At 35.7% G+C, this 135,977-nt stretch overlaps 2 protein-coding genes and 1 pseudogene across 6 annotated transcripts; all 3 read left to right on the forward strand.

Moving 5' to 3' along the window:
- Positions 1-3,498: 3,498 nt before the first annotated feature.
- SULT1B1 (sulfotransferase family 1B member 1) lies at positions 3,499-25,130 on the forward strand. Its single transcript, XM_025921642.2, has 7 exons — positions 3,499-3,823; positions 4,350-4,478; positions 7,676-7,773; positions 9,694-9,820; positions 10,438-10,532; positions 19,164-19,344; positions 23,403-25,130. Exons 1-7 carry the CDS (start codon positions 3,676-3,678, stop codon positions 23,513-23,515), a joined length of 891 nt encoding a protein of 296 aa, XP_025777427.1. The 5' UTR covers positions 3,499-3,675; the 3' UTR covers positions 23,516-25,130.
- A 3,770-nt stretch (positions 25,131-28,900) lies between these two features.
- Positions 28,901-29,296, forward strand: LOC112858720 (eukaryotic translation initiation factor 4H pseudogene; annotated as a pseudogene).
- A 34,127-nt stretch (positions 29,297-63,423) lies between these two features.
- On the forward strand, positions 63,424-116,671 carry LOC112859076 (UDP-glucuronosyltransferase 2A1). Of its 5 annotated transcripts, XM_086704901.1 has the most exons (7): positions 63,424-64,139; positions 76,208-76,839; positions 104,535-104,683; positions 107,127-107,258; positions 109,368-109,455; positions 110,699-110,918; positions 115,005-116,671. In XM_086704901.1, the coding sequence occupies exons 1-7, from the start codon at positions 63,424-63,426 to the stop codon at positions 115,282-115,284; spliced, it is 2,217 nt and encodes a 738-aa protein (XP_086561027.1). In that variant the 3' UTR covers positions 115,285-116,671. The 5 variants fall into 5 exon arrangements, with proteins under 5 accessions (XP_086561027.1, XP_025778218.1, XP_025778214.1 ...); XM_025922433.2 differs by lacking the exon at positions 76,208-76,839 and having other exon boundaries at positions 63,424-64,141; XM_025922429.2 differs by lacking the exon at positions 107,127-107,258.
- Positions 116,672-135,977: the final 19,306 nt, after the last annotated feature.

Here is a 135,977-nt window from a genome sequence, read left to right on the forward strand (position 1 = left end):
TTTTTACATTCTGTGGGGATGGGGGGTGAGAGGGTTGTAAAATGAGAAACAGTAGTAAAAGCAAAGCTAAAGTTTTATTTACAAAGTTCAGTGCAAAGGGGCATCTGGGTGGCTCAGTCAGTTAAGCGTCCAACTTTGGCACAGGTCATGATCTCACGGTTCCTGAGTTCTGGCCCTATATGGGGTTCTGCATTGACAGTGTGGAGCCTGCTTGGGATTCTTTCTGTCTCCCTCTCTTTACCCATAACTGCATGCACATACTTGCACTCTCTCAAAATAAATAAATATACTTAAAAAAAAAAAAAACCCTTCAACAAAGTTTAGTGAGTAGCTCTCTGCGATGATCAATTTTATGTGTCAACTTAATTGGGCCACAGGGAGCCCAGATATTTGGGCAACATTATACTAGGTCTGTGAGGGTATTTCTGGATGAGGCTAACATTTAAACTGGTAGACTGAATAAAGCAGATTGCCCTTTCTAATGTGAATGTGCCTTATCCAATTAGTTGAAAGCCTAAATAGAACAAAAAGGCTTCCTCTTCCAGGGAGTCAGGGGCAATTCATACAACCTGAATGCCTTGGAGCTGAGGCATCAGTTTTTTTTGTTTTTTTTTTTTTTCTGTCCTCACACTCAAACTGAAGCGTTGGTTGTTCTTGGGTCTCAAGCTTGCTGGCCTTCAGATTGGAACTAAACTATTGGTTATCCTGAGTCTCAGTTTGCCATCTACATGTCCTGGAACTTGTCAGTCTTTATAATTGCATGAGCCAATTCTTCATAATGAATTCTCTCTCTCTCCAAATATATATAAATATATTTTTATTATATATAAATAAATTTATATATATAACATATTAATTTTTATAATATATATAATTCATATTTTATATATAATTTAACATATATTAAGATATATGTTATATATATAAAATATTGGTTCTGTTTCTCTGGAGAAGAGAGAATAATAATATAATCTGCTCCTAGGATTCAAATTTTTTTGAAGACTTAACAGAGCAATGAGATTCTAATTTGGATTTAGTATTGTTAGTATGATTATGATTAGGATAGTTACATCAAACAGTTTACTAAGGAATTTTTTTATATGTACATTATGTACACACACACACACACATATATATAGAGAGATTTATTATACCTAATTGGTTTATGAGGTTTTACAGTCAGACAAGTTCCAAGATCTGCAGGATAAATTGGCAAATTGGAGATCCAGCATAGCTGATGATTTAATTCCAGTCTGAGACTGGAGAAGGCCTAAGAACCAGGAGAGCTGATAGTGTTTTAGCTTGAAAGCTGTCAGTTACCAGACTCAGGAAAAGTAAATGTTTTAGTTCCAGTGTGAGGACGGGAAAAAGGCTGATGTCACAGTTCAAAGATTGTCGGGTTGGGGCGCCTGGGTGGCGCAGTCGGTTAAGCGTCCGACTTCAGCCAGGTCACTATCTCGCGGTCCGGGAGTTCGAGCCCCGCGTCGGGCTCTGGGCTGGTGGCTCGGAGCCTGGAGCCTGTTTCCGATTCTGTGTCTCCCTCTCTCTCTGCCCCTCCCCCGTTCATGCTCTGTCTCTCTCTGTCCCAAAAATAAATAAAAACGTTGAAAAAAAAAAAAAAAAAAGATTGTCGGGCAAGAAGCATTCTCTCTTAGTTGGGGGAGGGCCAGTCTTTTTGTTTTATTCAGGCTTTCAACTTTACGAGGGCAATCTGTTTTATTCAATATACCAATTTAAATATTAATGTCATCCAAAAACACCCTCACAGAAATACTCAGAATGATATTTAAGCAAATGTCTGGTCATCTCATGCTACACTCAAGTTGATCAATAAAGTTAACCATCATAGCTCCTAAGCAAGATGGAGTAACAGGAAAAAAATTGAACCCTGTGATTTCCAAATGACTGCCTTGAAGGAATCCCCAGGCCACAAGGAGATAAGAGCAGACATCCAAAAACAAAACAAAACGAAACAAAACAAAACAAAACAAAAACAAGGCATGCGAAGAAGCAGACAAAAGAAACCATAATAAAAAATATATTCAATTGAAAACTACCTAGAACTAACATGATGTTAGAATTAGCAAATGATGGCCTTAAAACAATCATTTTAACTGTATTCAATATGCTCAAGAAATTGAGATCACAAAAGTATAATCATTTCCAAAATGATATTCTGGAGATGAAAACTATGTCTGAGATAAAAAAGCAGTAAGTGGCATTAACATCGTCTCCACATTGCAGAAGAAAAGGTCAATGACCATGAAGGTGTAGCAATAGATGTTTTTTTTTTTTTTTTCCAACGTTTTTTATTTATTTTTGGGACAGAGAGAGACAGAGCATGAACGGGGGAGGGGCAGAGAGAGAGTGAGACACAGAATCGGAAGCAGGCTCCAGGCTCCGAGCCATCAGCCCAGAGCCTGACGCGGGGCTCGAACTCACAGACCGCGAGATTGTGACCTGGCTGAAGTCGGACGCTTAACCGACTGTGCCACCCAGGCGCCCCAACAATAGATGTTATTTAAAATGAAACACAGGGGTGCTTGGGTGGCTCGGTCAGTTAAACATCGGACTGTTGATTTCAGCTCAAGTCATGATCTCATGGTTTGTGAGATAGAGGCTTGCATGGGACTCTGTGGTGAAGGCATGGAGCTTTCTTAGGAGTCTTTCTCTCCCTCTCTCTCTGCCCCTCCCCTGCTCATGCTTTCTGTTTCTCAAAATAAATAAATAAAATGAAACACGAGGAGAGAAAAGAATTTTTTTAAATGAATAAAGCATCAGTGAGCTATGAATAACTTTACGTGGCCTGAGGTTTCAGAAGGAAGAACAAGAGAAATAATGACTGTAAACCCGTAATTCCAAGAAGATCAATAAATCTAAAACATGCACGCGCGCGCACACACACACACGCACACACGCACACATATTCCCTGTGAAAATAACCATACCAAGGCATATCATCATTCAATCGCTCAAAACCAGTGATAGAAAAAAAGAAAATCATAGTCACAAGGAGATAAGGCCCAGCATAGAGAATATAGTCCATGATATTTTAATAGCATTCTACAGTGATAGCTGGTAGCTACATTTGTGGGGAGCATAGATAAGTACAGAGAAGTTGAATCATTATGTTGTATACCTGCAAATAATGTCACATTGTGTGTCAACTATACTCAAAAAAAAAAAATTAAAAAAGAAAATCTTAGAAGCAGACCAAAAAAGCAGAGGTGTTATGTACAGAAGAACAAAGGTAAGAAAGATGATGGATTTCCTACAAGGAAAAATGAGGTACAACTGAAGTGTAATGATGAGTGTTAGATTTATCTTACCCTAAGTCCATATAATTCTTAGCATATTTCTGTAAAATCTGATTTCCAGTTCTAAGATGTGCTGTTTCATTTCTTTCCAAGGCTTACAGTAAAGACCTTTGTCCTGCTTGTCACTGAGCCAGTTGCTGCTCTTGCAATCTACAGCTTTACACCCACAAAAATGCCCTTTGTATTTAGATCTCTGAACACTGAGTGTGTTAAAGGCCAATTGCACTCTGTATCAACTAACAGTGTCTTAAGAATAACATTAGTCACTCAACTTCTAATTTTTATCTTCTTTATTTTCCCAAGACTGGATTGTCAGAAAATAGCAGTATCTTAAGAATTTGTACAACCTGGTATAAAAATGACTTCCCCTAACGACATCATGAGAAAAAACCTGAAGATGATTCATGGCTATCCCATGGTCTATGCATTTACAAACAACTGGGAAAAGATTGAACAGTTCCACAGCAGACCCGATGACATCGTGATAGCCACTTACCCCAAATCAGGTGAGTTTTATAGCCTGACAAATACATATCTGACTTTAGCCTTTGTTTCCTGAAAATCGGCTTCTCTACAAAATCATTATCATTCTAAAGGTGCCTGGGTGGTTCAGTCGGTTAAGCATCAACTCTTGGTTTTGACTCAGGTCATGATCTTGTGGTTTGTGGGTTTGAACCCTGCATCAGGCTCCATGCTGACAGTGCAGAGACTGCTTGGGATTCTCTCTCCCTCTCTCTCTGCCCCTCCCCTGCTTGTACTCTCTCTCTCTCTCTCTCTCTCTCTCTCTCTCTCTCTCTCAAAGTAAATAAACTTTAAAAAATAAATGAATAAAATCATTATCATCCTAAATAAAATTATTATTCCTGTCAGTCAGTCTGGCCATCGGCTTTGAGTATATTTTGGATGAGCATTTGGGGCACAGAAAGGAGAATTAAGTTTCTAATAGAATGCATTAAGATGGCAAACTCCCTGTAGGTACTTTTTCCCTCCAGATTCAATAACAGTTATACAAAATGTTGCCTTTCAACGCAGGTACCACTTGGGTTAGTGAAATTGTGGACATGGTTGTAAATAATGGAGATGTTGAAAAATGTAAGCGGGATTTTATAACAGTTAAAGTTCCAATGTTGGAAATGGCCGTCCCTGGACTAAGAACTTCAGGTAATTTTAAACCAGCTGGGAATTATATTTTGGTAGTATTATTTATACAACACATTAAATATTATATTTGCAATTTCCATTCAAAGAAAATGGAGTCAATTTGGTGCCATAAAATGGAATTTTGCAAGCAGTACAATCACCAATACATATAGAGAAACTGTAGTTTAATACATTGCATATCCAGGTATGATAGCCTAAGATGAAAGAATTTTGTTGTAGAAAACAACTAAAAATTTGGTTGATAACATAAAAAATGTTCCTTATCTTTTTTTTTACTTTTGTTGTATAGAATCTTATAGATTGGATTAATAAGCTCATAATTTAGGATATTGCTGTAGTTAAATAAGTAAAGTACCAATGCCTCTCAAACACAAAATTTATTATTAATACAATTCATTTTCATTCCACAAATATTTTTTGAGTGCTTCTAAAGAATTATGCACTGTGCTATGGGCTATAAAATGATTAGTAAATTCAATACCCTATTCCCAAGGAGTTTATAGTAATACTGTTATTAAAAAAGTAAATAATAATATGTGAATACTATTAGGCTCATGTATCCAAAGAATAGGGCTCTATAAAAGAGAGTTTATTTTAGCTCAGATATTTAGGGAACTCTACTTTGAAATTAGACATAAAGTCATGCACATAGTTGGAGAAAACACCTTTCAGGTGATGAAATAGTAGGTATGAAGTCCTAGATGCAGAAAAGACCTTGCTACAGTCCAGGGATTAAACAACAACAATGAAAGGGGGAAAGCAGGGCTTGCAGTTTTCAAGAAATGCTCAGTGATCTAAGAGAGGATCAGGAGTATGATGTCTTGTGGGCAAGTGAGAAGGGCTTAAGAAGTGAGACCTAGCTCTCCAATGCTGCTGGAAACCTGGGGTAGAAAGACAGAAGTATGGTGGTGAATGTTTATATCAGTTTAAAGAGCAGAATCCAAATTCTCTATCCTACCAGAGTTAGTTACTTCCACAAGCAGAGAAGAACCAATAGGGAAGGTGTCATTCCTTCTGTGTGGTTGCCTGAAGTCAGAGCAAATGCTGAATCTTGGTGCTAAAAGAGTTATTCTGGGATAAGCAAACAAAGTGAGATCAGACTCAAAAGTGAGTGAGTGAGATCAGACTCCAAAGCCATAAAGAAGTATGAAATGTAAAAGCAATAGAATCAGAATAATCAGGGTGGGAGACTCAGGTATGACTAATGGCAGATGGGGGTTAAGAGTAGGGAGTGAGGCTTTGTAGCATCACCAGAGAGTGAGTAGGTGAGGTTCAGCAGGTAATAGAAGGTAAAATGACACTCAGATGGACTCTGGAGCCTGAATATGAATGTGTGTAATGTCATTACGTATTCCCCACATTCACATTTGTGCAATAAAGGGTTCATTTGAAGGACCTTACGTGGTAAAACAATTACAACCTAGAGGTTGAGAAATCTTTTAAGGAAGTTAGGGAGGGAAGAGGAACAACAGCTATGGGAAAAACTTCATAAGAGAAACAAACGTAAGAGTTCATGTCATGGGCATTGAGGAATAATGAGTTATGGAAGATTATGATGTCTCATTTCTATATGCTTTGTAAGGTGACTGTCACTGTCAGGTCAGTATTAGCATAATGAAATACTTAGTGAATTTTGTAGGTGTATAACTAATGTTTCCAGATAAAATTCAAGATACCAAATTTAATCTGAAATTCAGATAAATAGCTCTTTTATTTAGCATAAGTATATCCCAAATATTAGATGGAGGATACTTACACTAAAAGATGTCTGTTGTTTACATGAAATTCAAATTTAACTAAGATTCTTGATCTTTGTTTCCTAAGTTGGCCAACCCTATCCATATTAAAATTAAGAGATTCTTCCTAATACAATTATGTGCTATACATTTTTCTCTACAGAACATTCATTGGTAAACAAAGCAAGCTAGATCTCTGCTCTTGTGGGATCTCCATTAGAGTGTGTGTGTTTGGGGTGGGAATGAGGACGAGGCATGGGAACTGACAATAAATAAATAGACAAGTAATAAACTATGAAACAAAAATAAACCTTACACAGAACATTTTAAAAGGATGTTTTAATAGAGATGCAGTGGCTTTTCAGCATATGTAATAACTTTTTGTAAACAACTGAAGCATAAGATTGTTTTGAATGAGTAAGTCAGCTGCAATTTTGAGCAGGTGTGCCTTGTATGCAAAAGGTGGGAAGATAATGTAGGATTAACAGGTAATCTAGAGGTTAGACTGGGTATAAGTAATATTGTGAAAAAATGCAAAGGACTTTTTTATTGGACATGAAACCTGAAGGAGGAGACAACAATAATTGAGATTTTAAGTGTTGGTGACTGAACAGGAAATAGCATCATTAACAGATATATCTAGGATATGGTAAAGCCACTGAGTGCATTAAAAGAATAGTAAGTTAAAAGTATAGGCCCAGCCTTTCCTAGTCTATGTCAGGAATTCTCTGAGTGTGCCTTTACCCCAGAAGTGACTTCAGACTAACCAAAGTCGCTTAAGTAGTGAGATACAGGATGCTGAGATCTTCCTAGCTCTGAATATACAAAATAAATGGATATTTTCCATCTCAGGGAAATTCACATACCCCTTATACAAAGACTTGAAGCCAGGTTTCCCACATATTAGTTGTATGACTTTAGTGAGTCCAGCTAACACCTAAAAATTACACAACATTTTCATTTTGCATATATATACATATGACACATAAAGGAAATAATAAAAACGTAGGTGCAACAGCAGATGCTCTACAGAAATAACATTGTCTAAACCATAATAGCTGATGTGAGAATTACTAGTTATTGATATCTCTTTGAGATACAGAAAATATTTTTGTAATTATTTATAATAATGCAAGGTATGATAAAACTCCAAATTGCTAAATCCAATACTATTACCCCTCATTTTGGAGGTGGAGAAAAGGAAACATAGAGACTAACATACTTTCAAATATCTCATGATGAGTTCAGTGACAGACTTAGGATTCCAACACCTCAGAACTATGCCTTTAACCATGATGCAATATTGCCTCTTAGAATCCAGATAAATAAAATCTGTGATTGGTTTAAAATCTAGCAGCATTATATACTGCTCAAAAATATTTTAACAGGTTGTAGAAAATCAGGAAATGCAGGCTCCTTGAAGACTTTAATGTATCTCTATACCAAACTAAATTTTCCCAGGAGTAGAACAATTAGAGAAGAATCCCTCACCCCGGATTGTGAAGACACATCTACCAATTGATCTCCTTCCTAAGTCTTTCTGGGAGAACAACTGCAAGGTATATTCTACATTGCAAGCCAATATTTTTTAATTAATTAATTAATTAATTAATTAATGTATTTATTTATTCTTGAGAGAGACAGAGATGGTGTGAGTGGGGGAGGGAAAGAGAGAGAGGGAGAGAGAGAATCCCTTGTAGGCTCCATGCTGTCAGCACAGAGCCTGATGTGGGGCTCACACTCCCGAAACTGTGAGATCATGACTTGAGTCAAAACCAAGAGTCGGTCCCAGGTTCCCCTGCAAGTCAATTTTTTAATGTGACCTTATTGTTTTAATCACACAAATAGTGATTGCTCAAATGTTTTGTTTGTCACTATGAGAACTGAGCTACATAAGAAAGTGGTTAAAGAAAAAATACATATATTTCAATCTAAACCTATGTATTCAAGTTTGCCAAAGGCAGGTAGCAACAGGATCCCCATCTCAGGACAGTATTGCTACTGTTATTCCCCAGTGGTCTCTAGATGTTCTGGCCTATTCCCAAAACTCAACATAAAGATGTCAGTTCTTATTTGATTATTTGGTAAAAATTCTCCAGTAAAACATTTGTGCCTGAATATTTGATTCTGGGGAAGTTTTAAATTTGAAATTCAATTTCTTCAATAATTGTGGGAGCTATTCTGATTATCTATTTCAACCTCACTGATTTTTACTGGTTTGTGATGTGTGAGGAATTCTAAGTTGTTGAGTTTTGTAATGAAAAGTGTTTTATAATTCTCTTCTTATTCTTTCTTTGAACAGACTGTGTTTTTATAGCTACTTTATTTTTAGAGCAATTGTAGGTTCACAGCAAAATTGAGTGGAAGGGAAAGAGACTTCCCATATATCCCTTGCCCCTACACATGCATAGCTACCTAGTTTCAACAGCTCCCACCAGAGTGAGACATTTGTTACAACTGATGAACCTACATTGACGCATCATTATCACCTAAAGTTCATAGTTTACATTAGGGTTCACTCTTGGTGTTGTACATTCTATGGATTGGGACAAAGGTATATGACATACATATATATACCATTATAGTATCATATGGGGTAGTTTCACTGCCCTAAAAACCTTCCATACACCACCTGTTCATCCCCTTCTCCTCCCAACCTGGCAACAACTGATCTTTTATTGCCTCCATGGTTTTACCTTTTCTAAAATGTCATATAGTCAGAATCATACAGTTTGTAGCTTTTCCACATTGTATTCTTTCACTTAGTAATATGCATTTAAGGTTCTTCCATATCTTTTTATGGCTTGATAGCTCATTTCATTTTAGTGCCAAATAATATTCCATCGTCTGGATATACTCCAGTTCGCTCATTCACCTACTAAAAGACATCTTGGTTCCTTCCACATTTTGGTAATTATGAATACAGCTGCTCTGTGTATCCACTTGCAGGTTTTTGTGTGGGCCTTATTTTTCAACTTTGGGTAGATACCATGTAGTGCAATTGCTGGCTTGCAGGTAAGAGTATTGTTTAGCTTTATAAGAAACTGCCGAAGTGTCTTCCAAAGTAGCGGTACCATTTTTCAATCCCACCAGCAATGAATGAGAGTTCCTGTCACTGACTCCACATCCTCATCGGGATTTGGTGTCAGCTTTCTGGATATTGGTCATTCTAATAAGTATGGAGTGATATCTCATTGTCACTTTAATTTTCATTTCCCTGATGACATATGATGTGTAACATCTTTTCATACTCTTATAATTTTAATGGCTGTAAGATTTGTTGTGATACGGCCTGTTTTTTTCCTTAATATTAGTTGTGTCTTCTCTTTTTTATTAGCCTTGCTAGATGTTCATTAATTTTGTGATTTTTAAAAAGAACCAGACTTTTGTTTCATTAATTTGCCCTAGTGTTTTCTTGTTATTAATTTCCATGGATTTCAAATCCATGTGGTTTCCTTCCTTTTTTTTTTTTCCTGCAGATGATTTATATGGGTCGAAATGCCAAGGACGTTGCAGTTTCGTATTACCATTTTGACTTAATGAATAATTTGCAACCTGTTCCTGGCACCTGGCAAGAATACCTGGAGAAGTTCATGACTGGAAATGGTAGGTATGCTTGGGCTTGAAATTAATACATAATTTTTTTTATTTTTAATAATACTAATAACCATTACTGGTATGGCTTTTCTTATCAAAACACTTTTCAAAGTCAGTAACAAGTATATTTAAATAGCATTTAAAAAACTTAGATCAACTATAATACCACACTATGACATCAATAAATAGATTTGGTGTTTTACATTGGCTTGATGAAAATTTTCTCCAATGTCTTTTCAGTTGTTAGAAATCCATTCTCATTTCTTGCTTATGACAGAAATTGCTTAACATGCCCATATCTTTAGTTAGATCTGTTATACATAAATAGTACTTAGACAAATAATTAATATGAGTACTTAGTAGGATAGTTTTCTTCCACCCGAGGCTAAGTAAAACCCACTGGAGCTCAAAGCACTTTCATTTGAAATTTACATTTACTTTGTACTTTCTATTTTTAAAATCTAATTGTACATTCATAATTATTTATTTTTTTAATTGGCCTTATATGTTCAGTTCCCTTGATTACTAAATTCCACAAAACATTTGTACAATTTGGCTTATTGTTTAGAAACAAATCTTTAATTTGATGAATGCTTGTGGTAATAGACTGTTTTTTCTGGTATTAGTGGCCTATGGTTCCTGGTTTAATCATGTTAAGAGCTGGTGGAAGAAAAAGGAAGAACACCCAATACTTTTCTTGCACTATGAAGATATGAAAGAGGTAAATAGAAATTCATTCTGGATAATTCTCCCACTACATCCAAAGGGTTGGGGCCAAGGGGTAATACATATTTTCAACTTAATCTATGGACTAAAAAAATGTTACGATTATTTTGCCTCTTCTCCATGCCTGCTTACTCAAATCTTTCTAAGATCATTAGTGACTTCTAGTGGTGAATCCATGACATTTTTATCTTCTCATACTTTTTCACCATTGTGTTTATTTTGAGCACCTTTTCTTTTTGAAATTCTTTCCGGGGCGCCTGGGTGGCGCAGTCGGTTAAGCGTCCGACTTCAGCCAGGTCACGATCTCGCGCTCCGTGAGTTTGAGCCCCGCGTCGGGCTCTGGGTTGATGGCTCAGAGCCTGGAGCCTGTTTCCGATTCTGTGTCTCCCTCTCTCTCTGCCCCTCCCCCGTTCATGCTGTGTCTCTCTCTGTCCCAAAAATAAATAAACGTTGAAAAAAAAAAAAATTTAAAAAAAAAAAAAAAAAGAAATTCTTTCCTACATTTAACAAGTTATCATACTCTTCTGGTTTTCCTGTGGATCTCTATCACTTAATTTTGTTTTGTTTTGTTTTGTTTTCTAAGCTGCTTGCTACATTTTCGTGATCATACCCATGCCCACTGTTGCCAAAACTATTTATGTGCTAATGATCCCCCAAAACCCCATTTTAACTTCCACCCTAATTCAGATGCATGCTTTAATTAAAATGACCCTCAAATTTAACACATTCAAAACTAAACTCATTTTGCTTCTCTCTCTCTCTCCAACGCGTAAACCTTTTCTCCTTTTATTCTCTCTTTGGTTAACGATGTCATTTGTCCATTAATTTTCAAGTTTGAAAATATATTGTCTTCATTGGCTTCCATATAGTGGATATGGTTCCACTCTATTGTGAGCATCTCATTGGTTCATATGACCTATCTATTATAACTCTGAAATGTACCCCTCTCCTTTACTCTCTTACTATATCCCTCTTAGTTTGGAGACTCATAAGCATTCATGTAGTCTCCTGTATGAACTACTATTACTTCAAATACTGCATAGTTCCAGCCCTATTCTGAGGCTATTTTACTTAAATTAGGCAAACACACACACACACAAACACACACACACACACACACCAGAGAAATATGTGGAAACCAAGTTTCTCTATTTGAAAAGTCTGGACATAAAAATGAGGATACATTTTAGCCTTTCAGATTCATAATGGAAGGTACAATAGCTATCATTTTCATGGCTGCATTCACAGTACATAATATAGCACCTTACATATACGGAGGGACTCATAGGATAACTTGTATGGATAATTGATTATTTGAATGAATAAATAAATGAATGAGCAGTAATAACAAGCTTTTTAGAGACACCAATTTTACTTGTTATAACAGAAATCCTGCCCCATGTAAAATTTCCCTTGATCCAAGTATTTCTGAAAATGCCTCAGGGTACTTCTTACATTTTAACCAAAAGAGTCCTTTGAGACAAATGCTTCATTAGGGCTTAGGGAAGATGGCGGCGTAGGAGGACGCTGGGCTCCCCGCGCGTCCTGCTGATCATTTAGATTCCACCTACACCTGCCTAAATAACCCAGAAAACCGCCAGAGGATTAGCAGAACGGAGTCGCCGGAGCCAAAGGCAGACGAGAGGCCCACGGAAGAGGGTAGGAAGGGCGGCGAGGCGGTGCGCGCTCCACGGACTGGCGGGAGGGAGCCGGGGCGGAGGGGCGGCTCGCCGGCCAAGCAGAGCCCCCGAGTCTGGCTTGCAAAAAGCGGAGGGGCCTGACGGACTGTGTTCCGACAGCAAGCGCCACTTAGCGTCTGGGAGGTCATAAGCTAACAGCTCTGCTCAGAAAGCGGGAAGGCTGGAGGACAAAGGGAAGGAGAGCTGCTGAGCCCCCGGACGACAGAGCTCAGTTTGGTGGGGAACAAAGGCGCTCGCCAGCGCCATCTCCCCCGCCCATCCCCCAGCCAAAATCCCAAAGAGAACCAGTTCCTGCCAGGGAACTTGCTCGCTCCGCACAAACACCCAACTCTGTGCTTCTGCGGAGCCAAACCTCCGGCAGCGGATCTGACTCCCTCCTGCTGCCACAGGGCCCCTCCTGAAGTGGATCACCTAAGGAGAAGCAAGCTAAGCCTGCCCCTCCTGCCCCTGTGCACCTTGCCTACCCACCCCAGCTAAGACGCCAGATCCCCAGCATCACAAGCCTGGCAGTGTGCAAGTAGCCCAGACAGGCCACCCCACCCCACAGTGAATCCCGCCCCTAGGAGAGGAGAAGAGAAGGCACGCACCAGTCTGACTGTGGCCCCAGCAGTGGGCTGGGGGCAGACATCAGGTCTGACTGCGGCTCCGCCCACCAACTCCAGTTATACATCACAGCACAGGGGAAGTGCCCTGCAGGTCCTCACCACGCCAGGGACTATCCAAAATGACCAAGCGGAAGAATTCCCCTCAGAAGAATCTCCAGGAAATAACAACAGCTAATGAGCTGATCAAAAAGGATTTAAATAATATAACAGAAAGTGAATTTAGAATAATAGTCATAAAATTAATCGCTGGACTTGAAAACAGTATAGCTGACAGCAGAGAATCTCTTGCTACAGAGATCAAGGGCCTAAGGAACAGTCACGAGGAGCTGAAAAACGCTTTAAACGAAATGCATAACAAAATGGAAACCACCACGGCTCGGATTGAAGAGGCAGAGGAGAGAATAGGTGAACTAGAAGATAAAGTTATGGAAAAAGAGGAAGCTGAGAAAAAGAGAGATAAAAAAAATCCAGGAATATGAGGGGAAAATTAGAGAACTAAGTGATACACTAAAAAGAAATAATCTACGCATAATTGGTATCCCAGAGGAGGAAGAGAGAGGGAAAGGTGCTGAAGGGGTACTTGAAGAAATAATAGCTGAGAACTTCCCTGAAGTGGGGAAGGAAAAAGGCATTGAAATCCAAGAGGCACAGAGAACTCCCTTCAGACGTAACTTGAATCGATCTTCTGCACGACATATCATAGTGAAACTGGCAAAATACAAGGATAAAGAGAAAATTCTGAAAGCAGCAAGGGGTAAACGTGCCCTCACATATAAAGGGAGACCTATAAGACTCGTGACTGATCTCTCTTTTGAAACTTGGCAGGCCAGAAAGAATTGGCACGAAATTTTCAGTGTGCTAGACAGAAAAAATATGCAGCTGAGAATCCTTTATCCAGCAAGTCTGTCATTTAGAATAGAAGGAGAGATAAAGGTCTTCCCAAACAAACAAAAACTGAAGGAATTTGTCACCACTAAACCAGCCCTCCAAGAGATCCTAAGGGGGACCCTGTGAGACAAAGTACCAGAGACATCACTACAAGCATAAAACATACAGACATCACAATGACTCTAAACCCATATCTTTCTATAATAACACTGAATGTAAATGGATTAAATGCGCCAACCAAAAGACATAGGGTATCAGAATGGATAAAAAAACAAGACCCATCTATTTGCTGTCTACAAGAGACTCATTTTAGACCTGAGGACACCTCTACCAGACGTTTAAAGCAGAGATAATACCTATCCTTCTCAAGCTATTCCAAGAAATAGAAAGGGAAGGAAAACTTCCAGACTCATTCTATGAAGCCAGTATTACTTTGATTCCTAAACCAGACAGAGACCCAGTAAAAAAAGAGAACTACAGGCCAATATCCCTGATGAATATGGATGCAAAAATTCTCAATAAGATACTAGCAAATCGAATTCAACGGCATATAAAAAGAATTATTCACCATGATCAAGTGGGATTCATTCCTGGGATGCAGGGCTGGTTCAACATTCGCAAATCAATCAACGTGATACATCACATTAACAAAAAAAAAGAGAAAAACCATATGATCCTGTCAATCGATGCAGAAAAGGCCTTTGATAAAATCCATCACCCTTTCTTAATAAAAACTCTTGAGAAAGTCGGGATAGAAGGAACATACTTAAAGATCATAAAAGCCATTTATGAAAAGCCCACAGCTAACATCATCCTGAGTGGGGAAAAACTGAGAGCTTTTTCCCTGAGATCAGGAACACGACAGGGATGCCCACTCTCACCGCTGTTGTTTAACATAGTGCTGGAAGTTCTAGCATCAGCAATCAGACAACAAAAGGAAATCAAAGGCGTCAAAATCGGCAAAGATGAAGTCAAGCTTTCGCTCTTTGCAGATGACATGATATTATACATGGAAAATCCGATAGACTCCACCAAAAGTCTGCTAGAACTGATACATGAATTCAGCAAAGTTGCAGGATACAAAATCAATGTACAGAAATCAGTTGCATTCTTATACACTAACAATGAAGCAACAGAAAGACAAATAAAGACACTGATCCCATTCACAATTGCACCAAGAAGCATAAAATACCTAGGAATAAATCTAACCAAAGATGTAAAGGATCTGTATGCTGAAAACTATAGAAAGCTTATGAAGGTAATTGAAGAAGATTTAAAGAAATGGAAAGACATTCCCTGCTCATGGATTGGAAGAATAAATATTATCAAAATGTCAATACTACCCAAAGCTATCTACACATTCAATGCAATCCCAATCAAAATTGCACCAGCATTCTTCTCGAAACTAGAACAAGCAATCCTAAAATTCATATGGAACCACAAAAGGCCCCGAATAGCCAAAGTAATTTTGAAGAAGAAGACCAAAGCAGGAGGCATCACAATCCCAGACTTTAGCCTCTACTACAAAGCTGTCATCATCAAGACAGCATGGTATTGGCACAAAAACAGACACATAGACCAATGGAATAGAATAGAAACCCCAGAACTAGACCCACAAACGTATGGCCAACTCATCTTTGACAAAGCAGGAAAGAACATCCAATGGAGAAAAGACAGTCTCTTTAACAAATGGTGCTGGGAGAACTGGACAGCAACATGCAGAAGGTTGAAACTAGACCACTTTCTCACACCATTCACAAAAATAAACTCAAAATGGATAAAGGACCTGAATGTGAGACAGGAAACCATCAAAACCTTAGAGGAGAAAGCAGGAAAAGACCTCTCTGACCTCAGCCGTCCAATCTCTTACTCGACACATCCCCAAAGGCAAGGGAATTAAAAGCAAAAGTGAATTCCTGGGACCTTATGAAGATCAAAAGCTTCTGCACAGCAAAGGAAACAACCAACAAAACTAAAAGGCAACCAACGGAATGGGAAAAGATATTTGCAAATGACATATCGGACAAAGGGCTAGTATCCAAAATCTATAAAGAGCTCACCAAACTCCACACCCGAAAAGCAAATAACCCAGTGAAGAAATGGGCAGAAAACATGAATAGACACTTCTCTAAAGAAGACATCCGGATGGCCAACAGGCACATGAAAAGATGTTCAGCGTCGCTCCTTATCAGGGAAATACAAATCAAAACCACACTCAGGTATCACCTTACGCCAGTCAGAGTGGCCAAAATGAACAAATCAGGAGACTATAGATGCTGGAGAGGATGTGGAGAAACGGGAACCCTCTTGCACTGTTGGTGGGAATGCAAATTGGTGCAGCCGCTCTGGAAAGCAGTGTGGAGGTTCCTCAGAAAATTAAAAACAGACCTACCCTATGACCCAGCAATAGCACTGCTAGGAATTTATCCAAGGGACACAGGAGTACTGATGCATAGGGGCACTTGTACCCCAATGTTCATAGCAGCACTCTCAACAATAGCCAAATTATGGAAAGAGCCTAAATGTCCATCAACTGATGAATGGATAAAGAAATTGTGGTTTATATACACAATGGAGTACTACGTGGCAATGAGAAAAAATGAAATATGGCCTTTTGTAGCAACGTGGATGGAACTGGAGAGTGTGATGCTAAGTGAAATAAGCCATACAGAGAAAGACAGATACCATATGGTTTCACTCTTATGTGGATCCTGAGAAACTTAAGAAAAACCCATGGGGGAGGGGAACAAAAAAAAAAAAAAAAAGAGGTTAGAGTGGGAGAGAGCCAAAGCATAAGAGACTGTTGAGAACTGAGAACAAACTAAGGGTTGATGGGGGGTGGGAGGGAGGAGAGGGTGGGTGATGGGTACTGAGGAGGGCACGTTTTGGGATGAGCACTGGGTGTTGTATGGAAACCAATTTGACAATAAATTTCATATATAACAAAAAAAAATAAAAAAAATAAAGTACAAATGCTTGCTTTAAAAAAAAAAAAAAAAAAAAAAAAAAAGAGTCCTTTGAATTTTTCTGCTCTGCCCAGGCTCCCATCTTCCATCACATCTGTTTGCAGCCCATAGAGAATTCATGGTCTAAGCTTTACTATTGTCCACTTACACAGGGCTTGAGGCAATTTATTTCAATTTGCTGGTAATATGCAGCTGTGACACTGAAGTGGTCTTATGAAAACACTTTTAAAAAGTGACACTATCCCATGAATGTTTGGTTAGCCAGAGTTAAGTCATGAATTCATAAGAGAGAAAATTGTCCTTCTGTTCTATCTTTCTTCACTTTCTAGACCCAGCGTAGCCCTTAATAACTTTATGAAAGGATCAATTTTAGCTTCTGAATATAGTCCTTTTTCCTCCATAGGGATGGGGAAGTACATTTTCTGGGCCGGGCTGGTATCCAAATTCTGAGTCTGACAGCATGTTGTCCTCTACATGACATTTTTGTGTCAACCATGTATCTCCTTATTTAGCTAAAATGTGTTATTCAAACCCACTTGTTCATACTGATTTATGGTCCGACCCAATCAGCTTTATAAGCATATCTTATATCTTATATGAATATAAGCATATTGTTAATTCCACTCAAACGTGCTACAATCATAGTACTAATAGATGATCTTTTTCTCCTGTCATACCAGTCATTTTTAGACAATGTTATATGAAGAAGTTCATTCTATCAACAATAGAACAAAATTATAATTGCATATCAGTAATAAAATTCAGAGAGAGGTCCAGTAATTTACATCAGGCTTATGAGCATCTGCGTAAATTCTTAACCAATGAGGTGAAAGAGTAATACAGCAGAAGGAGATTCTGTAGGAGCCAGCACCCCGCTTTGACTTTCACCCCGCTTTCACATATACTGCGCTATAAACTAACATGCTCATTGATATTTAGGCAGTGGCTAGATTATTCTCCAAACACTTTGAATGCCTAATAGAAACTGTTTTCTATTTGTCCATCTGTGGTTTTCCTAGCACCACTATTAACTTTTCTTTGGCTCTGTTTCCATTATCATCATTTCTGACCTTTTACTTCTTCCAAGCATCCCTTAATTAGTCATCTCTTTCTGCTCTCATTGTCTGACATATAAAACATTGCCAGACCTTCCCTTGTAGGGAACTCCCTGCCAAAATGTACGTATGTGTGTACATGAACACACATACAGTTAATGACATATTATTAAATGCTGTTGCTTCCCTGAGTAAGAGATAAAGTACAAATCCTTCAGCAGGACATCCAAGGACTTTCTCAGTTTTACCCCAATTTATCTTTCCAGTTTTAAAACCCTCTCTCACTCCTATGAACAACTCAGACCAAACTTCAACCTCTTTCCTTTTTTTTCTTCCTTCAACATATTATGAGACCCTATACCCCCAAGAGTTTTGACTGTTTTCTCTACTGGAAATGCACTCTCCAACATCTCAGCAGACTACACGTCATGGTAAATTCTGGCCTCCTTTTTCAACTCAGCTTAGCTATCACCTTCTCAAAGTATTTCTAGACATACCCATATAGAGTTTAGTTTAGCTCCCTTAAATTTACAAATATTACATTTATGTCATTAGAATCCGGAAAGTGATCTATCAAATTTTGTTCTTTTTATCCTCACTTATTCATGAATAACTTAAGTTTTGATATCTTTGCGCTTTCATGGGAGTTTATTTTTGATAATTTATATCCAAGCAAGGTTGAAGGTATAAAGACTCTAAGGCAAACATACTTGAAGTTGTTCATGAATTTATTATTTTTGTTTTTAAATATTGTTATTAAAAACAAGAAAGGATGGGGTGTCTGGGAGGCTCAGTCAAGAGTCGGACTTCGGCTCAGGTCATGATCTCACATTTTGTGGGTTCGAGCCCCCTGTCAGGCTCTGCGCTGACAGCTCACAGCCTGTAGCCTGCTTCAGATTCTGTCTCCCTTTCTCTCTGCCCCTCCGCAGCTCACTCTCTCTCTCAAAAATAAATAAACATTTAAAAAATTTTTTAAATAAAAATAAAAACAGGAAAGGAATTTCGATTAAGAACAAATAAAGCCAGGAAGAATAAAAAAATACTACTGGGTCCCTAAACTTTCGCTGTTCAAATCTGATTACAACTTGACTTAAAATAGCTGCTTTTTTTCCTCCATATATTGTTACTATTTAGCCAAGCTTTGTTCTTATTTTACTTTTGATATAAACTAATATAATATGAAATTTAGAATAAACAAAATATTTCTAGCCTATTTTTCCCAAACATAAACTATTGATTTTTTCATTTTCATGATTAATTTTAAAAAACATTGATGACCCAACAAAATGTGGATTGAATATTCAGAACCAAGACTTAAGAAAACAAATTATAAATATTACAGTTTTCACATTATGTTAATGACGTGTTTGTTTACCATTTTCTTGGGTATGTCTCTCTTTACCCACTGATAGAATCCAAAGCAGGAAGTCAAGAAGATTATGAGATTTCTAGAGAAGAATTTGAATGATGAGGTCTTGGATAAGATCATCCATCACACCTCATTTGAAATGATGAAAGACAACCCTCTGGTGAATTACACACATATACCAAGTACAGTGATGGATCACAGCAAATCCTCTTTTATGCGTAAAGGTAAGTATTTTGCTGAATTGAATTTCCCTTTTCACTTTCTTATGAATTACTCTGAAATGAGGATTAACTTTGTGATCTCTAACAAGTTACTTAGCCAGTTTGGGCACCAGTTTCTTTATGTGTAATATAAGGACATTAAAAATACCTGCCACAAAAATTTGCTGAACTAGATTAGAAATTACCAGAGGAAATAATGCTTATAAACCTGTTATCTGAATACCTTGGGTATTCGATGTGTATTTCTTCTCCTATTTACTCTGCTACTAAATGGGACTAGTTTTGTCAGTTCTCATGTGAGTCATTCCAAAATTTTTATTCTTAAATCTTGAATCTTTACCTAAATAGGCATAGGCCTCCCTCTCTTCCTCAGTAATTGGTTAACGTCACTCAATACAGAACCATCTACCCCATATCACTTAGAAAACGGAGGTCACTTTGTTAAGGATCCACCAGGAGAAAGGCCTTTTTTTTTACCCTATGGGAAGATTCTGTTCCCTAAAAATACCATCTGAATTATAGGAAACATGGAATCTAAATTTAAATTAAAAAGATGACAAGAGAGGAATATGGCATTCACTATTGATTCCAATGAAGCCAATCTTTTAGCTTGTGGCTTCTTGTACAGGATTTGTGTCAAAAGATGTTTTATTAGTGATAAAAATAATGCATTTAACAAATTATTAACAAACAAATTTGAGAAGTTATCCACCTAATAACGTCACCTTCTATTTTCAATATTCTTTATTGAAGTGGGAGGGAAAGGGATAAAATTACAGTTAGTGTGCTAGGAAGTAAACACAACCCTAAAATGTACTGTGCATATGAACATGTGGCTGAAAACCCTTGATTTTCAAAGACTTACATGGTTAAATTGTTTTCTAAAACATTTTTCTCTATTATTAAAATAGCAAATAGTGTTGATGTTTTCAAATTATTTTTTATTTTTTATTTTCAAAAGCATTACATTTAGAATGCTAGAAACCTAACCTCTAGAAAGTAAAATTTTCATTGTACGTGGTGTCTAAACAAAGACTCATGCACACATACACACATTTTGCTGGCAGAAAGGAAAAAAAATCCGAAAAAAATGCTCCTTTACTAAATAAGGCAAATTGTCATTTTGTCAGATTATCTGAATGTAACTTCCAAGAGAGTTTTATTCCCAGCCATATGAAAATTGGTACCACCTCATGATATCTCATTAGGGTATTGAGGTAGATGAAATAAGTTCCATAACTGGATTCTATGTTTCTCCAACTTCAAACAGAAAAGAGTGCATGCTGGTCTAATGGGAGAGTCAGTCTTTACATCTGCTCTGGAAGTGGTAAAAAAAAAAACAAAACAAAAAACATATTCTTTGAGGGCAGATTGATCTGGTGTTTATCCAGGTTATTCCACTCCCTGAATCTATGACTTTGAATACATTGAATCAATCTGCCAAAGGTCTGGCTACATCACTGAAAATATGGAGAAAGTAACAAGCTCTGTGTCATAAATTTTGGGGGAGGATTATGGTAAATGACATGTAAACATTTGGAATGTTTTTTCTGACCATAAATAATACATTAAAAAGTAACAAGTCTTATTAGTCTAAATAGTTTATCCACTTATTCATTCATGCACTCAAGAGACACTTAAAGAATCCTTATTTATTCATTCATTTGCGTATAGGAAACACTCTTCATGAACACCTGAATGCAGCATGTATTCTCTAGAACATGCTTGGATGAATGACACATGCATCTGCTTTAAGAGGCTTATAATGCAATGCAAGAGGCATGCATGTAAATGGATGTTAAACAGGGTTCAGACTGATGTATAAACAAAGGGCCAGGCGCACTCAGTCTTGAAGGATGCCATGTTGTCTAAGTCAAGGTCATAATTTAGTTACACAATAGTAAAAGTAGTATGGAGAGGATAGATGATCTACAATGTTCATACTTATGTCCCAAATCGCAATAAAACAGAAAAATCTGGGCTTCGACCAGCATTTATGTTGTCAAAAAAATTTATACTTCCCTTACTCTTATGAAGCAAATGTGTTTATGTATATTATATAATTAATACTCAAAATACAAGATCATTGGAATACTTTATATATAACTCTTTATTGTTTAATCCGTGCTTTTTATTTTTAATGGCATCTTTACAGATGTACTGTTCCAAATATACACTACTCTTGCATTTCAAAGAGCTCTTAATCCTAGAGAGCATAGTGAGTGAACATAGAACACAAAGTATAATAAGCAGGGAAAAACCTTGTTTTCCCTGGATTTGAAATCTTCATCAAGTCACCATGAGTTAATGTAGCTTGCAATTCAATAGGACATACTTCATATTTTATAAAATAGCAAAAGTAGATGTTTATCTCCAAGCACATTTGTAGTACATTAAAAATTTATTTATTTTAGGGGGCGCCTGGGTGACTCAGTCAATTAAGCGTCTGACTCCAGCTCAGGTCATGATCTCACAGTTTGTGAGTTCAAGCCCAGCGTCAGGCTCTGTGCTGACAGCTTGGAGCCTGGAGCCTGCTTCAGAATATGTGACCCCCTCTGTCTCTACCCCTCCCCTGCTCGTGCTCTTTCTCTGTCTCTCAAAAACGTTAAACTTTTAAAAAAATTTTTTTAATTAATTTATTTTCCAAATAAATATTTATAAGCATCCAAGTATAAGAAATAAATGTAAATTTGTATCCCAAAAGCTTTGTAAAAATGGTTCAGAGATGTTATATATTTGATTTTAAATGCTATTCTTCTTTTCATCTAAACTTCAAATACAGTATAAGTCTAATGAACTCAGGGAAAGCAGGGATCCTCCAAGTGTCATCCCATCTTCATTTATAAATTCATGGGAAATTATACTTATCAACTTTCTAGTTCATGGATCGTTTTTGCTGATGACCAGTCCTTTGTATAGTTTCCAAAACTAATTCATGAGATAAAATCTGCCCTGACCATTGATCCAATGCCCACTAGTAACCTTATGACCCATGACAAACAGAAACACTAAAAGAATCTCGTTCAGGAAACTATTGTACAGCCTGTAAATTTTGACAAGAAAATTAATCATTTTCAGAATGATTCTTTAAAAGTCAATCAAAACCACAATGAGATATCACCTTACACCTGTTGGAATGGCTAGTATCAAAAAGACAAGAAATAACAAGTGCTGACGAGGATGTGGAAAAAAGGGAACACCTTGTACACTGTTGTTGGGATGTAAATTGTAGCCACTGAAGAAAACAGTGTGGAGGTTAAAATTAAAAATAAAATTAAAAATATAACCACCATATATTTGAGAAGATATATGCACCCCTATGTTCATTTCACCATTATTTACAATAGCTAAGATATAGAAGCAATGTAAGTGTTCAATAGAGGAAGGGATAAAGGAGATGTGGTTTATACATACAATGGAATTCTACTTGCCATAAAAAATAAAATAAAATCTTGCCATTTGCAACAACATGGATGGACCTAGAAGGTATTATGCTAAGTGCAACAAGTCAGACAGACAAAGACAAATACCGTACAATTTCACTTATTGTGAAATTAAAAAATAAATAAATATTAAACAAAACAAAGCAGAAACAGACTCATAAATAAAAGAACAAACTGATGGTTGCCAGAGGGGAGGGGAGTGGGGGAATAGGCGAAATAAATGAAGGGGATTAAAAGGAACAAACTTCTGGTTATGAAATAAATAAGTGACAGGGATGCAGAGTACAACATAGGGAATGTGAATTACATTGTAATAACATGATAACTTCATTTATCATGTTGATCATTTCTTAATGGATAGAAATGTCGAACCACTATATTGTACGCTGAAGTGAGTCTAATATTGGATGTCAAGTATACTTCAAAAAAATTCAGGTTCTGTTTAGTTACAAGCCACCTTTTTAGATGGAAGGAATTACCGATAAAAGAGAACTGACATTTTAAAGTATTCAAATACAAGGAAAGTCTTTCTTTTCTAACCTTTTCTTTTAGTATACATTAGTTTTTCCCTCATACTGGAAATATATTACTCCTTCATGTTTTCTTATTTATTTTTAGGGACTACAGGTGACTGGAAGAATTACTTCACAGTGGCCCAAAATGAGAAATTTGATGCCATTTACAAGAAGGAAATGTCTGGAACTGCACTTCAGTTCCGCACAGAGATTTAAAGAGCCTACACTGCCAATCTGAAGGAGGAAGAACTGAGCTGTAATTTGTTAAAATGGTCAGTTATGACTTTACTTGGGCAGTCAAATGGACTTATAAAGGAGAAAATGTGCTTTTAAAATGGATTTTTTTTTTTTTTTAGCGTCATTAATCAGGTCTCCTTTTCACTCCTGACTCTGAGCTTCCAAATTCCCTAAAGTTAGGGCCAATTGTTACCTTTTTGTAGGATCTTCCTGCCTTTTCCTAGACTAGTATGAACCGCAAAGTACTTATCCTACTCAATCTCTATATATTGTGGCTGAGAATTCCATTCCCCTCCCTATTAACATGGTCCAAGAAGTGCTATTTGCACCTGAAACTATATTTTCTAGCTCTGCCCCAGCTTCCCTTTGTTGAAAATTTGACTCAGGACACTGTGTTCCATTGCTGTGTTCCGGGTTTCAAGTTGTTCCCTGAACAACTTGAACAACATAGATCATCTTCTCACAGTGCCACTATTTGGATAACATAGTTCATGTCCCAGATGATGTGGTTCAGATTTCAGAAATGTTGTTCCTATACCTAATTTCTAAGCATACAAATTTTTAATTGATGAGGATCCAATTTCTGGGTCTCCATAGGTGAAAGGCCTATACTGGTCTCCCTAAGACCCTTCCATGGGAACTGTAGCTCTGCTCTGAGAGCCTGGACTGAGGCAGCAACCTGCTTCCTGTGCAAAGTCCTCCCCAACCTCAACAGTCTCTACTGCAAGGCTGAGAATTGTCTATTGCCATGCTCTGGGCAGCATTCAGGAATTTCAGTTACTTCATTTTGTGATTTTTTTTTTTTTTTTTTTGTGTGTGTGTGTGGCATTTATCAAACTGGTATCAAAGGGAGACTCTGTTCTGAATTTCCACTATGCCCTTCTTACCCCATTTCCCTTCTGTGTACCATCCAACACCTATGCCCATCAGCTTGGGCTATTTGATAAAATGCTTCCTTGGGACATTTGTTTCTCAACTCCAGCTTTGCCTTAGATGTACTTATCTATATCTCCATGTGCAGCAAGATCTTTTATCTGCAGATAATATCAGCATGTGACAAATTGCATGCCAGGCCCAACCTCCCAAACTCATGCTTGGTGAGAATGTCCTGGGTCTTACTTGTTCTGGAGAAGAGTTCTGGAGCTGAGCCATGACTGAGACAGCTACAATAATTTGGGTGATGGTGTTTTGCCTTCATAGGCAAATGGCTGCCATCAGCCTCTGAAGTGGGAACAGAGCCTCAGGCATGTAACGTCTCTCCTCCCTAGCCCCAGCAAACTGTTTATCTAATGGCAACTGCAAATCTCCTGGGAGTGATATATATATGATTTTGGAAATAGTTGTTTTGATAGTTTTATTATAATATGTATTATAAATTGTTTTTGTATGTTCCTTAGAAATATGTTTAGTAGTAGTTAATCTTGAATACCTAGGGATATGGTGAACTAGTTTTAGCTTTCTAGAATATGCTTAACAACACAAAAGTAAAGCCGATCACAGATCTATTTGATTTATTATCTTTATTAATCAGTTAATGTGATACATGCTTTGGATTATATGGTCTATTTTTGAATAAAAAATGTGTCTTTCTGAACTAGTCTTTAATCTGGGTAATAGATCGGCTACACTGACTGCCTTCACTAGCAGGATAGGATAGTTTCTATTTTCCCTAGTTTTCCTTTGTGGAAATAAGTTTCTGTACCTGGATTTTAATTTTTAAAAAATTAAGTAAGCTTTAACTATGCCCCAGGTATTTTATTAGGCACTGGATATAGAGTGGAGAAACAAATTGAATTTAGATTTTCATTTACTTTTCTTACAGGTGTTGCCTCTGATCCAAATGCCAGAACTCTGTTCACTCTCTCATCAACTCAAGCTTCACACTACAGAGTAACACTCCTACTAGAATTCCAATTTCAGAAGTGCCTGATATCTTTTAAAATCACTTAAAAACTGCCACCAAGTTAATTTTCCTAAAATAATGCTTTTATCATTATTTTTCCTATTCAACAATCATCCGTATAATTTTCAAACAAAAAAAATTAGAATAATCTCATTCTATTTTTCTCTTACCTAAGCACATACCTCAGGGATAGTGATAGCAGATGTCTGGCAAGGATGAGATTACTTTCATATCCTTGGCCCCTTGCTAATCAATCAAAGACCGTTTTCCAAGAAACCAAACGTGTCCACAAATATTGTTTCACTGTGGCATTCAAAGCAAGTACTGGCACTTGTCCAGAGTAGATGCCTATTATAAAACTGCCATTATTGATAAAAAGAAAAGAGCCACAAAAACTCCCAAGGGAACTGTGTTTTAATCATGGATTTTCCTTTAGTGAAATGCTTACATTTTAGAAAACAAAAGAAATAGATTTTAGTTTCTTATTCTGTAAAATTAATCAGTTTGTGTTTCCTCCATATTCTAAAACTCTAAAACTATGGCTATCCTGGCCTCATGCTTCCATAAGCCAACTGTTTTCATCAGTGCCTGAATGTTCTTTGTGTTTCTGCACCAGTGCTTTTGTTCACATCATGCCTTTCTCCTCCCAACCTCACTCCCACAAACATCCAGGACGCCATATTTCCACCTCCCTAGATTAAAAGCCCAATTCTAATTTTATTTCTCTTTTTTTTAAGTTTATTTACTAATTTCATTTCAATAAACATTTCTCTTGCCACGCTCTCTCTCAAAGAAACTTCTCCTTCCGTCTGAGTCTTCTAGTATTTGTCCCCTGGATAATTTATCTGACAGTTACTAACTAAAGAGGTATTCTCCTAAACACCATTATGCCTTTGGAGCTACCTACCTATCAACAAATTAAGCTATGTTCTTTGATGACAAGTACTGGCTTTCACCTTTTAGTGCTTCCACAATGCCTAGTGCAAGCTCCATGTTCTGCATGATGACATTAGAGTCACTTGAACTCATCCAATAAAGTTTATTTGTAAACCTCTCTTTTGCAAATTCACAATGTATTTCAATACACATTAAATAACACAAATTAAACAAACATAGCATATATATGTATTGCACTAATAGATTAAGGCACTTTTCTCTGCTGGATTAAACTGTAGCCTCAGACACCTTCTTAACACAACACTATATTGATATATTAATTTACTGAGGTTGGTATGTACGATGATCGGTTTTATATGTCAACTTAGATAGGCCTATGCTACCCAGCTACTTCATCAAATGAATATAGGTGTTGCTGAATAGGTATTTTATACATATGATTAATATCTACCATCAATTGACTATTTTTTGAAATTTTTAATAAAAATAACATTTTTATTACAAAAGAATATGCCCAAAAGAACATAGATTATGTGACAGAGCGCCTGGGTGGCTTAGTCGGTTGAGTGTCTGACTTCAGCTCAGGTCATGATCTCACGGTTCAGGGGTTCAAGCCCCTTGTCGGGCTCTGTGCTGACAGCCTGGAGCCTGCTTCAGATTTTGTGTCTCCCTCTCTCTCTCTCTCTGCCCCTCCCCACTTGCACTCTGTCTGCCTCTCTCTCTCTCAAAAATAAATAAACAACAACACAAAAAAGAACACAGATTATGTGAAGTCCCAAAATGAAATATCTTCATTATGTGGGATAAGGACTCCTTTTATTTTTTTTATTTTTGTTTTTTGTAACTGATTGTCAAATTGACTTCCATACAACACCCAGTGCCCATCACCCCCTTTCCCCTCCCTCCACCCCCCATCAACCCTCAGTTTGTTCTCTATATTTAAGAGTCTCATGGTTTGCCTACCTCCCTCTCTATTTGTAACTATTTTTTCCCCTTCCCTTCCCCTATGGTCTTCTGTTAAGTTTCTCAAGTTCCACATATGAGTGAAAACATACGGTATCTGTCTTTCTCTGACCGACTTATTTCACTTAGCATAATACCCTCCAGTTCCATCTATGTTGCTGCAAATGGCAAGATTTCATTCTTTCTCAATGCCAAGTAGTATTCCATTGTATATATAAACCACATCTTCTTTATCCATTCATCCGTTGATGGACATTTAGGTTCTTTCCACAATGTAGCCATTGTTGAAAGCACTACTATAAACATTGGAGTACATGTGCCCCTTATGCATCAGCACTCCTGTATCCCTTGGATAAATTCTTAGCAGTGCTATTGCTGGGTCATAGGGTAGTTCTATTTTTAGTTTTTTGAGGAACATCCACACTGTTTTCCAGAGCGGCTGCACCAGTTTGCATCCCTTCCAACAGTGCAAGAGGGTTCCCTTTTCTCCACATCTTTGCCAGCATCTATAGTCTTGATTTATTCATTTTAGCCACTCTGACCAGGGTGAGGTGGTATCTCAGTGTGGCTTTGATTTGTATTTCCCTGATGATCAGTGACATTGAGCATCGTTTCATGTGTCCGTTGGGCATCTGGATATCTTCTTTACCATCAGTTGATTTTATGTAAAGGAGCTTCTCATTGATAAACTGAGATATACCTGAGGAAGAAGTAATTCAGAAGTTCCACTTAAAAAGTGCAATATCAATTCCTGCCTTAGAGTTTCTAGTCTGAAGGTTTGCCTTACAGATTTCAGACTTGCCTAACTAGGCCTTACAATCATACAAATCAACTTTTTGCAATAAATCTCATGATATATACATATATATGTATATGCAAACACACACATATATGCATGTACATTTGTAGTGTGTGTGTATATATATACATCCCATTTGTTCTGATTTATCTGACAAAAATCAAATATCAAAAATCATCAAAAAAATTAAAATGTTAATAATCTATTGGATGACAACTTTATTAAGTCTCCTTCCTTGTCATTTGTTGAAAGCCAAGAATTGAAGTCCATCTGATATTGAAAGAATTTTCTTTCCAGTAATTACAATAATAGTTAGTCTCAATTTCTAGGAAGGATGAAAGATATCTATGCTGAAAACTATAAGTCATTGATGAAAAAAAATCAAAGATACAAATAAATGGAAACGCATCCCATATTCATAGATTAGAAGAATTAATATTGTTAAAATGTCAATACTACCAAAAGCCACCTATAGATTCAATGCAATCTCTATCAAGATTCCAATGGTATTTTTTACAGATGTCAGAAAAAGCACTCATAAGATTTATATGAAACTGCAAAAGATTCCAAATAGCCAAAGCAACCTTGAGAAAGAACAAGGCAGGAGATATCATTCCTCTTGATTCAAGCTATCCTATAAAGCTATAGTCATCAAAACAGTATGATACTGGTTCCTCTCCCAGAGGAGAAGGCAAATGGCAGACTCTGGTGATAGCTACCATAATAGGTCCTACAGCAGCTCTGGCATGGCAGAGGGTCCTGCAGCAGTGCTTGTGGCCATGGTTCCCATAGCCAGAAGGAGATGCCCACAGAGCCCCGCTACACAGCATATGTAGGAAATCTACCTTTTAATACAGTTCAGGGCGACACAGATGCTATCTTTAAGGATCTCAGCATAAGGAGTGTACTGCTAGTCAGAGACAAAAACACAGACAAATTCTGCTATGTAGAATTTGATGAGGTGGATTCCCATAATGAAGGCTTGACATATGATGGTGCATGGTTGGGTGATCAGTCACTTCGTGCGGACATTGCAGAAGACACAAAACAAGATAAAAGTGGCTTTGGATTCAGGAAAGGTGGACCGGATGACAGAGGCTGTGCTCGCAGTGAGGACACGGGTGCTCCTCAGACCTTTGTCATGTGTGTGTCCCCGTCTCTGCCTTGCATTTATCTGTTTGTTCCTTGGCATAAGTAACAGTGAGATGCTGTGTTTACCACCCTCCCTGAATTTTATAATGAAAATGGGCCTAAAATCTGGCACTTTACTGTTTCACTTGATGAATTGAGGATTTTACTCTGCAGAGCTGTCAAGAGCCTTCAGAGGCTGTAAGTCACCAGGTCTCCTCCTTAGGACACGGTTGCCTGTTCCTACACACTGTGTTTGGCACATACCCAGGGCCAGGGCCTGGGCCGTTGCTTCTGAGCTCCAACGCCTGTGTGTGAACGACCTGGGTCCTGCACCGAGTCCCGGTCCTTCCAACTGAGAGTAGTTCAGGGCCAGCCAGCAACTACAGCCAGTGGAAGAGACCAGCCAGTGGAAGGGGAAGAGGGTGTTCCAAGGTCCCCTAGCCTGCTTAGCAGTGTGCTTAGGGAGTTGTCCTCACTATCTGGCATCCTTGGCTTTTCTCACTGTGTCTCTGTCTTGAGGTCTCAGCAACTATGAACTCTCTCTCCTTTCCCTCCTTTACCTGCCACCTCTCCTTCCAAAATAAGAACCATTTGTGTAACACCAATACTTAAGAAAGACATGCATTATGTGGTTGTAATCAAACCTGATGCTTTCAGATGACTACTTACATCTTCAATGTGGAAAGCTTAAGAACAAAACAAATTCATCTAAACTGTGCAATCCAGCTGACTTTTAAATGTGAGAATGGAATTCCATGTTCAGCTGTATGTCAGAAAGTAAATCTATGGGTATGGCATTTTGTGAATAATCTTTTAAATAAAAGAAAATCTTACAAAATACTTAAAGCAAACAAACAAAAACAATATGATACTGGCATTGAAGCAAACAAGGAGACCAATGGAACAGAATTGTCAGCCCAGAAATAAGCCCAAGCACATATGGTCAACTAATATTTGACATAGGAGCCAAATATAGTCAATGGACAAAAGGCAGTCTCTTCAATAAATGGTGCTGAGATAATTAGCTATTCACATATAAAAGAATAAAACTGGACCCACATTTACACCACTCGCAAAATTAACTTGAAATAAATTAAATCTTCCATTAAGAACTGAAACCATGAAACTCCTAGAAGAAAAGAACAAAACTCCTTGACATGGTCTTGGTAATTATTTTTTGACCATGACACCTAAAGCACAAGCAACTAAATAAATAAATAAATAAATAAATAAATAAATATACATCACAGTAGAAACTTGTGCACAACAAAAGAAATAATAAAGTGAACAGACAACCTACAGAATGGGAAAAAATATTTGTAAACCACTTTTCTAATAAAGGATGAATATCCAAAACATATATAGACCTCATGTAATTCAATAGCAAAGACAAACAAAGACCAAATAATGCAAATAACAAATGGGTAAAGCACCTGAATAGACATTATCAAAAGAAGTTATGCAAAATGTCAATAGGTACATGAAAATTTACTTAACATCACTAGTCATTAAGGAAATGGAAATGAAAACAAGAATGAGGGATCACCTCATATCTGTTAGAATGGCTATTATCAAAAAGACATGAGATAACAAACTCTGGTGTTGATGTGGAGAAAAGGGAAACTTTATGCACTGTTGGTGAGATTGCAAATTGGTAAAAAAACATTACAGAAAACAGTATGGAAAATCCTCAAAAACTTAAAAATAGAGGGGTGCCTGGGTGGCTAAGTTGGTTACGTGTTCAACTCTTGATTTCGACTCAGATCATGATCTCACGGTTCATGAAATCAAACCCCACATCAGGCTCTGCATAGACAATTCAGAGCCTTTGTTTGGTATTCTCTCTCTCCCTCTCTCTCTAATCCTCCCCTGCTCATTCCCTCTTTATCTCTCTCACAAATTAAAGTAGTTAAAAATTTTTTTAATTAAAATTGAACTCCTATATGATCCAGGAATTCCACCTCTGGGAGTATATCCAAAGGTAAGAAAAACTCACCTGAAAAAATATCTGTACCCCATATTCTAAGCAGCATTATTTACAATAGCCAAAATGTGGGAATGACCTAAGTGTCCATTGATAGATGAACGGATAAAGAGGTGATAGTACATGTATATAAAATAAATATTTTTTACAATATTTACAATAGCCAAAACATAGAAAGCATAGGAGAGAATTATTTACAGTAGGCAATACATGGGAAAACGCTAAGTGTCCATCAACAGATGAACAAATTAAAAAATGCAACAGATAGATGATAGATGATAGATAGAGATAGAGATATGGATATAGAGATAGATATATATAGATATATATAGATAATGGGATATTATTCAACAAGAAAATATAAGGAAATCCTACCACTTGTAGCAATATGGATGGACCTTGAAGGCATTGTGCTAAGTGAAATAAGTCAGACAGAGAAGACAAATACTGTGTGATCTCATTTATATGAAGAATCTAAGGGAAATAAGCCATACAGAGAAAGACAGATACCATATGTTTTCACTCTTATGTGGATCATGAGAAATTTAACAGAAGACCATGAGGGAAGGGAAGGAAAAAAAAGAGAGGGAGGGAGCCAAATCATAAGAGACTCTTAAAAACTGAGAATAAACTGAGGGCTGATGGGGGGTGGGAGGAGGGGAAAGTGGGTGATGGGCATTGAGGAGGGCACCTGTGGGGATGAACACTGGGTATTGTATGAAACCAATTTGACAATAAATTTCATATTAAAAAAGAAAAAAAGAATCTAAGTGGGGGGGAGGGGTGACTCAGAAGAGATGAGACTGGTGGCTACCAGAGACAAAGAGTAGTGGAAAAGGGAATTATAGGAAGGTGGTCAAAGGTGCAACCTTCTAGTTATAAGATAATGAAGTGCTAGAGATGTAATGTGCAGCATGAAAACTATGTCTAACACTGCTGTGTGATAAATAGGGAAGTTGTCAAAAAAAAAAGTATAAGTATACCCTAAGAATTCTCATCAAAGGAGATGTTTCCTCCTTTTTTTCCCCCTTTCTTATCTTCTTCTTTTCTTTTTATGAGAGTATGGATCTTAGCTAAACCCACTGCAAACATTTCACACTGTATGTAAATCAAACCAACATGCTGTATGCCTTAAACTTATACAAGGATGCATGTCAAATATTTCTTAATAAAACTGGAAGAAAATAAAGTGAGAAACCTGAAACTTTAAATTAGGAATAGACCTAAGTCTGGTTTACTCCAAAATGTCATTCTTAACAATTAAATGACACTACATAGAATTATATATAAATAATCTCCTTCAGGTATTAGATATGAGATGACCTCTCAAAGCACTAACATACATGTATTCAGGTAAAGATGTCTGAGCTTACAATGTAAATGTTCCAAGCTCTGTCCACTTTCAGAGACCTACTGCTGCAGGGACACTGCCTGCAAACTCGTGCAAGGTTAGATTTGTGAATGTTTTTCTCTGATAAACTATGGTATAATTGGCATTTGTTTATCATTTTTAAAAAGATGGCATCAGCATAGCTCAAGTTCAACTAAATTACTGTGTGCTTTGAGTGTTGATTTAAAAGCTCACTAAGAGTCCAAATACATAACTAATACGATAGTTTTTGTAATGCAGTCTATTCATAAGATGAGGACTGACTGTACCCTGTCCTGTTCTCTCCTATTCAGGGAGGAAGAAAACAAGCTGTCATAAATCTTGTGGAGAAACTTCTCGTGCAAATTTGAATAGGGGAGGAGAAAGAGGAGAAAGGACAAAATATTTCCTTGCAACTTGTACCCTCTATATCTCTTCTTTTCTTCTAGGCTATTGAGCAGGAGTACCAAAATTCTTGAGCATACTGAAATTCAAGCATTTGTAAAGAAAGTAAAATTCTTGTGGTTCTCCTTAGAGATTCTAAGATAGCCTGGATAGCGGTTTCAGATTATACATTTTATGTAAACGTCAAAGGTAAACCAATGGCCATATTACCTATTGCTATTTCCAAGTGATGAAGAGCTATTCGTGTTTTCCAAGTAAATACCAGATGGAAAGATGATAGGTATATATGGAGATGGATAGATAGATAGATAGATAGATAGATAATAGATATATAGATAATAGATCTAGAGAGATATAGATAGATGATGCATAAATATATAGTGATAAATGAAAGATAGAAGAGAGATGATAGATGATAGATAGATAGAGATAGATAATATAAAAATAGATAATAAATGGATAGATTAGATGATAGAGACAGGTAGTGATAGATGATAAACAGATGATAGATGATAGATGATAGAGAGAAAGAGAGAGAGAGAGAAAGAGAGAGAGAGATAACAGCTATCAAGATACTCTTTTGTACTGACTGGATTCCTATTTGGAAATGCAAAAAATTCAGCAAATAAAACTTAAAACCAGTGGTTTAAAATAATTGGAAAGGAGGAAGGAATTTTAGTGAATTAGACAGCTCTACCTTGGACCTTTAGCCAAATGTGCACTGTTTCAAAATAAAAGAAATTAGTAACTTTTCCAGGACAGTTTGCTCAATGTGTGACCTATTCACTAGCTTAAATAATTGGTGCAAATTCCATTTCATTAACATTTTTGCTTATTTCATGAATGTTATTCTTTCCATTGGTTAAAAGCTAAATTTCTAAACAGATTGGTATGTGTGAAAACTCCGTTCTTACATTGTTTTGCCTGAATTGTCCTTATGGACATATTTTGAGGTCTTATACTTAAAGTACACTGGATTTCTACAACAAAGCCAATACCCAAGGAAAGTAAATCAGAAAAAGGCAGGAATACATAACAAATAGACATAAAGTAAATAGATATAAAATAAAGCTCAATGCAGCCTACTAGGGAAGGCATAGTGTTTAGTGTTACAGAAGTTCTATGGCAATATGTGAATTTTCAGCTGTCAATACAGTTTTACATTTTGTGAAGCATAACATGCATTCAGAAGAATGTACAAATCTTAAGTATCCAGATAAATATTCCCAAGTAAACACATCTGGGTAACTAGATCCACAACTCAAGAAACAGAAGAACAGCATACCGACCTTCCCCTCCATTGGACCCCTTTCCGGTCAGTATTCCCCACAATGACACTGCAATCCTGAGTTCCAACACCACGGGTTAGGTTTGCTTTTTTTGAAATTTATACTATTGGAATGATACATATAGATTCTTTGGCTTTCTGATTATTTTCACTCAATATTATAATTGGAGGATTTATCCATGTTGCTTGTACTAGTAGTTTTTTTTCTCATTTTCATTACTATATAACATTTCATTGTGGAAATATACCAATATTTATTTGCCCTTGATGGCATTGAAAGAGTTTCCTGTTTGGTTTTACAAATACTACTGCTATGAACATTCTTGTTCATATTTTTGGCAGACATATTTTTGGTGTATTTTCCTTGAATTTAACCTAAGAGTTAAATATGATATTCACAGGTTTAAAAAATACCACATAGATTTTTCTAAAGTAGTTATACTAATTTTCAATTACATTACTGGTGTTCAGTCCCACATTCTCCCCATGACTTATTTTATGTAATTTTCATTTTAGTCATTTTGGTGAGTTTGTATCACGCCGTGGTTATAATTTACACTTCCTTATTGACTAGTGAAGTTGAGTAACTTTTTATGTTAACTGGTCATTTTAATATCCTTTTTTTTTATGAAATGCATGCTCAAATCTTTTACTTATTTTCAATGTCTTGACTGTCTACAGACAGAGTGTATTATGCTAATCAAAATAAGTCAATCAGAGAAAGACAAATATCATATGATTTCACTCATATGTGGAATTTAAGAAAAAAAAAACAGATGAAACTAGGGGAAGGAAAAAGAGAAGAGAGAGAGAGGGACAAACCAAGAAACAGACCTTTAATATAGAGAATAAACTGAGGGCTGCTGGAGGGAAGTTGGGCAGGGGATGTGCTCATTGGTCATAGGTATTAAGGAGGGCACTTGTGATGAGCACTTGAGTGTTGCATATAAGTGATGCATCACTAAATTCTACTCCTGAAATTAATATTACACTCTATGTTAACTAACTACCATTTAAATAAAAACTTGAAACTAAATAAATAAATAAAATTGATTTGAAAGATACTGTGTGTCTATTATATTTATGAGTGTGTATATGTGTGTTGAGTATGTTTACACATAGATGTATATAGGTGTGTGTGTATATGTACATATATATATATATATATATATATATATATATACACATACTGGTTATATTTCCTTTATTATATGTACTTCAAATATCTTCCCTGATTCTGTGACTTAACTTTTGGTCTCTTAGTGGTATCTTTTGGTATTATTATCTTGATATAATCTAATTTGTCATTTTTTCCCTTATAGTTATGTCCTATGTAAGAATATTTGCTTAATATCAGGTCATTAAGATGTTCTACTCTTCCTCTAAAAGGTTTATTGCTTAATTTAACAAGTCTAATCATTCTGTAATGAATACTTTTATGGTAGAACTCCAGAAATGTTTTCCCTCCATAGACATATCCAGAATAGAATGTTTGAGAATATTTTTTCTGGCTCTCCATAATACCACACCCCCACCTCTACCCATTCAAATAATTCTGAGAAAACTACGATATTCAAGAAAATATTTTCAGCTTTAAATATACATAGTCACATTATGTTTTGGCAGGTAATAATAAAGTCTAATGATTAGTATAATAAGAGTATGCCTTGTTCTAATTCATAGGCTTATCTATTTTCTTATTTGTAAAATAATTTCATTCAGACAGAAGGTAGGCCAACCACTGCTAAGAATTAAGATGTTCAAATGAATAAATTTCAGCTCTGAACTACTATGAAAGAAAATAACTAAGATATGGAAACTCGGATTCACATGATCATGCACATGACAATTTATGAATTTGTTCTTATTTGCCAAAGATATGTGGAAATAATTATTTCCTTAACTAATCTGTCATAGAACAAATGTACTGAAAGCACTTGAGGCCTGAAGTTATTTTCTTAACTAACACTTCCACAATGAAAACATGACTTCTATTCCAAAGAAAATCTGGAGACTGCATATAGAAGAGGAAAACAACTATTTACTAAACAAATCTCTACCTACCTCACCCACAGTAAATTCATGACCCTCCTTTCTCACTACTTCTTTCTTTTATAATAATAGTTCATAATTAGTCTTAGGCTTAGAATTAGAGGAAAGTCTGAAGATAGAGAAATATCATCTTCAAAGTAATTCTTCATCAAAGAAATCTAATAACAGATTTTTTAAATTACCACCATCTGTTATATACCTTGTTATCTGTCTCTAGTAACTGCCTGCAGAGTGTACCAAACATTGTCACTTTATTGTTTTTGTTACTACTTACCTGCAATTTCTCAAATCGATACCTGAAGCCCAATTTGTCTGTGCCCTTTTTTATTGATAATACAATGGGCTCACAAGAATAACAACAAAAACAAACAATTTGAGGAATGTCATACAGTGCTTACAGTTTATGCCTCAGGTCTTTGTGAGTTCTTTTTGGCAGATGGTCCCTGAAGACCTATTTGACCCTTTATTTTATTCCAATAGAGCTCGTTAACCATATCCTTTTCTGCAGATATTTTCTTCACAAAATCCATTTTTCTTTATGCAGTTAGAATTAGGTTCAAATAGCACCCTTCCAAGGATTTAGCAGTGCTAGGAACCAAGATATATCTTAATTGCCGAACTCCTCCCAACTGCATGATTCCCACTAACAATAATGATTCTCAGGCTTTGTAGCTAAGCACCAGGAAGCCCCTTCTCAGGCCGGTCTGGCCAAAATGATAAAAAATGATAAAAAATGAACGACTGGGGCAGGTGTGGGAGGGGGGGATGTGAACAGATGATCATTGATTGCTCCATGATAATGAGGGTACTTCTGAGATTTGCTCAAAGCAAAAGGAGATTCGTTGTTTTAATTTTGAATTGCTATTTACTCCCTTATTCATTCTGCTCCTGAAGAGGTGAAGTGTCTTATCTAACTAGTAATTTGGAGAGAAGGGCTCGCATGTTTTGCTCATTGCTACTCTCTTCTGGGAGTGGGCATGTACTCTTTCTTTAAAGATAAATTCTGCCTAAATCTGTGGTTTAGTAATTCTCTTTGGCTAAGACCTAAAGTCATATTTTCCAGCTTGGCCTCTGTCAATAATAATGGCAATATTCTTGCATCATCTTTAATCATTTATTTTGTTTCCTAATATTGTACAGAAGCTGAGCCAAGAAGAGTAGCCTTCGATGGTCTGTAAAGGACCCAATTGTGCTTGGATTGAGAACACTAAAAATGAAATAACAAAATATTAGATAAAACACTCATGAGGAGAGGTTTTTGGAATGAAAAGGGCATTTGTTTCTGTCCTTAATCTCTCGTATAAAGGGAAAGATTTTTGAAGTTGATGTTTTAGTAAGGGTTATACTGGGCCAGTTTTGACCCCTGTAACCTTGGTGTCAATCATATGGTATAGTGGCCTTATAGATAACTGCAGCTTATGTAGGATTTCACCTTAAATGAGTGTTTTTTTGTTTTTTTGTTTTTTCTTCAAGCAGGTCTTGGGCAAAGGTGGTATATTCCTTGAGAGCAGCCTCAGTAAGAGCCAGAAGAGGATCCAAGCCAAAGGCGGCCAAATGGATAGCCTCAGAGAATGGATGGAGGTCTGAGAGACAGAGTTTGCAGATGACAGCAGAACTTTCTGCTTTGTCTCAGTAGACTCAAAGACTCAGTTATAGGCACAAACACACAAGAACACCAACAATAGCGCCTTAATAAAGTATGGCTCTGAGACCTCTTAGCAGGCCCTGCTTTTCCTCAATTGGAGCAGCTGAGACAAACATTCCATACAGAGAAAAGATCCTTTAAAGTTTTTTGGTCAATGGTTGGCAGAAGAGTATTGGTTGCTTCTAAACTGCAAAGAAGTTATATTCCTTGTTATTATAGAAATCAGCTTCTAGAAAGCAGATATTCTAAAACTCAAGTTCTAGCAGGATCTAGACAACAGAATCACTAACCCAAATTTTATTCCATGCTTAGGGCCACAGAGGAGCTGTAGAAAAGCTAACTTTGGACCCATCTGGTACTGAACACAAACTGAGGGCTACCCTCCTCCCATGGCATGATTTTATGTTGGCTATTGACTTATTTAATAAGAGGAAGCTTAGGATTCCTTCATGTACTCAACTCTCTCTAATATACCAAATCTTGTGTCAAAACCAACATCTTTCTGGGAGTTTGTTCACAGCTTAATTTAAGTATACAAGGCATGATGTGATAGTTAATTTTATGTGTCAACATAGCTAGGCTATGTTGCCCAGTTGTTTGATCAAACACTAGTCTAGATGGTACAGTGAAGGTATTCTGGAATGTGATTAATGTTTCTAATCAGTTGACTTGAAGTAAAGGAGATTATCTTCACAATGTAGGTGGGCCTTATTCAATCAGTTGAAAGCATTAAGAACAAAAAGCTAGATTCCCCACCCACCCCCCAAAAAAAAAATTCTGCCCTCAAGACTATACATAGAAACCTTACCCTACTGTTCCCCAGGCCACCTACAGATTTCAGACTCAGGACTGCAATATCAACTCTTGCCTAAGTTTCAGTCTGCCAACCCACTCTATGGATTTTGGACTAGTCAGCCCCCAAAATCATGTGAGCATATTTCTTGAAATAAATCTCTTCAGGGGCGCCTGCTTGGCTCAGTTGGAAGAGCATGCAACTCTTGATTGCAAGGTCATGGGTTTGAGCCCCCTTGGGTGCAGATATTACTAAAAAACAACAATAAACTTAAAAAAAAATCTCTTTACACACCCACATACCTACAATCACCCAAACTTCCTCCCACATAAATGTATATATATATATATATATATATATATATATATATATATATATGGTTGGATGTGTATGTATGAATATAAAGACATATATACATACATATATTGGTTTTGTTGCTCTGAAGAATCCTGAAAACCTCACATGGCATCTGGGCAACAGGCATAAAGTAATTGGCACCCTGGAAAGGTTAAAACGAGGAATAGTTTCTCTTTTCCTTGAATACCATTGAGTTCCTGCTGTGGTCTTGGTGAATACTCAATATTGAGGTTCAGTAGCTCAACATTGCCTGGAATAATTGCCTTAGGGAATAGTTTTTTTTTCTTTCTTTTTTTTTTTTTTTAATGTTTTATTTATTCTTAAGAGAGAGAGATAGAGCATGAGCGGGTAAGGGGCAGAGCGAGAGAGGGACACAGAATACGAAGCAGGCTCCAGGCTCTGAGCTGTCAGCACAGAGCCTGATGTGGGGCTCGAATCCACAAGCTGTGAGGTCATGACCTGAGCCAAAATTGGACGCCCAACTGACTGAGCCACCCAGGTGCCCCCTTTTTTTTAATGTTATCTTTTTTTTACTTTAAATATTATGTAATGTTTATTTTATTTTATTTTTTTGAAAGAGAGACAGACAGATAGAGCATGAGTGAGGGAGGGGCAGAGAGAGAGAGAGAGAGACACAATCTCAAGCAGGCTCCAGGCTCCAAGCTGTCAGCACAGGGCTTGATGGGGGGCTTGAACCCACGAACTCTGAAATCATGACCTGACCTGAGTCAGACACTTAACCAGATGAGCTGAATAGTTTTTTTTCTAAATGTGGTATAGATGGTGGCAGGGTCGTGATATTATTTTATATGTTACTAACTCTTCAAACTTTTTAATCTGCTGCATATCAGAAACTTTTTTTAGATTTTCTGAGACCCTGAAGGAATTAGGTTCATTCTAATGACAAAATTTAGGCTGCAACTGCTAATAGAACCCCAGAATCTACTAAATTATTAAGAATCCATCTGTCTGTGACTCAGGAGAATTCCAAGTTGAGAGAAATTGGGCTTTGGATTATGAACTCCTTTTTTTTATTATTCTTTTTAATAGTTTGTGGGTTCAAGCCCCACGTGGAGCTCTGTGCTGACAGCTCAGAGCCTGGAGCCTGCTTCAGATTCTGTGTCTCCTTCTCTCTCTGCCTCTCCCCCACTCATGCTCTGTCTCTCTCTCAAAAATAAACATTAAGGGGTGCCTGGGTGGCTCAGTAGGCTAAGTGTCTGACTTCAGCTCATGAGGTCATGATCTCAGGGTCTGTGAGTTCGAGCCCCGCATTGGGCTCTGTGCTGACAGCTCAGAGCCTTGAGCCTGCTTCAGATTCTGTGTCTCCCTCTCTCTCTGCCCCTCCCCTGCTCATGCTCTGTCTCTCTCTGTCTCAAAAATAAATAAAAACATTAAAAAATTTTAAAAAAAACATTAAAAGAATTTTTTTAAATATTTATTTTTGAGAGAGAGAGAGAGAGAGAGAGAGAACAAGCACGAGTGGGGGAGAGGCTGAGAGAAAGAGAGACACAGAATCCGAAGCAGGCGCCAGGCTCCAAGCTGTCAGCACAGAGCCCAACGTGAGGCTCGAACTCACAGACTGTGAGATCATGACCTGAACCAAAGTTTAACACTCAACCGTCTTGAGCCACCCAGTTGCCCCTGGATTATGTACTTCTATTTCAGAAAAGAAAGAAAATTTTATTTTGGTAATTCTGTTTCTTTGGAGTTGGAGTTGCAATGGGATTTAATGTTTAACCTTTAACTTCTCTTAGGAATCTGACAAAAGAAGTGAGAATATAGTCCAATTTGGGATATTTTTATGCTGTTAGCAGTTTTTAGAATTTCTGGGGGGCTTTATCCTAATTGTATCATTTAATTTCATTGCAGAATCTCTAATAATCTGATGATGATCAATAGGGCTGGACATAATTGGGTTGAGAAATAGAATATGGAGTAAATTATAGAATGGCCTTTCTGTTGACTTAATGTGCTGTTTGGATAATTTCACAGGTTTCTAAGGGCAAAATCTAACTACTGACCAGCAGTCCCAAAGGATAGACTGGTATTGGAGGAGTGGCTTTGGAAAGGTGTCACCAGGACAGTCCTGATTAAACTGCTAATCTCGGGGTGCCTGGGTGGCTCAGTTGGTTAAGCATCCAGCTTCAGCTCAGGTCATGATCTCGTGGTTTATGAGTGCAAGCTCCTTGTTGGACTCTGTGCTGACAGCTCAGAGCCTAGAGCCTGTTTCAGATTCTGTGTCTCCCTCTGTCTCTGCCCCTACTTCGTTCACACTCTGTCTCTCTCTCATAAATACATGAACCTTAAAAAAATTTAAACTGCTAATATCATTCAAGAGAAATGACATTATCCCTAGTTGATCATAGTTGATTAAGCCAAAGGAATAAAGAGAACAAATATTGAAAGAGTATTAGTAGGAAGCATCTCCTCCTCTTTGTGTTTTCTTTCTGTGAAAAGAGTTCTGATATTTAACTCAAGGCCTCTCTCCTCTACTGATTCTAAAGCTGAGGTTAAGTCATGAAACTAGTAAATTTGGGGAAAATAACTAAGCAAGCACTGTTCTGCTGCACTCTTCACCTTCTGACTGTTATTCTGGCCACTAAGGTATTCTGCTCTGCTTCTCCAGGTATAGGCCACCCCCCTATTGGACCTGTAGACCATATAGACCTATAGACCTACCCCAGTTCAGAATTACTCACAACTATATCTGCCTAGTTTTGAGACCAGTATTAACAAGCCTATTTGACTGACAAACATAAAATTAAATTCATGGACTTGGTTTCAATCAATAATAAAGTTATTTTAGCTTCTATCTTTTCCTTATATGTCCTTTCTCAGAACTTCAATGGAGAGCAGAGATTCTCTATATTGGGATCTATTTAGAGAGCTTAATATCTGGTTTCCATAAATATATTATTTTCCCAGTTATTCCAGGTACAACTATTAAACAACCATCCCCACATCTTCTACTGCCTTTTCCCTACGTAGAACTTACAGCCACATTTCTAAGGCATATAATTTGACGGAGTAATGAACAGGCTAACTAGTTCTCTCAATACCATTTCATAGATCAGATTACCTTTTCCCACTGATTTAACAACCCCTTCTTTTTTATGTCACATATTATATACATTCACATTTCTGGATAGACAAAAGGAAATATAGAGGAAAGTCACAGTCTTTAGTCATGAAAGTTCATGTATTTATGTGTTTATTGTATTCATTATGTTGTCCTCTTCTGTTGAAAACCAAAGCACATTTTTTTTTTAATTTTTTTTTTCAACGTTTATTTATTTTGGGGACAGAGAGAGACAGAGCATGAACGGGGGAGGGGCAGAGAGAGAGGGAAACACAGAATCGGAAACAGGCTCCAGGCTCTGAGCCATCAGCCCAGAGCCCGACGCGGGGCTGGAACTCACGGACCGCGAGATCGTGACCTGGCTGAAGTCGGACGCTTAACCGACTGCGCCACCCAGGCGCCCCTAAAGCACATTTTTTAACCTTTTGTATTTCTTACCACTATGGATTATGCATTGATACATAAATAATTTGTTTTAATTGTCCATAAATGACAGTGTATCCTACCTCTGTTTTTTTCCCAATTCCTAGCATAGTAAAGTCACAAGCTAAACATTCACTAAAGGGTTGTTGAATATATTTATATAAACTGTAAATCTGTTTACAAATATAAATTGAAGAAGTGATTATGGGTATTATTAAGATATTTTGTTGTTTCTAGAATATAAGACAATTGTCTTCTTTTGCTATATCTTGGGATAAATATGTTTTTAAACTTTAGTTGATGAGGGTTATAAATAGGTCGACTTATAACTTACAGGTTGGAAGCTTTATCTCCTGAGTTTTATTGGTAGAGGTTTTAAGAAAAGATGATACTGACGAATAGCACCCCCCTCCAAAATCATTCTACTATAAGGGACCTCTAATAGATGGTTTTATAGATAGTTTGGACTTACCTACAGATTGTCTAGTTATGTCTATGGTGGCATTAAAGATCTAAATACACTTTTTCACATGTGGATCCATACAGCTTACTCAGGAGGAGAAGGGAGTCGAAGCCCAAACTTTGATTCATAGACAGTGGGCCAGAGTATGAGGGGTAGAGTAATTCTTAGTGCTGCACAGGAACTACTGTCATTCAGATTTCCCTCTATCCCTGTCATTCAGAGCTTCACAACACAAGGGCAGACACAACTAAGAAAACTCCTTCTTGGTTTCACCCATCAGCACACTGAATATGGAGACTGGGAAGTATTGAGAATTTCAGAAATCACGGTCTTTAGATGGGTACTGTAAATGGTTGCAATATGGACACTGGCATCAGAGGATATATGCCTCCATGAACTGGGATGAAAGAGAGGAAATCAGAAACCACCACAGGAGCCTGGAACTAGACCAGACACATCCCCTAACAACTTCCAGAAAAATCCTGGAAGAATTTAAGAACAACTGAAGTTCTTGCAAAGTACATGAAGTGAAAAAAGGAAGAAGAATGTTTTCATAATGTGTGCGCAGTACCTAAAAGGCATGTAAGAAATGGTCACTGCTGATATTAGTAGTACTGTTACTGAAAGTATTCAATGACAGAGTGTCTTGGAGTTGTTAAGATTGTAAGCTTTGGAGTTGGAGTGCCTGTGTTCAAATCCTGGCCATGCCGCTTATTGGCAATGTGATGTTTGTCAGGTGACTTAATCCCTCTGCTTCAGTTTTCTCCTCTGTAAAAATGAGCATAAATATAGTTCCTACTCATGGTGTAATGAGGGTAAAGTTTGTAACATATGTCAAGCTCTTAGAACTGTGATTCACACGTAGTAGGACTCAATAAATGTTAGATACTCTTCTCAGAAGGAATTTCATTTCAGAGAGTGAATGTATTGCCATCTTTAGACACTGGCCTGGCAAAGACACATTTACTTTTGAAAGCAACGTAACTTTTCTAAAAGCAAACATAAGATAATATGCCTAAAACAAACATGGCAGAATGGGAAACACACACACACACACACACACACACACACACACACACACACACTTACACACACAGAGCCAGAAGATTCTTGTGGAGAAAAAAGATTAGAAGTATTAATCTCCACGCTACTAATCTACACTGTGAAGGAAGAACCACACTTGAAAACAATATATTATCGAAGCTTTGGTATAGTGTCTTGCATCAGTAAATTCTTACTGGATTATAATGTGTTTTCAACTTTTAAACGTAATATATAAGGGTGGATTCCAAAATCCTTAACAGACAATTGTGTTCAGATGATTCATTCCGAAAAAAAAGTTAGGAAACAAAAATGACTCTTAAAGAAACACACAGAGAGTACTGCCTCATAATTGTCTTATCAAAGCAATCTGTCTCGTGTACCATGGAAAAACAAAATTAAATATGACTAATCTTGAGTAAACACATGCTTAAGAACACATTTTAAAAACAAAAAAGAAGAAGAAGAAATCAGAAAAAGAAAAGAAAAAGAGGACAGACACAGCCATGCCTGGGACTGGGAGACATTTACAAACTGCCTTAGGCAAAGCTTGATTTGGAGCTGTGTTGAGTCGGCCCCATTCAACTACCACAGGTCTGTTTGGTTGAAACCATTTCTCCAGTGAAATTTCCCAGATAGTGAGAACATTCTGATGTGAGTAATAATGAGATACTATGATGTGCTTGCCAAAATGCATTGGTATAGCAGCCAAATTTTAATGCTCTTGCATGAGTCCTTTGAAGAGTCAGTGAAACCCCAAATACAAGCAAGTGTTGAATTTTATGTTTCATGACTCATTTATTAGAGACAAAAGAACCCCTGGGTTCTGAAGGCCAATATGACAAATTTCCGAAGTGAAAATACAGTACAATGTCACTATAGAGACAGGATTTTCAAACTGGATTCATGCATATTTTCTCTTTTTGTCTTGACGTTCTAAGACAAGATGATTTACGAAGTCCTGATAGACGAATAAGGGCTGTTTGTAATGATTCTAAAATGGAAAGTTTCTTTTTCTTCTTCTTTCTTTTCAAATTTCCTTTCTCCCACAATATTAGTGTTAACGTGTTCTTGTCCCGTCCATCCCACTCCACGTACATTTGACTATATGATCAAGTTATAAATAGCTGAATTACTTATTGTGTTAGGTGACCTATATTCATGCATATGCAGAACACACGGACACACAAAGGCCATTGTCAGCATTGAGATTGTCTACTTTTATGTAACAAACTATTCAAAAACGTTAGTGGTGGGGGGCGCCTGGGTGGCTCAGTCGGTTTAGCGTCCGACTTCAGCTCAAGTCACGATATCGCGGTCTGTGAGTTCGAGCCCCAAGTCGGGCTCTGGGTTGATGGCTCAGAGCCTGGAGCCTGCTTCCGATTCCGTGTCTGCCTCTCTCTCTGCCCCTCCCCTGTTCATGCTCTGTCTCTCTCTGTCTCAAAAATAAATAAACGTTAAAAAAAAAACATTTAAAAAAACCGTTAGTGGTGGAAAGCAAAACATTATCCTCAAAGTTGCTGTGGATCAGGGATCTAGACAAGGCAAAGACAGTGTGGCTTGTTTCTGCTCTGTAATGTTAGGACATTCAACTGTGAAGACTCAAATCTCAAGTGGCTGGGTGCTGAAATTTCCTTGGGGCATTTTTAATCCCACGTTGGGAGTCTAGGTTGTGTTGACTTGAAGACTACTCTCAGCTGGTAAGGGAGACTAGGGAGCCACATGTTTGTTTCTCGTGGCTTGGGCTTGCTCCAGAATGGTGGCTTCACTGTAGCTTGACTTCTTACATGACAGTGCAAGGCTCCAAGAGCAAGTGTTCTGGTAAACACATTAGTAATTACATAGCGTTGTATGGTTCAGCATCAAAAGTTAAATAGTGGCATTTTCAATGTCTTCTTTCGGTTAAAGCAGGTCACTCCCCTTCTCAAGGGGAGGTAAAGAGTACCACTCTTACTGAGAGGAGTATTAAAAATTTACATTCATGTTTTTAAAAACCACTGCAATAGTGTTGGAGATAAATATTAAAACAAAATTTCCTATTACAGCTGAAATCTGGATTTCTCACTATTTCATTCATTGGAATAAATATCCCTAGGTTTTAATTATGACTGTTTTTCCTATTGATTGTAAGTAAAAGAAGAGCAGTGAAATCTTCAGGAGGGGGAATGAATCCGTTCTCCTCCTAGATTTTCTCCCCAGCATTGAAATAATAAGCAGTTCTGTGGGCTCTCCTTAGGGATAAAAATTTACACGTAGGGTGTAAGACAGCAGATTTTTGCTTGAGTAAAGGGAGAGCAAAGTCCTGGTTAAAAATATTAGGTGCCTAGCGTAGAAATAGGAGCAAGAGGACCAACCTCTTGTAAAAGAGGTAAAAACCTAACAGCTAGATGATACCACAAAGTAAAAACTAACCCTTACTGCTCAGTCCCGCCCTCCCCCCTCCCTACCTGAGTGGGATTTCATGGAGCTACAGTGCTTTTCCTCTCCTCTTCTCACATGTTTAGTCCTCTGGAATTGTTATCCTTTTGGTCAGTCATACTTTAGTTGGAAGAAATATATTCTTGGCCATTACCTGCTCATAAGCTTTAGAGAGCCACACTCTGGCCCTTCTCTGGCTGCACCTCTCTGGAAGCCAGGGAGTCTGTTCCTCCTTCTAGACCATGTTTTAGGAGTCTTGAACCCTGGAATTCCCTGCACATATAGCCCTAGCTTGCTCTCAGATCTATAAAAGTTCTTCTCAGGTCAGTCCTCCCCAGGCTGACCTCTGCAGCAGGCATGTGCCCAGCATGGTCAAGTGGGAGCTTTTAGCCAGGAGGGAGAGGTGTGGACAGAGCATAAGCTTGTGGCTTAGTTGGTCCAAATACATTTATATGAGGCCCTTTGGGTGGCAAATGGAGCTAACTGGGGCTGTGGTCCAGGGCTTCCATTTGTGCTGACAAATGTCAGCAGTGGGCCAGTTCCAGGCTGTTTCTGTTTGGTAAAAAAAAAAAAAAAAAATAAGAAATAGTAACTTATGAAATTGCTCTTCTTTCCTAATCTCTCTTCACACTGGCGTATTAATTTATTTTCCTGATACATGAGTCCATAGATATGGGAATGTAATACATTTCACCCTGTGTTACTATTTGTCTGAACAAAAGGTACAGGGTGTACAGTCACCAATAGGGACACCCACCACTCCTGACACTTGACAGGACAAATTGGAACTCTGAGCACACATTCCAGAGAGTTATTGTTACACAGCGATTAAGACATATAGAATAGTTTGTTACGTGCAATATTTCATGAAGTTAATCAGTCCTAGGGAAAGAGTTTTGTTTAGGCCGGTTGAGAACTACAGAACAGAAAATGTGTTCTAAAACACGTGATTTACAAATGAATTTCATGACTACGGTTGATTCAGGGTAATGGTTGATTACACTGAAGCAGACGTCAAAACAAGTTTACCACTTAAAATTCTTCTGATGAAAATAGTACCATTTAACTTGAATTCATCTAGGTACAGAAACTTTTCAGAAGACTACAGTGCAAAAGTGGAGCAACAGTGATATTCAGGTTAAGCCAGACAGTTTAGGTCTGGTTCCAGATGGTTCTGAGCTCAGCGAGGGTCCTCTATCTGAGTCAGAATCCTAAAGGCTGAATACTTGAGGCTTTCAAAATTTTTCTTTCTGTGGCTTATTTGTTTTTATGAAATTATTGAAAGATTTATCTTCGCCTCATCCTAAATCACATACTTCTTACAAAATGCTACAGCTAAATTTGAGAAATAAAAGTTTAGTGATAATATGCGGAGCCCCCTTGATTAAAGATAAAGAAAGAAGGATGGTATATTCATGCTTGGGAAGTTTGCTAATCTTGGGGTTAGTTACTTTTCAGAACAATGTTCACTTGAAAAAGTAAGTACTTCCTCCTTATGGACATTGAAAGCCATGAGGAGAATTAGGCACTTCCATCGTTGTTACAGGACGTATGATATAAATGTTCACTTTTATAATGATTTTTTTAACTAATTATATTCAGTACTCTTCAGTACTCTGCAGTTTATTCAAGGTCATGGGGATTGGTATTTAAGGATTGCAAAAATAAGTTCTCCTCACCCTCTTATCTCTTCAAGAATTTCACTCCACCAATATTTCCTTCTTTCTTGCACAATCATTCCCTCCCCTCATGAATGTTATTCCTTCTATGTTAGAAAAATATATATACAAAAATCTCTTTACCCTGAATTGGCCTCCAGCAATCATTTCATTTCTCTGCTCCCTTTACAGCAAACTCTTAGGTGTTGACTATCACCACAATCTCTTTGAATCCACTCCAGTGAGGCTTTCCCACCCCCAACACTTTATCACACTGCCCTTGCCAAGTTCACCAAAAGCCTTCAGATTGCTAAATTATATGGCAAATCTCAATTGGCTTACAATTAGCAATGGACACAGATAGTTCTTATTTTCTTCTTGAAAACTGACATTTGGCTTTTGGAACACTACGGTTACACATCAGAGATATTGCAGGTGCATTTTCAGACCACTGCAATAAAGCAAATATCAAAAAAAAACTAGTCAAATGAATATTTTGGTTTCCTAGTGCATATTACATATACACTATATATACATTATATCATGTCTATTAAATGTGCAATAGCATTCATTATGTCTAAAAAAATGTACTTATCTTAATTTAAAAAAATACTTTATTGCTAAAAAAGTGCTGGCCATCATCTGACCTTTCAGTGAGTGGTCATTTTTTTTTTGCTGGTGGAGGGTCTTGCCTCAATGTTGATGACTGCCGACTGATCAGGGCGGTGGTTGATGAAGGCTGAGGTGGCTGCGGTGATTTATTAAAATAAGATGACAATGAAGTTTGCCTTATTGATTGACCCCTTTTCATTTGAACACTTAGAGGCCATTGCAGGATTATTAGCTGGCCTAGTTTCGATATTGTTGTGTCTCAGGAAACAGGGAGGGAGGCGAGGGATAATCATGGGGGAACGGCCGGTTGATAGTCAGAACTCATACAGGATTTATCAATTAAGCTCACTGTCTTGTATGGACATGGTTTGTGGCACCCCAAAACAATGAGAATAGTAACATCATAGATCACCAATCGCAGATCTCTGTAACAAATACAACAATAATGAAAAAGTTTGGAATATTTCAAGAATGATCATCATGTGACAGAACAAATACTATTGGGAAAATGCTGTTAAGAGACTTGCTGCCATCAGCTATAAAATGGTGCTCAAGACAGGGTTGCCACAGACCTTTAATTTGTAAAAAAAAAAAAAAAAAAAAAAAAAAAAAAAAAAAAAAAAAAAAAAAAAAGGCTGTATCTGCAAAGCACAGTGAAGAAAAGTGCAATACAAGGAGGTATGCCTGTTTTCCCAGTTGGTTCTTCTCTTACCTCCCTGGCTGCTCTCCCTCAGTCTCCTTTCCTGCTTTCCCCTCATCTTGCCAACCTCCAAATACTGGAGTCATCCAGAACTCAGTTCTTGGATCCCTTCTCTACCTATACTTACTCCATAGATGAGCTCATCTGTTGTCATTGTTTTAAAAATCATCTGCAAGCTGATGACTTCCAAGTTTATGTTTCATTCTGGACTTTTGCTTTGAGTTTAAAACTTCTGCCTCCAAAAGTGTACTCAGTATGACTACCCGAATGTTAAATGAGTGTGTCCAGTGTAATATATGTGTTCCAAACTGAAATTTTGATTCCAAACTCCAAACCTGCTTCCAGCACAACCTCATGTCAGTAAATGTCAACTCTTTCAATTGTGCAAGTAAATTAACCTTAGACTCATTCCCTACTCCTTTTTTCCTAAGACTTGCAGCACTACCTTCAAAGTATATCCCAAATCTGATCTCTTCTCACCACATCTCTCACTAATACCTTTCCCCAAACTTCTGGTACTAATAGATTTGATTATAGCAACAACTTCCTAACTGGTCTCTGTGGTTCAGCCCTTGGCCTTTACCCTCAACCATCAACCCAGGACAGAAAGCTTCCATAAAGGCAGGAATCAAATAATGCCACTCCTCAGCCTAAAACCCTCCTGTTAACACTGTGGCAAGATTCTCGCACAGAGAGTCGCCAGTGACACTGAGGCCTTCTTTTTTTCAGGAAGCAATTTTATTTGTCAGCACGGCTCAGTTGGGTTCCTACATGCCGAACTGAGCCCTGAACGCCACGTGGCGTAGTTTTTTTTAAATACATTTTCTAATTCTTTGTCTCCCATATACGGTAACACACAAACATGCAGTCTGATTAAGTGGTCTCATGTTACAAGGTCGTGAGGGATGTTGCTACATATGTGTGTAGCTGGGTTGCCTTGAGGGTTTGTTTTGTTTTGTTTTGTTTTGTTTTTTCATTCTTTAGGTAGGGGACCCTACCACGACACTGCATTTCTCACCAGAGTAGAAACCAATGTTCTTATAATGGCCTTCAAGTTTCAATGTATCTTTCCTTTTATCTCTTGGGCCTCTTTATTTCCCCTCTCCAGTCTTGTCTGACCTCTTAGTGCTCTGTGAGCTTTTGAGGCATGATCCTGCCTCAGACTACAGCTCTTCTCTGTATTTGAAACATGCTTCCTTAAACATCCAGATGACTCACTCCCTCAGTTGTTTCAAAGGTCATTTACCAGAGAACTTCTCTGAAGACTCTATAAACCTAATAGCTCACTCTCCAATCCATTTTCTCTTGACCAACTTTAATTTTTCTCCACACCACTTATCATCATCTAACATATATTAATTTCATTACTTGTTTAGAGTTTGTCTTTTCTCAAAAAATACAAACTCTAAGAGTGTAGGAACTTGATCTGCGTGTATGCTACTGTATGCTCAGCATGCAGAATAATAAGTGGCAGGTGCTAAATAATATTCACTAAATGAATGAATGGACACAGAAGAAGATTCCCAAGCACACTAGTAGAAGACTGTTTATTAAGATGGTAAAAGATCATTTCAGCTTCTGTAATGACAAAGAAAATTCTTGTGACATCTACTGCTGCAGATAAGAATAAAACTGATAGAGTGAGAGCACACACAAGCAGGGAGGAGCAAAGAGAGAGGAAGAGAGAGCATCCCAAGCAGACTTCATGCTCAGGGTAGAGACCATACAGGGCTCTATCCCCTGACTGTGAGATCATGACAGAAGCAGACATCAAGAGTCATGTGCTTAACCAACTGAGCCACCCAGGCGCTCCTTTAACAGGGTGTTTTTGTTTTTGTTTTTTTGTTTTAGAGAGAGAGAGAGGGGTGGGGGCTCAAGTGAGCAAGAGGCAGAGAGAGAGAGGATCCCAGGAGGGGCAGAGGGAATGGGGGAGGAGAGAGAGAAAATCAGGGCTCACCTGAAGCAGGACTTGTGTTTTTTTACCTGAAGCAGGGCTCAAGCTTACCAGATGTGGGACTCAAGCTCACGAACCCTGAGATCATGGCCTAAGTCAGATGCTTAATGACTGAGCCACCCAGGTGCTATGTAAGAGGCTTTTAAAAAATAAAGTTTACTATAATTAAAAATACCATAGAGGCACCTGGGTGGCTCAGTCAGTTAAGCGTCTGACCTGAGCTCAGGTCATGATCTCGCAGTTTGTGAGTTTGAGCCCCGCATCAGGCTCTGTGCTGACAGCTCAGAGCCTGGAGCCTGCTTCAGATTCTGTGTCTCCCTCTCTCTCTCTCTCCCCCTCCCCATTAACTCTGTCTCTCTCTCTTTCAAAAACAAGCAAACATTAAAAAAATTTAAAATGTTTTTTTAAATACCATGTCATTATTGGAAAATATCTTCGAAAGAAACAGAAGCAACAGTGTGTATTTATTGTAGCATTGTTTGCAGTGGTAACAAAAATTGCATTTTTTTTGTACACCGGTATGGATCTGGTACAACAAACTGTGGTAAACCTAAACTACCAAATAAGTCAATTATATTGACCTTGAGAAGGCTCATGGTGTATAGCAAATTTAAGAAGCAAATTGTAGAGTGCTAAAGGCCACCTGTCATACAAGTGAGATTTGTATGGGGTGCCTGGCTGGTTCAGTTGGTAGAGTATACAATTCTTGATCTCAAGGTCATGAGTTCAAGCCCACATTGGAAAGAGATTACATTTTTAAAAAGTGAGACTTGTTACATACTGCATGAAGAAACTTTGGGTTTGTTTTAAGTGATTTGGGAAAGGGGTCATGACGGTGGGGTTTGTCCTACGGTGGGCCAGTCAGAAAATGGGAGCAACTCTGTGATGAAAATCTGTATATTTTATCTAGGTAGTGGGAGGGATGGAGTGAAGCTAAAGCTGTCATGGTTGGAGAGCTATTAGTCACCCGTGTTAGCTAAAAGAGAATGATATATACTATTTTTGTTGTTCCATGGTATTCTTGTTTTTGTCTGGGCTTAGTCATGATTACAGAGTGATCCTGTTTTTGTCTCATTTATCCAGTCACAGACAGAGCCTGTTGGATTTTGGCGTTCTGCAAAATCTTTTATGTTAAATAGGAAACATGGTCAAGGTGATATTCTTGGTAGGACAGACCAGCTGAGAGCTCTCAAGGCTACTTTTGTCTTTCTCAAGATTAACGTGTACGATGTGATATTATTTTGATAAAAACATGTCATAGGCAGCAACAACATCAGCTTTTATAAATAAAAAAACATAGTATTTATAAATAAATAAACATATTGTATACATCTGTGTGCATATATATATATATATATATATGCATATGCATGTCCCCATACACTACATATTAGGGTATATGTAGGTACATATGTGTAGGAGTGTGTAAATAGTCAGGAAAAATATACAACAAATGATTAACATTAGCCACAGGGATGGGGGAGTCAGAAAAGCTTGAGAAGAAGATAAGAAAAAATTATCAAATTTTTCATTAAATAACTGAAATCCTTGACGGATTGCCATGATCATGTATGTGTGATAGTTGTCAATCTGAATGGGAAAGCTAATAAAATTTGAAGACAAAGAAAAGAACAATTTAGCCTCTAAATGAGAAGTATGTAATTGGTGGAAATGAGTTCTGATTCCAAAGCTTTCAATTGTCAGGAAATTCTTAACTTCTCTGACCTTGATTTCTTCATCTATAAAATAAAGTTAATATCACAGACATTTGTGACCATTCAACAAGAAACTGTTTGTAAAGCACCTTTGAAGTTATAATATTACAAATGTGTATCATCAGGCCTTAGGTTAGACCTGGATCTCACTCAGGACTGCTTTTCCGGATCCTAGTTCGTCCAACTTTGGGATATGCCGCCCCCACGTGGATGGTAGTGGATAATGCTGACCAGGTATCATGAGTCTGAATTCTTAGGATTTTCCTAATTTTGTTCATGGAATAAATATAAGGTTTATCGAGATGTAGTTGTGTATATATTTGTGTATATATTTGTTGTGTTTAAATTTTTTAAATGTTTATTTTTGAGAGAAAGTGTGCGATTGGAGAGGAGCAAAGAGAGAGGAAGACACAGACTCTGAAGCAGGCTCCAGACTCTGAACTCGGAGCTGTCAGCACATAGCCTGAGGCGGGGCTCCAACTCACAGACTGGGAGATATGACCCGAGCAGAAGTCGGACGCTTAACTGACTGAGCCACCCAGGAGCCCCTTTTTTGTGTGTTTATACAAATATGTAATATGAAGATATGTTTATTATAAAACAAATACATGATATCACACCAATTACATGTGTATGTCTGTGTATGTACATAGATATACAAAACCAACATGAATATACACAACATCTATAATAGGAAATTTCATGGCTATTCTCTAATCAATAACTTCCTTGATATCTAGCCAGGAAAGTCTTTTTACATTAGGGCCACTGCTATTTATAAAATAACAAGTGTATTAAAAGTTTAAGCCGATTTCATTAGCAACATATAGGACTCAATGGCATGTTACATAAAATTATTAAAATGATATAAATTATTTATTATTAGATGTTAAAATTTCTAAAAATATATTCCTTACAATTTAAGAAATATGTAAGATTGTCTAATGTAATTCTCAAGACTATTGAAATAAAATATAACTGGGTTTCAAAATACAGCTGGAGAATAGTTTTTTTCATCAATAGAAGTTCACTCCTTAGTTCCATGGGAAATCTAAAGACAGTAACAATAATAACAGCAAAACAATGAAAAACAAGGTGGCATTATCCTATTATTCTGTTTTAACATAGTTTTTGGAAATCATTCACATTTGCAATTTGATAAAAGAGAAAATTTTCTAGGTCTTAGGAATTAGTTATTTCAGAACTGTTCAATTAGGAGTCTAAAGAAATTCAAATTGTGGAAAAGTTGGTTTGGATATTTTAATAAATAGATTTCATATACATCTTATATATTCTCTACAATTCTATGAGAAAGATATTATTTCACATGCAAGGAAACCAAAGCCCTCATGTTGAGAAATTGTACAAGAATGTGTGTGTGTGTGTGTGTGTGTGTGTGTGTGTGTGTGTGTAGTAGTAGTAGTAATAGTAAAGTTGAAATTAGTGACTGGCTACATATATTGTTCTTTCTATGACATTGTGGTACAGCCAGAATTAAATGCAAGGTTCTTTTCGTATTGAACAGCTAGAGAAATGGGTCTGCAGCATAGTGTTTGTGTGTTTGTTTGGAGGAATGGGAGATAGGCATTGAATTTGACTGGAGTGGTTATAGTTCTCTTCAAAATATTTTTGGGGCAGGAAAATCAGGAAAGCCAGAAATTCAGGAAGTCAAATTAATGAATCTGGTGGACGTTTCCTCTGTAAAGGGAAGAGAAGAGACTAATAAAGATTGAAATTTTCTCCAACATTTTAAACAGTAATTATAAAGTGTTCACCAATGTAACCACCCCCTTTTTAGAATTAGAATGTGTCTGGTGACTTAGAAGACCCCTTCATCACTATTGTTTCTTCCTTCTTTTCTTTCAAAGGTTACCCCTATCCTCACTTTTTGATAATAAATCTTTTTGCTATCTTTTCAGATGGGAATTCATTACTGAACAATGTAGTTTAATGTTGCTTGTTTTTACATTTTAAGAAGTTATTTAAAAGAGTTTGTTTTTGTAGAGTCCCTTTATCATGTTAAAGAAGTTCCCTTTAATCCTAGTATTCTATTTTTTTGTCAAATCATGAATAAATATTGAATTTTACTGGTGGCTTTTTCTACATCTGTAAAAATCACCATATTATTTCCCTTCCTTTAATCTGTTTAATGTTGTGGATTATGTTAATTGATTTTTGAAAGTTAAATTTGAGTTCCTGGAATAATCCTGACTTGTACTTGAAGCTTATTATACATAATTGGAAAAGTTTTGCTAAATTTGTGTCATTACTTGCCTCTATACTTATCAGTGTGATTTTCCTGTAATTTCTCTCTTTTGTACAGTACGTACCAAGTTTTGGTTGGGAAAATTTAACGTTACCTGTTCTTTGAGTACTTCGCAAAAGTTGCTCAGAAATCTGGTCTGGACCTGGAGTGTTTTTGTGGGAATTTATTAACTACTGATTGAATTTCTTATATGGTTCTTGGGACAAATATATTTACCCCTTCTTCTTGCATCAGTTTGGTTAACTTATTTCTTCATTTTTTATTTAACTTTCTTATTAAATGTATTAATTCATAACATTAATCAGTATTTTCATTTTTCTCTCAATAAATTATCCTACATCACTTTAGCTCTATTTATCCCTCATGACTTACATGCTATTGGAATGAAATATTTTCTTTCTTTCTCTTTTATATCTTTCAATTTCATGAGGGTTTTTCTAATGTTTTATTCAATTAATGGTTAGATTTAACCATATGTTTACAATTTTCTTTGTTCTACACAAAAAATATATGTATGCATTTTTGTTCACATATAAGAAAATTAACAATATTTATATGAAGATTAAAAAATATAAAATAATACTACATGCTATTTAATGATAAGAACAAAAATAATAACAGTACAAGGAAATTCAAGAGAATGCAAAGAACAGAATTCATTATTATGAGGGGCAAATGAGAAGTAAACTATAAAGAATTGATTTATAATTTCTAATTTTTTTAGCTGGCCTTCTTACAGATTAGTTTTTGCTTATCTCACTTTATATGTAATATTTATAATATAGTACTAGAATCATTTACATAAAACCTTTGAAATTAGAGTTAAAAATCCAACTTAATGCTTTTTACAATAAATTAATCTGAAAAACAATTAAACAAATATAAGGACCTGGGCAAAAATGTGTTAAAAAATGAAAGCAATAAAAAAGAAACAGATTTTACAAAATTAACGCTGGCAAAAAAGCACAGATAAAGTTCCTTAAAGAGGCATGTTGTGTATTGTAAACTACACAAGATTGCCTGATTTTCATACATTTTTTTGCCATGAATACAGACTCCTTTATTACTCATTGATTTTCTGTCAGCTTGTTCTATCAATTATTGAGAGAGTATTACCATAATCACCAAGTATAATGGTGGATCTATTTCTTTTTTATTTCTATCAATTTGCTTTATGTATTTCGAAGCTCTGATGTTAGGAACGTACACATTCAAGGTAGTGACGTCTTTTTGATGAAATGACACTTTTAATTATAAAGTGACCTTCTTAATCCCAATAATATTCTTTACTCTGAAAATCTACTTTATCTGATATTTAGATAGCCACTTCAGCTTTACTAAGTTAATATTATCATGGTGTGTGTATTCTTTTAACCTCTTTTTTCTTGTAAAGTGGATGCCTGTAGACAGCGTACAGTTTAATCCTCCTTCTTAAAAAAATCCATTATGACAATATCTAACTTTTGATTAAGATAATTAAACCATTCACATTTAATTTGCTTATCTTGTTATTTGTTTTCTGTTTATCTTATCTCTTCTTTGTTCTTTTTTTTCTTCCTCTCTACTTTTTTTTTTATGTTTATTTATTTTTGAGAGAGAGAGAGAGAGCATGAGCAGGGGAAGAGCAGAGAGACAGGGAGGCACAGAATCCAAAGTAGGCTCCAGGCTCTGAGCTGTTAGTACAGAGCCTGATGCAGGGCTCGAACCCATGAACCATGAGATCATCACCTAAGCCAAAGTAATTTAGCCGACTGAGCCACCCAGGCCCCCCTCTTCCTCTCCACTTTCATTTGGATTAATAGAGTATTATTATTTCTATTGGCTTAGTAGATATTTCTCTTGGTTTTATTTTCCAGTGGCTGCTCTAAAGAGTAAGTATCATTTTTAGTGTAATTACTTTAAATAGTGTACGTCCTGTACCCCTTCTCAGAGTTTGCAGTATTTTTCATGTATTTTTTTTCTATGTGTTATAAATTTCACCATACTTTGTTATTATTTTAGTTTTAAATAGTCATTTGACATTGAGAGATATTAAATAAAATAAGAAAAAAAGTCTTTCATATACACCCACATATTTACCATTTCCAGTATTTTTCTTTCATTTGTTTAGAAATACATTTCCATTGGGGATAATTTTCCCTCTGCCTTTAACATTTCTTAAACTTGTGGTCTGTGGAAGATTCTCCTGGCTCTTGTAGCCATGAGAAAAGTCTAATTAGTCTTTATTGTAAAAATTTTGTTAGTTATATAATTTTCTGGGTGTATATATATTAATTAGAAGAGTTTTAATTTCTTTTAGCGCTTTATAGATGTCACTCCACCATTTTTTAGCTTGCATTGCTTACAATGTTTAATTCATTTCTTTGTTCCTTTGTTAGGCAATGTGTTTTTCTAAATTTTCCTGTTTTTGAGATTTTTGTTTAACCATTGGTGGTCAGCATCTTAATTATGATGCACTAGAGGTGCTTTTCTCTTTCTTTTTGTTTTGAAAAAAATTGATTAGAGCTTCTTATATCCATGTGTAAATGTGATTTTTCAAATTTGAAAAAGTTTGGCTATTATTTCTTTCAATATCTGTTTCTATATCCACTCCCTCTTTCAGGGCCATAATTACATGTATGGTAGGCTGCTCTGTTCTTTTGGGGAGGGTGGTGGAGGGGAGTGGTTAATTTCCTCTGATTTTCATTTTGTGTAACTTCTATTACTATGTCTGGATGTTAATTTTTCTTCTATACTGTGTCTAATCTTTTCTATACTGTGTTAATCCCATCTGATGGATTTTTCATCTCCAGAAGTTTAATATGGGTAGGTCTCTGGAGCTCTTTTATTCTCTCTTCACATGCTTATGCTTATCACTATGTTTTTGACCATATGCTAGTTATAATAGCTGTTTTAAAGTCCTTGTCAACTAATTCTATCATCTGTCATCACTGACTTTATCTATTGAATGGGATACTGTATATTATACCCTATAAGTTATATATTCATACTTTGTTCAATGTCTCATAAATTTTTATTATGGATTGACTTTGTTGGGTAATGGGTTTTTATTTCCATTTCTTGGTATTCTTTTAGATATACAGGGTCTTTGTTCTAGTAGAGAGACATTTGGAATTTGATCCATTAGAAGTGTGCTATAGAGCTCGTTAAATCATATTCACAACATACTTATTTTAGGGTGAATTTTACTCCACCACTGAGGTAGTACATATCTAAGGACTCTGCTTAAACTGCTTGCAGGTCTTTCCACTCTAGTTGGGAAAACATGAACTATTCCTACACCACCTACTATTTCTCACGGTTCTTTCCCAATTTCAGTAGGGATAGGAGAAACGGAATACCATGTATGGATACCCTCATGGAATATATAGTGATTGGGAGGTCACATTTCAAAGGTCATGATTTGCAAGATGGGGCAATAGCACATGACATTAAATGGAGGTTCCATCACCCCTATAATCTACACTGAGCAGGATTGATAGAAAAAGAAAATGAATATTAAAGCAGCAAAGTAAATCGTTAACAGGTAAAACCACCTTGTCTGAGTGAACTAAAGTACTGTTCCAGGTTTCAATATATTTGAATGATCAACCAGTAGGGCTTGCGCTCTATATGCTAGACTGGGGATCCTCTGCCAAAGCACCCAACACCATAAAGTTATGAAAATCCTAAGAAACTGACACTGCCCCAACTCTCACTATAGACTAATGTGGTACACTGCTGAGAACACCAAGTCCTATCACCCAGTTGGAAAAGGTGTTGTCTACTGGAATTTACAATAGAATATTGCCCACCAAGATGGGTGAGTTACTTCCCACTCCTGCAAGAGGGGGAATTACTCAATCTCCCCTGGGATCCTATCGTCCTGCTGCAAGCTGCACCAGCTGAAACGCTTGATGCCTGGAATGGAACACGCACCATCACAAACGAGGAGAAGACAGGGGTCCTGATCTGGCATACTCATCCCCAGTCCATCTTCTCATGCCTAGACATATTTGGTTGGAAGGGGTGGTGGTGAAGGTTGCAGAGACTGTAATAACAAAGGCAATATTTAATGCAAATAGTTGCCAGGAAACCAATAGAAGAAAACACCTTTAACAGAAGATTAGGTGCTTAATAATGTAGAGGAGGTGGAACGCCTTAGGAGTAAACAAATCTGTATAATCTCTCCTCTATTTAAGATCACATTTCGCATCATGTTATGCTTAGTCAACTAGGATTTCTTTAAATTCAACTTTCAAATAGCAAATGAGTACTATTAAAGTTCTGGCTGGAAACTTCAGGTAAGAAATTTAAAAATCTCATGACAAATAATATATAAGCAATATATGATGTACATTTGGATTTATGTTTTCTTCTAAAAGAAAGGTCAATCATTACATGCTTGTAGGTTAACTTTTGGCTTGTTTAATCACTTTAGAAAAGTTTTCAGTTGTATTTTTACATAATTGGAGGGTTTTCCCCCCGGGTGTTATACTTCAGAATAATTTGATAGATCTTGAGGGAAGTGTACAACAAAGCAGTAAAGTTAAAGTTGTATACAACTGTGAGCTCACTGGCCTATCTATTACCTTGAATTTCTACCAGTGAAGAGTTAATTTGGTCCTTTAATAGGTAACACATGAAGTAAATACATAAAGGCAAATATGATTCTCACCAGTGACCACTACCGTCTTTAAGATAGCATGTGTAGATGAGCCAAGATATCATCCTTCGATGGGTATTTTATCTTCTTAATGTTGTGTACTGGATTTTGTATGTTTATATATTTTACATGTATGTATACATATCAAATAAGTTTTATGCAAAGTCAAATTTATTTATTTTAAAAAAGGGTATTAAAGTTTCTCTAAAGAAAATTCTGTTATAGGGGTGCCTGGGTGTCTCAGTCGGTTAAGTGTCTGGCTCTTGATTTCAGCTCAGGTCACGATCTCATGGTTCGTGAGAGGGAGCTGCCCTGTGTCCCGCTTTGCCCTGACAGTGTGCAGCCTGCTTGGGATTCTCTCTCTCTCCCTCTCTCTCTGTCCCTCCCACCCCCTACCCCATACGTGTCCTCTCTCTCTCTCTCTCAAAATAAACAAATAAGCATTAAAAAAAGAAAGAAAGAAAATTCTGTTGTAAAAGCAATAATCAATTGGGGTAATGTAAATACTATGTGTGCTCTCTTTTTGTGCAATTAATTGAAGCACATCTTTTATTATCCTCTCTATGATAAAACTATTTGTATACAGTAGCTTCTTTTAAATTACTTTAGCTTTCCTTTCAACTCATCTGATTTCATAAATATATTAGTCATATGTTTAGCTATAGTTTCCTATAATTTTTCTGGAAAGAGACTAGCTTTTCAGGGATCTTAAGGTCAGAATAATTAAAATCACATTTTTAGTTTTTGAAAAAAACTTATTTTACAACCTCTCTAAATCTTTATGGTTAATATAATTTCTTCACTTAGTTTTCTATTAAATTTAAGAACACAAATCTAAAATTTAACTTCAATAATTTGAGAAGTTTTCTTAATACTGTCCCATTAGTAAGATACTTTTTAAAAAATCAAAAAGTTAATTTCTGACATAATACAGGTCATTGCCTATCACTCATGTGCAGACACTTCAAGCTCCAAGATGAGCCTCAAATACCACATTTCTAATAAAAACTTCCCTCTCTTTACCCCTACCTCTAATTCCCAAAAAACAGAAAGCAAACTGTACAGAGCTCTGACACATTTGACCTGTGTCATTTCATCTGAAGGTATTCGTCGCTTTCTCTAAAGTTAGGAGAAGGAGAAGGAATTAAATGAGAGAGATAATAGATTTTAAATGTGTCTTTTATTCCAGGCTCTATAGTTGTAGTTTAATCGATATTATTTTATTTATTTAAACATATAACTTTATCTTATATGATGCTCATATCATTGCATAATTTATAGTATTTATTGAATAGTTATTCATTTATTATATATTAATAAACATTTTATTTATCTTATATTACTTAATATAAAAGTCTCTTAAATTGCCTTTCATTTCTACCTTACAGAGGAGAAAACTGAGTCTCATAAATGTTAAACAGGCCAAAATTCTTTGGCCTGATTCTAAAACCTAAATTCTTCTCATGATATCATGCTGACTCTAATATACTATGCCTATTTTTATTATAGTTACATCTGCGATTACCTTCACAGAGAGCATAAAATGGATATGAGATTATCTCCTTTATTCATCTGCCTTTCACTTAGCAGGGAGTTCTCTGTCTAGTAGCCACACAATAAACACAAATAAACTTAATAAAGGCTACAGTTTAATTGTTTAGAGCTGAATCTGATTCCCTGATAGTGAATAACATGAGTAAAATATCAGTGAATTGTGACCGATTGTTCATTCTAGTGAATCACGACAACTATTTTAAAGTATCCTGGCAATTAACTATGGATGAGGTTGACACCAGCAGGCAAAAATTTTGTGCATACCATAAAATCATAGTATACAGAGTCTTGAATTGAAATCTACTCCCAAGAACTGTACGATGGGTCTGCCAAACTCCGAATAGTACTTTGGAAAAGTTAGTAACTGCTTTAAAGAAGCAGCAAATTATCTGTGGTTATAGGGGAGTTCAGCAAAGACATCACTAAGAAACATAAGATTTCTAATTTCAATAGATTTATTAAAACAAAAATAAGTCATTTCTACTTATTCACAGATATATGCATACACATACATGTACACTTTTCATAGAGGTGATTTTCTTCAGATGATTTGTCCTACATTATCCAGTGTGGGCTGCACAAATTCATAATGTGTGAATTTGTGACACAAATTTATATTGTGTCAGCATGTTTTGGGCACTTTGTGGTTTACATGGGTAGGTTGCTTATACTTGATAAGGGGACATGATACATGCTGATAGGGCAATCTATCTTAGTGGTTTATACAATAGACTCTGGAAGCCAAAGAGCCTGAAGGCTGCTACTACCAGTTCTTTTCTTATTCTAGTATGTGAACTTGGCAAATTACTAAACTTCTCTGAGCAATGGTTCTTCCTTCTCTGATGGGAGAATATAGGATCAACTTCATTGAATCTTTTTTTAGTGAGAAATAAATGAGATTAACATATGTAAAACACTTTACACAATGTCTGACACACGGTGAGTGCTTAATTAATGCTAGCAATTATGAAAGGTTGAATGTTGATGTAAATTATTTATTACTCAGACCAGCCAACTAGCTTTCAAGCAGCACTTTCCATAAAAGCATGCTTGAGTTAGCATTCCTCTTCAAAGAGCTCCTATTGACTAGTAATGTTACCCATCATCTTTTGCATGTATACTTGTACACAGTTCATTCATTTACTTATAATTTTTTCTCAGTATTAACATAAAATATTTTCCTAAACATATTATCAAAGTAGCAATAAACATTATAATTACTCTATCTCCTTGTACTTCACATTTTTTCTAAGTATTCCCTTTGTAATAATCTTATCTATTAACAACCAGTAACTACTATAATAATGTTTCATTGTTGCTATCGATACTATATTGAATGTGTTAAATATTGGAAAACTGATAGCCTTAGCCTCTCCACATTTCTGAATAAGTTCTGCCCCAAACTGAGGCTTCAGCAGCCAGGCCTGAGGGTAGAGTTGATGTACACAACAGCTTCAAGCAATTTAACAGTAAGAATTTCACAATTATGAGATCCAATGAAAAAGTTAAAGGATCGAGTTTAAGAAAATGATCAGAGAGCAGGAATCATAACCCAAGCTAAAGCAACAGGTTGAGAGGTAAGACACATGTTACCCCAAGCCTATAATTATCATAAAATATGGTGCTACCATGAGGAAAACCATTTGGTAGAGAGAAGGCTCTTAAGGGTATCGTTTTGAATCAAAACTGAAATAATTTTTCTTTCTTTTTTGCTTGAAAAACAGAGAAATTCATTTGTCATATCTCATCAAATCTTCTACATCAAGCCACATCATGTTAAACAAGAACATTCTGCTGTTGTGTCTCCAGATTAGTCTCCTAGGAATCACTCTTGGTGGGAATGTTCTGATTTGGCCAATGGAAGGTAGTCATTGGCTGAACATTAAGATAATTATAGATGAGTTGATTGAAAAAGAGCATAATGTGACTGTTTTAGTTGCCTCTGGTGCACTTTTCATCACGCCAACCTCGACCCCATCTCTGACATTTGAAATATATAAGGTGGCCTTTGGCAAAGAAAGAATGGAAGGACTGATCAAGGACTTTGTTTTGACATGGATGGAAAAGAGGCCATCTCCTTCAACCATTTGGAGATTCTATCAAGATATAGCCAAAGTCATCAAGGACTTCCACATGATATCTAGAGAAATCTGTGATGGTGTTCTTAAAAACCAAAAGCTGATGGAAAAGCTGAAGAAAAGCAAATTTGAGGTCCTGATATCAGATCCAGTATTTCCTTGTGGTGATATAGTAGCTTTAAAGCTGGGAATTCCATTTATGTACTCCCTCAGGTTTTCTCCAGCCTCAACAGTGGAAAAGCATTGTGGGAAGGTACCATACCCTCCTTCCTATGTTCCTGCCACTTTATCAGAACTCACGGATCAGATGTCTTTCACTGACAGAATAAGAAATTTCATCTCCTACAGTCTACAGGACTACATGTTTAACACTCTTTGGAAATCATGGGATTCCTACTATAGTAAAGCTTTGGGTATGTAATATTTTTTTTATTATTATCTGAATTAGAACAGAGCTTTGTATCACCTCTTTACTTCCCTGTGGCTATTATTTTTCAATCCTACCTATTAATTACTATTAGTATCACTTGAGAGCAGGAAGGAAGATAAGTAACAATATGCTTTGTAACTATCATGGGTTTTCTAATTTATGGACTCAAAGATACCAACTAAATTCTTTTATGGGTAACATATAGCAACAAATATTTTAGTTTAAAAATAGGACTGAATTCTCATTTAGATATTGCACTGAAAACACATATTGCCTAGAAACTTCAGTGGTGTGTAGGGAAAACTGGAAGAGATTGTTTCCTACAAGTCCATTATTAACATAGAATGTGTGTGTGGGTGTGTGTGTGTGTGTGTTTAAAAACATACATTCATACAGATTATCTCTGATCATTGTTCATATATCTCTCACTGTTTACTAGGTACACCCTTAGGTAGGGAGGATACAACATAGATTAAGATGGAGTTCCTGGCTTCAAGAATTTAAGTCAAGCAGAGATGTCATACAAGAAAGAGAATGTTTATAATATGAACGATTAGGTAATGGAAATGTGTATAAAGAACAGAGAGGGCATAAAGGAGACGAACAGTATGTGACAGAAGAGAGTGACATTCTGAGAAACTAGAGTTGAGGTGATATACAAAGAAAAATTTAAACAGTGAATATGAATTTCCCTGGAAAATAAGTGTGGGGAAAGAAACTGTGCCCAATGTTGTGAGTCTTAAAATAGCACGTGTGCTGGGTATTACTGATGATTCATTATTTATGAAGGTCAAAGTGTAAGATGCATGTGAAAGAACCATGGAGATATCAGGATTGCAAAAAATGAATTAATCCAATAAATATTTTCAGAGCCTCTTGTATGTTATGCTAATCATTTGGTTTTTTATCTATTGAACAACTGGGAACTGTTAAAAGGGATGTATAGATTGCATCTTATATAAAATATCTAGATAGATGTGGACCCAGAGTGAGATGGTCTTAGGCTACAGGCTTCTGCGTGACTCCAGGAAAGATGTGGTAAGAGCATGTATGAATGAAGTAGCTTACCGGTGGAGAAGAATAATGTAGATGAAACTGTGTAGTAAGGCAATTAGGAAAGAAGGCTCTTGATAAACAATTTCTGGTTACAAGTGTGCGACCATGGAGAAGTAATTAATTCTCTTTACACCTGCATTTATTTATCCCATCTCTAACAGGGCTACTGCAAGGACTAAATTAGTCAACAATACAAGGATTTTACAAAAGTGTCTATGAGCTAGAACCATTCAATTTGTGTTAGCTGTGTTAGCTGTGAAATTAGTAAAAGCTAATGGCTAATTGGTAAGGCATGTTAAGAGGCGTGAGGAAGAGATTAAGATGGTTTCTTTTTTTAATGGAGGTTTAATTGACATATAACATATTGGTTTCAGGTGTACAATCTAATGATTCTCTCTAGATTTATATTTATATTTATATTTATATTATTTATATTTATATTTATTTAGAGAGAGATATTATATAGAGAGATATTATATAGAAAGATAATATATATTATATACTATATAGATAATATATTATATATAATAATAAATTATTATATTATATATATTATATTAATTTATATTAATATAAAATATTATATTATATATTATATATTATCTTAATATTACATTATTATATATTGTATATTATATATATATTTAGAGAGAGAGAGATATTGTGTGTGTGTGTATATATATATATATATATATATATATATATATACACAAAATGATCAGCACATTAAGTCTAGTTAACACTTGTCACCATACATAAATAAATTTTTCCTGTGGTAAGAAATTTTAAGATCTACTCTTCTAGCAACTTTCAAATATACAATACAGTATTAACTATAGTTACCATGCTGTATATTATTACATCTCTAGGACTTAATTTACTTTGTAACTGGAAGTTTGTTCCTTTTGACCCTCTTCACCCATTTCACCACCCTCCAACTCTCCACCTCTGGCAACCACCAATTTGTCCTCTGTAACAATGAGATGCGGTGTTTTTTTTTTTCATATTCCATGTATAAATGAAATCATACAATATTTGTCTTTCTCTGACTTATTTCACTTAGCATATGCCCTCAAAGTCCATTCACATTGTCATAAATAACAGGATTCCCTTCTTTTTATGGCTGAATAATATTCAATTCTAGATACATATGCCACAGCTTTTTTATTCATTCACCCATTGATGGACACCTAGGTGGTTTCCATGTCTTGGCTAGTGTAAATAATGCCGAAATGAACATGGGGAGTGCAGATATCTCTTCAAAAGAGTGATTTTGTTTCCTTTAGGTATAACCCAGAAGTAGAATTATTGGATGACATAGTAGTTCTATTTTTAATTTTTTGAGGAATATCTATACTGTTTTCCATGGTGACTGTACCAATTTACATTCCCATCAACAGTACCCAAGGGTTCCCTTTTTCCCCATATCCTTGCCAACAGTTGTTATGCCTTATCTTTTTGATAATTACCATTCTGATAGGTGTCAGGTAATATCTCATTGTAGTTTTGATTTCCATTTCCCTCATGATTGGTGATGTTGACCACTTTTTTTGTACCTGTTGACCATTAGTATATTTTCTTTGGAAAAATATCTATTCATATCCTCTGGCTTTTTTTTTTTTTTTAATCAGGTGGTTTTGTTTTGTTTGCTCTTGAGTTATATGAGTTTTTATATATTTCAGATAGTGACCTCTTATCAGATGTATGATTTGCAAATATTTTTCCCATTAGGTAAGTTGTTTCTTCATTTTCTGGTGGTTTCCTTTGCTGTGTAGAAACTTTTTAGTTTGATGTAGTTACATTTGTTTTTGTTTTTGTTTTCTTTTGTTACTTTTGCTTTTGGAGTCAAATCATCACCAAGACTGAGGTCAATCTGCTTACCACTTAAGTTTTATTCTAGGAGTTTTATGGTTTCAGGTCTTATCATCAAGTCTTCAACAATTTTCAGTTAGTTTTTGTGTATGTTGTAAGAAAATGATCCAGTTTCATTCTTCTGCCGGTCCAGTTTTCCCAACATCACTTATTGAACAGGCTATCTTTTCCCCCATTACATTTTCTTGGCTTCTTTGTCATAAATTAATTGACCATAAATGTGTGGGTTCATTGATGAGGATTGTTAAGAGGATTGTTAATTGGCTCATCATCTCCTCTGGGTATGTTAAATAGTTTTCCCCAAATTCAAAAGTAGATGTTTTATCTCCTGGGATGTAAATGAAGACTTGAGTTGTACTGTTATTCAGAGAGAATAAGCATAGCTACTATGTTGATTATAAACTATCCTATGAAGATAGAAGTGAATGATCAATATTGTAGGGCTAAAACAGGATCTTAAAAATGAAGAAAGAGGATAAACAAATGGCAATTTTATGAGGCAATTAAGTTGTCAAGATCTGCAAAAACCCTTTAATCTTCTCATGCATATAGTAAACAGGGACATCTGAACATGCGCAGTATCTCAGTTAATGCAATAGAGGAATGTACATAGAGAGCTCCTTGGTCATGATATACGTTTACATTTTTATCTTATTACTTATTTTTTTTCAACTATTTGTTCTCAGTCTTGAAATAATAAGTATCGCGATCGTAATGCTTCTTATTCATATTGGTGAGATTATTCCCCAGATAAACCTTCCTCATACTGGGAGTCATAGAATCACATGTTCCTTTGTATTTTGCTTGTAAATTAATACTGGTAATAAGACCACACAATTTTCCCAGTCATAAGACATGAGACTAATCTTTCTCAACAATGTGTTCATGGAAGTGTGATAAAGATTTCTAAAAATGTTCTTATCCTTCGATTTTGATAATATCATGTTTCCAATCAAATTACACTCTTTTGACTTAAAATGACTATTTAAGTTTGTCTTTACAAGCAATAGTCTTCTTATTGATGCTGAGGGACATGAACACTCATATTGAAAAGACCAGGTAAGAAGTAAAAAGTACTGACATGACAGAGTAGTTTATTTTTGTGCAAGCCTTTGTACAGGGAGAATGATAAATAGTGCTGACATAAAAATCACTTCCTTCCAATGTGTACTTTCTTCTACTTTAGTTTGAATGCTCTGATCAAAGTCATTGCAATGAACTCTCAAGTCTCAAACTGGCACACCTGAGCAAAAATTAGGACTTTCTCTAAGATTACTTTTCTGTAGTGGAATGCAATAATAAGCTCAGAGTGAGTTCTTAATCTCTGCTAATTATTAGGAATCAGATATTATAATGTCTAAATTACTTCTTTTATCCCAGGTTGTGGGTATTTGGTTCAAACTCATGGTTCAAAATCTTAATAGCAATAGCAGTTAACATTTGTTGATTTCTTCTTGTGCACTAGACACTGTGATAAGTCCTTCACATGTTATATCTCCTTATCTTTGCAATGAATTTATGAAGAAAAAACTACTATCACAGGTGAGAATATTGAGGCTTGGAAATATCGATAGTCAACATAAAATTATATAGTGACTGGTAGGAGAAAACAGTTTTCATATGAAAGTCTGACACCAAAACTTCTAGAACAATTTTTCTTTCCTTTCAAAGTTTCAGTTGCAAATCCATCAATTATTCAGAATATTTTTTAGGTTAAACTTTCTTGAGTACTTTTCCTCTTCCTTTAGGTGGACTTAGCTTTTGAAATCTGCTATCCCAGATTTTACTTAATTAAATTTGCTAAGTGGAGTTTAATCGACTCATGTTATCACTAGGAAACTTGCTGTTTCTTTAGGCATATGTCTCCATGTGACTGTTGCCTGGAGCAAATTGTCTGAGGATAGGTTTCTGGTCCTAAAAGAACTTTAAAAGCAACCTTTAACTGAAAGTATGAAAAGGCTTCTGCAGATTTCAAATGTATTTATATAAAACTGAACCAAGAAAATTTTATTTTTGTGTACATATTAATAACAATAAAACCACCAAAACTGGGGGAAGAATTAAGAAAATAATAATATGGCATTTTAATGCCAGTAAAAAATATTTATAATCCATAAACATTACCTATTGCTATCACAGTTTTATCCTTTAGCCAGTATAGAAACAAATAGCTTTTTGTATGTGAATAATCTTTATATATTAGATTTATATGAATACATATATTTTACTATCCATTAGTATTTGGTGAATAATCTCTGAGAACTAATGCCATCTATAATAACAATAGACTTTCCTGTAAATATGTTAAATAGGAAAAACGACAAATCTTCAAAAAAATTTATGATTGTAATATTCAGATCTTTGCATGAACTAAACACTAAGCACAGGTAATTAATGTAAAATAAAGTGCTAGAAATGAAACAAATGTGAATGTGTATATCTCCAAAATGCTTGATTTCCAGTAGATATTTTATTTATTTTTTTTTCAACGTTTATTTATTTTTGGGACAGAGAGAGACAGAGCATGAACGGGGGAGGGGCAGAGAGAGAGGGAGACACAGAATCGGAAACAGGCTCCAGGCTCTGAGCCATCAGCCCAGAGCCCGACGCGGGGCTCGAACTCACGGACCGCGAGATCGTGACCTGGCTGAAGTCGGACGCTTAACCGACTGCGCCACCCAAGCGCCCCTCCAGTAGATATTTTAAAGGAGAAAAAAAAAAATGTGTTGGAGTTTTTTCCCTAAAGAGTAATACATGTTGGTTCAGAACATTTTTTTTTTCTTTTTCTCTCTCTTCCCAACCTTTTTCTTGCTTCCTTCTCTCCTCTCTTCCTTCCTTTCTCCTTCAGTTTTTTTATGTAAATTAATTTTGATTGGTTAGAACCAATCAAATGACCTCTGGTAGTATCCCCTTTTCCATAATGACCCCTGAGTGGGCTGACAGCCATGAGATGACATCCAAGATAGAATTTGGTATGGGACATGAGCAGTTTCAAGAGTATGGTCACTCTTTTACCCCCACTCAATGAAAGGGAATGAAGATGATCATTTTTATGGGTATAATCTTGAATTCTATATGTGTGGACTGTTTAAAGTAAACCCTTTGTGAACTTTGGTACTGAATACATTGTTATTCATATCATTTGTGATGGGCCTCAGACTGAGCATGACTGACACGGGAAAACCTGCACCAAAGCTCAGGTGCCCCAGGGGAGCATTACCTGAGAAGTGGAAGAGAGGAGGTGGGTCTAGGTGATGAGATCTAGTTAAATTGGTGATTCTTTTTTATTTTTTTATGTAAATATTTTTTAATGTTTATTTATTTGAAAGACAGAGCACAAGCGGGGGAGGGGCAGAGAGAGAGGGAGACACTGAATCTGAAGCAGGTTCCAGGCTCTGAGCTGTCAGCACAGAGCCCGACACGGGGCTCAAACCCAGGGACCGTGAGATCATGACCTGAGCTAAAGTCGGTTGCTTAGCTGACTGAGCAACCCAGGCGCCACTGAATTGGTAATTCTTAAAGTAAGATTTTCTCCTTACATTATCATAAATAGCTAACACTTATTGAGCATGGATGCCCTTCTGAATAATTCACATGCTTTTTTTTTTTTTCATTTAGTCCTCATAACGATAGGAAATAGGCACCATCATTCTCCACCACTTTGTAATGAGGAGGCTGAATAACTTGCCTGAGGTTACAATCAAGAAAGTCGCGAAGCATTTGATGCTAGACACTGAGCTAAAAGGAAAGTTCTAGAAAGATACTCAGTTTATATACAACAAAACAAAGGGGGGGGGGAAGTAATCTAATTGAACACTTTCAAAAGGATTAACTAAATACCAAACAAGGTACTCAAAAAAAAAAAAAAAAAAAAAAAAGGAAACTCTAATGTGAAGCTAAAACTCTAACATCACTAAGGAGTTGATTACTCAGTTTTTTAAAATAGTATTGATGGGAAAATGTTGGGGTTAAGAGCAAATGCTGAGAAATGAATTTTTGGAGCATCTTTGGTGGTTTTATTAAGGCACAGGGACAGGACCCGTGGGCAGAAAGAGCTGCACTGGGGTTGTGAGGAGTGGCTGATTATATACTTTCAAGCTGGGAGGGGGTTAGGGATAGCAAAAGTCTCTAAGGAATTTAAGAAGCAAGGTTTCCAGGACCTTGATGGGACTAGCTGTTGTTAGGCAAAGGTCATTTATTACCATCTAGTAAAACCTTAGTCATGAGACCCTTTAGATGTATATCAGGGAACCATATGCTTGGAAGTTGATTACTAACATATATCTTGAGGGCCTCAAGATAAAGCAATCTTCCAAAGTAATTTTTATATGTAAAAGGAGACTTACAGTGTCCTGGAGGTCAGGATAATGTTATGTTGTTTGTCTTTTGCTTTTGCAAAGTATTAACATCAGGGCAGTTGAGTTTCTGGAGGAAGGTCACTCTGTTAGTCCTAAGTACTTCAGCTGTAAGTTGTAAGGAAATTTAATTTGTTCTAAATTTCTTCTGCCTTTGTTCTCCATATCAGTATGGAGGGTGGTCTCCAGGCTTTTATAGCCTTTGGGACCATCTCCAAATCCATGAGAAATGAATTAGTACAATTAAATTCTACCCATTCATTATAATACTCAGTGAGCACACACAGGAAGAGGAAACTTTCAAGCCAGGGCATGTAATTGGGGGGAAAAAATTGTAAGAAAGAACTTGAATACAAAAATGTTATTTTAAGGATTCTCAATTCAAACTGATAGTATTATACATATTTTAAAGAATTTGAATCTTAATTTAATTTTATACGGATGATATTCTCCAACAAGTGTTATATACACTGTTAAACAACACAAATTCAACTGAGTAAATTTGAATATCTAATTGGATTTATTAAATGGTTCAGGGATTGGACAGCATCCCATCTAGTAAGTAGAGGGGAGCTCTGTAGAGCTATAGAAAAGGAAAGGTTGAAACAGGACTGGTTGGGGAGAATTATTACCAAAGAATGCAGTGTTTTAGGCAAAGTTGCCTTCCTAAGGGGAACAGAAAGTTCAGCAGATTACTTCCTGAGGTTTACCCGGATATTCCAGCTTGGCTGGTTAAAGGTTTCAAACTGGGGATTGAAACTGCAATTAGATTAGATATTAAATCTTTGTTTACTGATGTGGAACCTTAACATGGCTTCATTTTGGGCCTGCACTTCTCTCTTTAAAAACACAAATTTTATCAAATAAGATTGAGAGAAATTTCTGTTTATTTTATCACCATTTGGAATACTTCCTTTCAAAATAAGCAGAATGAAAATGAGAACTTGATTCAAAGCACAAGGATTATATGGTAATTGGTGCAAACTTTCTCTGGCTGACTTAGTTTTCACTCATACCTACTCATATGCTCATGTTTCAGAAACATATTTAAAAATATCATTTTCTGGACTCTTTAATTATGTTTAAGATGTCATATTATCAAATATTCACCACTACAAAATATGTTTTTTCTAATTTTTGCTGTTATAAAATATATCTCACATTTTAAGAAGTAGAATAAAGGGTCTCCTGGGTGACTCAGTCTGTTAAGCATCTGACTTCGGCTTAGGTCATGATCTCATGGTTCATGAGTTCGAGCCCTACATTGGTCTCTGTGCTGACAGCTCAGACCCTGGGGCCTGCTTTTGATTCTGTGTCTCCCTCTCTTTCTGGACCCCCCACTCGGGCTCTGTATCTCTTTAAAACATAAATAAACATCAAATTAATTAATTAATTAATTAATTAAAAGTAGAATAAAAAAAGAAAGAATACTGGGCTGGGAAGTAGAATACTCATGTGTTCATCTATTCTGCCACTTACTAGCAATGTGACTTTGAGATTACTTAAACCTTTCTTGATCTGTTTTCTTACATATAAAATGATGGAGTTGGACAAACTGGACCCATGCTCTCTGCAGAATGACAATCCACTATGCTCTTACCCAAACTTTATTCAGATTACCTATTAGCAAACAAACGTGATAATTTTAAATCACTGAACTTCATTTTTGTCATGAAACCAGGCATATTTGGCAAGAGTTGTTATTTTTCCCATTGATGGAAATTTAAATCTAAGGTTATACCTACATCTGTCCCCAAACATAATTTATTTTTTATCTTTTTAAATTTTTGAATTTGCAACTATGATATATTTCAGGCATACAGGAAACCAGAGGATAAGTATAACAGACATCTCTATCAACACCTGTGAAATTAAACACTGTAACATCAAAGTATAATTTTATATCAAAAAGCATATATATTAGCTATTAATAAATTCTATTATATGCTATTGTTCTTCAATAATTAGATAATTATGTTATTGTCCTGGAAAGGCCACTGTTTAACACTGACAAATTGACTCCTTGGACTCTCCTTGTTTTTTATTCAGGGTGATTTAGGGCTGCCTACATGTATTTGATTCAGGCATATATTTTGACAAGCTTTAAGTGCTAATATAACTATTGTTAATGAATAATCCTTAATTACTTATTATATTCTATTTATCCAGCCATCCATAATTAGACAAATCTAAGTATTTTATAGATAAACTTTTGATTATGCCTTGTACATTGCTGTGTTTTTGTCTCCTATTTATTGGAAGGTTGTGATAGCACAGATTTATGAGGACACTTCAAATTCTTTCTACTAGGTCAATTTTAATGGTCTCCAGGATTAGTCATACTCTCCTTTGCTGTTGTGTTTCAAAATCTAATAAATTTTAAAAGTACAGGGGTGTCAGGGTGGCTCAGCCGGTTAAACGTCCAAATGATTTAGGCTCGGGTCATGATCTCATGGTTCATAGGTTCAAGCCTCAAGTCAGGCTTTGCACTCACAGGTAGAAGCCTTCTTGGGATTCTCTCTCTCCCACTCTCTCTCTGCCCCTCCCCTGCTCATACTCTCTCTCTCTCTCTCTCTCTCTCATAATAAATAAATAAATAAATAAACAAACATCAAAAAAATTTAAAGACATAATATTGAAATTGAGGCTGACTCTTAAAAGGATACAAGCACAATAATTCTAAAAGCATCACTTCCCTCTCCTCTCTTTCCCTTTCTCTGTCTTTCTGGTCTTTTTGTTACTCAAAGGCCTGTAATTAGTCAATTCAGAGGAACAGAGCATGAAAAAAAAGCAAACCACTTTATTTCCACTCTCAATTCCTGCTTTCTATCCTTTTAATCACTTTATTGTTCTTATTTTCTCTTTTTAATAGAAACCTCTAATAATTTTAATTTTTCAAATAGAACCATGATATAGCTGCCCTCCTTCAGTTTGGCATTTAGTAAGAATCTCAACTGATAGATATCATTTTATCTATGTCTAGCTGGCCATTCTGTAGCTAACCCATTGGTTTCCTGATCAATCTTTAGGCAAATTTATTAAACTATGAATATTACCAAATACTGCTTTGAACCAAGCAGTTTACAAGACAACTTTGCAGGTATTATTGCTAATCCACAAAGTAATATAACAAATGAATATCATTATCTCTCATTTATGCATGAGAAAACCAAGGCTGAAAGGGTCTAGGTAGTTTTCCAGGGTCACAGTGCTTGTAAAAGAAGTTTTTAAATCTGGGGCTATTGAATGCTAGTGTCCACATATTTTAAGCTACTACACAGCTCCAAGTGAAAAAGCATGTTGTTCCTTCTGGTGCCAGGCCCTATCCTCCTGATTTGATGTGAAGATGTCATATGGAAGAAAGTGAAAAATTCCCTGCACCAAGGAGATGATTGTAAATATGCTTTATCAGAGAAGAAAACTCTCCTCTATCAAATGTGTAGTAATTTACTCTATAACCCAATTAATCTAAAACATCCTGAAATGTCCAAGAAACCTCTTCTAAATGAAGGTTGTTTTTAATTTTTTTCCTAAATATGAGCCATGGGGAAGTGATCATAAGGCTGGTCATTGTGCATTCCCAAAACTTCTAACACTTTCAAAGATGAGGCATAATACTGTAGATCTCCAGCAATTTCTCAAATGATGGTATGATAATAGCCCAAATTGCCCTATTTTGTCATATGCTTTTGGGTATGCAACTCAGTATTAATTTCACTATGTATGAAATGGAGCAAATCATTTGTGCCTCACAGGATTCCATGAAGGACTGAATTAGACAATGTATGTAAAAATGCCTTGTGATATGGGTGGCCTGCGTGGCTCAGTCAGTGAAGCATTGGACTTCGGCTCAGGTCATGATCTCAGGGTTTGGTTCATGAATTTAAGCGTCACATCAGACTCTCTGCTGTTAGCATGGGGTCTGCTTCGGATCCTTTCTCCCTCTCTTTCTGCCCCTCCCCTACTCATACTTTTTCTCTCTCTAACGAATAAATAAATAAATAAATAAATAAATAAATAAATAAATAAATAAATATTAGCTGCTCCTGAGTGGCTCAGTCAGTAAAGGGTCTGGCTCTTGATTTTGGCTCAGTTTATAATCTCACGGTTTGTGAGTTCAAGCCCCAAATCAGGCTCTGAATTGACGGTGTGGAGCCTGCTTGGGATTCTCTCTCTCCCTCTGCCTCTGCCCCTCCCCCTGCTTGCTCTCTCGCTCTTTCTCAAAAATAAATAAGTAAAAAGTAAAGACTAAAATATGCCTTGTAATAAAGGACATCTAATTTGAAGATACCATAAGTTCTGAGTAAATGGCTTTAGCAATAAGAACTAATATTTTTTAACCTAATTTGGGAAAAGGTTTATTAAATTGAAGACACATTTTATAGTTATTATCACAGAGTACACAGATACCAGGCTTATAACTTGACTTCTTTTCCTTTAAAATAGGATTTGAAATATCATTTAAAATATCATTTCTGTTGTCAGAATAATCATATTAATGCATATAAAGGTTTGAATTATATCTTTTTCCTTTTAATCTATAGATCAATTGACCTATGAATGAGTGTAGCCATCACATTAAATATTATTTTATTTGAAAAATATGCCTAAGTATACTTTGAAAATGTCTTTTTATATTAAAAGATCTACAGTAGGATGGTTTTTGTAATGGATATCACCGTGTCTAAGAAGTTTGTCCAGCTGCTGGTTTTTATTTTGACTTTGACTAAAATTGTTCTTAATGGAAATGTGCTAATTTGGCCAACGGATGGTAGCCATTGGTTAAATATTGAGCTCATTCTAGAAGAGCTGATCCAAAGAAATCACAATGTGACTGTACTGGCTTCATCAGCAACTCTATTCATCAACTCCAATCCTGATTCTCCTGTGAATTTTGAAGTGATACCTATCTCCTATAAGAGCAGCAATATAGACTCCTTAATTGAACACATGATAATGCTGTGGATAGACCACAGACCAACTCCTCTCACTCTCTGGACTTTCTACAAAGAACTAGGAAAATTTCTAGATGCTGCTTTTCGAATGAATATACAAATCTGTGATGGAGTATTAAACAACACCAAGTTACTGGCAAGACTTCAGGAAGGTGGTTTTGATGTGTTGTTAGCAGACCCAGTAACTGTCTGTGGGGACCTGGTTGCTCTGAAATTAGGAATTCCATTTGTGTACACACTGAGGTTCTCTCCAGCCTCAACAGTGGAGAGACACTGTGGGAAAATCCCCGCACCTGCCTCCTATGTTCCTGCAGCTTTGTCAGAGCTCACTGACCACATGACCTTTGGTGAGAGGGTAAAAAATACTATATCCTATCTTCTGCAAGACTACATATTTGAATCCTATTGGGGAGAATGGAATTCATACTACAGCAAAGTTCTAGGTAAGTCGCTAAAATACGGTCTTATTAATGACTCCAGATACCTTATTTATCTTGACAGCAATACAGCAAAGGTTTCTATTCCGCTGCACATGCCAGGCTGAAGTACAGATAGTTATTATAAATATAATTCTCTCTACAAGATCATTATTTTTGGATAAGTTTGTAAAAAATGTAATGGTGTTATTAATATGTATGTAGTGTTTCAATGCAAATAATCTCATGCCTATTTAGGTAGTGGCTTTCCAGTGAGTAAATCAATCTTCCTATATAAATGAAAGTGTCTTTACTAGGATGAACTGCAACCCCGCTAAAAAATACCTGCCCAATATTTTGAAGTATACATGATTTACTTTCTCTTCTTCACTGCTCATTCTTTTGTAGGTCTGCAGAAAACTTTAAAAGGCCTAGGATTGGGGGGCACCTGGGTGTCTCAGTCAGTTGAGCATCCAACTTCATCTCAGGTCATGATCTCATGGTTCGTGAGTTCGAGCCCCGCATCAGGCTCTGTGTTGACAGCTCGGAGCCTGGAGCCTGGTTCGGATTCTGTGCCTCCCTCTTTCTCTGCCTCTACCCGGGCCACACTCTGTCTGTCAAAAATAATAAATAAACATTAAAAAAAAGGTTCAACCCTGATAAAAGGCCTAGCATTGGGGATTGGAAACCTGACTTTATACCCTGCCCTTCTCTATCTCTCCATCCTTAGGCTCCTTTGGGTGCTTAGACTAGCATGGCTCCAACTTAATTTCCCTGTATCTTTTGGCAATCCTCAAGTTTCATGGCCTCACAGATCCCTTAGGAGGATCGAATAAAATAATGTAAACAAGGCCAGCTCTGGTTGGTTGTTTATATTTCTGATCTCTTTCTGATCCTTATGAACCCTCCTTCATTTTTCTATTTTCTTCTCTCCTGAATGTTTTTTTTTTTTCTCTAGATTTATCAGTAGCACCAGGAGTATTAATTAACAGCAGAAATTAACTGTTGATGATATCAATGCTACTTTTTCACGAAGATAATATGCAAAATATTGTCCTTTTACATACCTTTCAGGATCCCTCTCTCTCACTCTTTATTTTCCTTTCTTTCTCCTTCCTCTCTTCTTTCCCTCCCTCCCCTCCTTTCTTCCTTCTATCATGCTTTCATTGTGTAAAAAACAGCATTTCTTGAACACCAACCCAGTACCTGCCACTTTTCTAGGTACAGTTGGCAAAACAGATCAAAATCTCTACCCCCATGGAGCTTACATCCCAGTAAGAACATACAGACAATAAATGAATACAATATAAGATGTTAGACTGTGATATATGCTGTATAGTAAAATAAGAATAAATGGTTTTGGGAGGAGGGTTACACTTTTAAATACAGTGGTCAGGGAAGGTCTCAAAAGGTGACATTTGAATGAAGACTTGAGGGCAGTGAGGGTGAGAGCCATTGGGATCCTTGGGGGAAAAGCATTTTATTAAAATTGTTTTTTAGTTTTTTTAAGTTTATTTATTTATTTTGAGAAAGAGAGCATGTGTGCCAGTGGGGGAGAGACAGAGAGAAAGACAGAGAGAGAGAGAGAGTAGGGGGTGGGGGCCGGCAGAGAGAAAGAGACAGAATCACAAGCAGGCTCCATGCTGTCAGCACAGATACCTATATGGGGCCTGAACTCAGGAACCATGAAAGCATGACCTGAGCCAAGATCAAGAGTCAGGCGCTTAACCCACTAAGCCACCCATGTACCCCTCAGGAAAAGTATTTTAGACATCGATAAGAACAAGTAGATGGAAAGATCTGTGGTAAGTCATAGAACCAGGAATATCCTTACTGTAACTTGGCCTTGATCTTACCTTTCACAAACCGATTTTGTATATATTTTTTCTTTATTGGATTTTGGAATATTCTTCATCCAATTTTCCAGCACTTAAACTTTTAAATTGCTTCATAGAATTGGTCTAGAGAGAAAATATCAAACACATCACACATATAAATAAAACATATGCAAGATAATTAGATTTTCATAGACTTTTGAAGATACATACAGTAATTAGAATTTTGAAAGTAAAATGTTGTGTTCTTATATTCATTATAATGTCACCTATTATATTTTCCTTTTCCTGGATTCCAAATTTCTTATGCCTCAAAGACATATTTTGATTTAGATTTAGATGTTATTCATATGATTATTTCCCAAGACACTTTAAACGTGTTCTATAATAATTACCCCTGACCATATATGTATCACATACCAACTATTGCAGGTATTGGTGAGATAGCAGTCTATATTCCTTAAAAAGGGGGATTACAAAAAGTAACATGGTGATGGTTCCTGGAAAGTCATGAGGCTCAGGGTTCAAGTTCCATTTGCTATGTAACTTCAGGCAAATGACTTAAACTCTGAGTCACAACATTTCCACCTCTTTAAAAGAGGGTAATTATTTCACTGTACTCTTTAGGATGACCATTAGACACCATATATATGGATATGCTATGTCAATTATAAAGAATTATACTTATGTTAAATATTGTTTATAGCAAACTGCACAAGAACTCTGCAATGACAAAACCCTAATTATACTACCATGGGGCTTAGTGCTTGTAGAGTAGTGTGTGTGTGTGTGTGTTTGTGTGTGTGTGTGTGTGTGTGTGTGTGTGTGTGTATGAAGAATAAATGGCCTCTGGAGTATACTAAATCTCCCTTTTCAAAGGGAACCATAACAAGTTATATAATGCATGGAAAAGCTTTGTAAAACACAATGTTCTTGACTTCTTGTTTTCACAGGATAATAGTTTCAGAAATCCTAGATTCTGAGAAATTAAATATTTTATTTATCTATATCCTTTATACTTCTCATGTTACTAAACATACTTGAACAACAAATAACTCTCTTGGGTATTTTATTTCAAATCAGGAGGAGTGGTATAATCCAATTTGTCTTTTGTTTGCAATTACATTCTTATTCAGGACACCTGGTAACTGTAAACTGATACTGAAATAGGGCAGGTGCCTTGCACTTCATATTATCCTCAAGCATAGGAGAACACAGGAGATTTAATAACCGCAAATTTCTGTGGAGTTCACTTCTAAATGACTATTCTTTAGGTCTCTGGGAAAAGCAGATTAGAAAAATAGCATATTTAACCATGGTAAAGAATATACCCAAATATCTATATTGAAGGAAACAAGTCAGTGACAAGGAAATATCTAACTACACTGGTTAAAAATCTTGTTTTATTTATCAGTGTGATGTTAAATTTTATAGATGAAGCAAATAAAAATCATGATCAATTCAATTTTAAATATGCTTCTAATACCTAATGGAGCAGGCATATCCGGGAAATGACAATCATTGCTATTCATATACAGGAGTGAATCTATAATAAATCTTGGTCAAGCCAAGTGTTCTGTAGAGTACCTTCAAATTGTACTGAGCTTGATCTCCTCCCCCCAGCCTCTGAGAAATCTGCTGTATGGCATGTAGATAGCTCTAATGTGGGTAGAATTGGGGACTGGCCTTTGCTACAGCTCTAGGAAGGATGAGGGCTGAATGCTATAGTAAAACTAAACAGGTACAGCAACTGCATGTCCCCATTTTGTCTGTACCTTTTGGTTTCCCAGTTGGTTTCCATCTTTCTAAGCACAGTACATATCAAGAGAGCAGAAACCCAGTATTAATCTAGGCACCATTTGGCCAATGTAGCCTATTTTACATGTCAGTACCATACTGTACTGTCAGTACTGACACTTAGATGGTTTCCATATCTTGTCTATTATGAGAACATTGCAGTAAACATGGGAGTGTAGATAACTTTTTAAGACAGTAATTTCATTTCCTTTATATATAAACCCAGAAGTGAAATTGTTGGATATGATACCTCCAGGTTTTTGAGAAACCTCCATACTGTTTTCCACAATGGCTGCACCAATTTACATTCTCACCAACAGTGCACAAGGGTTTCCTTTCCTCCACATCCTCACCAACACCCATCACTTGTCTTTTTGATAATAACCATTTTAACAAGTGTGAGATGATACCTCATGGTGGTTTTGATTTGCATTTATTGATGATTAGTGATATTGAACACCTTTTCATGTATCTGTTGGTGATTTTTGTTTTCTTGAAAAAGTATCTCTTCAGTTCCTCTTCCCACTTTTAAGTGGATTATTTGAGGTTTTCTGCGATTGAGTTGTATGAGTCCCTTACATATTTTGAATATTAACCCTTTATCAGATATGTAGTTTGCAAATATTTTCTCCTGTTCCATAGGTTGCTTCCTCATTTCATTTCTTTTGCTGTGAAGAAGCTTTTGAGTTTGATGCAGTACTACTTATTTTTTCGTTTGTTTGTGCTTTGGTTGTCTTATCCATAAAACAATTGCCAAGACCAATATCAAGCAGCTTTGATTCTGTTTTCTTCTAGGAGTTTTATGGTTTTAGGTCTTATATTTGTCTTTACCATTTTTGTGAGTGATGTAAGATAGGAATCCAATTTCAGTCATTTGCATATGAATATCCAGTTTTCCCAGCTTCCTTTCCTTAAGAGATTACCTTATCTCTATTGAGTATTTGTGGTTCCCCTGTCAAATATTAGTTAACCATAGATGCATGGGTTTATTTCTGAGTTCTCAATTCTGATCTATTAGTCTATGTGTCTGTTTTTATATCAGTATCATATTAATTACTGTACCTTATAAATACAGTTTAACATCAAGAAGTGTGATCCCTCCAACTTTGATCCTTTTTTCTTGGGATTACTCTGGCTATTCAGGGTATTTTATGGTTCTATACAAATTTTAGGATTGCTATTTCTATGTCTATAAAAAATGGAATTGGAATCTTAATAAGAATTTGCTTGTATCTGTAGATTGCTTTGGGTAGTATGTATATTTTAACCATACTCACTTTTATAATCCTGAACATAGGATACCTTTCCCTTTATTTGTGTCTTCTTCAATTTTTTCATCAATGTTTTAAAGTTCTCCATGTATAATTAAGGGTCTAAATGTGAAACCTGAAACCACAAAAATCCTAGAAGAGAGCACAGGTAGCAATTTCTCTGACATCAATCATAGCAACAGTTTTGTAGATATGTCTCCTCAGGGAAGAGAAACAAAAGAAGAAAAAAAAAAACTATTACAACTACATCAAAATAAAAAGCTTCTGTGAAGTGAAGGAAACCATCAACAAACCTAAAAGGCAACCTACAGAATGAGAGAAGATATTGGCAAATGATATATCCAATAAAGGGTTAGTATCCAAAATCTATAAAGAATTCATATTAACTCAAACCCTCCCCCAAAACAAATAATCCAATTAAAATTAGGCAGAAGACATGAACAGACATTTCTCCAAAGAGGACATACAGATGATCAACAGACACATTAAAAAGATAAGCAACGTCACTCATCATCAGGCAAATGCAAATCAAAACCAGGTGAGGCAAGGTATCACTTCACACCTGTCAGAATGGCTAAAATCAAAACCGCAAGAAATAAGTGTTGGCAAGGATAAAGACAAAAAGGAAAGCTTATGCACTGTTAATGAGATGCAAACTGTCACAGCCACTGTGGAAAACAGTATAGAGGTTTCTCAAAAAATTAAAAGTAGAACTGCCATATGATCCAGTAATTCCACTACTAGGTATTTACCCAAAGAATATGAAAACACTAATTCAAAAAAATACATGCATCCCTATGTTCATTGCAGCATTATTTATAAGAGCCAAATTATGGAAGCAACCCAAGTATCCACTGATAGATGAATGGGTAAAGAAGATGTGCTATACATATACACAATGGAACACTCTCCAGCCATGAAAAATAATGAAATCTTGCCATTTGCAACAATTTGGACAGATCTAGAGGGTATGATGCTAAGCAAAATAAGTTAGAGCAGGACAAATACTGTATGACTTCACTTATATGTGGAATTTAAAAAACAAAACCAAGAAGAAAAGAGACTCTTAACTATAAAGAACAAACTGATCGTTACCGGAGGAGAGTTGGTGGGGACTGGAGTGATAGATGAAATAGGTGATGGGGAATTAAAAGTACACTTCTCATGATGAACACTGTATGTTAACTATACTGTAATTAAATTTAAAAATAATAAAGTTTTCCGAGTACAAATTTTTTACTTTCTTGGTTAAATTTATTCCTAAGTATTTTATTATTTTTGGTGCTGTTGCAAATGGGATAAAAATAATTTTTAATTAATTTTACAGTTAGAAGGTGTCCTCAGGTCTACAATGGGTCTCTTGTAGACAGCATATAGATGGATTTTTTTAATCCATTCTGATACCCTATCTCTTTTGATTGGAGCATTTAGCCCATTTACATTCAACGTTATTATTGAAAGATATGGATTTAGTGTCGTTGTGTTATCTGAAGGTTTCATGCTTGTGGTGATGTCTCTGGTCCTTTGTAGCCTGTACAGTGTTCCACTCACTGAGTCCCCCTTAGGATCTCTTGCAGGGCTGGTTTAGTGGTCATGAACTCCTTCAGTTTTTGTTTGTCTGGGAAAGCCTTTAATCTTAAGCCTTAAGATTCACTCTCTTAACAAGTTTCAAGTATACAACACAGTATTGTTAACTGTAGTTAGTTTGCTACATATTACTTCCCCATTATTTATTTTATAAGTAGAAGTTTGTACCTTTTGACCCCCCTTACTTATTTTACCCACTCTGTGCCTTCAGTAGCCACCAACTTTTCTCTGTATCTATAAACTTGTTGTTTGTTGTTGTTATTTTCTACATACAAGTAAGATCATACAGTATTTGTCTTTCACTGTCTAATTTGTTTCACTTAGCATGATACCCATAAGGTCCATCCATATTGCTGTGAACTCTTTGTTCTGTGATTTAACCTTCTAGCATGCTGAATGGTGAGGGACACACAACTCGGGAGATTGACCCACAAAGATATGAGAGAGACAACTGCAAAACATGCATGTGATGACCTCTAGGATAAGCTCATCCTCTGATGAGTCTGATTGACATGAACATGAACAAAGCCAGCCTAGAAAAGCTCTCTAGTCTAAAGCAGAATTGGGAGCAGAGTCAAAGTTAAATAGAAAGTTGTTTTAAGACTCTAAATCATTCAATAATGGAAAACTAATAAAAATACTTCTAGCTTTTAGGTACTCCATTTGTTAAATCCTGGAACTCTACTTTGCTGTCTACATATGCACTTTTTTTGCACTTCAGTATCTGATGATGTGCTATAAATGTTTACCAATTGGCTTTCTGTGGTGAAAAAAGAAAAAAAAAAAACACTTTTGCGTAGCATTTACCAATATCTGTGGTGTAAAACCTTCCACCTTGACTAGTTTCAAGCTATTTGTTATATAACAAGCAACTTGGCAAAACACATGGAAGTTAACAATTAACTTTCATTAACCTGCAATAGCCAGGTACAGATAATCTCTAGCATATCCATTTACGACACCAGCATTGATCCATTCAGATGCCCAAAGTTCATGGACATAAGTCTTATTATGCTGAAAAATAGTCTTTGTTCCAACACATGCTACAGACTAACATCTGGGCCTATGGATATTATACCCAGAGATTTCTTTATATAACAAACTATAAGCTTATACCAATTATGTGTTTAGTAAAGCAGAAGCTTCTCTCTTGGAGAAATCTGTTCCTCAAGAGAAATCTTGGGCAATAAATAAATGCCCTCCTCTGTAGATCATTTTTATAGCCACAGAACTCCCATCTCCACTTACACACATACATTTTTTAAATACATCATTTTTTACTCTTCAAGAAAATTGTCACTTTTTAAATATTTCTGAAAAGTTAAATGGATACAATAACTCTCTTTCCCAATGTCTTCCAAGATACTTCTAAAAAGTTTACCTTCTAGGAAGGATCATGTTCCAGAAAAAATAATATGCAATCTAACAATACTACAATAAAGAACTAGTTCAACAACTTACTAATCTAGAACACTGCCACAGGATACTTGAAATTTCAAAAAAAGTCTTTTATGCACTAGATACCTATATAAAAGAGAAGAAAAAAAGAAAATGAAAAGTAACAATTGATTATTTCATGCAGTATTCTTAATTTCCTTTATTTAAAAATTAGTAATTACTTTTAGGGGCACTTGGGTGGCTTAGTTGGTTAAGCATCCAACTCTTGATTTCAGCTCAGGTCATGATCTCATGGTTCATGAGACTGGGCCTTATGTCAGGCTCCACGCTGAGTGTGGAGCCTGCTTGAGATTCTCTCTCTCCCTCTCTCTCTCCCTCCCCCACCCCGCACTTGTGCACTCTCTCTAAAAATAAACATTTTAATATATATAAAAACACAAATTAAAAATAGTAATTACTTTTAGAATTTAGTATTTTTGGATCAGGTCAACTGTTCTGCATGTTACAGGCCTTTTACTGCTTATATATTTCCCTAATAATGTAAATGTGCACTAAACTTGGCATGTCAGACGATGTAGATACTATCAAAAATACAAACACAGGGGCGCCTGGGTGGCGCAGTCGGTTAAGCGTCCGACTTCAGCCAGGTCACGATCTCGCGGTTCGTGAGTTCGAGCCCCGCGTCCGGCTCTGGGCTGATGGCTCAGAGCCTGGAGCCTGTTTCCGATTCTGTGTCTCCCTCCCTCTCTGCCCCTCCCCCGTTCATGCTCTGTCTCTCTCTGTCCCAAAAATAAATAAACGTTGAAAAAAAAATTTTTTTTCAAAAATACAAACACAAAGACAATCACACTTTTTATTAACTTTTGACAATGGGCATCCAAGGAAATACTGGATCTCTGATGTAACACACTCTTCTAGCCCTCAAAGGTAATAGAAGCTCAATACCTGACCATGTTTTATATTTCATGAAGGTAACATTTCAAACGGAAGTTGGAAAAAATATTTTAATCCACATGTTAATTTAATGATGCTATAATAGAATAATGCCACTTAGAGATTAGGAAGGAATTTCCTCCAGTTACAGGAAAATTTTTACTACACTTTAGTAAGTGTGCCTCACTAAACTAACAAACTTAATTCTTTTTAACTTTGTAATATTATGCTATGTCTTCCCTCTTGGAAACAATCCATGAAAGAAATAGTTTTTAAGCTGGGCTTCATTAAAAACTTCTGCTCTGTGGAAGACAATGTCAAGAGAATGAGAATGCAAGCTATAGACTGGGAGAAAATATTTGCAAAGGACATGCCTGATAAAGAACAATTATAAGTATAAAAAGAATTCTTAAAACTCAACATTAAGAAAACATATAATCCAATGAAAATATGGTTCAGAGACATTAACAGACACCTTACCAAAGACATACAGATGGCAAATAAGCATAGGAAAAGATGCTCCACATCATTTGTCATTAGAGAAATTCAAATTAAAATGATAATTAGATACTACTACACACCTCGTAGAATGGCCAAAATCTGGAACACAAACTATAGCCACATGCTGGTGAAGATGGGCAGGAACAGGAATAACTCTAGGTATTTACCCAAAGAATACAAAATACAAATTCAAAGGGATATTATGCGCCCTGATGTTTATAGCAGCATTATCTATAGTAGCCAAATAATGGAATATATATACTCAGCCATATACATATACAATGGAATATGACTCATCCATAAAAAAGAATGAAATCTTGCCATTTGTAATGACATGGATGGAGCTAACAAGCATAATGCTAAGCGAAATAGGTCAGTCAAGCACAAATATCATATGATTTCACTCACATGTGGAATTTAAGAAATAAAACAAATGACAAAGGGGAGAAAAAAGAGGGGGCAAACCAAGAAACAGACCCTTAACTATAGAGAACCAACTGGTGGTTACCAGAGGAGAGGTGAGTTGGGGAATGGGTGAAATAGGTAATGGGGATTAAGGAGTGTACTTGTTGTGGTAAGCACTGGCTGTTATATGGAAGTGTTGAGCCACTGAATTGTACACCTGAAACTGATATTACACTGCATGTTAACCAACTAGAATTTAATAAAAACTTAAAATTAAAAAAAATTTAAACTCAGGTTATATTTACTGCACCTTTTAAACTCTACACTGTGTATCCTTCTATGTATTTACTCCACATCTTTCTAAACTAAGCCAACTAAATAAAAATCAACATTTAACTTTCATTTATTTCTCATACTAAGCATTATATTTTTCTTGTCTGTCGATTTTTGTTGATTTTATGATTATGTTAATGATACTTTTGTTCAAAATAATATTATGAATTCTGTCGTATTTTGGAATGTGGAAGTGTCTCTGACCTATTTCTCAATATTGATGTCTAGGTGGTTAATCTGTGGATGGCATACTTTCTTTTGGCATTATCTTCAGTTTAGTATTAAAATATATAGTGATTTAACCCTCTGCTGAAGCATCTTCCTAAATATTTCTGTTAGTATTACAATTTTCACAACATACTAACAAAATATCATTAACTCCATTTTTATGGATCATGAAATAAAGGCTAAGATTTAGTAACTCTCATTCATAAACATCATTTTGTACAGTATATAAACAGAGTTCTCTTTATCTCCAAAGTCCACCCAACTAATTTCACTAAAGACCTTATATGAATCCCCATGGTTCTAGGATTAACACGAGCCTTATTTCCCTGCTTTTAGGAAAATAAACCAGTGGAAAAGCACCCCCCCCAAAAAAAAATCATTTGGTATTGGTCATGTAGCACTCATTTTCTTTTACAGAATAGGAAAATAACACTATATTCTTTCACAAGGGAACAGTAAAGAAAGTTATATTAATGTTTGTCTATAACTGGGGTGTGAGGGATCCAATACAGAAAGCAGATACCAATTATTAATAGTGTTTAGGTAACATTGTTAGCTCTGACACATAGTCACGGATTCTTTAGCAAACACCACCATGTAGTAATTTCGCACATATGTATGTGTAATTGAAGTATAATGTAAATGTGTGTGTGTGTGTGTGTGTGTGTGTGTAAACAGCATGCACACGCACTGTAGTAGCTGTTCCCCAGTGATTTCTCCAGGGGATTGTAAGATTGCATTCATGGCTTTGTCCTCACTAAGTAATTCCATGCCACTAACAAAATATTTGAGGTGTATAATTTTAATATGTCCTTGACAACTCAGCTATAATCAATGCTTTTAATCAGTTTAGTTATTGAATATTTATATCATTTTATTTGCATTCCTCTTGGTGTTTATTTAGATGCTTATTTTGTAATTCCTTGTTTATAATATTTTTCTTCTTGGAGTGAGGGAGATCCATATTTGGAGTGACTTGTAGGAATTCAGAATTGAAATTGTAAATATAAAATCTGCATAACTGTAATGAAGCTTATAAAAAGTAGGAGATGATATAGTAAGGGTGTGAAAAAATGATAGCTTATGGTCCTGGGGAAATGACAAATATAGCTTTGGCATAGTCAGCATGAGACTATAACCAGAAGGAGGTGGAAGAGGAGAACCATGGGGAGTAAAGACCACCCAGAGAACATTTGGGGAGAAGGAAACTTTGTAAGGGTCTTGATGTATATGGTCCTACTCCAGCTGTCTCAGAAATATAAGAGAAACGGGGCGCCTGGGTGGCGCAGTCGGTTAAGCGTCCGACTTCAACCAGGTCACGATCTCGCGGTCCGTGAGTTCGAGCCCCGCGTCAGGCTCTGGGCTGATGGCTCAGAGCCTGGAGCCTGTTTCCGATTCTGTGTCTCCCTCTCTCTCTGCCCCTCCCCCGTTCATGCTCTGTCTCTCTCTGTCCCAAAAATAAATAAACGTTGAAAAAAAAAAAAAGAAAGAAAAAAAAGAAATATAAGAAAAATACAGGAGAATGTATATGAGTAGATTGAGCTGTTACTATTGGTAAATCTTCTTTAAAACAAAGAGAAAGGTAAGACTCTACTAGGATAAAGTCTCATTAAAGTTGCAACTTATTAGGTTGGATTTGAGATAATTTCTTTTTATATTATCCTCAATATCTTTTTATGAATATAATTTATTGTCAAATTGGCTTACATACAACACCCAGTGCTCATCCCAACAAGTGCCCTCCTCAATGCCCATCACCCATTTTCCCCTCTTCCCCACCCCTGTCCACCCTCAGTTTGTTCTCTGTATTTAAGAGTTTCTTATGGTTCGCCTCCCTCCTCTGTTTGTGACTATTTTTTTTCTCCTTTCCTTCCCCCATGGTCTTCGGTTAAGTTTTTCAAGGTCCACATATGAGTGAAAATACATGATATCTGTCCTTCTCTGATGAATGGATAAAGAAGATAATCTTCAATATCTACTCAAAGTCACATTTAAGTCTGGGAAATAAATTAAAATAGTTTCCATGCTGTTTATGGAATACTTGCTATAAATACACATTCAAGGTTAAGGGGTTTAGAGAAAACATTTTACAAAGAAATTGACATTGCAGTCATGAACTGCATTGTTTTAATAAATTATCCATTATGGTTTACTTCTTATTCTAATGATTTACTGATTCCAAAATCATCAGTATTATATATGTGTGTGTATCTATGTTCATAGTGATGTTCATATTGTTTTTTAAAGTTGAACATATCTATATACATAAAGTATTATGTCTTATATAATATTACATATAGAATACCCTATGTAATATCATATCTAGTTAAACATGCATATGTGCGACTTAAAAAATAATACATATGTATGACATCTTCTAATATATGTAAAATTATATATATTAAATATATAATTATAAATTTATGAATTACATAATTAAAATATCTATATATTTTATAATTTATAATAATTTACGTATATAAATTTAAATCTTGACTCTGTGCAAAGCTATAACTTGGCAGTGGCTGTAGGTTTCTTTGAATTTCAATATGGCAGTCACATTCTTTTTAATTCTTAGGTATTTAATATATTTTTCTTATGATTAGTGAGATTTTCCATTTAATATTAAATAGAAGTTGGTATTATAGGGCAGTCTCATATTTTATTTCATTTGATTACTATTATTCTTTAATTTATATATTTAAATTCATGTTAGTTAACATTCAGTGTAATCTTGGTTTCAATGATTCATCACTTACCTATAACACCCAGTGTTCATCTCAAGTGCCTCCCTAATGCCCATCACCCATTTAGCCCATCCCCATCCATCTCCACTCCAGCGACCATCAGTTTGTTCTCTGTATTTAAGTCTTTTATGGTTTGCCTCCCTCTCTGTTTTTACCTTATTTTTCCTTCCCTTCCCCTATGTTCACCTGTTGTGTTTCTTAAATTCCACATATCAGGGAAATCATATGATGTCTGTCTTTCTCTGACTGATTTATTTTGCTTAGCATAATACTCTAGTTCAATTCATGTTGTTGCAAATGGCAAGATTTCATTTTTTGATTGCTGAGTAATATTCCAGTGTGTGTGTGTGTGTCTGTGTGTGTGTGTGTGTGTGTCCATCCCACATCTTTCTTATCCATTCATCAGTCCATGGGCATTTGAATTTTTTCCATAATTTGGCTATTGTTGATAGAGTTGCTATTGGGGTGCATGTACCCCTTCAAATCAGCATTTTTGTATCCTTTGGATAAATACCTAGTAGTACATTTTGCTCATGTGTTGATAGAAATAGAAATACCTTTGTATTCATGAGTGATTATAGATTCTGAATATGTTTCTATTTCAATATTTTCCTATAAGACTACTGTTTTTTTGGGGGGGGGGGATGAATGAAATGAATATTTCTTCCTCTTCCTTCCCACCAACCTTTGGAATAAAGATTTATTACCTGTAATTTTGCTAGTGTATACCTGTAAAATCATATGGGGGTAGTATTCTCTCCATGCAAAGGAATTTGACTGCTGTCTCTGTTCTTTTAACAAATGAATCTATATGGCAAATATTTTACTCTGGTTGCAAAAAAAATTTTTACAGGTCTATAGACTAGCAATTCTGAAACTATTTTATGTGTCTACTAAAACTGATCAAATAAGTAAGCATAAAGTGGTATTGGAGACAGGTTTCTCACTGTTTAAAGGACTTGGGAATAAACAGAGAAGGCTAGATATAGAAACAACTATAGATAGGGATTTATAATAGTATTAGGATGTGCAATTATATTTGCTTGTTTACTTTCCGATTAAAACTAACATGTCAGTAGCAATGAACACATTTAGCATTCTCATCTTGATTTTTAAAGGCCATTCTCTACTAAAATGAAACAGTGTTCCTTGGAGACATGGTTGATTTTAAGGTTGAGGCAGTGAAAATAGTAACTAAGCCTGAAATATCTTATAGTAATAGAAAGTGAAAATTGCTTTAAAAGAATGGGGTCATATCAAAAGGAAATAGGAAACAATATATGGAAAAGTTTCCAAAATCTGGGACAAACTGAATAATAAAAATAAATAATGACAATAGCTGAGAGGCCCCTGGGGGGGTCTTCAGTTGGTTAAGCATCTGACTCGTGGTTCTGACTCACAGTTCCTGAGTTGGAGCCCTGCGTCGGGCTCTACCCTGACAGCACAGAACTGCTTGGGATTTTTCTCTCTCCCTCTCTCTCTGCCCTTCCCTGGCTTGCTCTCTCTCAAAAAAATAAATTGAAAAAAATTTTTAATAATGATAATAGCTAGATAAAATATATAAAATAAAATAAATTTATATGCATTATACTGATATGCATAAATAAATTAATAAACAGGCTATTTCTTAAATGCCAATTAAAAATAGAAAGAATGATGGGGCGCCTGGGTGGCTCAGTGGGTTAAGAGTCCGACTTCGGCTCAGGGTCATGATCTCATGGTTCATGCGTTGGAGTCCCGCACAGGCTTGGTGCTGACAGCTCAGAGCCTGGAGCCTGTTTCAGATTCTGTGTCTCCCTCTCTCTCTACCTCTCCCTTCTTCACACACTATCTCTCTCTCCTTCAAAAAGAAACATTAAAAAAATTAAAAATAGAAAGAGTGAAAAATGTTTAATTATGTTGTTAATAACATTTTACATAAGCATAATAAAATGATCAAAACTAGGATTCTTATTAAATGTCAATTATCTTTCTAATTTTTTTCTTTCCAGTAAATAATGCAGGTTCCCCTCTTGCATTTATTTGTCCAGGGTCCTTACTTTTCTCCAACTTGTGATAGTTCACACAGTCTTTCTTTGCCTCTTGTTTATGAAGAGTATGAGGCATTATACATATATAAATATAATTTATATTTATATATATATATATTTATATATTTATATATTTAAATTCATGTTAGTTAACATTCAGTGTAATCTTGGTTTCAATGATTCATCACTTACATATATATATATATATACACACACACATATATATGTATATACATATATATATATATATATATATATATAATATCCTTCAATTTGGGTTTTCTGATATATTCTCAAGATTAGAGTGGGATTCTACATTTTCGGTAAGAATACTACAGAAGCAATCTGTGTCCTTCACAGGGTGGCATATCTGGAGGTACATAATATAAATCGATTATCACTATTGATGATAATTTTTATAATTTATATAGGATAGTTTCTGCCAGGATTCTTCCTATGTAATTAATACATGTCTTGTAGGGAGATACTGTGAGACCATGCAAATTATACTAACCATATGTTTGCACATATTTTTGCAATCCTTTACAGTAAAATTCCAGTTAGTAACTACATAAGGAATCATGAAAATGGTAATTCACCATTAGGCCAACACAATAGTGATAGAGTAATAATTACTGCAGGGTATAAAGAAGTCTCAATACTTCACTTGTAACTTTTTTGTCTAAAATTATTAAAAAATTAAAAGAAACTGGAAGATATGTTTGAGAGAACTAAAATTTAGGGCTTGGTTTTGCAGTCTGGTTGCATGAAGAAGAGCCAGCTTTAAAGAGTAGAAAAGGAGTTGAGAGAGGAGACACCAAGTAGGTCAAACCAACGTTTGGATGCAGATATCTTAGTTTAATCTCCATGTCTCTTAACCATTCTATCCTATTTCGTATTCCATGTGTTTTTATTCAGAACTTAATTCTAAAGATATCTTTAAGATTTCTCTTCTGGGTTATGTTTTATTTCTACAGGGGTATCTAATTTACTCTTTACTATATCTATTCAGTTTTAAATTTCATTTGTTGAATTTGTAATTTCTAGAAATTATTTTTGGTTCTTTAGTAATTTTTCACAATTATTCTTTTTGTTTTTTTTTTTTTAATTTATTTATTTTGACAGAGAGTATTTTAGAGAGAGAGCACAAATGGGGGAGGGGTAGAGAGAGGGAGAGACAGAACCCCAAGCAGTCTCAGTGCCATCAGCAAAGAGCTAGATGGAGGTCTCAAACTCACAAACCATGAGATCACAACCAGAGCCCAGATCAAGAGTCTGATGCTTAAGCGATTGAATCACCCAGGTGTCCCGGCAATTATTCTTTTTAATCTCTTGCTCCTTATGCTTTTAGGCTTTGCTTTCATAATCTTAAACACTGAAAAAAATAATTATATACTTCATTTCAAATAATATTTCAAATCACTGTGTTAGTATTTATGGTCTCTGTTTCTGTTAATATTTATGGTCTCTGTTAATATTTATGGATCTCAGTCATGAAGCCTCCTTTCCTTATAAACAAATTCTAATTATGCAGGATTGGCTGGAGATTTGACGCTAGATTTATCTTTGCATCTTTTAAACAATTCTACTTTGGGTCTTCTTTTTGGTGCAACAGAAAAATTCTCAAGGGACTTGAAATTTCAGTATGCCCCTGTCAATTTATCTCATTGAATATAATTTTGTCACTGAATATAACATTGATATAACTATTTACACTTCTTAGAACATAGATACATTAGTATTCTCTTTTACTTCCAAATGATACTTTTCAACCTGGTGGCTACCAACCACTCTTAAAGACTTAGCTAAAGCATTATTGCATTATTCTCTTCTTCCAGTAAGCAACCTCCTTCGTGGGCTTGCCTTCCTCAACTCGTTCTGACCATCTAAGATCCATCTCCATTATATTTGTAGAATAAGTATTGGTTCCAATGACATTTTCTGCAGTAATCTGTGAACTCATTTTGAACCTGAAGTGGTCTTTCTTGTTTATGCCCTGTGCATAATATAGAATCTGGCATACACTATGCGCTAAAAACTTGTTTTTTGGAGGTATGACATATTAAAGGATTTGTAGAGGAACTGAAATTGGGTTAAAGTATAGATGGATGATTGCACACAACATCTACACTTCTAAATTTTACCCCTCCCTTGAGATTGTAGTGTTCACAGCCCAATTAATATTTCCACAGACATGTCCAATTATTAACTCACACACTGAAGGTCAAAAACCTTTCCATAGCTACTACTTATCTAACATTTTGTGGTTTTGCTAGTCATTATCCATTACTCCGGTTGGTCAAACTACAAACTGAGCACTTCTTTGTTTTTTAAGACTCATTCTGTGATTTCCATTCACAAACCAATATTATATTTTCCCTGACACTCATCAAATCTTGTTTTCCTAATATTTACTTTTAGCCTCTTACAGATTGTTTTTTCCCTACCACTCAAATCCTATTTAGATTCTGGAAGAGTTTTATTATAGGACACATATGATCATTTTCTGGACATGATTTGAAAATCTGAGTAGACCTCTTTTGTGGAAATTAAAATTGAACCAAGAGTATAGCACTCAAGACTCTCCAAAGTGCTCTGTTTTAACTAGTATTTTCTTTGTCTATACTGTTCTGTGTTAGCCTTGACTCTATGCATACTGAACTGATAACTGCATACTTAAATGGCCATCATTTCCACATCATCATTCTTTTTCTCCTTGTCTTCCATTCACCTTCAGAACCCATCTTCTGTCATGTTCGCTACTGGGCTCAATGAAAGGCACCCATATCCTGAAGCTTTGTGAGATTTTTTTTCCACATTGGAGTGATAGCATCTTCTGGAGCCTGGAAATATTGTACCTTAGTATAATATTTAGTATACTCTCCCTATTGTTATTGTGATGTGATGTGATGTGATGTGTGCATCTTGTCCATATACTATCATACAACCAACTTTATGTCAAGACCTACATTTTTGTTTTCCCAAATTATCAATCATCATGTTCCATAAGATCTACCATATTATTTACTAGACTTTCTTAAATGGGTTCTATTGTAATTAGAAATTGTCCATTAAAAAGTATCATTTTTATTTTAATATATTTAAAACGAACTCCTAAAATGCTGCAGCCATTTCCTCCAGAATATTTAAATATTTCATGCATTCTCCTAACAAATATCCTATAGTACTGTGCCCAGTGCACGCTATTGACAAAGTTCTCTACACGGTATCATTTCCTAACTCTAGAAATTAATTTTTAACTTGATCTGTATCTAAACTGCGTCTTCAGCTCTGTGCTCTGCAAACATTTAACCACTGCAGAGCAGTGTCTGAGGGAGCCGCTGTCATGGTCCCTAAGAAATGGATTTCAGCAATTGTGCTGCTGCAGCTCTGCTACGCTGGCTGTGGACTCTGTGGGAAGGTCCTGGTGTGGCCCTGTGGCATGAGCCACTGGCTCAACCTAAAGATCATACTGGAGGAACTCACAGAAAGGGGCCACGAGGTGACCGTGTTGGTGTCTCCACAGAGTTTCATCATCGACTACAGCAAGCCTTCTGCAATGAACTTTGAGGTGGTCCCTGTGCCACAAAACAGAGAGACTGCTGAGAAAACGCTAAATGACTTTTTAGATATAGCTGCTAATGTTATGCCAACATTGTCACTCTGGCAGTCAGCAATGAAACTGCAACAATTCCTTCTTCAAATAACTGGACATTTAAAACTCCAGTGTGAGAGTGTAGTCTACAACCAGTCAATGATGAAGAAACTCCAGGAAACCAACTACAATGTAATGGTCATAGACCCGGTGTTACCCTGTGGAGAGCTGGTTGCTGAGTTGCTGGAAGTCCCTTTTGTGTATACACTGAGGTATTCCATGGGTTACACGCTGGAAAAATATTGTGGGAAACTTCCGGTTCCACTTTCCTATGTGCCTGTTATTATGGCGGCACTATCAGACAGAATGACCTTTCTGGAAAGGGTAAAAAATTTAATGTTCTCCACTTTCTTTGACTTCTGGATCCAACAATATGATACTCAGCTTTGGGACCAGTTTTACAGTGATGCATTAGGTAAGAGAGTGCTCCTCATTCTAAAGGAGTTAGGAAACTTAGGTGGTTTAAGAAAAGCCTAGGAAAATGAAAAGAGTGTATTTTTAAAAGTTTCACTTTCACATAAAACTTCATAAGTGATATCAATGATTGTTATCAACAACCAATTGGGATGGAGAGGCAATAAAAGTCTTGGTTACCCTTTCTTTAAAGTCATCTAACCATTTTGTAAGAAACCTTGATACTTAAAGATTGTTATCAAAACAAAACAAAATATGAAACACACTAATAAATGTCAACCTAATGGAAGATGTATTTTTTGTCCAATATAGGGTATCACAAAAAAGTCTTGTATACTGAGTTTTCGTAGTGGAGGAGATTTGACTTTTTATTGGTCAAAAAAGTGTAACGTTTGTTGTAAGAATAATATAATCTCCTTGCCTTATTCCAGTAATAAACTGAAAACTGAGCTATATTAACAATGGGATTAACTTTGCATGTAATTCATTTTGCCTGAATTGTTTCCCACAAATTTTGAGAATCATGGATTATTACATTCAAAATTTATAGTATTCTCTGTGTTGAATCTGAGTCCCTGACATTCTTACCCCTTTTGTAAATTTGGGATGAAGCTTCAGTAAGTCTTAAGTGAATTGTTTCATCGTAGCTAGTCATACTGAAAAGTTTCCTAGGATGCTTTGTACTTCTTCAGGAAGTACTACACAGAAACCTGAACGATGAGATGGAAAACTGTAAAAATTTATAGCTTTAGGTGTTGAAAGAAGCATGTTTTTTTTTACTTCACTACTTACATATATATTCCATCTATTTTTAATAGTTTGCATTTTTCTATCAGGAATGGTTTTGCTTTGTTATTTTTACACAGATAGCTCTCATTTGATTCCATCAATATTAACTAATTTAACTCTCTGATTGTGTTAGTTTTGTAGGTCTGCCACAACTAAATACCGCAGACTAAGTGGCAGAAACAACAGAAATTTGTTTTCTCATAGTTTGGATGCTAGAAGTCCATAACCAAGGTGTTGCCAGGCCAGTTTCTCTTCAGGCCTGTCTCCTAGCTTGTAATGTGACCACTTTTTTTGCTATGTTCTCTCATGGTATTTCCTCTGTGTATATATAATCCCAGTGTCTCCTCCTCTTCTTAATCCAATAGGAGGATTAAGGCCCACTCTTAGGACCTCACTTAAGCTTGATTACATCTTTAAAGGACTTAACTCAAAATATAATCAGATTTCAATACATGAGTGTTAGAGGAACACAAGTCAGTCCATAACACTGACTTCCCAGTAGATACTTTTTTTCACAAACGTATATTCAAAGGAAGGCACTTTAAAAATCCTGAGGTTTATACATGATTTAAATCTATACTATGCCAATTTCACAGTAAATAATTTAAGCACCAGAAACACTACCTGGGTGTAGGCAGTGTGTTGGGCTCTATGGATTTAAAGTAAATCAGACAGTATCTTGGGCTCAATTCTATTGTCTGAAAAGAAATGCAAGACATAAAAACATAAATATATTCTGAAAACTAAGGATGTTTTCCTAGTTCTAATCAATAAGATTTTAGGACATTTGTCATATTATGCATAAATAGGGGAAAGTTATAAGATTCTGTATGTATAAATTTTATGCATTAAATGTAGTCCTTAGGATCTATGGTAATTTTTAAACTCTATCATCTTTAACAGGTTTTTTTGTTTGTTTGTTTGTTTGTTTGTTTCATTGTGTACTTTTGTTGGTTTTCATTCTCTCATTTTCTTTATCAGGAAATTCTGAATGCACCATGAATATGATTTAATTCTCAATCTCGTAATAAAAGATAACTAATACAAATGGCTAAAAAATTCAAACGGAACAAAAATATATATAGTGAATAATAACTGGCTTCATATTTCTTCTACATAAGTATTATTAACTATTCCTGTCATTACAGCAAGATATTATCTATGCATCATTAAGCATAAGTATTTATATATGTCTTTTTTCTTCTTTTTTGCCAATAGAAGCAATTATTAAATATTCATTTTGCTTTTCTTTTTAACAAATATATATTTGGCACAGAATATTTTAAGATCTGCATTATTCTTTACATTGACTTAATTGTAGTGATGTCAATGGATCTAACAAATCATTAAACTATTCATTCAATATCTACTCTCCTAGCAACTATCAAGTATATAATACAATATTGTTAACTATAGTGACTATGTTGAATAATAGATCCCCAGAACTTCCTCATCTTGTGGTTGGAATTTTGTACCTTTTGCCCAACAATCCCCATTTGCCCCAGCCCCGAGCACTGTTAACCAGCATTCTACTCTCATTCCCGAGTTTGGTTTATGTTAAGTGAAATAAACCAGACAGAGAAAGACAAATACAATATAATTTCAGTTACCTGTGAAAAAAGCAAACAAACAAAATAACAAGGTCATAAACAGAACAGATTGGTCATTACCAAAGCAGGGGTGGGGGCTGGGTAAAATGGGCGAAGGGAGGCAAAAGGTACAAACTTGCAGTTATAAAATAAAAAGTCGTGAAAATGTAATGTACAGCATGGCGACTATAGTTAATAATACTACATAGCATATTTGAAAGTTGTTGACAAAGTAGGTCTTAAAAGTTGTCATCAAAAGAAAAAAATTCTGTAACTACGTATGGTTGTGGATGTAAACTAGGTGTCGTGTTGACCATTTAGCAATATATGCAAATATGAAATCACCACGTTGTACATCTGAAATTAATACAATGTATGTCAATTATACCTCAATATAAAAAAGGAAAAGAAAGATCTAAAATCAATAATCTAAATTTCCACCTTGGAAAACTAGCAAAAGAAGAGTAAATTAAATTCAAAATAAGCAGAAGAAAATAAATAATAAGAATTAAAGCAGAAATCAATGAAACAGAAAACAGGAAATCAACAGAAAAAATCAAGGAAATAAAAATGTGATATGTTGAAAAGATCAATAAAATTGATCAGACTCTAGCCAACCTAAACAAAATAAAAAACTTAAAAGAAAGGATATCACTACAGATACTATGGACATTAAAAAGGATAACAAGTGAACACTATGAATAATTATTTGCCCACAAATTCCATGAAAAACACAGTTCCTTGAAATACATAATTTGCCAAATCTCACACGAGGACAAGTAGACAATCTAAATAATCCTGTATCTATTAAATTGGGTTAATAATTACTCATCCAAGACAGAAAACACCAGGCTGTTTGTTGGTGAATTTTACTAAATATTTATTTTTTTCTTAAATGTTTATTTATTTATTTTGATAAAGAGACAGAGAAAGAGGCAGAGAAAGAGGGAGAGAGGATTCCAAGCAGGCTCCATGCTCAGCATGGAGCCCAACATGGGGCTCAGTCCCATCACCATGAGATCATGACCTGAACCGAAACCAAGAGTCAGACGCTTAACTGACTGAGCCTCCCAGCTGCCCCCTCTACAAAATATTTAATAATGACATTATACTAATTTTCTATAATCACTTTTAGAGGATAGAAGCAGAGGGAATACTTCCTAAGTCATTCTGTGGTGCCAGTGTTGCCAAATATCAAAACCAGACAAAAACATTACAGCAAAGGAAACTATAGACCAATACTTCTCATAAACATAGATCCAAAATCCTTAACAAACTATTAGCAAAGTGAATCCAACAATGTATAAAAAAAATTATATACCATCATCAGGTAGGATTTACTCTAAGTATGCAAGACCAGTTCACCATTCAGAAATCAATTAATGTTACCCATCACATCAAGAGACTAAAAAAACAAACAAACAAACAAACAAACAAACAAAAAAACACAAGAGGATATCAATAGATGCAGAAAAAGTATTTGTTAAAATCCAACCCCAATTCATGTTAAAAATTCTCAGTAAATTAGGACTCTCATAGTGTTGTGGTCTGAAAATATACATGGTACAATTTTGTATTTGTTGAAGGATGATTGCGTCCTAGTATATGATCTATTCTGGAGAACGTTCCATGTGCACTGGAGAAGAATGTGTATTCTGCTGCTTTAGGATGAAATGTTCTGAATATATCTGTTAAGTCCATCCTGTCCAGTGTGTCATTCAAAACCATTATTTTCTTGTTGATTTTCTGCTTAGATGAACTTTGCATCTGTAAGTGGGTGTTGAAGTCCCCTACTATTATGGTATTATTGTCAATGTGTTTCTTTATGCTTGTGATTAGTTGATTTATATATTTGCATGCTTACACATGGGGGCACAAACGTTTAGAATTTTTAGGTATTCTGGGTGGATAGACCTCTTAACTATGATATAACACCCTTCTTCAACTCTTGTTACCATCTTAATTTTAAAACTTAGATTGTCTGATATAAGTATGGCAATTTTGGCTTTCTCTTGGCTACCATTAGCATGATAGATGGTTCTCCATCCCCTTACTTTCAATCTGAAGGTGTCTTTAGGTCTAAAATGGATCTCTTGTAAACAATATATAGATGGATCTTGTTTTCTTATCCTTCTGTTACTCTATGTCTTTTGATTGGAGCATTTAGTCCATTGACATTTAGAGTCAGTACTGAAAGATATGAATTTATTGCCATTGTGTACCCTATAGAGTTGGAGTCACTGGTGATGTTCTCTGGTGCTTTCTAGTCTTTGATGCTTTGGGACTTTTTGTTTTGTTTTGTTTCATCGTTTCTTCCTTCAGAGAGTCCCCCTTAAAATTTCTTGCAGGGCTGGTGTAGTGGTGACAAACTCCTTTAGTTTTTGTTTGTCTGGGAAACTCTTTATCTCTCCTTCTATTTTGAATGACAGCCTTGCTAGGTAAAGAATTCTTGGCTGCATTTTTTCAGATTCACCATGTTAAATATATTCTGCCACTCCCTTCTGACCTGCCAAGTTTCTGTGGATAAGTCTGCAATGATATTGATCTGTCTTCCCTTGTAGATTAAGGACTTTTTTCCCTTGCTTCTTTCATGATTCTTTCCTTCTCTGTGTATTTTGTGAATTTCGCTATGATATGCCTTGCTGATGGTTGTTTTTTGTCTAATCTAATGGGGGTTCTCTGTGCTTTCTGGATTTGGATGCTGTGTCTTCCCCCAGGTTAGGAAAGTTTTCTACTGTGATTTGCTCATATAAAACTTGTACCCCTTTTTTTCTCGGTTCACCTTCTGGGAACCCAATGATTCAAATGTTATTCCTTTTTCAATGAGGCAGCGAGTTCTCTAGCTTTTATATCACACTCTTTTGCTTTAGTTTCCCTCTTTTTTTCTGCTTCATTTTTCTCCATAAGTTCGTCCCCTATACTGCTGATTCACTGTTCTGTTTTATCCATCCTTGCCACCATGGCATCCATTTGAGATCGCAGCTCAGTTATAACGTTTTTTTATTTTGTCCTGACTAAATAATCCTTTATCTCCCAGAAAGGGATTCTACACTTTTTTTCAATCCGAGCTAGTATTCTAATTATGATTCTAAATTCTGGTTCAGACATCTTGTTCATATGTGTTTTGATTAAGTCCCTGGCTTTCATTTCCTCCTATTCTTTCTTTTGGAGTGAATTCCTTTGCTTCATCATTTTTAAGGAAGAAAAAGAATAAAATAAATGAAAATTTAAAAATCAAATGAAGGATTCTAGATCCTAGGTGTGTTTTGGTCTTGTAGATGAAAGAAGCTTGGTAGAATAGAGAAAAAAGGCAAAGAAGAGAAAAGAAAAAAAAAAGAAAGAAAGAAAAGAAAAGGAAAGGAAAAAAGGTTGGAAAAAGTATGAAAAATTTTAAATATGTATATAATAAAATAGAATAAAATGAAATGAGGAAAGTAAAATGGAATAAAAAAATAAAAAATACAGTAGAAAACAATAAAGAAAAATGTTTTTTATAAAGCATAAAATAAAATTAACCTTTTTCTCTTTCTGTATTCAAGAATAGGAAAGAAAAGAAAGGAAAGGAAAAGAAAAAGAAAAAGAAAAAAATTGAATAGATGGATCAGAGAAAAGAATAAATATTATTGAAATAACATCCAGTTTGCCCTAGCAGTCAAACTATGAAGCACTTTATAGTCCATAAACTAGCAGGCAGAGAGACTGGTGGTGTTCCTCTAGAGCACAGTTGGAACAGTTGGACGGACTTGGTGTAACGGCTCTGTTCTCCACTAGATGGTACTGCTTAGCTTATTGGTGTGGATCCTTGTGGCACATGTACACGTGTATGCGCATCCATAGAAAAAGTAAAAATGGTATCACCCGGCTACATAGTCTCTGGCAACAGAACTCTGTGGTCTCTCCCACCGGCAATAAAACACACCTCCTTTGTCTCTGGCTACTGTCCACTCCCTACTTCTACACTATCACGATCAAGCTGTCAGGCTACCAGATGGCACCTCTCTCCAAAATTTTATCTCAGATGAGGATGTGTTTCTAAACCCCTCACTTCTGAGGTCCCTGTGGCTTTGACCTGCTCTGACCATCTGGGGGAGTATCTTACCGAGCAATGGCCAGGTACCAGCCAGTCCACAGGAACATTTGTGTGACCGTGCTGCTGCAGATGCCAGAGACTGTGGCCAGGTGCCAGCCTGCCCCAGAAAAAGTCCATGAGATTATGTAGAAGCAGCGTTTCAGGGATTATGGTAAATCAAAACATACCTCTGGCGCGAAGCTTCACCTCCCTCTAACGTCTTTGTTCCAAGACCAGCAAACATGGATGTTCTCTGGGGTCTGCTGAGACCTTTGCCTGTGAGGAGGCCGCACAACCTCTACCAAATGTCTTTTCACCAGGGGAACTGCCTCTCTCCCATGTGGTCTGAGGATCCCTCAATCCTGGGGATTGGCCCTTCCCACCAGAGCTCCACCAGTTATCGAGCTGTGGAGTTCCAGAATCTGTGCTCCCCTGTTTATAGAGTCCTAATCATGTTTAAAGCCTCTCCTTTCTCCTTTCTTCCTTTCTTTCTTGTTCAGTCCCTTATGGGTATTTCCACTCATTCACTTTCTCTCCAGCTACTTTCAGGGAGAGTGCTTTTCCTGTACTCTCCCCTCTGTCTCTGTCCTCTCTCCACAAGCAAAAATAGCTCCCTACACTCTGCAGCTTCTCTCTCCCAGTTCACCTCTCTGTGCCACATACCTGCCAAATTCTGTGACTCAAGTTATGTAGATTGTGGGGTTGATCCTCAGATCAATCTTATAGGTGTGCAAGATGGTTTGATGTTGCATTTCAGGGACGAGTTGAATTTCTAGCTGCATTTTATGGACAAGAGGAGCAAAAAACTTCCATGTTGCTCCGCTATCATGGTCCCTCCCCTTATTTCCTTTACTTTTGATTGCCTTTGTATTTGTAACTGTGCACCACTATCTCAAATATAGAATTTTAGTCAATACTTTAATTTGGGTATTTCTTAAAATGTGATCTATACATTATACACAGTAATTTCACCAAGGGAGTTGGTAATCAAGACAGGATGTCACACACATGGAATAAGACAACTAAAGTACATAAATATATTGACGTGGAGGTTGTGAGGTGGGGTTTTCATCCAATCTCTGGCAATTTCAAGTTAAGTTTCCTTGAGAAATTCCTCTTCATTATTAAATTAAGGCATCTGACCATATAGCTTCAGATGTAAATTCAAGCCCTACAAAGCAATGACTATAGAAAGAGAGTCTATCCATTCTGTGTTGCACATGATCACCAAGTTTGCTTATAATCCTTAAAAAAGGAGATTTCTCATCTGAATTTTTCTTTATTTAGGGCAAAACATGTTTCCTGTGTCTAACACTGGTTGACCTGGTCATTTGCAAACACTTGTTCTTCTCTACAAATCTTCTAAAATTAATACGTAGAATATCCCTTTCAAAAAATATAATTCAAAGATAACACTAAAATAACTGTGTGATATTGGTGACATGTATATTTCACATTCCAAAGGGGGTTGTATTGGGTATGAATCAGGGAATTCCTACTAAGAAAATAGTGGCAAATCAGTTGTAGTGGAAAATAATGGGATTTTATTGAGGAAGATAAAGTAAACAAATACTGGTGGGATTCTTAAACAATAGGAGTAAATCAGAGACTATAACAAGCTGGAAGATAGTTAGAAAACCATTGATAGGGAATTTGGTGCTGATATGCTGAGGCTAATCTGTCATCTGCCATTTAACTGGAAAGAAACAATGAGTATTAAGTTCATCAGTACATGGAGTTGTGGTTAAATTTTAGATTGAATTTGTAGTTGTGAAACTTCATTTGCATATTAGTATTCCTACCCAAATATATTCTTACCTTCTCTCCTTCTTGCCTCTCATCTTTCTTTTCCTTATCCCCTTTCCTCCCTCCCTCCCTCCCTCCCTCTATCCTCCCTTATTCTCTTCCTTCCTTCCTTCTTTCCTTCCTTCCTCCAACCCCCACCCCACTTTCTTTCTTCCCTCCTTCTCTTTCTCCCTCTCTCCTTATAATCTTAATTTCCCCTTCCTTTTAACATCTAGATGTGATAGATAGCTAGAGGACAAAGATTTCCCTTGTTTGTCAGAAAATTAGTGGTACATTTTATCCTAAAAAACATATATGCTAATAACTTTCACTTACCTTTTTTTCATTTTCTCCAGGAAGACCCACTACATTATGTGAGGTTATGGGGAAAGCAGAAATTTGGCTAATCCGGACATATTGGGATTTTGAATTTCCTCGTCCATACTTACCTAATTTTGAGTTTGTAGGAGGGTTGCACTGTAAACCTGCCAAACCATTACCTAAGGTATGTCTATTACAGTGGAGGATGTTTTGTGTACCGTATGATATAATCCTATTATTTCTTTATTTAAAGCGTGTTGCCTCAATAACAGAGATATACTATTTGCTACTCCAAATCTATTTTACAAATCATAGGAGTCTTTTATGAATTATATTACCTTTTTGAACTTCACTTTGATATTTCAGCTGAAGAAAGAAGTGATTCAAGTGGCATGTTAAAATATCAGTGTGTTGAGCACCTGGCTGGCTGTGTTGGTTATGCATCTAACTCTTGATCTCAGCTCAGTTCATGATCTCACAATTCATGAAATCGAGCCTCCATGTCGGTCTCTGTGCTGTCAGTGCAGAGCCTGCTTGGGATTCTCTCTCCCTCTCTCTTTGCCCCTTCCCCACTTGCACTCTCCCTATGTCTCAAAATAAACAAATAAACTTTAAAATAAAATAAGACATCAGTGTGTCTATAGTTTGGGTACTGTATGGGAAGGAACAGGAAGCTACAGCCTTGGAATTCCCTCAGGAAAGTGCTTTGGTCTTCCTAACAAGTGTGATGGGGTTATGAGGTGAGACAGTTATGATTCCTTGAGTGATAACGATGCCTTCATGAGAACTCTCAGATAGATTTCACAGACTTTGGTCAGTAAGAAGTAAGTGTTGACAGAAGACATGGAATTAGGTAGCAATTCTTGGATAAGAGTGACCTTCACCAAGACAGAAAATAATTCACAGAAAAGCTTTTTTGAGATGACAAAGATGGATTCAGTTTAGACCTATTCACTTTAAGGAGCCAAAGGAATTTTCAGGTGGACATTTCTAAGAATCATTCAGGTAATGCGAGGTCTGGGTTTCAGCAGAGAGCACTAGGAACAGATTAGGTAAAATAATCATAGAACTGAGAAACCCAGTCACTGAATTTGTTCTTTAATACCATGATGCCTGGTTTCTCTGAAGTAAAAAGGAAAATTGTGTACCACATTCCAAAGTCACCAACAAATAAATATTGATAGTCAAAAATGTTGGAAGAAGACAATATTGAGAAGTAAAAGAGAATAAGAGAAAAACATGATAAGAATATTGTATTTAAGTCTCTTTATCAATAACTGTCTTTATGAAAGAATTGAAGAGGCAGACACTCATTTGCTCGTGTTGCAGATAAACAAACATAATCTCTGAGACAATTGCAGGTTAAATAGTGCTCTTAGGAGAGTTCTCAATTTCTATTTAGGGTAAAATACACATTTAAGTTTAAATCTTATGGAAGGATTCTGAATATGCTTTTCTTACCACTCAAGTTATAGCTGCAGGTAAGCTCTACTGAGTGTTATTATAGCAGATAATGAACCAGTATCTAAACAGAGTTACAGAAAGAGATGTGACATATTCCTTGCTCACTAGATAAAATCCCATACCACACTATTATATTTATCTTCCCATCCTCACTTTTCACACACACACAAATTTCACAAAATAGTTCAGACATGTTTTTGTAAAGGAGGAAAAATTATTCCATCCCAAGCCCAATTACTAATACAAACATTTGGACAATATGGACACCAATCATAGCTTATATCTCTGATGAAAAAATTATGCCAGTCATTGGATACACAGAAAAAAAAAAAAAAAAAAACCAATGAACAACAGCCAAATCAAGAATCCAAATCCAGCTGCTAGATGTGTAAGGCTTCATGTACGTGTGTGTGTGTGTGTGTGTGTGTTTATTCAATCACTGTCCTTAGGGTGGTAAATCAAAATGGCAAAACACCAATTCCTGGGACTTCAGAGATATTCTCCTAACATTAACTAAGCTAAAATAGCAATCTACTTTCATTTATGACATCATCCTTTCCCTAGTAACTTTACTACCTTTAAATTGATAAATACATTGAGAAATAAATATAATTGATGATTGTAATAAATATATTGAGAAATATTACAGGGAAGCCACAATAGTTGCACAGGGCATGCATAACAGATCTCTAGAAGTTGACATTCACATAAATTACGATATAAAAGACTGTAATCCCAGACTTTGCAGAGCCCAACCTGCATAACTGTAAGTGGTGACCCAGAAAATTTTATTTGTCGAGAAATTTATATTTACCAGTACGCTAAGGCTCAAGTTAAGGGCATGTCAGCTACTTGTGGGAGGGTAGACAAATAATGTCTCATAAATGTTATCATGATAGGACAATAGCAGAAGTTTACCTTTTAAAACATATAATTACATATGGAAGTTCTAAAAAATTCATTTGTAGGCCTATTAGTCAGGAAAAGAATAAACACGAGAAAAATATCCTGAATGCCTAAGAGAGAGTTAGATTGATTTTTTAATAATTTATTGGATCTAAATTGACATGGTACAATTTTGACACATGTCATGCATAAATGAGAAAACTTTTCTCCCCCTATGATCCTGCATATTTGCAATGAAAATAATTTTGTCTCTGTAGGAAATGGAAGAATTTGTCCAAAGTTCAGGTGAAGATGGTATTGTGGTGTTTTCTCTGGGGTCAATGGTCAGAAACCTCTCAGATGAAAAAGCCAATCTCATTGCCTCAGCCCTGGCCCAGATTCCACAAAAGGTTAGTACAACATTGGATCCTGGTGCATAGCAACTCTGCCAATTGGAGAGAAAGTGTGGCTAACAGTTCTCTTTCTAGATCAAACTTGAAACACTGAGCATAACTAGTACCATCTGTAAGTAAAATTTTCTCAAAATATTAAAACGGTGTATTGGGGCACATTTGATCACTTGTTTAATAAACTTTTGCATTGCTATGGAAATACATCTTTTTATACTATCATTTTTTTTCAATGAAATAGAGATTAAAACGTTAAGATCCCAATAACCTTTTGAAATCTTAGGACCTGCACTGAGTACTCCTCAAATTCTCAAGAATGTTAACTCCAAGGTCCAGGAAAGGAGAGAGGTTCTACATAAAGTAGACAAGAATCATACTCAAGGATATACTTTATATCTCTAGGTTTTATTAAGATTTTATCATGATCTAGTTGGTTTACAAACAGAAGCTTCATCTTTCTAAACTGAAATTTCTACAATTAAACACAATTAAAAATCCTAGTATTATTATCAAACAGTATGTATTTTCTGATTTATGATACTCAATTAACTTTGTGTTGTCATTATAGTTCGAGATTTCTACTCTTTATATACTCCTGTTCATTAAATACCCTAGAATTCATTATATTGGCATATTAGTTAAACTATATAAAACTCTATAACCGTGAGTGCACTAATGAGGCCTCTTAAACCTTTGAATTTTTATTTCTAAGCTTTTCTGCTAAAATTTTGCCATCTGAGAATGGGGAGAAAAAGGAACTCTCTTGCACTGTTGGGAATGCAAACTGGTACAGCCCCTGTGGAAAACAATATAGAGGTTCCTCAAATAGTTAAAAATAGAACTACCCTATGATCCAGCAATTTCACTGCTAGAGATTGACCCAAAGAATACAATACTACTGATTCAAAGGGATACATGCACCTGATGTTATGGCAGCACCAACAGTAGTCAAATTATGGAAAGGTCACAAACGTCCATCAACTGATGAATGGATAAAGAAGATGTGGTATAGATACACAGTAGAATACTATTCAGCCAAAAAAAAAAAAAAAGTGAAATCTTTCCATTTGCAAAGGCATGGGTGGAGCTATAGAGTATAATGCTTAGCAAAATAAGTCAAAGACAAATGCCATATGATTTCACTTATATGCGGAATTTAAGAAACAAATGAGCATAGGGGGAGAAAAGAGAGACAGACAAACCAAGAAACAGACTCTTAGTTATAGAGAACAAACTGATGGTTACCAGAAGGGAGGAGTTTGGGGGGGATGGGTTAAATAGGTGATGTGCATTAAGGAATTCACTTGTGATGAGCACTAAGTGAGTTATGGAATTGTTGAATAAAATAAAAACTTAAACAGTGTGCCACTTACTTATATTCAATCTGAACTTAGTCATACAGAGCTCACCCCTAAAAGTATGTAACAAAAGGTTAACATCCCAAGAAGATACTTTATTAAATAATTACAGAAGGCAAACCTCTGTTTCCTCCTCCCTCCAACTTCAGAAGGAAGGAGAACAAGGCAGAGAGAAAGGCAGGCAGGCAGGCAAGAAGGAAGGAAGGAAGGAAGGAAAGACAGAAGAATGGAGAAAGAAAAAGAGGCAGATGGAGGGAGAGAGGGAAGAAGGAAAGAAGGAAAGACTATCAATACAATACAATCAAGACAATACAATTTTAAAGCTAATTATATTTCTGGAGAACATTGCATTTGAAACATGAGAGTTAGGATGGCCTTATGACATAAATAAATTTACACAGTATTCATGTTTATTTTCATGTTTTTTAGAACCTCCACACTCTGGTTGATTCACACAATTAGTCTTTTATTTTCTCTCTCTTCACTTACAATCTCACACCTCAATACTTTGAGTGACAAATATAAAAATGATAAAACTATATTTAATAGACTATTAGCACAAGCCCCTTTTGACAACGTTGATGTAAACAGTCCCACTATATCTCCATGTTTGCAAACTATCCCTTATGTCCACTTTTCTCACTATCACATAAAGTAGTGGTGGGCTACATGACTTATAAATAACTCTATAGCCTTAAGATGACTTCATTCTGTGTTTTCACTTGTAAAATTAAAGTACCGTCTTCCACAGGTTTTATGGAGATACAAAGGAAAGAAACCAGCCACATTAGGAGCCAATACTCGGCTCTATGATTGGATACCCCAGAATGATCTTCTTGGTAAGACTGAGGAGAAAAAAAGCTGTACAATTGGAAATGGACAAGTAAAGTGACTGTTTAACAACAAACAAATTCAATAAGTATGTAATTAAAAATGTCACATTTTAGGCTAAAATGAAAAACACAAGAAACAACAAATGTTGGCAAGGGTGTGGAGGAAAAGGAACTCTCTTGCATTGTTAGTGAAAATGCAAACTGGTGCAGCCACTCTGGAAAACACTATGGAGGTTCCTCAAAAAAAAAAAAAAAAATAGACCTGCCATATGATTCGGTAATCACACTACTGGCCATTTACCCAAAGAATATAAAAACAATAATAAAAGGGATACATGCACCCCTATATCTATAGCAGCATTATTTACAGTAGCCAAGGTATGGAAGCAGCCCAAGTGTAACTGATGGATGAATGGATGAAGATGTGGTATATTTACACAATGGAATATTATTTAGCCATAAAAAAGAATTAAATCTTGCCATATGCAAAGACATGGATGGATCTAGAGAGTGTAATGCTAAGAGAACTGAGTCAGAGAAAGACAAATGCCATACAATTTCACTCATGTGAGGAATTTAAGAAACAGCAACAAAACAAATGAGCATAGGAAAAATAAAAGAGAGACAATGCAAGAAACAGACTCTTAACTACAGAGAACAAATGGATGGTTACCAGAGGGGAGGTGGGGGAGGGGTAGATCAAACAAATGCTGGGGATTAAGGTGTGCCGTTATGGTGATGAGCACTGGGTGAAATATGGAATTATTGAATCACTGTGTTGTATACCTGAAACTAATAGAACACTGTATGTTAACCATACCGGAATTTAAAATAAAATTTAAAAAATAAATTAAAAACTAACTAGAAAAAATAATAAAATGTTACATTTTACTTACACTTTCAAAGCAGAAATAATTTGAGAATTGGCTGTGGATTTTATAGATTCAATGCTTTCTTCGGTTCACAAAAGAGCATCTTCAATTAAGACTCTCATTATTCTTCAAGTTTCAATCTCAGTTCAGGTGTTACTTCCTCAAGTAAATCTTTCTGCACAATGCAGAGGGAACTAATTCCTCCTTTCCTGGGATCGTTTTCTATGTGCATAGAAATAGCCCATGTGCTCAGCTTTTGTGGAAAATGCTGCTTTCTTCATTGACTTACCCTTAGTTTTTTCCCTGTCTCTTCCTGAAACTCTGTTAACCTGTCTTAATGAAATCCTCACCCACTTCTCACCCAATTTCCGACCTAGGTCATCCCAAAACAAAAGCTTTTATCACTCATGGTGGAACCAATGGGATCTATGAAGCTATTTATCATGGGGTTCCTATGGTGGGAGTTCCCATGTTTGCTGATCAGCCTGATAATATCGCTCACATGAAGGCCAAAGGAGCAGCTGTGGAGGTGAACATAAACACAATGACAAGTGAAGATCTGCTCAATGCCTTGAGAACAGTCATTAATGAACCTTCGTAAGTACTACTGCTTTTAAAGGCTTACCATTGTTTATACTGCCCATCACTCCTGAAAAAACGTCCATTGTCTCATGCCTTTTAACTGACGTATTTTCAAATAGCAATCATAACATTATCAATATAAGAACCACTCTATTATTTCATTTCCCATACACTGGAGTAACTTGCTGAAATTGCAAAAAAAGACTAATACTTCAAATATTTTATCAATGTAATTTCAAAATCAATAATTTCCATGATGACATAAACTCCCAGATATTTTTTAATAATCTGCTTATATGTATAGACACACATATATATGCTTATTTAAATAGTATAACCATTCAGTAAGTACAAAATTGGAAGTAATAATTAACACTGTCATTCAAAAATACCCATCATTAACGCTGACTATATACCATTCTGCAGTTTATGAATATACACAGGGAGGAGAAATATAGAGTAGGCAATAATTTTATAAATATTGGTTATTACTATGTGTTGATTTTTAAACAAAATTTTGTATTTTATCTGATTTATGTAAAGATTAGTTACAATAAATCAATAAACTATATTGAACTTCAGGTATATATCATTATGTTTTTTTTCCCTGAAAGATCTCACCAAGATTAAGAATTAATACATGAACTCAGTTTTGTCTTTATTTTTAACTATGTATTTTTAATTTTAGCAATAGTTGAACTCCTGCTATAGAAATAATCTCTAATATGTATTACTTAAAATTTTGATTTGTTGGCGTGCCTGAGTGGCTCAGTCAGTTAAGTAGGTCATTCTTGATTTCAACTCAGGTCATGATGTCACAATCCTGGGATCAAGCCCTATGTTGGGCCCTGCATGTCCCCCCACTCGTGATCTCCCTCTCTCTCTCCCCCACCTCCAAATTATTTTTTAACATGTCAATATGTATGCCACTTATTTTCCTCATATTTACTCTTTTGGCTGTATCTTAAGGGAATCTGGATTTGCCATTGATTCAGAGATTTTTTACTCCAAAATATTTTGGATTCATTCTTAACTGAATATATTGTATGAATTCCCTGAGAACATGTTTAGCCTTATTTGCTGAATGCCTTGATATAAGAATGACACCTCTCTGAATATAATATATTTAGCTCTCTCTTTTCTTCAGAACTGTGTAAATATTACTCATGGAATTCTGGCTTTAACTCCTTCTCTAAGAACTTGAGACTTGTCTGATTATTTTTGGTTGTTTCTTTTTCAGTTTGGAAAAAAAAATCATCTTTTTTTTCTAAATTCAGTAACCTAGTTAATGATGTATCTTTATCAGTTATTGTCTACACTTTTCCTGGGTTATGGTATGTCCTTTCAATACTGTTAATCTAGAATAAAAAATATTTATTTTTTTTTCTTCTCGGAAAATTTTTTTGTTTGTTATTTATTAGAATGTTTGTTTGTTCCATTTTTTTTCTCTCTATTTCAGAGACATCAAAGTTCAATGTTCTCTATGTTAAAATATTTTGGATTGTTTTGCTTCTGTATTATTTTCTAAGTGTCCTAATATTTTTTACTTTTCTTAACTCATTGAGATTTCCTCAAACAATCCATAATTAGTAAATTTACTTTTTGCCATTAAAAAATTACTGTTTCTAATTTCATTATTAATCCTTTAAGGAGGTATTTTAACCATTCAAACTGCCTATTTCTATCCTTTATCACTGTTTTTTGTTTTATAACTTGATTTTTTAATCTTTTGTTGATCACCATTGCATTCTTATTAAAATTCAACTCTCCTTAAGCTATGTATTATGCCTAACTACATTCTGAGTCCATCATTTTTATGTTTCCCCCAATATTGTATATTTTTTCCTCTAGCTCTCTCAGTGTTTGTTCTGAATTTGTACAGGTGTCTTGTATTTAAACTTGTTTCCAGATTATCTGAGACTCCATTATTTTATTCAGAGGCAAAACTCAAAGGATAGTTATCACATTCTGTTTATATTACTGAAATCTGAAATTCAGGAGGTAGAGGAGAAGGTAAACTCAAAGGCAATGTTGTGCAGCTTTTTTTTTTTTTTTTTTTTTTGGTGGAACTAATCTATGTAAAACCATCTATTCAAAGCCCTACTTGCAGGACTTTTTAGACAAAGGGGTCAAGGTATTGATTCCCAAGCGGGAGAACACTCAATGTTTGCTTTATATCCAACTTAAAAAGTCAGTGCTAGTAGTTCATTTTCCCCTCTCACACACATTCCAATCAAATGATTTTTGTTAAATGCATTTTAAGTCTTAATTTTCAAAATAGTCTTGGTATCATCAATTCAGGAGCTGGATCTAGGGTTAAGAGCTTCATCAAGGCTTACTATGATCTTCTGTTTCTCATAAATGATGATCTCGATGTCTAATGCATTAGACTTGCTGGGTTGTTAATTGCTGACAATGTGGTTCCTTTTACTAAATATCAGAGTAAGTCAGTTCTGTAATTTTTTAAAACTCTACTTTATTGCATAGAATGCCAGTAAATTTTATTGTAAATTTGGAAACTATTGATGCAAAAGATAGAAACATAAGTAATCAGAATTTTCCAGTAAAATACCTAAAATTATTTCTTTTGAAATATCTTACCATTAACTCTAAACCTAATTCTAATTCTGAAATTATCTGGGAACAAAAGGGTTTTCTGTAGAGTGTATATATGGATATATTTAGTTTCCATTTTTCTTAATCCATAAAGGAATTAAGGAACACAAAAGATTACACTTAAATACATAAACTATAGTAATTTTAATTAATTGAATGTTTTGAGATAACAGTCATATAACATTAGTGTATAATAAAATATTAAATGATCATTTTAAGTATGAGCAAAGGTCTTTCTTTTCACATTGATAGGAAAGTATATTTTACAAATGCAAGTTTATATATCTAGTATATATGTATTTCAGATTTTAAATCTCTGTCTATAAATGGAGAAAACCTTGAACAAAAATATGATTTGGAAAAATAGGCATTTATTGCCACCACAGTTTGCCTGAAATGTTTTAGGATGAGCTATGTGAAATTCTACTTAACCCTACCTATATTACAATCCAATTGAAATAGTATGACTATCCTTTCTCCCTGCACACCAAAAAAGAATACAAGTAAATCCCCCTGCTACTGGATCTAGCATACCATGTTCACTGGTGATTAATGATCACATTCCTCCTTTTCCAATCCCAAATGTCCAACTCACATCAGGACATCTCTTCGCATTTCACCAACCTTCCTTTAGCTTCATGTCTCCATTTGGAACTTTTATTTCTAACACAAAACCAAAATAAAATATACTAATTCTGGCTCACCAGCCAAGAAATGTCCAGTGAAGACATTACTTGCCTTTCAAATACATACTTATTCCCATTGTTGTTTGAGAGATTAGAGTTGTTAAAACTCTATATAACTATTGCTACAGTGATGTCACATTGATTAGGGGCAATAATTCTGACAAGATATTTCTATTTATCTGAAAAACTCAAAGTTCATGTCCTTGATACTTCCAAAATTACCCTATTATCTTTACCCAATCTTGATATTGCCTATATAGACACTGTGTTTCGCATTACAAAAACACAAGTGCGTGCAGCAGAGGAATTATCAGAGTCAAGGTCTTAGACACCGAAGAAATGGTTTACTTATGTTAATTATCAGTTACTTGTCTATCGTCTGAACTAGTCAGAGATTAGAGACCATGCTTATGGAACTTCTTATGGATATTTTTCCACAATATTGGGTTATTCACAGTCTTGGTTTTGGAACGGTCCTGGAAACTATACTTTACACAAGATCAAAATTGCTCCTTGGAAAAATTAGGGTATACTTTTGTAACAAATTTATTCCATCTCTTATGTTTGCATTTCACCGCATTCTGTTAAGAATATATTTCTTCTACATCCTCTAACACCTCTTTTAAGATTCTATACAATCAACAAAGTTAATGTCTCACAAAGAATGAATTTTTTCTCAAGGTATCTATGGCCTTTGGCTTAATTAACATATAACATGCATGACATATTGCCTATAATGAGAAGAAAACCTTTTTTTAATTTCTATGTAATTTCTCATTTGTCTATTTTTGCCTACCAGTTATAAAGAGAATGCTACAAGGTTATCAAGGATTCAACATGATCAACCTGTAAAGCCCCTAGATCGAGCAGTCTTCTGGATAGAGTTTGTCATGCGTCACAAAGGAGCCAAGCACCTGCGTCCAGCTGCCCATGACCTCACCTGGTTCCAGTACCATTCTTTCGATGTGATTGGTTTCCTGCTGGTCTGTGCAGCAACTGCTATCTTCTTGGTCACAAAATGTTGTTTGTTTTCTTGCCAAAAACTTGGTAAAACAGGAAAGAAGAAAAAGAGGGAATAGATCTTTCTAAGTTTGGCAAAGGCCTTAATGGGCAATCCTGTTCATTCTAGCCACAGTGACCTTAATGAAAACACATTATCTCCATCCTGTTTTCAAAATTCCCTTTCCTCTACCTTAGCTTAGAGATAAAGCCTAGAATTCAACAGGATCATTAACTAGTAAACATGTCCCAGTCTTCTTTTGTCTTCTCCCAGGTGCCTTGACCCTCTTCTTCTCATTTTCCTGACACAGGGACACTAATACTTTTATGTATACCCTATTCAAAATATCACTATTTTTCAGTATGCTTAACCTTAGGAACGTGCTGGCTGACAACATGCTGAATCCTCAGGAACACACAAAGTATGAGCTGAATGTGATGGATGTAGGGAACATAGAAGACTAAACTTCACAAGTTCCCCTAGAATATACAAATCAAGGAACCACCATAAAAGATTAGTATGCTATAATAAGAGTAATTATTTATTTTTGCATAAAAATAAGCCCTTCTGCTAGCCCAAAGCGACTGGAGTCAGAGCCTATATTGATAACTGTAATAATGTATCATTCTAGGGACAGTCTACAAATTCCCACTGAACACACAGATAATCATGGCCTATGTTCCAGCCTGTAATCCACCAGTACTCTTGTGTGGACTCTAATGCAAGGGTCTGAGGACTTCCCTCAAACAAAAGAGATTAAGTGGGTCATTATTTGCTCTCAGGGACAGAGAATGTCAGCAACGTTAAAGATGAAGAGATCATTTATGGAAGAAATAACTAAGAAATATAGAAAAGACTTTAGTACTTTTATGAAATGTTTAATTAACAGTACAATTGATAAAGTTAAATGCCAATTTAGTATATTGAAAAATGACTAATGCACATAATCTATAATCACTCTTTATAATCAAATTTGTTCAGTTTTCTAGCAAAAACAAATATTTACTTGCAATATAAGATCATTGTATCATTTTTCAGTCTTTGTCTTCTACAAATTTAAATTTATTAATTAAGCATTATGCCAAGGACGTATGGTATTAGCAGGTCTACATGACTAAGGGCATGCTATAGTAAATAGTTATCATGCAAAGATCATATTTGAATCAGCTTTGCATTAATTTAGCAAATAGATTAAAGACTGCACTTTCTTTACCCTTTATAAACTTAATGACATGTTCTAATTAAAGTTTTAATTCCAGTATTAGCTGTATAGTTGAGGCAATAAATAACATCCATTGGCTTACTGAAAATTTTGAAATCTGTTGTCATTTCAATGTGGCATTTTGAAAATTACTTCCAATTTTAAAATAACTGAATGATATATGATACATGAACATATAAGAATTTCTTTTTGAATATGTACATGACTGGAAATGCAAATAAATTCTTAAGAAATTTTTTGTGAAGGCTGAAAATGTGTTTGTTAAATGTTAACATTTTAGTAGTTGATTCATGTTGATGTATTTTTAATTTTACAATTTGATTATGTTCCCAGAAGAGCTGCTTTTGTTTGTTCTATGCCCAGTTCACTTTCTGCTATTGGATTGCAGTAAATGGCTTAAGGTCCAATGAGAGGTTGGCTAGCTATTCATGGTGTTGAGCACTACCCATGTTCAGACACCCATTTGGTTTCAGAGACTGGCCACCTACCACATAGAGATTTGTTTCTGTTCAATAGCCACTGCTCACCTCCTTTCTCCTCTCCTACTGGTTATCTTCAGGTTTCTTCCTTTGCCTGAACATCAGAAGGCAGCTGGCAAAAATTCCTGTTAGTTAGCTGTCTAACTGCAACATGTATTTGGATAATAAACAATTAAATAAAAATAATACATACGCACATACATACATTTATACATACATACATACATACATACCCACTGAAAATGAACTTTCCTGAGCAGTTGTTTGTAGAACTATTCAAATGAGGAAATTCTCATCCCTAACAAACAGAAACCAAGTCCTATCAGAGCACTGTTCCACAGCCCTTACATTCTCAGAACTTAGAGATACTCAAGAGGCTGCACTTAATACTTTTACTTATTTTGTTCATAAGCATTACATGTTCCCCTTATCCTCTGATAGCATCTCCTCTAGTTAGGGTTCTTTACCTGATAGGGTGATCCAAAACTTCATCCACAGCAAATAAACGTCAGCAGCTTAATTACCTTTGGTATTTTGAATCCATGACTACAGCCAAGAGAGTAACACAATCTCTGACTGAATTCTGAAGCAGAGGAGCTCAAAATAATCAAGAAACATTCATGGTTTATAATCTAAGTAAATCATGGCCATATCATTCCTCTTTTGAGAAATGCATCCTCCAACTGCCTGACTTCAAGCTGTAATAATGGAAAACAAACTTGTCTAAGGAAAATGGTGACGCATACTTGTAGGGGAGTCATTACCATTTTCAACCCCTTGAGATCTGAACCCATGTATTCAAACTAAAATACAGAAGACTTTTTATATGAGACTCTGATTTGAAGCATACATTGCATCCTTTGAGACAGAAACTAAAATACATAGGATATTGTCTCCCAGCTAAAACCCTGAAAATCTTTCATTAGCTAAGGGGGAATTCGGTAAAATCAGCAAATTCCATGAATATTAGATTTTGCTGCATTTCCTTGGCTGTAAATATGTTTCCTGGTCATACACAATGTTGATATCAAAACCAACATTTTTACTAAGGCCTCATGTGCATAGTTTGTGATCTGGCAGAAATACTACAGATAAGGTGAAGGGGAAATCTGTTACCTTGAAATTATAACTATTTCTATGAAGAATAAAATGGTTCATCCTTTCAGTGGAAGGTGACCAATTTTTCTACTTTCTAGCTAGCTAGAGCCCTAGGCAGTTTACCATATTGGGAAGGAGGTGGGGACATATTTGCTAATAACAGATTGAGCATGTAACAGCTGGCACAGCCAGATGAGCCTTGGTGAGGTGAACTCCTTGCTGTGCATTCATACATAGTTTCATCCCAGTCTTCACTGCTTTGTGCATGCGCTTTATGATAAAATTCTGGACTGTCTGGAAAAAGACTCGAACAGGACAGGACTGCTCATCCAAACCACCTTATCATTGAGACAGTTGTCTATAGCACATGACTTCTGAAGGGAATTTTTACAGAATATAAGTATCTTCATAATCTATGCAAGCTCCAAGAGGCTTATTCACATACCTCTACCCTCACATCTTCTTGCCTTTAATCTTCTCTCTAATTATTCCTGTCTTTGACAAACCACTCAATCCATTAGTCTTTGCCTGTGAATCTATAGAGTTGTAAAGCACCTTTTCCCCATAAAAACAGAGTTACCTAGATATAATGCTTGATATTTTACACATGGGGAAATTTTTGTTTTCACCACTATCTTTCAGAGACACCTTTCAGTGGAGTTGTAACAATGGCTACTTCCTGCTGCTGGGAGAATATCATATATACTCATACATAAATTAGCCCTGAGAATGTTTTCCCTATTTTCAAAGGGTAATTCCTTTGTGATTCTGAAAGTGAGGATTGAAAAATTTATTTAAAAATATTTGTTAAGTTCCATGAGTGTCTAAGCCACCTGCAGAGAAAATTTACTTGTTTTTCTGGGCCTGCTTGGCCTGTTCTCATATATACTGTATCTATTTAATTGTATTACGTTGCTGCTAACGTTCAGTCACATTTTTCTTGCTACCACAACATAGGCCATCACAAGTAGCATAGTCACTTGGTACCCATGGTCAAGTGTCTCATCTCAGCCAGAGCTCAGTAATAAGCCAGGAGATGTTTTTGTTTTTTTTTTTCTATGGGAAAGAGATATCATGAAAATGGATCATATTTTTGCTTCAAAATCCTAAGATTCTCTTTTTGGGGGTTGTCAAAAGTTTATTTAACATTGCTATCTGGTACTGGCATAGTAGTTACCCTTGGATTTTCTTTATTATTGTGGTAAACAAAGCAACACATGTGATCTACCCTCTTACCAAAATTTTAAGTATATGGTACAGTGTTATTAAAGCATAAGCCCAGTGTTTGTACAAAAGATCGCTAGAGATCATTCATCTTGCATAACTGAAATGTTTTGCTTCTTGAGCAGCAACTCCTGTTGACCCATCCCTCTAGCCTCTGGCATCTACCATTCTACCTTCTGCTTCAATAAGTTTGCTTACTTTAGACACCTCGTATAAGTGGAATCATGCAGTATTTTTCCTTCCACGCCTGGCTTATTTCACTTAGCATAATGGCCTCAAGTTTCTTCCATGTTGTAGCATATGACAGGATTTCCTTCTTTTTTTAATGCTGATTAATATTCTATTTTATGTTTATACCACATTTTCTTTAGCCATTCATCTATGGGTAGACATTTATGTTACTTCCACGTCTGAGCTATTGTGAATAATGCTACAATTAACCAGGGAGTACAGATATCTCTTTGAGATACTGATTTTAATTCTTTTAGAGAAGTATCCAGAAAAGGACTTGCTGTATCATAGAAAAATAAATTTTTAATTTTTTTAGTAATATCCATACTGTTTTCAATAGTGGATGCATCATTTTACCTTCCATATGTGTTACATTACTTACATTTATATTATAACAGTGCACAATGATTCTGATATCTCCATATCATCACCAATACTTTCTTTTATAATGGCCACTCTAACAACAGATGTGAGGTGATGTCTCATTGTGGTTTTGATTTGCATTTCCCTAATGATTAGTTATGTTGAGCATCTTTTCATATACACATTGGCCACCTGTATGTCTTCTTTGGAGATATGTCTATTCAGATCTTCTGCCCACTTTATTCAGATTTAATCACTCAATTTCCATGCAGATGACAAAAGTCACCTAAGATGTTTCAAACAGGATCACTTCAATGAAGAGAATACTTAGCAAATATCTGGACAGTGTGAAGGATACTAAAAGGAATGGTGAGGCCCCCAGACTAACAACAGTTCAAGCCATTACTAACCCATTAGGCTAAGGCATAAAAGAAAGCGGTAATATTTCCAGAGACTAGTGAGAATAAGAACTGTGTAGGAAGAAACCAATGACAAGAGATGTAGTAATGGAAGGACAAACCAATTGCTGAAGACAAGGTCCCAAACCAAGGAAGAAACAGCAAAAAAACTACAATTGCTCTCTTCTACCATTGTCTGAACCAGAAGTGACAAGGCAGAGGAACTCACATGATACAGTGTACAGATGTGAGCTTCCTGAGAGCCAAAAGTAGAAAAGAAAATTGAGGATAATAAGTCTGGGAATATAAATAAAGAATAATTAGAGCATTCCAGGGCCACCATTCAGAACAGAGACAAAGAAACAGAAGTTATAAAGTGAGAATAAGAAAGAATGACTAGCTATCAGGAGTAAAACTGGAGATTGTATTGTTAGGGAAACCAGGAGAGGATGTTGTTTCAAGAAGGAGGGAAAGAATAATTGTGAAATTATTTAAGCATTCTCATTGATACATAATGCAAAACCAGGGAAACTTTTACAATGCACTAACTTTTAAGACACGCATGAGTTATCACTGAGAAGGACACCAATGTAATCAATTTTACAGATACAATTGTTTACCTGAAGGTCTAAACTTATTTAATCAAATAACTATTAGAATTAATAGAAGCTCAGTAAAATGAGCAGATACTAAAAATTCTACATCCTTGAACTTACTGAGTAAACTTTTCCCAAGTATTTGTGAGGTGATTTATACACATTTCTGTAGTACTTAAAACAACTCCGTGATGCAGACATATTCATCTTAGTAGAATGAGTAAGAAAGCCATATGTATGTACTTAATGTTATTTTGTGGGGGCATAAAATCAGAAGATACGTGAGGGGCGCCTGGATGCCTCAGTCCGTTGAGTGTTCAACTTCAGTTCAGGTCATTATCTCACTGCTCGTGAGTTCAAGCCCCACATCAGGTTTTGTGCTGATGGCTCAGAGACTGGAGCCTGCTTTGGTTTCTGTGTCTCCTTCTCTCTCTGTGCCTCACCCACTCATGCTCTGTCTCTCTCTCTCTCTCTCAAAAACAAATAAACATAAAAAAATTTAATAAAAAAATAAAAAATAAAATCATAAGATACATGAAAAAACAAATGTTTATATATAACTATATACATAAACTACATGTTAACAGTGCATATATATTTTTATTTCTATAATAGTCTCCTCTTACATTTGACTTAGAATTTTTTTAAATATAATTTATTATCAAATTGGCTTACATACTACACCAAGTGCTCATCCCAACAAGTGCCCTCCTCAGTGCCCATCACCCACTTTCCCCTCTTCCTCATCCACCATCAACCTTCAGTTTAGGGGAAAAAATAGTTACATATAAACTACATTTATATAAGTATAATTACATTTGTATAAATTATATGTGCTAATTAACAATGACTAGAAATATGAAACTTCATTCAATGTTGATTTAATTCACTCATTTATTCAACAAATATTTTTAGAGAAAACATGGAGAAGTTTTGGAGAATAATTGTGCTATTACAGAGGATATGATAGTTAATAAGTTAAACACTGTACTTCTTTATGAAAAATGAGTAATTTTCTAGAGAAAAGAATTGCAAGTGTGGATATGAAAATAATATTGAGAAGTTTATGACCATAATGTCTTTCTGTATTTTTCTACCATAAATATGACTGTCCTTATCCATTTATCAACAACAGAAATTAAGTTAGGTACCCTTTAAGAGCTTCTATTAGATTTTAAGTTTTCATAGAGAAAAGTACAATGAAAGGGAAGTCCAGGGAGGAGAAAATTAAGATGGACTCCTGGATTTCTACCTTGTGAGTGTATTTGGACAGAGTTTGCTTTTACAGAAATAGAAAACAACTTGAGGGGCAGCTTCACTGAGATTAATATGCTGTGTTCCGTCTTGAACTTATTTACTTTGAAGAGCCAAAGTGATATTTGGATGGAGATTTTTAGAAGTCATTTGGATAACACAAGGTCTCAATCTCAGCAAATAGCAAAAAAAATAGATTGAAACTCAACAGCAGAAAGGAGACTTTATGGAAATGAGAGACCTAAACATGGGTTGGTTCTCTATCAGTGTGATGGTTGATTTTTTTAAGTAAAAAAAGAAAATTGCATAACACATTCCAAGTCTCCAAAAAAGAAATGTAGTGTGTTAGGGATTTTGGAAAGAAACAGTACTGAGAAGGAAAAGATAGTAACGATAAATAGGGACCAATACCTATTTAGCTAATAATAGGGTCTGTGAAGAGAGGCGATCTTTTGCTTGGGTTGTAGGAATATGAGTAAAATCTCTTTGGGAAGATTGCAAGGTAAAGGAGGGATCTTGATTCCTATTTATGGTACAATGTGTACTGATGTTTGAAATTTTATTTCAAGATTTTGAATATCCTTTTTTTTCCCTAGTCAAGTTATAGTTGCAATCCAACCTCGACTGAGAGTTACTATTGTAGGAGTAATGAGTCAATATTTATTAGACATAACAAATAAGTCATGACATTTTTAATGGCTCTCTAGATAATATCCCATTCTTTAATATTATATTTTTTCTTCTACTCTCATTTTTCACACATAAACACACACACATATTCACATGCACATACACATACCACACAATGAGTCACAGTTCTTCACAGTCATCTCAGTGATGCAAGATGGGAAAAATTATACTCTTCCTCCCTTTCCAAATTCACCTATTGATATAAAATCTTGTGCAGTTTGAGTACTGCTGGAAACATTTTCATTCAACAGGGTAGACATTGTATATTGAGTGTGTTAATAAAAAAAGAATTACATTGATGTACATTCATTATTAACATGGAGGGATAGATAGATGAATAGATGAATGATTATCCACTTCATATCTTGAAACATTATCATGTACTTAAATCTTAATATTCAAGGGGCATATAAACATTCCCATAAAGTTGTCTTATTAAATCAATCACTGTAGGGAAAAAAATCTCAAATAGATGATATTGATTCCTAGACCTGCTGTGTTTTGTGTATCACATTTTACCTAATGATATTATCAGCCTTTTGGTTATTGAGGCAGAAATCACATTTCTTCACCTCTTTGTACAAAACCATACATCTTTACTCTAATATATTTTTTCTAGTCACAGACCTAATCAGTAATCACAAATTTCAACTATGTTTCTAACATTTACTAGTAGCAGTCCATGTTTCAGGCTATTTTGATTCCATGTTTAAGTTATTAATCCATATTTTTAAAGATTTTCTGTTCTTTTTTTTTCATTTTCTGTTCTTTAAACTCTTGCCTTTGTATGCCAATTTATATTTAGCTGCCAGAACTGTCTGCTAAAGGAAAAATTTGATCTTGTGATTTTTTAAACCTAAGTAAATATTTTTTGCCTATGAATTAAAATCCAAACTTATTTTATATCACTCAAGTTTAACTTAATGTCTCTTATGTCAATCCAACTTTCTTCTATAACCTACTGCCCACAGCTTTATCTGAGATCCATATCCATTTGAATACTTCCCTAATATCCTTTAACTTTCCCCCTTCTATATATCGTGAAACCTGCCTTTTTGCCATACTCTGCCTAGATTCTACCAAAGCTTTCACCTCATCCCATGTGTTATCTGCCTTACTAAAGTTGTTTCTAATTGTTCCATAGCAATAATGACGTTTACTTTCCTCTGGAATTCTGAACACCCCGCACTATTTATCTGACTTTTACCAATGTGTTCCTCTAGGTATCCAAGTGTATTTAAGCAAACTAGTTGCTATTCCACGATGGGAAAAAGATGTGGAATATGTTTGCCTAAACCACCTGGCCCCTTTAAACATAGTGTGTGTGTGTGTGTGTGTGTGTGTGTGTGTGTGTGTGTGTATGTTTCAATGTGTGAAATACTAATTATAGAGGGTTCTTATTTGTTGTTTATCTCATTGCCAATCCAGAGAATACATGTATCTCTATTTTATGTTAGTTCTATAAGTTTGGAATAATTTTTCCTAGGTATTTTTGCCTGTCTGTTTTATTCTTTCAATCAACATAAAACTTGCAAGCAATAAATACAATTTTTCCTTTAAAATTAATTTTTAACTTTTTCTGTGTCTAAACTGTCATTTTTTCTCTGCATCCAGCAGCAACACACTGCAACCTCTGCAGAACAATGTGTGAGGGTGCTGTTGTCTTGGTGTCCCAGAAGGGGGTTAGGGCAGTTCTCCTGTTGCAGCTCTGCTCTGGTTGTAGACTCTGTGGGAAGATTCTGGGGTGGCCCTGTGACATGAGCCACTGGCTTCATGGGAAGATCATTCTGGACAAACTCACAGTGAAAGACCATGAGGTAACAGTGTTGACTCCTTCATATGCTCTCTTCATTGACTAGAAGAAGCTTTCCTGCTCTGAACTTCAAGGTAATCCATTCAGTGGATATCAAAACATAATCTGAAAATTCAAATAATAAACTTATAGACCTACCTCTTAATGTCTTGCCAGAATTAACATACTGGTAGTCAACAATGAAACAGAGATTTCTTTGTCAAAATGACTGAAATTAAAAAAGTCCTATGGGAGAGTATAATCTACAATCACATTCCAGAAAATCAACTACAATGTAATGATTACAGATCCTGTGATGCCCTCTGGGGAGCTGGTGGCAGAATTGCTTGCAGTCCCTTTTGTGACCACGTTAAGAGCCTCTGTAGGAAGCATGAAGGAGAAACATTGTGGGAAACTTCCAGCCCTACCTTCCTATGTAGTTGTTCACATGACAGGATTAACAGAATGTCCTTTCCGGAAAGAATGAGAAATGCAATGCTTTCTGTTTTCTTTGACTTCTGGATCCAGGATTATGACATTCATTTTGAAACAGTTTTATAGTGAGGCATTAGCTAACAGACACTGCTTTTCATTTTAAACTTGTTATCAGAAGAAATTTAGAAAGATTTAAGTGAAATCTATATCAATGAAAGGAATACATTTTAAAACATTTGTCTTCCATTTTAACTCTACAAGTGACAGCAATGAACTGGTTATCAAAAACTAAGTGAGAATGGAAACAAGAAATTTCTTGCCATGGTTACTTTTTATAGTCATCAAATCATTTCCCATAAGATACCTTCATATTTGTTAAATTCATGTCCAAAACAATACAAAACACTCAAAAATTTATTAATCCTCTGTAAGAGAGATTGTTTCTCAGGTTTGGTTATGACATACAAGTTCAGTACCAAGAGTTTTCATATAGGAAGAAATTGTAGATATTCTTGGTAAAAATAGTATAATATTTATTCTAAGAGTAAGATAAAACCTACTTACTGACACCAGTAGTAAATTGAAATATGTCAACACTAACAAGGAGATTAACAAAAAGATTTAATTTATCTGAATCTGCTCCAAAAATTATTGATAATTAGGGACTATTACACCCAATCTTATACCATTCCTATTGGAACAGACTGCTCATCATTTTTGCCCTCTTATAAAGTGTAGATGAAACTTCAGAAAGTCCTATTTGGAAAGTTTCATCATGGCTTGTCACTGAAAATTTTCCTAGAATGCTTTATATTTTTGGAGAGAGTACCATACAAAATCCTGAAAAAGCAATTAGAAAACTCTAAAAAACGTTGTTTCTTAGCAGTAAAAAAGAGATTTTTTTTTTACTTCACTGATATAAATTTATTCTACTTGTTTTTAATTCCTTGCCTTTTCTGATAAAAATGCTTTTTCTTTGGAATTTTCATATACTCAAGTATGGTCAGAATCGATCAACTCAGACTTCCACTTCAATTGTCTCTGAGTATTAGACATAGATATGAAGTAATGAACAAAGGTTCATATTAGAAAGAAAATATTACCTAATTTAATTCATTGAATATCTAATTATCTCACCAAATTGATGTTCAAAGGAACCCACTTCAAAAGTCCTTAGATTTAGACATGATTTTAATTTAAATGCATTGATTTACTATATTTAATTAATTTAATAATCAGTACACATTGCCTAGATGCAGACTACATGTTAGACTATATATAGATTGGGTAAAAAACATAAGGATCTTGGCCTCAAGTCCACCTCAGAGGTAAGTTAAAGAGATGGAACTATAAATTGGTCACTGCCATACTTTAGTAAAATTGGATTATTTTAGTAAAGACCTCTGGAAGGACTCATGTTGATAACAAGAGGACAGAAGCATTATCAAAGGATAATTAAGTGGGGGAAAACAGCCTAATGTGTTTAGGCGGGGGGAAACAGCTAAAGTGTGTACTGGCCATGCTTCAGGCAATCCCCAAGAACTGTAAATATTTATGCCCCAAATCTGAAACACCAAAATATATAAAACAATTAATAACAAAGATAAACAAACTCATTGATAATAATAATAATAGAATAATAATAGTAGGGGACTTTAACATCCCACTTACAATGGACATATCATCTAAGCAGAAAATCAACAAGAAAACAATGGCTCTGAATGGCACACTGGACTGGATAGACTTAACAGATATATTCAGAACATTTCATCCTAAAGCAGCAGAATACACATTCTTTTCCAATTCACATGAAACGCTGTCTAGAATAGATCAGATACTAGGTCACAAGTCAGGCCTCAAGAAGTACAAAAAGATTGATGTCATACCATGCATATTTCCAGCCATGACACTATGAAACGAAGTCAACTGCAAGAAAAAATTTGAAAGACCACAAATACTTGGAGGTTAAAGAACATCCTACTAAAAAATGAATAGGTTAACCAGAAAATTAAAGAAAAAAAAGACAGAAGCAAATGAAGATGAAAACACAGCAATCCAGAACCGTTGGGAAGCAGCAAAGACAGTCCTAAGAGAAAAGTATATAGCAACACAGGCCTACCTCAAAAAGCAAGAAAAGTCTCAAATAAACAACCTGACCTTATACGTAAAGGAGTTAGAAAAGGAACAGAAAATGAAACCTAAAGTGAACATAAGAAGGGAAATAATAAAGATTAGAGCAGAAATAAATGATAAAGAAATAAAGTAAGAATAGAACAGATTGATGAAACCAGGAGCTGTTTTTTTGAATTATATATAATTGATAAACCTCTAGCTAGACTTATCAAAAAGAAAAATAGACCCAAATAAATAAAATCACAAATGAGAGAGGGGAGAGATCACAACCAACAGCAAAAAATACAAACAATTATAAGAGAATATTATGAAAAATTATATTGCAACAAATTGGGCAATCTGGAAGAAATTGATAAATTCCTAGAAACATACAAACTCCCAAAACTGAAATAGAAGAAATAGAAACTTTGAACAGACTGATAACCAGCAAAGAAACTGAATCAGTAATCAAAAGTCTCCCCAAAAACAAATGCCCAGGGCAGATGGCTTCACAGGGAAATTCTACCAGACATTTAAGGAAGAGTTAATAGCTATCCTTCTCAAACTATTCCAAAACACAGAAACTGAAGAAAAACTTCCAAACTCACTCTACGATGCCAACCCTACCTTGATTCCAACACCAGACCAAGACCCACTAAAACAGAGAATTACAAGCCAATATCCCTGATGAACATGCAAAAATTCTCAACAAGATACTAGCAAATCCAATCCAATAGTACATTAAAAGAATTATTCACCACAAGTATGTGAAATTTATTCCAGACTGCAAGAGTAGTTCAATATTCACAAATCAATCAATGTCATTCACCACATTAATAAGAGAATTAATAATAATATGATCCTCTCAATAGATGCACTAAAAATATTTGACAAAATACAGTATCCATTCTTGATAAAAATCCTCAACAAAGGAGAGATAGAGGGAACACACCTCAAAATCATAAAGGCCATATAACAAACACCCACAGCTAATATTATCCTCAGTGGGGAAAAACAGAGGTTTTCATGTAAGGTCAAGAACAAGAAAGGATTCCACTCTCACAACTTTTATTCAACATATTACTGGAGGAGAGGTGTATAGGGGGATGGGATAAATGGATGCTGGGTATTAAGAAGGGCACTTGTTGCATTGAGCACTTGGTGTTATATGTAAGTGATGAACCACTAAATTTTACTTCTGAAACTAATATTATACTATGTGTTAACTAACTAGAATTTAAATAAAAAATTGGAAAAAAAAAGAGAAAAAAATGAAGGGGCATCCCATCCAGAGACCACAACAATGGAAGATATAGAAGATACTTAGTAATTATTAACTGGAATAGTGAATAAATAAGGAACCCTCATATTTACTAGACAGACAGAAGCTACTATAACGGGGGTGGGGGGAGGGAGGTGGAAAACACTAAGTGGAGCAAATAGAAGGTAGATGAAAAGCCTGGAGAATATGATAAGTCACAAAGTATGGGAAGAATTTTAGCAGATATAGGAAAATGCTATTAAATTTAAGTCATATAAATAAAACTACTGATACATTTTTATCCAATTTCAGCAGAGAAAATAGTTATTACTCTATTTGGGATCCATAATTTACAGATAAATTTTGGGGATGGTTTAGTCAATTAAGTGTCAGCCATTCTGTTGTCTAAATTAAGTATCAAGTATGTATGTCATTAAAAGCCTATGCATAAGTTTTACCACATTTGTGCAAACTAAGTAAATGATTTTAAAAGATTCCTTCCAAAGTATTAATACTATTCAAAAGAGTGGCATTCCTTGTTTCTATGCCATTCACTGGTGCACATGAATTTAGTCACACTGTTTCCACATTCCCTAGGTCCTGATTTTGTTAGTCTTATCGAGTCCAACCATGTCATCTATTGGCCAGCCCAGAAATAAGTTTATTTAATGTCTTTTTCTCAAAAACAGCTTTGTGTGATACAGTGGAGGTAAGAAGCCTGTGTTATGATTGTCTTGCTCCCTACATCCTTATGTTCCACTGTATGTGTTTTATCCATATCAGTCTTATTGATGAGTGGCCATTTTCTCTTTAAAATCTGTTTCAGTTTCCTCCCATTTCTGCTTTCTGCAAAAGAAAATACCTTTTGAAAATTTCAACATTATTATTATTTATTTTCTATTTTATTATCAACAAATATGCTACTTACACTGCGATGTCATAGTATTCGCCATTTCCAACACACTGAACATTACCAGGAATCATGTTACATGATTTTCATATAGTAACTTATAATTCTCAATAATTCCATATGTTGATGTTGTTGATGTTGTCATTGCACTTCACAGATAACATTAATAGACTCAAATGTCCTCAGAACATGCTAGTCTGGCCTTTCAATCAACATATCTAAATATGAGTTATGAAATGAATCAACAGGAATGACTTAGGTGATAAACCTGAACATCAAAAGTAGGTTTTCTACACTGCTTACTATTTATTTCTGCACAATATCAAATACAGTCTTCTCTAAAAATAATCATATATAATGATTATATACATAATGATTATATATAACATATATTGATTATATAATGATTATATAATGATTTTGTTTAGATATTTTATTTAAACCCATAGCTACATTATTCCTCACAATCATTCAATGTTTAAATATCAAAATTTTGATATCTTATCACTTGGGCAAATACTGGTTTTTTGTTGTTGTTGATTTTTTTTTTGTCCTTTATTTTAAATAGGCAGACTTATCTTTCTGTTTTGTTTTTCATTTCACTCAGTAAATATAATTTGCATTGTTTTAACTTATAGTATAAACCTAGGGATTTTATTTTGCTATAGTTATCCTTTGATTCTTTTTTTTAATGCTTATTTATTTTTGAGAGAAAGACAGTGTGAGCCAGGGAGGGGCAGAGACACACACACACACACACACACACAGAATCCAAAACAGGCCCCAGACTCTGAACTGTCAGCACAGAGCCTGACGGGGTGGGGTGGAATCGAACTCACAAACCACGAGATCATGGCCTGAGATAAAGTCGGACACTTAACCGAATGAGCCACCCAGGCATCTCATTTATCCTTTGATTCTTAAAATAACTTTGTATGTATAATAAACAGAGGTCTAAAAAGGTTAAATGGCCCAGTTAACACAATTTGTTAATAGCAAAGACAAAATTCAAACCTAGTTTTTTTTCTCTTTTTTTTTTTCTTCTAAGATTTTATTTAAATTCAAGTTGCTTAACATATAGTGTAGTGTTAGTTTTAGGAGTAGAATTTAGTGATTCATCACTTACATGTAACACCCAGTGATCATCCCAACAAGTGCCCTTCTTAATGCCCATCATCCATTTAGCCCATTCCCCACCCACCTCCCCTTCAGCAAACCTTAGTCTGTTCTCTATAGTTAAGAGTCTCTTATGGCTTGCCTCCCTCTCTGTTTTTATCTTATTTTATTTTTCCTTCCCTTCCCCTATGGTTATCTGTTTTGTTTCATAAGTTCCACATTGAATAAAATTATATGGTATTTGTCTTTCTTTAACTAATTTTGCTTAGTATATATACACTCTAGTTCCATCCATGTTATTGCAAATGGCAACAGTTCATTCTTTATGATTGCTGAAAAATATTCTTATATTCTTATATATTATATTATATTAATATTACATATTATACATTATATATTATGATTATATATATTAATCATATATATTATTCATATATATATACACACACATACACACATACCACCTCTTCTTTATGCATTCATCAGTTGATGGATATTTGGGTTCTTTCCATAATTTGGCTATTGTTGATAGTGCTGCTATAAACATTGGGGTGCATGTGTCCTTTCAAATGTATTTTTGTATCATTTGGATAAATACCTAGTAGTGCAATTGCTGGGTCATAGGGTATAAGTTGTTTCTATGAGAGAAAGAGATTCTGAACTCTAGACTACTAAGTTATAAGGAAACTTTTGGACCTGTCCATTAGCTAAAAACAAAATGACAAGCGTTGGCAAATATGTGGATAAAAAGGAACACTTGTGCACTGGTGGTGGGAATGTAAAATGGTGTAGCTACTATGGAAAACTATGCAAGTTCCCAAAAGTTACCATATGATGTGGAAATATCACTTATGGGTATATATTCAAAGTGATATTTGCACACTCATGAAGCATTATTTACGATAGCAAGGATGTGAAAGTCATCCAAATATTCATTAACAGATGAATAGATAAAATGGGGATGCACATACAAAAGAATGTTATTCAGCATTAAAAACAAAAGAAATCTTATCACTTGCCATAACATGGATGAACCTTCAGAACATTATACTAAGTGAAATAAACCAATCACAAAATGAAAACAAAAACAAAACCAAAAAAGTTGTAAATTAGAGTATGAGTCCTCAAAGTATACATCTACCATCACTCCAATATTAAGAAAATACAACAGTGACAGAAAATATATATTCTGCTCAAATGAATATTCAAATTAATCTAAAGAAACCAAGTATTATATTTGAACAGGCATTGATGATGAGCTCTTTTTCAATACTTTAAAATAGTTCTTATTAAATATTTATTAAATATAAAAGAAGACTCATAGAATTCACATAAATTTTAAGGTAGTGATTCTCAAATTTTAATGTGCAACAAAACACCTGGATTCTTGTTAAAATGCAGGGTCTGATTCAGGCAATTCAGAGTAGGACCTGTTTCTGCAGTTCTAACAAAATCCCAGGTGATGTCAGTGTTCTCTGTTTCGCAGACTCTCCTTTGAATAGCAGAAGTACTGATAATACAACGATCACTTGTGTACAATGATGACTTCTTTCAGATTCAATTAGAAACTACTCTGATTAAATTTTAAGCACTTGTATTCCTATCCTCTAAATGTGGCTTTTAGAAAAATTTTGGTAGTTTGAGCAATGTTTCTCAATTTTATTTACCTTTTACATCAAAACTACTATACTCAATTTTAAATGTTGGCATAGGCAGGCTGTCCAAAGTTCAGTCCATTCACCATCAACTGGATGAAAGAATGAAGGATGGAATACATTTATCATAACTCTGGATTATGAGCTTCCTGTGCTTGATTTGAGTCTGGGTTTAGTTAGAGCAAGACCTCTGTTTTTGTTTTTGGTTTTTTTATGTTTATTCATTTTTTGAGAGAGAGAAAGAGACAGACAGAGCATGAGCGAGGGCTGGGGGAGGGGAGAGGGAGACACAGAATCCAAAGTAGGCTCCAGGCTCTGAGCTGTCAGCACAGAGCCAAAGTGGGGCTTGAACTTACGAACAGTGAGATCATGACCTGAGCCGAAGTCATTTGCTTAACTGACTGAGCCACCCAGGTGCCCCTAGAGAAAGACTTTTTTAAATGAAAAATGAAAATGACTTTAGGAGCTTCCTCTGGCATGTAATCTAATTAGGGCAGACCATATGTTAGGTAACTACTGCTAAGGTATCAATTAAAGAAAACACACACACACACGCACACACACACACACACACACACACACACACATACACTTTTATACTCTTACTGCCAATATGTCTATACTTAAATGTTTTATAGTAATATAAGTATAATACATGATATCAATACCAAATCACAGGAGAAAGATCTAAAAATCTCAATTTTCGTAATTAGTTTCATATTGCTGCTCATTTCTGGGTCATATATATTTCTCATTTGTTAAAGTCCAGAGAAATAACTGGATTTATATTATAGTAATAATTTAGTCCTTCAAAAGAGAAAACAAAATTGTCTGTCCTGACAAATCTCAACAGAGCTGTTTTTTCAACCCATTTTTCCCTACACAGCAACTACAACTGCCACCATGTACTTAAAAATTAATCTTTATTCAAACCACCAATATCACAAAAATTGCTTGAATAAAATACATCTAAGTGTTTGGCAGCTTTTCTATAAATGCATTTTAAAATATAACCTCATTATAGATAAGTTTCAAGCTTTAATCCCTAACGCTTATTTTCTTCATGATAGTGTCACATAGCTTCACCTATATTTTTCATCTGAGATAAAATAGCATTCTAGCTATTCTTTGCTCCAAGAAATTCTGATATGCAAAGAATTCTGTTTTTAAACATAATTCTTGATTGTAGCATTTAGAATATGAACATGATGCTGAGGGTATAGTTTGCAGAACAGAATGGACTATTGTTTGCTATATTAAGGAATAACCTTAGAGACTTGTTCGAATTATACAGTTAGGAAAATGCCCATGGCTAGGTGATGCCAGCAAGATGGCAGAATAGGAGATCCCTACTCATATCCACCAACAGCAACAATAATTTTGCAGCCATCTGCCAACAAAAGTGCTTTTGTGGGAGCTTTGGGATCCAGGTAGGAAGTTTGGAAACCCCGATGAAGCCTAGGACTAAGAAGGGCTATTTTTAAAAAGGCCTTTAAAAAGGCAGGCACTCAGGTGGCAGGCTGGCCAACCATAATGCTAGCTACAGACCAGAAATATCCCCATACCCTTGTGGATTTTGCTAGAGTCATGACTGATCCTGGTCCTGCCATTACTATCATTTAAGGAGGGACCCAGGAGGAGCTACGCCTACGTGTGCCTTGGGTAACAGGCCTGCTGACCTTGGTGCCTGCTATGAATCCTTGAAGCAGTCCTGTAACTCATGAGGCTCCAGCCCCACCCCAGCCGTGGTCCAGCCCAGAGGCCCAATGGGAGACATGCCCATCATTGTCCCCTAGAGGCAGGTCTGCAAACCTCAGTCCACTGCAAGTCCTGATGCAATCCTTTCATTGAGTTCCTACCCCTCCTAGTCACAATCCAGGAGATGTCTTGCATGAGTAGGAATCTAGTAGGAGAGATGCCTATTAATGCTCCCACAGGCAGGCCTGCAAACCATGGATTCAGTTGTGGACCTTAAAGCATCTCTGTGATGCTTTCCAGACCCCCCCTAGCTGTGGTACAGGGCTAGTCTTACCTGCCCAAGGACCAACCCAATGACTCAGTAGGAATCCTCCCAGGAACATGGAGAGAACCACATCCATGCAAGCAACCTGGTAACAGGCCTTCTGTAATGCGGACCCAACTTTGAACACGTGAGAAAACTATAACCATTGGGACAATATGACATTAGAGCAGAAAGGCAGATTGAGAAGTGGAACCAAATGCATGTATGGATATTTGCTATATGACAGAAATGATTAGAGGCATAAGAGGAGAAGGGTACATGTTCCATTTTACTGCATTGGGACAATTGCTTATCTTCATAGGAAAAAAAAATCCCCTTTTCTCACAGCATACAAAAAAAAAAAAAATCAACCCCAAGGTATGGAAAACCTAATGTGAAAGGCAAAACTATCAACTATTTAAAAAAGTATGTTATAGGGGCGCCTGGGTGGCTCAGTCGGTTAGGCGGCCGACTTCGGCTCAGGTCATGATCTCGCGGTCCGTGAGTTGGAGCCCCGCGTCGGGCTCTGTGCTGACAGCTCAGAGCCTGGAGCCTGTTTCAGATTCTGTGTCTCCCTCTCTCTGACCCTCCCCCGTTCATGCTCTGTCTCTCTCTGTCTCAAAAATAAATAAACGTTAAAAAAAATTTTTTTTAAAAAGTATGTTATAGAACAACATTTCCATGATCTCAACACAGAGAAAAATCTCTAGAAAAGAAGACAGTGATAGCACTAATCATAAAAAAAAAATTACAAACTTAAGCACATCAAAGGAAAGAACTTTAACCCATTGAAAACAGTGAATAGACAAGGCATAGAGTGAGTGGACAAGTTTGTAATGGACTTTATCATATGACCAGAAGTATCTGGCCTAACTGAAAGGAGGGATGACTTACTGATAAGTAAGTTATGGTAACACTTGAGAGGCAACACCTAAAAGGTGGGGTTCTTTGTTATAGGAGATAGTGTATGCTTTGATTCAGAGACTATTATATAGTGCTTCTCCTCATAGCCAGAATATATGGGTGCAAGAATCAAAGGGTAGAAGTGGGATTACACTATTACCCCTGCAGAATTTTTGCTTCCCATTCCAGCAATTGATCTTAATCCTCAGTGGGAAATGTTTCCACCAGGGAACACAGTAATGGTTCTACTGAAAGACGAGACGACCACCTAGCCATTTTGGACTTTTTATGCCTCTGAACCACAGGGTGGAAAAAGGTAGTCTACTGTATGGAGTGGTTTATTCTGATTAACAAGGAGAAGTTTAGTTACTGCTACACAATGGAGGTAAATAGGACCATGTATGGAACCCAGGGGATTCTCTAGAATGCCTCTTTTACTTCCATGTCAAATTGTAAATGTTAAGAGAGCACTAACCGCAACCAAAAAAGGAAAGACTAAAGACTCAGACCTTTCAGAAATAAAGATTTAAGTCACTCCACCAGATAAAGAATCCCGAGAAGTTTTTGGCTGAAGATAAGGGAAGTATGAGATGGGTGCTAAGGAAGGAAGCCATCGATATCAACTATGACATCATGACCAATTTACAGAAGTGAGGACTACAGTAGCTTTGACATTTTCTCTTTGCTTGTCACTTACATGTTTTATTTGTATATACTAACCATTTTCCTCTCTTTCTTTCTCATTTTATGTCTTATACAAGTCATTAGAGGTTAGCTCACAATATAATCTTCGGATAATAGAATATTTATTGGGACTATGACTGAACATAGTGATTTTTAAATATTATTTTGAAGAAATTATACATGCATGAAGTCAATCATCTATATATATTTGAATGTAAAACTTAAGTGAACAGAAGCCAATGCACAAAATAAATATCACAGGACTGAAGTAAGACTATTATTATGTGTTGAATAAGTCTAATTTTTATACAACCATTACCTCTAATAATTATCTTGGTCACACATCT

Source organism: Puma concolor, chromosome B1 (genome assembly GCF_028749965.1).
Source record: "Puma concolor isolate L17-30 chromosome B1, mPumCon1.1.hap2, whole genome shotgun sequence".
Lineage (NCBI taxonomy): Eukaryota > Metazoa > Chordata > Mammalia > Carnivora > Felidae > Puma > Puma concolor.

Bases quoted from the DNA above. Each gene is read 5' to 3' on its own strand.
- SULT1B1 (XM_025921642.2), top strand. From the start codon at position 3,676: ATGACTTCCCCTAACGACATCATGAGAAAAAACCTGAAGATGATTCAT. The intron at 9,821-10,437 runs GTAGGTATGCTT...TTCTGGTATTAG, and splicing joins GAAGTTCATGACTGGAAATG to TGGCCTATGGTTCCTGGTTT. The intron at 19,345-23,402 runs GTAAGTATTTTG...ATTTATTTTTAG, and splicing joins ATCCTCTTTTATGCGTAAAG to GGACTACAGGTGACTGGAAG.
- LOC112859076 (XM_086704901.1), top strand. From the start codon at position 63,424: ATGTTAAACAAGAACATTCTGCTGTTGTGTCTCCAGATTAGTCTCCTA. The intron at 107,259-109,367 runs GTTAGTACAACA...CGTCTTCCACAG, and splicing joins TGGCCCAGATTCCACAAAAG to GTTTTATGGAGATACAAAGG. The intron at 110,919-115,004 runs GTAAGTACTACT...TTTGCCTACCAG, and splicing joins ACAGTCATTAATGAACCTTC to TTATAAAGAGAATGCTACAA.